At 38.2% G+C, this 103,292-nt stretch overlaps 4 protein-coding genes across 14 annotated transcripts in view; 1 reads left to right on the top strand and 3 right to left on the bottom strand.

Moving 5' to 3' along the window:
• Nucleotides 1-2,037: 2,037 nt before the first annotated feature.
• Nucleotides 2,038-10,131, bottom strand: LOC127421176 (zinc finger and BTB domain-containing protein 12-like). 3 transcript variants are annotated; one of them, XM_051663997.1, is made up of 5 exons: nt 9,911-10,131; nt 8,992-9,234; nt 6,245-6,436; nt 5,922-6,113; nt 2,038-4,187 (listed from the first exon to the last, which is right to left on the bottom strand). In XM_051663997.1, the coding sequence occupies exons 2-5, from the start codon at nt 9,205-9,207 to the stop codon at nt 3,159-3,161; spliced, it is 1,629 nt and encodes a 542-aa protein (XP_051519957.1). In that variant the 5' UTR covers nt 9,208-9,234; nt 9,911-10,131; the 3' UTR covers nt 2,038-3,158. The 3 variants fall into 3 exon arrangements, with proteins under 3 accessions (XP_051519957.1, XP_051519958.1, XP_051519959.1); XM_051663998.1 differs by having other exon boundaries at nt 8,992-9,117; XM_051663999.1 differs by lacking the exon at nt 5,922-6,113.
• Nucleotides 10,132-12,073: 1,942 nt separating this feature from the next.
• On the bottom strand, nt 12,074-67,666 carry LOC127421168 (phosphatidylinositol-3-phosphatase SAC1-A). Of its 5 annotated transcripts, XM_051663980.1 has the most exons (21): nt 67,600-67,617; nt 58,814-58,924; nt 49,569-49,666; nt 44,941-45,015; nt 44,725-44,852; nt 42,619-42,768; nt 30,035-30,094; nt 29,897-29,930; nt 28,993-29,094; nt 28,822-28,907; nt 28,659-28,745; nt 28,468-28,536; nt 28,287-28,366; nt 27,946-28,044; nt 27,656-27,794; nt 27,377-27,446; nt 17,263-17,335; nt 17,094-17,187; nt 16,917-17,009; nt 16,585-16,642; nt 12,074-14,695 (listed from the first exon to the last, which is right to left on the bottom strand). In XM_051663980.1, exons 4-21 carry the CDS (start codon nt 44,963-44,965, stop codon nt 14,559-14,561), a joined length of 1,584 nt encoding a protein of 527 aa, XP_051519940.1. In that variant the 5' UTR covers nt 44,966-45,015; nt 49,569-49,666; nt 58,814-58,924; nt 67,600-67,617; the 3' UTR covers nt 12,074-14,558. The 5 variants fall into 5 exon arrangements, with proteins under 5 accessions (XP_051519940.1, XP_051519937.1, XP_051519938.1 ...); XM_051663977.1 differs by lacking the exon at nt 58,814-58,924 and having other exon boundaries at nt 67,600-67,666; XM_051663978.1 differs by lacking the exons at nt 58,814-58,924; nt 67,600-67,617 and adding an exon at nt 66,158-66,208.
• Nucleotides 67,667-74,363: 6,697 nt separating this feature from the next.
• On the top strand, nt 74,364-78,228 carry LOC127421191 (tumor necrosis factor-like). The gene is made up of 4 exons (XM_051664026.1): nt 74,364-74,854; nt 75,174-75,201; nt 75,314-75,385; nt 77,049-78,228. Exons 1-4 carry the CDS (start codon nt 74,675-74,677, stop codon nt 77,486-77,488), a joined length of 720 nt encoding a protein of 239 aa, XP_051519986.1. The 5' UTR covers nt 74,364-74,674; the 3' UTR covers nt 77,489-78,228.
• A 6,028-nt stretch (nt 78,229-84,256) lies between these two features.
• The window catches only part of LOC127421521 (gamma-aminobutyric acid type B receptor subunit 1-like), a 205,767-nt gene continuing 186,731 nt past the window's right edge, over nt 84,257-103,292 (bottom strand). Inside the window, exons 19-25 of one of the 5 annotated variants that reach the window (XR_007894007.1) lie at nt 101,714-101,824; nt 101,465-101,561; nt 100,355-100,482; nt 96,044-96,172; nt 95,499-95,642; nt 88,346-91,892; nt 84,257-85,240 (exon numbers count right to left, since the gene is read on the bottom strand). Coding sequence is in view for 4 of the 5 variants with exons in the window: in XM_051664611.1 (XP_051520571.1) it covers nt 91,608-91,892; nt 95,499-95,642; nt 96,044-96,172; nt 100,355-100,482; nt 101,465-101,561; nt 101,714-101,824 (894 nt within the window). In the remaining variant the exon portion in view is untranslated. Of the gene's footprint in view, nt 85,241-85,530; nt 91,893-95,498; nt 95,643-96,043; nt 96,173-100,354; nt 100,483-101,464; nt 101,562-101,713; nt 101,825-103,292 lie in introns of those variants that run through there. The other 4 variants (XM_051664611.1, XM_051664612.1, XM_051664613.1 and 1 more) reach the window with 4 other exon arrangements.

The raw sequence follows: 103,292 nt of genomic DNA, 5'->3' as shown, positions 1-103,292 counted from the left end.
AATGTAAAAATTAGGGCTGTCAATTTAATGCGTTAATTTAGTATTATTAATAATATGAAGAGTAATGCGTTACAAAAATGTACGCAATTAATTATGTCCCCAATCCATACGTTAATTCCGTAATAAGGAATATTCCAACCTTCAGATCAATTCAAGCTTGATGTACAACCTTCATGTTTTGGAGGATATGTGGCAGTAGGGGGCAGTCAGCACGACTCCAGCAGTTCAGGCAACGTGCCTCGTCAAACCAACCAGAGCAGACAGCACAGCCTTCCACAGACGCGTTCTTGCGCTCAAACACAGCTAGACTGAGCTCAACATAACGCATTATTCAAAGTTTCAAACTACATTTTACTTGACACAGCATCCTAAAAACAGTGCTTATGGCTAGAGACGCTGAAAAGTAATGAACCAAAGTGAGACATCTGGCGCATGAGACCAGCAATTAAAAACCGTGCTGAGGGAAGTAGGCCAATAAATGGGTTATGTTCAGTGATATGGAAATAAAACAACCGATATTTTCACTTTAAAAGCCACTTATTGTAATGTCTAAATGCATGTGTTGCCAATATAATATATGAATATGATGTAATGTTTTTGAATGATCTGTATTATAATATTTATTATAGTATAATATTTATTTGGGGGCCTTTCTCAGTAAATATTGATATGCACTTAATTGTGATTGATTTGATTACTAAATAAACACATGTAATCAATTCGATTAAAATTTTCAATCGATTGACAGTCCTAGTTAAAATGCTTTCTCATATCCCAGTTTTATGTGCAGAAACAACTATACATAGCCATTCATGGGTGATTTCCCTGAAAATTGTCAACTCAGTGGCTCTATGCACTTTCGACATTGTTCTATTAGTTTAGGCGACATGGCAACATTGACTAATATTGGGTGAGTTTGTGTGCAGAACTATTGTGCTACCAATGGCAGGCATTTGGGAAACCTCTTTGAAAACAGGTGTCACACTTTACTTTTATAGGGACTTTGGCTTGACTCATTGATATTGAAATCACAGCAATAAAATTACAGATGAGACAAACTTATTTTAATAGTGTTTTCATGTAATTAATAACTTCAACTAAAATGACAGACTTTTTCTTACTTTCCTCATTTGTCACAGTACATACTGTAGTTTCTTAATCTTAAAGGGATAGTTCATCAAAAAATGAAGATTTTCTCATTTACTCACCCTCATGCCATCCCAGGTGTGTAAGACTTTCTTCTGCAGAACACAAATGAAGATTTTTAGAAGACTATTTCAGCTCTGTAGGTCCATATAATGCAAGTGAATGGTGGCCAAAACTTGAAGGTCCAAAAAGGATATGAGGTCAGCATAAGAGTAATACATATGACTCCAGTGGTTTAATCCATGTCTTCTGAGGCGATATTATAGGTGTAGATCAATATTTAAGCCCTTCTTTACTTTAAATGTCCACTTTCACTTCCACTTCTTCATGCATATCACCACCTAATGGTCAGGGAGCATGATGTGGAATTCATGCTGTTTCTAGAGAGTCTGTGATCTCTTCTCACATAATAATTCAACGCAAATCAATATTTTATGTCCAATAATTTATTTACTGGTCAGGGAGGAGAATTTATAGTAAAAAAGGACTTGAATATTGTAAATGTATTAGAAATGTTTGAAAGGAACAAAGATGTCACTTCCTTAAACCGAAGAGAAGTCCTTAAAATTATCTATAATATCGCTTCAGAAGACATGGATTAAACCACTGTAGTCATATGTATTACTCTTATGTTGACTTCAAATCCTTTTTGGAGCTTCAAAGTTCTGGCCACCATTTAATTGCACTAAATGGACCAACACAGCTGAGATATTTTTCTAAAAAATCCTCGTTTGTGTTCTGCAGAAGAAAGAAAGTCATACACATCTGGGATGGCATGAGGGTGAGTAAATGATGAGAGAATTCTCATTTTGGGGTAAACTATTCCTTTAACTTCCATTCACCTGTCTAAAAGTCTACAACCTTCTCTTGAAGCTCTGCACTTGAAGTAACTACCTGAAATGAAACAGTAGCTGTAGCATTTGTGCTCCAATGTGGTAGTCAGTATATAAGCAACACCACTCAGTCTTTCTGGGCAAAACAGTTCAAATGCTTTGACAGTATTAGGGTCTGCACAATGACAATTACTTCTGAATAACATTTCTGTAGCACTTTGTAGCAACTGGAATATTTAAACTTTAAAGCCAAAATGTAGCCATTATTGTTACACAGCTGTTAAAGTCAACATGAAATGGCATTTGTAAAACTTTTTACTTCTGTACTGTTACTGTTGTATTTCCAAGTGGCAAAGGATATTCAATGGAAACAAAAAAAAATAGAGTGGCATTGTAAATGAAAAGGGGGCATTCCATACCAGAATTGAGCCAGCCATGATGGTGAGTCTGCAGTCGATTGTGGAGAACTACTTCCACCCTGAAACTCCACCAGCACCGACATTTCAGGAGGCTGACTGTACACTATCCCACTTATTATATGGCTACCAACTAAATAAATAATTGGACATAAAATATTGATTTGCGTTGAATTTGTCATTATGTGAGAAGTAAAAGATCACGGAGTCTCTTGAAACAGATGAATTTCACTTCCGGTTTGTGTCAGAGTTCTGTAAGTTGTTTATTGTGAAAATGATGTGTGACTGCCCATTATCCCGCTTATTATACAACTACTTGCCAAAAATAAATAAATAAATGGATATAATATTTGAGTTTTAATTGTTTTATTAGCTTACTTATAAAGATCACAGAGAAATACGAGAAGTAGGAAAGATGACTCACAATACCCAGATGACCGGTCTGATATCTCTTTCATATCAGGCCGCTGGATGGCGCAACTGACCAATCAGAATTGAGCATTCTAAAAAGCTGTGTAATAACATTGGTTAACATTAACTTATAGCACACCCACACGAGGTGACATCACCCGAAAGCAAAGACGTTTGAGAGGCAGAGCAAGTTATTATATTTTGATGAAAGGTAATAAGGTCCAGAATTTTTTATTTGGAATAACATGTACTTCTAAATTACACAATAAGACCCAGAACATGTTTTAAGAAAGTAAATAGGTTCATTTTTTATTTCATGTTGACTTTAACTGTAACCACCCATATCGCCGATTTAAATTCCTCCTCCAACACCTCCAGCCACACCCTCATTATTCCGCTGCATCTCCAAGTAGTTTTGGGCGGTGGTCCTTCCGTGTTGCTCCTTCAGGTGGCGCCGCAGAGCAGGCTTGTGGGCAAAGCTGACATGGCAGTACGCGCACACGTGGGGGCGCTCCCCGCTGTGGAGGTTCATGTGATCGCACAGTGTTGACTTCTGAGTGAAGGTCTTTTGGCACAGGGGGCAGCAGTGGAGCTTGGCGATTCCGCGGTGCACGACCATGTGGCGGTTGAGGTTACTGGAGTGGCTGAAGTTCTTCCCGCAGCACGAACACACGTATAGCCTGTGTGTCGCCAGGGAATGCACAGCTAAGTCTTGTGTTGAAGAAAACGCCAGTCCACAGTGCTCACATACGACTGCTCCCGTTACGCAAGAAGTGGAACCCACCACTGCCACTGACTCGTCGGCAGTGCTGCGCTCGTTTGAAGGTGTCCTTACTCCCATTCCCTCCTCCCCGCTGGAACCTTCCACCCCAAAGCGTGCAGGACCCCCATCAGAGCCGCCCTCTTCCCCTTGTCCCTCTCCCACCCTGTACTCGACGTGGAGGGAACCGTCTGTGAGATGCTGATTGGACAGGAAATCGGCCCCGAAGTCCGCTCCGAAATTCCCTATGATCTCATCTGGGGTTGGAAGGCGCCAAACCTCCTGATAGTTACCCAGAAGTTTGCGATCTTTGAAAGTGTACCGCTTCCTGTGTTTGAAACCTCTTCCTCTGCCTCCCCTGTGTTCGCCATGTCTTCGCCTCCACATGCGGGCTGCTCCTCTCAGGCTGTTTCCTTTCAAGCGACCCTCCATACTGGGTTCCTCCACACCCGAGTCCAAGTCCTGACAGTGGTCATCTAACACGACAACAGCTTCTCTGTCCTCTTCAGCACCAGAGGTCTTCTCAAGGTGTTGATGTTCGTCATTAATGTGTACTTGAAAGACGTCATTCTCGGTACTGTCCTCTCCTTCGAAATGGCCAGACTGTTCTGATGCTCTAACCTGCAACACAGTGAAAACATAAACTAGTTAACCTGTTGTGAAAACTGATGACCAAACCACACACAAAATAAGAATTAGTGTTCTTTTGAGATAGTAATGCTGTGTTCACGTTGCATTATGGTAATTATGAGATGACAACTTGGAGATTCTGCTAGAGCTGTTGTCGTCCCCTGACTCAATTGTGACACCAAAATGTTATAATGCCAAGTCTGACTTAGTTGTTGATGTTAGGAAAATAGTTAATCACTACACTAATTCTATGTTATATTCTCTTCCAGTATACTGAAGAACCAAAAGAATTGCACCAGGTCACATCAGCTACAATAAAATGAAAGCATGTGTAATTAATTAATTAATTTTAATTAGTGTAGTGGTATCTCCCTGGTTTAATATGATGTCAGTTTATTAACATTTAGAGCAATGTCATCATTAATGAGAACTAAATTAAAATGCTTTTGGTAAGTGAAATGAAACTAGAAACTAACAATTCACTAACTAATAATTATTTAAATAATAATTAGAAAAAAAGAAAAAAAAAAAAGAAAAGAAACTAAACTAAAAATAAATTTTCAAGACTCCCATTTACAAAACAAACTAAAATTAAATTAAAATTACTTTTAAAATTAATTTTAGTGTTTGTTACATGGTACATTCGAAACCTTTAAACCAGCCTACCGTTAAACATGAAAATGCCATGATAACAGCAATAACATCAGAACGCCATGTGAAGTTTAACAGCATTTTACATAATATGATATCAGATGATGCATGAATTTTGGGAGTCCTAAAATAAAAGCTAAACTTAAACTAAAACTAAAAGAAACTGAGTGAAAATGAACAAAAACCAAACAAAATTAAAAAAGCACAAATTAAAAATAAAATAAGAACTAAATCAAAATTTCAATACTAGAATAACCCTGATTCTGAGTTTCTGACTTTGTATTGTATGAGTTTGACAAAACATTAATGGTTTTTATTACTTGGAAACTCTTAAAGGGATAGTTCACCGAAAAATGAAAATTCTCTCATCATTTATTCACCCTCATGTCATCCCAGATGTGTGGACTTTCTTTCTTCTACAGAACACAAATTATGATTTTTAGAAGAATATTTCAGCTCTGTAGGTCCACTAAATTCAAGTGAATGGTGACCAGAACTTTGAAGGCCCAAAAAGCAGTAAAACAAAGTAAAACATAAGACTCCAGTGGTTAAATACATGTCTTCTGAAGCGATACAATAGGTGTGGGTGAGAAACAGATTAATATTTAAGTCCTTTTTAACAATAAATCTACACTTTCACTTTCACATTCAGCCACCTACTGGTTGGGGCTGGCCAAAGGTGGAGATTGATAGCAAAAAAGATCTTATTGCTTCAGAAAACATGGATTTAACCACTGGAGTCATATGGATTATTTTTTAACCTTCTGAGTTCCGGTCACCATTCACTTGCATTGTATCGACCTACAGAGTTGAAATATTCTTCTAAAAATCTTTGTTTGTGTTCTGCAGAAGAAAGAAAGTCATACTCATCTGGGATGGCATGAGAGTGAATAAATAATGAGAGAATTTTCATTTTTGGGTGAACTATCCCTCTAAGTACGATAATTCAAATGTTAAGTGAACGCACCATCAGACACAGAATCAGAATCAAAGTGCATTTTACAATAAGCATTCTGTCATTTTGTTCAAACCAACAAAGCTTCTTGTAGATCAAATAGATCCATAGATTTTTACATGATGCATGGAGAAATCTCTGGCATCTCTGCGCTGAATGTTGGAGTATTCGGCATCGGAAGCCGGGAGCTCCTTTCCAGAGCTGTGAGGGTGCAGTGATGCAGTATCAGAAGGGGGCGACATGGATCCCAATGAATGGGAACTTCCACTGACAATCACTGGCATAGACTGAGGGTCTTCTGTTTTTACAGTCTGAACAGATACATAGTGGGAAAGACAGACACAGAATAACAAACATAGCAATGTGGAAATAGAATGGTGAGAGGGAAAAAGGATTGTAATGTTTAACTCAATTCCGAAGTGCTTGAGTCTGAGGTACTGACCATCGGGCTGCGACTCCGGGGTTGCATGTACTGGCTCAGGGCTCCTCGACATTTCTCAACTACATGCTCCATCTGCAGGTAGCTGGCTGCAGTCAGGTAATTCACAATCTCTTTGGCACTGAACTGCAGCATCCCTGTGTAACAGGACTGGAGGAGTCCACACACCACAGTTGAGCTGTGCAACATCGACACCTGTTGGTCAGAGAGGGTAGATGTTGACCAAAAAATAACAACTCCATGTCTCTATGATATTCTGTTCCCTAGATATGGCCTGAGTCCCTCCTTCAGTGTACATTGAAAAACTGCAATTGCTAAGAAAAGTGAAAGCATTCTCCTCAACAAACCGCACGATTTGAGGTGTCATTCATGTCCATAGCACAAACAGTGTGTGTAGATTTGTGATCAGAATTTAAAACTATTTCATGCATATAACTCTAAAGAAAACAGAATATACAGTAATGTTGCATTCATGAATATTGTTTATCTGCCACTAAATGTCCAAAAAAACTAAAAAAGATTCAAAATTGCCAGCTAGGAACTAGTACTTCCTCTCAAGTGCACATTATAACCCCAGACTATGGTTCAGCTATATGGAGGACTGAATGTGACAGTATTAAAAAATAAATAAATATACTTGCAAAATAAAAACGCGTACTTAGAAATAAATAAGTGTTTGAATAAATAAATGTATAAATAAATGTGGAAATAAATCATTACAAAAATGCAAAAATAAGGAAATAAATGTATGAATGCTCATTTATGTCAGATTTTTAACATTTATTTATTTATTTCTCTGTACACTTTTCCATTTTTTACATTTCATTGCAAATATTTTATATTAGTGCTGACAGTCGATTAAAATATTTAATCATGATTTTTTGTTTTGGGGGGGGGTGGGAGGGATTTTCTCCACATGCACTATGTCTCCGTGGCAACGCGCTCAACAAGCCACGTGATAAGATGCATGGGTTGACAATCTCAGACGCGGAGGCAACTGGGATTCGTCCTCCGCCATCCGGACTGAGGCGAATCACTACGCGACCACGAGGACTTAAAAAAGCACATTGGGAATTGGGCATTCCAAATTGGGAGAAAAAAAAAGAAAAAGAAAAAAGAGATGTTGTTTGTAATGTATTTTATAAATAATTACCATGAAAGGGAAACAATCTTTTAAATATTTGAGTTGTTAAAAAAAGGTTTCAAATACACTCCTTTATATTTGTATTTATTTTTTTAATGACATTTTTCTTTCATAATAACACTAAGTTTGAATATCTTCAACGAAAACGTACAATAGTGTCATTTATACAGCGATGTTGTTGGTTAATAACAGCTGCGCTTGAATGCGCGAGCTCCTTAACATGTTGCAGGTGACTGAGTCATAAGTGTCCCAATGTTCAGTGGATGAACACCCTTGCCAGTGCCTGAATTTATGTTCACGATATACTGATTCACAACACAGGGAGCTAGGGAGCTGACTGAGTTGCACCCAGAATCACTGTTGTGTGTTTATGGTTTGTGTGTCAGTGTAATGACCCTTGGCGGACACAACAAGAGATTCCGCCCTATTAGAAGTCACACGGAATACACACTACCGTTCAAAAGTTTGGGGTCACTTGACCGAAATGTTTCTCATGATCTTAAACATCTTTTGATCTGAAGGCATATGCTTAAATGTTTGAAATTAGTTTTGTAGACAAAAATATAATTGTGCCACCATATTAATTTATTTAATTACAAAACTAAAATTTAATAAAAAATAAAAAGTTTTTGAAATTGATGACTTGGACCGAATAATTAAGAAAAGCAGCCAATAAGTGCCCAACATAGATGGGAACTCCTTCAATACTGTTTAAAAAGCATCCCAGGGTGATACCTCAAGAAGTTGGTTGAGAAAATGTCAAGAGTACATGTCTGCAAATTCTAGGCAAAGGGTGACTACTTTGAAGATGTTAAAATAAAACACAGTTTTGATTTATTTTGGATTTTGTTTAGTCACAACATAATTCCCATAGTTCCATTTATGTTATTCCATAGTTTTGACGACTTTACTATTATTCTAAAATGTGAAAAAAAAAAAAAAAATTATAATAAAGAAGAAGTGTTTCAAAACTTTTAACCAGTAGTGTATATGCTGAATGAAACGTCAAACCGGAGAATGCGTTAATCGCAGTTAAGAAAAATTAACACGTTAAAGGTTTTAAATTAATTGCATACATTAACGTGTTCATTTCGACAACTCAAATTTATATATTTATTTATTTAATTTTTAACATTGTCACATTCGGTCCTCCATACAGGTAGGCTCTGTTGGTTTCTAGCAGGGCTTGGGATAGTTGGTGAGGTTAAACTCTCATAGATGAAGCTGAAATAGATTCACCAGCAGCACTTTACTACATGCAGCATGTAGATATTAGAGAATGCAGTACTTTAATAGTCAATGAACATTTATGGACATAGGAGGAAATAGCATACCTTATTTACACCACACCACATGGCTAAATCCTTATTAGACTGTTACCGTATGGAGGATCTTTTTGTTATCACTGGGTGGCTCCCCATTTTATTCGATTTCTTCTAATACATAAAATGCAAGCTGGACAAAAGTGCTAGTGGAAAGAAGACTGCATCGAAGGTAGTTGTGTAGCATAACTTCACTTTTTCGTTTCGATATGGATGTGAATAGACCTTGAGAGTGCATACTGAGAAAAGAGTTTGTTTCACAGTTCCCGTTTTAAGACTCTCACCTGTAATTCTGATGAGGGGTTCAGGAGAAACTGGTCCCTAAGAAACGCAGAGCAAGCAGCCAGTACGACCTTGTGACCCCTGAACATGTGTCTGCCCCCCGCCACAATGGTGACATCACAGAAGTGCTGATGTGACCGAAGAGAGTTCATGTTATTCAGGGCGGTATCTCCATGACCGGGCAAATGGAAACTCACCACATCCACATCCACATCCATCTCTTTAGTACGGAAAACTAAATTAGGCTAGAAAAACACAATTATCTGATTTGTAATATTAGTGTTAAACTTCACATACCAATAGAAACAAAACAAAAATGTACCCTTACAAAAATACCATAGTACTACAGTTATTGTTACTACTTTAAAATCATAATAAATTAATATGGATCTCCTTTATTATTGTTATTACTACTAAGTTCCAGCTGTTCTTTTTTAAATGAAGTAACTATGGTATTTTGGCGGAAATTATGGTTACCATGGTAAATCTCTGCAGAATGAGTGTCTACAGATGAGCTTATATATATATATATATATATATATATATAAGTGTAAATATAAGTGTAAACGCATATGTTTTATAAATACATTATACTATCTGCAATACATGATACAGGCCTATGTACATCTATAAAAACGCCATAAAATTATTTTCTATATAACTGTTAGCTAGTGTACCATTATAAGAGCTATGCGTGAATGGTCAGGTTACATATCAAAACAATCACATGTAAGGACTTTCATTTATGTTTCTAGGTGTTTCTATGTAATGTGTTGTATTTTATCCGTCATTACATGTTTATAACAGTGTTATGAACATTGTGTTAAAGTGGCTGACGCTGTAGCCCCTTTTGTTTCAGACAGACTGAGTCCTCACAGCACTGTAAACGCTTTTACTGCTCTAATGAAATAAAAAACTTACTTGTGTGATTTATAGTTGAGAAGAGATCAATAATCGCGTGTAACAGATAAACACACACAGTTATGCTGCAGCAAGAGACCTGTCTGATCTCGTTTACACAAGTCTGCTCTCTTTTGATTGCTCGATTTCGGTCATGTCTATTGCATATTCTATATGTTTTATATAATTGTAAAATAATTTTCGTTGGAATTGGCAGAACGATGTGAAGTCAGACACCTCAATGAAACGTGTTTTTAATCAAAGATGATTTTCAGAATAAAAGCCCCGTGTAGACACACGCGAACTTGAAGTCGTGTGAGGGGCCAAAAAACCCAAAACAAACAAAAAACTCCGCCCACCACTGCTCAGACCAAACTCAAGACAGGGCAGATTTATTTGAGTTCACTGCTGATCAAATGAAGACGGGCGCATTTCAATGTTTCTAGGTGTTTGGGGCAGAGACATTAAACTGGTTAAGGGGTTAGACATTTAGTGGATTAAGAGATTGGATAATTAAGTGACTATTTGCGCTCCAATAGTCTGATGGTGGAAACACAGGATTTTACCAGAAACTGCGCCCCCATGTGTATCTCTGGGTGTAATGACAATATGTGTGTGTTGTTGTACTGGAGATCCGGGTTCGAATCTCACCCTTTGATATACTGTTCCCCATGTCTCTACTCCTGTAATACTCATTATAGTATTAAATAAAAGAGATTCCTCACAGCGATTTGGTCACAGTGAAGGTCGGGAGGTTGAGAGAAGGATTTGATCCGGATCAAATTAGTCATGGTTTTACTGTAGTAATATTGTAGTAACCATGTGTTTTGGTGGAATCTATATAGTTCTGATGCACTAACCATGGCATTACTACAATAACATGTTGTTAATAGTAACCATGTTTAATTCTGTGGTTACTATGATTTTACTAGAAAAATACCATGGTGATACTATGGTTACTGTAGTAAAACCATGGTTAATTTTTGTAAGTTAGGGGTAGGGGTTGGTGAAGGCAAGGCTGTAGCTAGTGGGGTGAAAGGTGGTAACGATTCTAGGGGCCCAAAGTTCAAGGGGGCCCCACAACAAATTCTAAACTGTATTTTTTAATAGGAAAGGGGATCAGAGCAATGTACAGTAAGGGGGCCCAGATTACCTTGCTACGGCCCTGGGTGTATGGTGTCTGTGGGACTCTAACAGCATCTAACGCTATTTGCACTTAGTGAAAAAGAAGATGCTTTTTGTTGCTTTTTACACTTAGTGAAAATAGCATCTGCCATATTTTAAATAGGCAAATAAGAGTATTTGTCTCTATGAAAATGAGTTTAAAAATGTAAATAATAAATAGAAATGGGAAAGAATTAAATAAATATAGAAAAATAGAAATATACAAAAAATTATAAGTATAATTTAAAAATGCAAATAAGGGTATAAAGACTCAGCTTTAGGATGTGTGTGTGTGTGTGTGTTTGTAAAGGATATACTTCGTCTGCATGAAAATGAGTTTAAAATGCACAAACATTTAATGAGAATTTAAATAAAAAAGTAAATAAAATAAATAGTAATTTAATAATTATACTTTTATGTATAAGAGAATGGGACTTTGGTACTGTATGTGTGTAAAGGATCTACTTTATTTGTAGGAAAACTAGTTTTTAAAAGCAGTTCCTTTGACATTATTAAATAACAATAGATAGTCACAATAATACAACAAAATAATTTATTTATTATTCTTTACAATTTTACTCCATTATAATGATTTACTCCACCATCTGGACTCCAGTGATGATGTTCACTTGCAGATGACCAGTAGAAGGCACTGTAAGCTTAAGATGGACTTTGAATCCCAAAAACAAAACAATAAAATGTGTGCTTTCTTACCTGATTGAATATTATTTTATCCATAAATTAATGCTCAGCTTTTGTAAATTGTATTGAATTGCACTTCATTTAGGCCACAAATCGTATAAATTTTTATGGTTAAACTATTGGGAGTGACTGGAATCTTACTCGATTTCAAAAACATACCAAATTACAGTTACTGATAGTTGTTACATATATGGAGTAACATTTCTTGGTTAAAACTAGACACTTAGATACACTTATTCTTAATAAGCTGGTATCTAATTTTGGCTGTTTGCATGTCCTTACAGTAAACTGTTGTTGGTTCTAAAAAATCAAACAAGATGCATTTTAATGGTGCAATTTATTCATAAAGAAATCATCAGTTACAGTGGTTGAAAACTATTTTAAATGGTGTCCAGTGACACTTGAATGATTCAAAACCAAACAATACCTGGATTATTAGCAATAATCTTTGAACACACTGAAGTTTTTCATAAATGATAGAGGATTGATTACTAAAGACAGCTGATGTAATGTCTCACAAACTATTGTCATGGTGAGTACTGAATTCTTACAGGGAATTTACAATGACCACAGGACAGGTTGCACACTATAAATCACCAGAAATCCCACTGCACAGTTGAGGAACACTCTCTTTAATAATCAGGAAGAGAAGCGAGTAAACATGATTCAAAACACGGTCAGAATCAAATCTAAAATAGATTAATATTGATCAAATGCCACATCACACTTCAAACAGAGAGCACTCTGAAAACACAACGATGCGGTTCAGAAATCTAGGATAATCAATGTCACATTTATCAAACTCTGCGATGGAAGAATGTGATTATTGTGACATTACTTTGATCAAACAACTCAAATAAAAAGTGCAAAATGTACAGTACATGAGACACTTTTATTTATATAAATTCTTAATTTTTAATGTACAGTTTGCACAACAGATTTATACCAGCAGCCATCAAACAAATAGGATTTAATTTTCCATGTTAAACTGTATATTTTATGTATATCTTTGCACACAAACAAGTATAAATGTGGGCCCCCATGGAATTTGCAGACATTGTTTCTCATACATTTGCAATATTGAGTTATAAGGTGTCCAATATGTCACGGTGTTACAACAGCTTGCATTATCATTTGTAGATGATAAAAACACACATATAAAGGCATATCAATCCCGTTTTAAAGGTAGTGATAAACTCAAAAGGAAGACCACAAAGGAATGAATATTTCCACTCCCAAAGCCAAACAATCCCAAAAACACCTTTAAAAAAAAAAAAATATATATACATATATATATATATATATATATATATATATATATATATATATATATATATATATATATATATATATATATATATATATATATATATATATATATATATAATGTGTGACAAGTTCATGTCAAAGAAAAAGTTAATTACTGGGTTAAGGTCAAGCAATTAATATACCACCATGAAATCAACATATAGATCAGTTGAAAGGGTGACAAGGTGTGAAAAGTGTTTGAACATTTTGTTCTGATATATAATGATCATAATTTAACTTACAATTCAATCACATGCTAAAATGGTTAAATTAATTAAATTAAAAGTCCACGCTGAATTGACAGGTTTGTGATGTTGTTATTTCTGTCTAATGAACTGTCACTGGAAACTTTGAAAAGAACTGCAATTACAGAACCATTAAAGAGTAAGTTTATGCTAATTTTTTTTTTTTTTTAGTGTTCATTGGTCCAAGAAGTGAAATAAACAGGAAAGTGTTGCTCACACAATTGTCTGTAAACTTATAAAGCAACAGTACTTAAAACCTCTTCTTCCCCTTAGTGGGTCATCTCAGTTGTCTAATTTGATCGTTTATGAGAGAATCAAACCCCTAAATATGCTGGTAGGAGGACAGTACAATACAAACCAAAATACCATTGCAAAGAATTGGTCAAAATATAACCAGAGTGCACGGCTGAGTTCAGAACAGATTGATAATAATCAAGGATGGCATCATGTAACATTCACTTGTGTAACAATCTCATGGATCTTAAATGAGCACACATCTAGGTTTCTAATATCATGATGTAGAAACTCTTGATTAGCTCCGATTTCACACCGGGTCAATTTAGACTGATCACCAAGAAATAACACTATAGCCTTTTAAATGAGATGCATCTTGCACAATGCACATGAGTGCATCTTACAACAACTTTAATGAAGTGTCATATTTCACCACAAAAGCTGAAGAAAATGAAACCTACATAATGAAACCTTTTTAGGAGCATTAAGATTTTTTTTGCATTGTGAAATTATTTTCTGTAATATGGAAACATCTCATTGTCCTTACTGTAATGTGAAAAGATTTGTTGTTCTGAATATAATTTATGCTGTATTTTAAAAAACAAATCCAGACTTTCATTACTGGAATTAGATATTTTTTCACATTACTGCAATTACAAAATATGAGTTGTCACAAAAACGAAAAATGAAATTACATTTTTTATTTTTGGGAAATATGACCTGGACAACAATGTGAAGTATGAGAAATTGTCATGAAGTTTGGGCACCACATACCATGTTTTCAAATAAAGGTTTATTATAAAGGGTAACTAAATCTAAATGTAATGCATATGATATTGCACGTTGTATTTAAGGCTCCATCTACACTGGAACAGGACCTATAGATCCTTGCTTTACATAATTTAAAGGACAGTGTGGAGAACATGTCAGCATAAACTCAAGCATGATGTATCTGGTAGGAAAATAAAGTGTAGGAAGAGGACAAAGAGAAAGCAAAAGAGAAAAGGTCTCCTTATTCAATCCATCTTCTCTTTCTGGACCAGTTTGGGTGCGTCCACAAACTCTCGTCCATTGACCACAATGATAGCGGCTGTGACAGCACTAGCCATGCCCCAGAATACCACATACGCTAGCGTCTCAGTCCAAGTGTCACCTGTAAGACAGAGGTGATAATTTGCTATGTTGTATAAACCTTAGCTATTAATAATTACAAACTAGAGTTTCACACTTTCTGAATAAATTTGAGCAGTGTCGGCCACTGCAAAACTTCTGATTTCCATATATCTCCTTTAATGTGAAGTCTTAACGATACCCCTCACCCATTGTAAAATCTGTTACAAATGGCATAATGGGTCAGAAATTAACAGGGGCTCAGGGCAAAAATGTCACCAAAAGTGCCCCTGAAAACGAAAATGTCGGGGCAAAAATGCCCACATAATGAATTTCTCTATTTTTCATTAGTAACATCTGATTTATTTCTTAATATTCAGTTCTAGGTCTTGTTATAAGGTTGGGGACCAAGGGCCGTTTTTTTTCAGAAATGGTTCAATTTTGTATAAAATCCTGAAATCAGATGATTTTCATGACTTTTGGTTCCATTAAAGGTTATTGATTGAGCAATCTTTCGGCAATGCGGATGGGACACCATACTACAATACACTGACAGTGTTTCCTGCACTACCATTTAGCAGCAATGCAACACTGCTATTGAATCAGCAGCGTGAAACAGTGTCACCAGTGTAGTTCGAATCTTACATAAATGACTCTTATAAGTTGTTTCTTTTGAATCTACAGTGTGAAGTTACAACGCAACTAGTGTGGTCGAATTACCAAACAAATGACTCTTATGATCCGATTCATTTAAATCTACAGTGCGAAAGATACAGTGTGTCCCAGTATGATCCGATTACTGAACAAATGACTCTTATGAGCCGATTCATTTGAATCTACAGCGCGAAACATACAGTGTGTCCCAGTGTGGTCCGATTACTGAACAAATGACTCTTATGAGCTGATTCATTTGAATCTACAGTGCAAAACAAACAGTGTGTCCCAGTATGATCCGATTACTGAACAAATGACTCTTATGAGCCGATTCATTTGAATCTACAGCGCGAAACATACAGTGTGTCCCAGTGTGGTCCGATTACTGAACAAATTACTCTTATGAGCCGATTCATTTGAATCTACAGCGTAAAACATACAGCGCGACCAGTGTACTCTGTTTCCTGAATGAATCAGTCTAATAAGGCAGATCTTTTGAATTTACAGTGCGAAACATACAGTGCGAACAGTCTAGTCCAGTTACTGAACAAATGACTCTTATGAGTCGGTTCACTTGAATCTACAGTGTGAAACATTCAGCGCGAACAGTCTAGTCCGATTCCCACACTATTGACTCTTATGAGCCGGTTCTTTTGAATCTACAGCGTTAAACATACAGCACAAACAGTATAGTGTGATTCCCGAATGATTCTTAAGAGTCCATTCTTTTGAATCTACTGCACGAAAAACCCAGCGGACCGCAAGTCATTTATTTTATCATGCCTGACTCAAAATGAACAAAGAGTTTTGTGTACTTATATCAGCGTAATTACTGAATGGTTGTTGATATGTGTAGTTAAAGATACACCTTTGAGTTTTGTTAGTTATTTAATCAGTGGTATTTTACATTTCTTATTATATAGAATTTATTCCTCAAAAGTATTAAAATAATTGTTAAAAGTAATCTTTAAGGTAATGTAATCTTTCTTCAGATTAGCTAAATTCCTTACAATTCCCATCCCTACTTTTTATACACATTATCGCATTTTCATTTCAGGTAACAGCCTAATTAGTCATATTGAGAATTTTAATGAATTGATTAAAGCATATTACATAAAAGTATGATGGTATATTTTAATATGGGAAAAAACATGACCTCATTAAGATCAACTTATGGGGACAAATATTACCCCTTAATGGAAAAGTACATTTCTGACATTGACACACAGCCTCTCATGGCTTATTACTTTATCATTGCATACTGATGTCAGAGCTTACCAGCCATTAGGAGACAGATGATGCACATGGAAAAAGCCACCACCATAACAACGGGAAGCTGCAGGAGGAGAAATACAGGAGTATAATACATGTAATGATTGACCAGTAGTTGTTGGTGATACTGTCTAAGGCTGCATGGCTTTATTCATCATGTTAACACCCCCTCTTTATTCTCTCTCACTAGAATTAAACACTGTTTAAAGCAATCGCTCACCCAAAAATGACAATTCTGTTATTGTTTCATACAGGTTTGGAAGATCATGAGGCTGAGTAAATGACAGAATTGGCATTTACAGGTGAACTATCCCTCTAAGTGTGGGAAAAGTACTGACCAATAGGAACTTCCAGTCCTTCTGCACGTGAAGAGGTGTGAGCCCATCAGTTTCATCTACTGTGTAGTTTCCAAGGAAGAGATCAATTGAGTCCTGGGGACAAAGTCAACTTCTTAAGATTCACTACAGCAAACAGAGTCTGATTGAGAGAAATAAAGACAGTGGATTTATACGCACTTGTCTGAACCCGTCTGAGAAATTGTTCTTGTAGTAACGGATCATTGAGTTCCAGCCATCCATTATCAAGCCCCAGTGTGTTCTCTGCCCGGTTCTGAGGTCAAAGGTAAGGTTATAAAGGTATACTTACACAACTGCACATATTCTGAAGAGATTTTGAGGTCGGTACCTGGTGAAGTCAGTTTTCAGGGCTCCTGTTCCAGCGTACTGTTTAGCACAGGCATTGGCGTTGTCTGCCCATGCTGAGCGAAAAAAAAAACAAAAAAAAACGTTGTTTTTAACTGTGTGCTAACTCAATGTTACATTTAAGTCCAAAACATACTCCACGCAAGAATGCGAATGCAGATATCCCTAGTTATGCAAGTACGATTTCACACGTTGTTGCTTTATAAATATGTCAGAGCACAATCTATATATCTCCAAAATAAAGAAAATTTACATAAATATAAATTTTATAAATATTTATAAATATAATATGGAAGGCCTATAATAAATATTTAATACGGATTGAAATTCAGTTTAAAATAAATTGCATTATTGTGGCAGATGAATAAAGCATTGATTAGACAATAATAAAAAAAAGTGGCTTGAGAACTCAATATATTTGTTTTATTCTCATTTCATTGAGCAAGCCTACAGCTGACAGCAATCTGTTTTGCACCGAATTCGTCAATGTGTCTGGTTCTCACAGTATGCGCTCTTGCGTTCCGTCTGCACTATTTTTAAACACTGTATTTTTAGGACGATGCGTCAAGTTAAAAGTAGTGGAAACTTTGAAAATCGTGTCTCAAGATTCCTGTATTCTGTTGTGCTATCTCAGTGAGCGGTTCTCATTCTGGACCTATTGACACAGCTTTTAAAAAAAGATGTAATAAAGATTTAATTGCTCGTATGGTAGCAAAATTCGTACTTTTATTATGGAATTTATATACGCATCAGAGGGCTTTAAATTTTTTTTACACTTTATTTTTTATATCATTAATTGCACTAAATTACACATTAAATAACATTTAACTTGTTAAATTTCCCAGCCCTAATACTGTATACAGTGGCATGCAAAAGTTTGGGCACCCCTGATCAAAATCTGGGAAGAGCTAAGCGAGCAAAAGATGGCCTGATTTCCAAAAGGCTTAAAGATGACACATTTCTTTAATATTTTAAGCAATTGTACTTTTTTATATCCATCTTTTACAGTTTCAAAATAACAAAAAAGGAAAATGGCCCAAAGCAAAAGTTTGGGCACACTGCATGGTCAGTACTTAGTAACACCCCCTGGCAAGTATCACAGCTTGTAAAAGCTTTCTGTAGCCAGCTAAGTGTCTTTCAATTTTTGTTTGGGGGATTTTCGCCCATTCTTCCTTGCAAAAGGCTTATAGTTCTGTGAGATTCTTGGGCCATCTTGCATGCACTTCTGTTACAGATTTTCGATGATGTTTAGGTCGGCTGACTGTGAGGGCCATGGCAAAACCTTCAGCTTGCGCCTCTTGAGGTAGTCCATTGTGGATTTTGAGGTGTGTTTAGGATCATTATCCTGTTGTAGAAGCAATCCTCTTTTCATCTTCAGCTTTTTTACAGATGGTGTGATGTTTGCTTCCAGAATTTGCTGGTATTTCATTTAATCCATTCTTTCCGGAGGTCATGTGACGCCATGCGAGAAGCAGACGTGTGAATCACGAGCTCTGCGCACTTTGCTTGTTTTTTTTAATTATTTTCACGTTATAACTGGTGAGATTCGAAACACCCAGTTACATATTTGATCTTTGAGGCAATCATGGCAAAGAAGTCAAAATCCTCAGACTCTGGAGACATTAAAAGACACTTACATGTTCAAGCCGAGGTCTCTGACGGGCCTGCGAGCCAGGGACTTGAGTTGGAAAGCGTGTCGGGAGAAGAAATCCAGCGTCAACTGTCCAATGTCTCGGTGATGCTGATGAAGGTTGTCGCTGACTTGGAGGATCTCGCTGTAATACGTCGATCGATTACGGCGATGGAAGCAAAGTTCTCTGAGTTGGTCACTAGAGTGACATATGTTGAGAAAAGAATCGATTATTTGGAGTCATCGGAAAGGAAATTATCCGCTAATCCACCCGTGTCCAAGTGTAGACTTGGAATGCATTTTGGAAAAACTGGAATATCTTGAAAATATGAGCCGAAGGAACAATGTACGAATTGTTGGAATTCCTGAACATGAAGAGGGCAGAGATATGGTGAAATTCCTGGACGAGCTCTTCCCGAGTCTGCTTGACATAACAGGCCATAAACTGGAAATCGAGCGAGCTCAGAGTCCTGGCTCGCAGATCTGCTGAGGGAGACAGGCCCCGATCAATTCTGGCCAAATTTCTGAGATCATCCGATAAAGATTTCGTGTTGTGCCAGGCAAGGAACAAAGGAAAACTTTCTTGGAAGAATCACAATATTTTCTTGTTCCCGGATTTTGCGAATTCGACAAGAGAGAAACGCGATCGGTTCAAGGAATGTAAAAAAAAAACCTTACATCAACGGAAGATCGCTTTTGCACTGATGATTCCGGCAAAACTGAGAATAGACACCAAGGACGGCAGCAAAGTATTTTTATGCCCCAAAAAGGCACTGGCCTTCATACAATCTATGGGTGAGTAAACCATCGGGCGTTTCTTATGTGAGTGGACTGACTCGCTGTTCAGTGACTCGACTGTCTAAGGAAGCTGGGCGCCATTTTTTGTTTCTTTTTGCATTGGCTCCGCCTAGCGGCTGGAGTTTGTTTTTGTTGCATGACATTCCAAGAAACTTTTGCATTGACGGAAGATCGTTTTTACACTGAAGTTCCTGGCCAGATTGAGAATGGACACTATGGATGACCGCAAAATATCTACATGCTCACATAAAGGATGTCTTTTATAAAGTTGACGGACTGAGTAAGTCATGGTGTATGCTTTTTACGCGGCCTCCGAGTGAATTTGACTCGCTCAATACACACTTGATCATCCGAGCAACCGGGATGCCTGTTTTGTTTCTTTTCGTACTGGTTCCGCCTAGCAGCTGGAGTTTGTTTTTTGGAATAACACTGCTTCTGGACAGTGTTGTGGATGAATCTGTTCGTTCTTTGTGCTTATGCCTCCTGTTGGCTGGAGTTTGTTTTTGTGGAGTATTTTTAAGGGACTCATAACAGCTGGCTCACTGAACAATTGTTTGTCTGTCCGAGGAAACTGAACGGCTTTATATCGGCTGGAATTTGTTTTGTGGAGGAACACACCTTCAAGACAGTTCTGTGAATGAATCTACACGTTCTTTGTGATTATTCTGCCTGTTGGCTGGGGTCTGTTTTACAAAGTATTTTCTGTTATGTAATTTTGCCTCACAAAACTTTTATAGAAACACCGGTCTTGAGCAATCCGATGGCAAAGTTGTCACGGGGACTCTCGTATGCGTACATGGACCTTCTGAGTTTAGATGGATCGATGCCGGTTGGCGCTGTCGTGTGCTGGGTTAATGCGCACGTTTTTCTGTTTGTTTTGTTCGGGGTTTGATTGTTGCATTAATGGGGAAAGTGATCTGTATAATCTTGCTTTTGACACACAATTTATTTTTTTTATTATATCAATATGTCAAATGTTAATGTGAATGGATTATCTCTCTCCACATGGAATGTGAATGGGTTGGGGCACCCCATAAAAAGAAGGAAGGTTATTACTTTTCTTAAATGTAAGAAATATGATATAGTGTTTCTTCAAGAAACATCTCTCCCCGCAGGAAGCTGAAAAATTTGGGAAGATATGGGGTGGACATGTTTTTTTTTAGTGCTGGCTCAAGTAATAGCAGGGGAGTCATTACATTGATAAGTAAACATCTACAATTCAAATTTCTCAAACAGATTAATGATAAATTAGGAAGAGTCATTATTGTTTTAGTAGACATTCAGGGGCAAAGGTTGATTTTGGCTAATATTTACGCACCTAACGCTGATGATCAGGGCTTTTTTATAGATCTTGAAGGGATGTTGCAAGCCGCTGGCACCCCTCATGATATAATATTGGGAGGAGACTTTAATTTATTGATGGACTCAGTCCTTGATCATAGTGAAGCAAAAGTGTGTAAGCCCCCTAGAGCAACACTGACGCTTCACAAGATGTGTAAAAATCTTGGTCTTGTAGATATTTGACGACTTTTGAACCCATCTGGTAGGGACTATACATTTGTTTCATCAGTCCATAAGATTTATTCTAGAATAGATTTTTTTTATATATCTAAGTCCCTTAATTTCATCTGTTGTTGATTGCTCAATTGGAAACATTTTAGTCTCAGATCACGCCCTGTTGAGTTTAGATATGTTGCCACACACAGAGAAAAATAAATCATATATTTGGCGCTTTAATGTATCCCTTTTGCAAAATCCTGATTTCCAACAAATGTTAAAGACTGAAATCAATGTTTATATGGAGATCAACTGGTCCTCAGTATCCTCTGTGGGCGTGGCTTGGGAGGCACTTAAGGCTGTTCTTAGGGGTCGGATCATACAGTATGCCTCATTCATCAAAAAATCTAAAACAGGAGAACTTGTGGAGTTGGAAGGGAATATTAAAAGTGCCGAAGCAGAGCTGAAGTGCCGAATGTCGTCTGATGGCCTCAGAGAATTGACCCGACTGAAATATAGATATAATACTATTTTGTCGCAGAAGGTGGAGTTTTGGTTATTCAGGGCAAGACAGTCATACTTTGAGTCAGGGGACAAAGCAGGGAAGCTTTTGGCTATATATATAAAGCAGAAAGAGTCTTTTTCTACCATTCCCTCAGTGAAATCTGCTGGTGGTGACATTTTTACCTCGGCCATTGATATTAATAATGCCTTTAAAATGTTCTACCTTGATCTTTATAGTTCCACGTCTTCGTCTATTTATGAAGATATTAGAAACTTTGTGGAACCATTAGAACTCCCTAAATTGACAGCTGAGCAAAAAAATTATCTTGATTCTGAGATAACCTTGGAGGAGCTTGACGAGGTAATTAAGGCCTTGCCTACAGGCAAGGCTCCCGGGCCAGACGGCTTTGCTGCTGAATTTTTTAGATCTTATGCTACAGAACTGGCTCCACTTTTGTTAGAAGTTTATACAGAATCATTAAAGAAAGGAAAGCTTCTCCCAACCATGACACAAGCCCAGATCAGCCTGATTATTAAAAAGGACAAAGATCCAAGCGAAAGTTATGACATCACTTATACATATAGATCAGGTGGGGTTTATTCGGGGCCGCAGCTCTTCTGATAACATCAGGCATCAATATCATGTGGTCAGTGGCGAATGATCAGACTCCGATCGCTGCCATCTCACTTGACACTGAAAAGGCATTTGATATGGTAGAATGGGATTATCTTTTAAGATTTTGGAAATATACGGGTTCGGGAATACTTTTATTGGATGGATTAAGTTACTTTATAGACATCCGGTAGCGGTGGTACAAACAAATGGATTAATTTCAGATTATTTTACTCCGAATAGGGGCACTCGGCAGGGTTGCCCTCTTTCCCCATTATTGTTCTGTCTTGCCCTGGAACCATTAGCAGCCGCGATAAGAAAAGAGCATAATTTTCCAGGGGTGATGGCAGAAGGAGTGGCGCATAAGCTTTTGCTTTACGCAGATGATATTTTATTATTTGTCTCTGACCCCACTAGATCTATGCCTTGCCTCCACAGAATTATCAATTCCTTTTCTAAATATTTTGGGATACAGAGCTAAATCTGAAGCTTTAGCTCTGACTGCTTACTGCCCAGTAACGGCTTTTCAGCCGGGCGCCTTCCAGTGGCCCAAACAGGGCATTAAGTATTTGGGCATTTTATTCCCAGCAAATTTATGTGATTTAGTTAGAGTTAATTTTGAGCCTTTAATAAAAAGGTTTTTGAGTGATGTGGGCAGGTGGGCTTCATTATATTTATCGATGAATGGGAAGGTTAATGTTATTAAAATGAACTGCATTCCAAAATTTAAGTACCTGCTGCAGTCTCTCCCTGTAGATTTTCCCCTCTCTTATTTCAAACAATTTGATAGTATAGCGAAGTCCTTCATTTGGAATGGTAAGCGTCCCAGGTTACATTTCAATAAGTTACATAGGCCGATTGACAAAGGCGGGCTAGGCCTACCCAAGATTTTGTTTTATTATTATACGTTCGGTCTCAGACATTTGGCCCATTGGTCGCTCCCACCTGAGAGAGCCCCTCCCTGGTTCTATATTGAACAGGAAGTTCTTGCCCCTATTTCGCCATTGCAAAGCCTTTCGATCAAACTAATCGAAGAAGTTAAGTCACACCCCGTTATCTCGCATCTGCACCTGGTTTGGACGAAAGTGTCCAGAGTGTTTAATTTGGACATTTATTTAAGTGTTGCCTCAAGCATATGGCTGAACCCAAAATTACACATTAATAATTGCTCTGTACTATTTTTGGGAGTAGTGTACACCCCCCTAAAGCAGCAGATACTCTGGAAATGGTGATTACTGCTTTTGGGAAAGGTCATGAAGCATCAGTGTATTACTCCCTGTTGATTCAGAGTCTGGGGGATGGAGCTTCGTCTTCTCTCAAGAGATTATGGGAGAAGGATTGAAATCTGTTATTGGAGGAGGGAGTGTGGGCCAGGATCCTAAAAAGCATCAAGTCTGCATCTAGAGATGCAAGGGTCCGTCTGATGCAATTTAAGATTTTGCATCGGTTCTACTGCACCACCTCTAGATTGTATAGGTTGGGTCTTAAAGATACACCCACCTGCTGGCAGTTTCAATCAGAAGACGGGGACACAATACATGTATTTTGGGGATCCAAGAATTTTGGTTGAGGGTTCAGAACTTTATGAGTGAGGTGTTGAACACTGAACTTTCATTTAGCTCCAGACTCTGTATCCTGGGTGATGGGATGACTCTGGACATTGGGGACAGTCATTTAAAAAGTTGGGTCCTAGCTGGAGTCATGATTGGTAAAAAAATCATACTCAGGGGATGGAAGTCGGCTGAGGCACCCTCATTTAGGGAATCGTGCGGGGAGATGGGCGAGGTGGTGGCGTTTGAGGAGATGTTTTTTAGAAGGCTGGGGAAATGGGATTTGTTCATCAGGAAGTGAGGGGGTTATCTGGCTTTTTTGGATGGTTCTTAGAGAATAGCTGTGGAGAGGGATTTGTAGTTTAGTTGGGTATGTGTTTTATTGATTTTGTTTGAATGTACATCTTGTTTTTTTTTATGTATTTTTTGTATTTATTTTATTTTGATGATCTAATTGTTGGTGACCACAGTACTGCATGTTTGGGGGAGGGGGTTGATAATGTGAATAATTGATTACATTTTTTTATGTTGTGTTTGTATGTTTTATTTTTGGAATCAATAAAATTGTTAATAACAAAAAATCCATTCTTTCCTCTACCAGTGAAATGTTCCCCTGTGCCACTGGCATCAACACAAGCCCAAAGCATGAATGATCCACCCTCGTGCTTAACAGTTGGAGAGGTGTTCTTTTCATGAAATTCTGCACCCTTTTTTCTCCAAACATACCTTTGCTCATTGCGGCCAAAAAGTTATATTTTAACTTCATCAGTCCACAGGACTTGTTTCAAAAATGCATCAGTCTTGTTTAGATGTTCATTTGCAAACTTCTGACGCTGAAATTTGTGGTGAGGATGCAGGAAAGGTTTTCTTCTCATGACTCTTCCATGAAGGTCATATTTGTGCAGGTGTCGCTGCAGAGTAGAACAGTGCACCATTGCTCCAGAGTCTGCTAAATCTTCCTGTTCAGATGACTTCGTTCACCGAATAAAGATGTAGCTTTTGCTGCTCTCCGGTGCAACCTCGTGGCACAAGGGAGTAATGTCCGACTTGAAACTGTAGCCATACAATCTCCATCTCGCTGGACGAGTTGAGATTACTCTGTGTTCAACCAAACACTCTAACGGATCCGAAGGAGACCGCCGAGCAATTCGCATCTTCATCCGTTTGCCTACAGAAGTGAAGAGATTAAAGATTTCTCTTCCATCTTCAATCAAGTCAACATTTCTGAGTTCTCCGCCAGCCTGCCGAGAATCAACAGCCGTACCGCCCGCCGACAATCAACAACCGTACCACCCACCGACAGAGCGAGGAAACGGCCTCCCGTCATCACCCGAGCCACAAGGAACCGGGTCAAAGTTAAAGGACGGAGGAAAACACATTCTACCTGTGTCCTCATGCGATTCAAGTAAGAGGTTTACGTCTGGGCAGAGATAGAATATTATAGTGTGTTATTCTTGTGTTTCAAGGTTTTTGCTTGTACAGTTTACGGACAGCCATGTCCGCTCATTATTAATACTCAGGGTATTAATTATCACAAATTTGTTTTGCTGTATTGTGGTCCAACCAAATTGGATTGTTGTGCATTTTTGAGTTCATCCATTAGAGTCAAATAACGCAGGACTTTTACGAGCCCCGCTCGTAAAACCGCATCTCTGAGTGATGAACACGGCTGCTTTCTCTCCAGCTCTCGCGAAATCAGCTTTCGGCTGTCACTTAATAATCTCTCTCTCTCTCTCTCACTAACCACACTGCACACACACACACACACACACACCTTATGTGCTATAGGATTATTTTTATTTCCATATCTAATCATATCACTGTTTAGTTTGTAGTTTTAAGTCGGAAGTTTATTTACTGCATTGTATTAATTATTAATTGATATTACTGCACAAATAAACTTTGTTTATATTACAAAGAGAAGTGTTTTGGTTTGTTTTGCATACACCTGTGTCATGCTGACGGGATGTCAGTGCTCGGATTCAAACCTTCATTCATTGTTTTTTTCCTGAAAATCGATATTCTTCGGATGTCGATTTTCCTAAGAAAACAATCTAATATTGAGACTGTTTTAATATTCGGTTATTAGTCTCTGATTCCAGGGTGGTGCCCCATCAATGTTAATCCTTATTAATATTCTATTGATTTTTGATAATTGATAATTATCTTTGATTGAATTTGAATGATCAATAAGCTAGTGTTAATTTTAATGTTTCATCGATGTTAACAATTAACGATTATCTTTGATGAGTGTTGATTTTAAAGGATTAAAAAAGCTAACATTGATTCTCATCGATGTTCTACTGATTTTAATAATTAACAATTATCTTTAATAATTATTAATTATTGCTAATAACCAAACCCGCTCCTAAACGTAGCACACTACATTTACTGGAGTCCCATATGAGGTTTTAATGAGTTAGATCCAATTAATTAATTTAAATATTAATTAATAACTAAAGAAATAATTATTAATTATTTCTGATAGTAACACTGATATAAATAACCAGTAAAGCCCGACATAAACATATATATATATATATATATATATATATATATATATATATATATATATATATATATATATATATATATATATATATATATATATATATATATATATATATATATATATATATATATATATATATATATATATATATATATATATATATATATATATACATATACATACACACACACACACACACATATATATATATGGGCTGGGAAATTTTACGTGTTAAAAGTTATTTAATGCAATTAATGCAGTATCTGTTATTTTTTTTCTTCCTGAAACTTCACACGATAGGAGAAAGGTGTCCCAAGTTGTTCCTGGCAGGCTACTCAGCCTTACATGCTTCGATTAGGGTGGGACATCTGCAGCTTGCTAGGAACAAACCCAGGCACTGGCACTTTTGTATAATGGCGAAACTTCACCAATGTTTTCTCCCACTTTCTGTGGCTAACACTGCCATAAATAAATTTTCAGGAGGTACATTCCTGACTCGACTGCACATCCTAACACAGAAACTGACTGTGTGAAGCAGTGCACGTTTATTCATTGTGCGCGACACATGTTCCGTTCATAATAACACAGGAGCGGATTTATTGTATGGAGAATGAAGACTTCAACCGCAAACGGACGAGAGATACGGGCAAGCTGATGTATGAAGTAAATATATTTATGACGATTTTTAATGTTTGTTGTAATGTATCCTGTACTAAATTAATCACAGAAAAAATTTGCAATTTATATATATATATATATATATATATATATATATATTATATATACACCCCCTTGAGTACAGAGGTTTGTAACCGCCACAGTAACGCAACAGTGCACATAAAGAGTGTAGAATGGGTCTGTGCGCTTGCAACATATTGGCCCAAACATTTGCATACATAAAGTATGTTTTTGGCATTATTATCAAGGACAGGAGAATTAAGTGTTTTGGGGGAAGTCTGAAATCACTAGCATTATGGACTGATTTTTACACACCATTCTTATAAATCTTCTCAAAGTCAGCCTGTTCCTCGATCTTCTGTCCCACATGGAGGACACCCATCCTCTGAAACCACATAGAGTTCAAGGTGAGAATATGAATCCATGTCAAAGTTTCAAGAGTCAAGTAATTTTGTTGTCCTCACTGAAAGAGAAATATCAAGAAAATCAACAGTCATGGCCAATCATCATATCTGAAACGGTGTGCCGTTCTTTACTTTTTTTTTTTACTTTCTGCTATCATGGAGTCACTAGACTCTTGTGAGGTGGTCTCACCTGTAGCTGGTTCTGTAGTGAGTGTCTGGCCAGCAGACTCTGAATGACGTTGGTGCGGTCCAGGCAGTCCATACAGTTACTACGGAATGTTCCAGACTGTTCAGATGACACCGTCCCGTCTGAGCTCAGCATGAAGTACCTGCAGAGTCAGCGTTCACAGATCAGATCAAAGCAGACCAGTGACAAGATCAGAGACCGGTCATGCCTACATGACTGGCATCATATCACTTTCCATCTGCAATAGCATCATATACTGTAGAGTGTTTCCTACAAAAGGTGAACATTCATACCCAAACTCGTCTTGCATGTCAGAAACTGTGTCGACCAGAATCTGTAGGCGATGCCATCTCATCTTACTGCATTCTTTGTGGAAGTCAAAGGCTATATACCTCAAAAGAGATGCAAGAGTTTGAGTAGCAAAAGCCAACACGTGCATAACCAACATACATATATATATATATATATGCATCTATTTTAAGCTAAGACAAGCTTCAAAGTTTGAGGAAGTTTAATACATAGGTGTTAGAAGGTTAGTCAAATCCCTACCCCTTAAGTATGAACAATAATAAGACAGATGACTGCCTTAGCAAGTGCCACTAATAATGTATGTATAAGAAAATTGTTCAAGTACTTGATTAGTCCGTTTTCCATGCCGTTGACCATTTTGGCAAAGGCCTGTTCAAGGGGCAATTCAGACCCTTTCTGATTGACCTACACAAAGCAATTATCTTGAGCAAACTGCTTCTTGACCAACAACAAGCAAACATTTAGAAGATATTTCCCCATAAGTGGACAAAAAAAAGTTTATTTACCAGGTTTAGAATCACTTGCTTTCCATAAATGAGAACCTGCGACTCAAAATGCCTCTTGAATCCATCCATCTGCAAGTGTAAGAGATAAAATATCAAGTACTGTAGGTTCTTCTTTGTACTCAGATTTGTAATGGAGAAACATGAGAATATTATGAAACCTTATTGCTACAGTACACTTTAAGTGGACTTACATGATTGGTTTCAGAGCTTATCTGTGGTTTGGGCTTGTACCTCAGGTTGGGTCTTTGAGACCAGTAAAAGGGCATGGAGCCTCGTGTCTGTTAAAGAGGAGAGTAAACGAGCCCAAATTAAACCGCTGAATTTTGAGAGACCAAATAACCAGTGTTCACCAACCTGCACAAAGGAGGCTCTGGCATTATTGTACAGGACTATCTGTTCTGTCTCAACGAAGTTAGCAGCATGCCCCTCCGAGTCAATGCCTGGGACGCAGGGGGAAATTATGATGAATACTGCATCAAAGACAAATGTGTGGATTCATGCGTGTTTGTACTGTATATATCTCACCTCTGACATAATAGCGCACCCCGGCTCTGAAGCAGCTCCGTCTAGAGATGAGGATCCATTCAAACACCTTCCCATTAATGCAGCATGGCTTCATCACAATAACTGATACAATAAGTTAAGACTAAACACTACTTATACACTATTTTACCAAACACTTATAATTTCACATTTAGCTCATGGTTTTATCTAAAGCAGCTAACAGTATATTTATTAGAGAGATAGTCCCCTTGGGGCAGCCTGAGGAGACGATTTTCTGTGAATAAAGACTTAAATTTTTATATATTCCTGACATAAGCAATCATATGGCTAGAGAAGACTTGAAATATAGTTCACAATTGATATGGATTACTTGTATGTTTTTTTTGTTTTTTGAGATTGACAGAACCCCCGTCACTATTCTTTTTCGTTGTATGGAAAAGAGCAGCATGGACATTCTGCTAAACATCATCTTTTGTGTTCCACAGAAGAAAGACAATTATGCAGGTTTAGAACGCAAGGAACAATAAGGGTGAGTGAATGATGAAATAACTACACACAATTCACTTAACCCTACATTTTCAGATTATTTTGGGCACTATTTACTATTAAACTGCAAAACATAGTAACTACACATTTTGTCCAAATTGAGTTATGAAATCTAGTCTCTTGGCTCAACAGTGAGTGAGACTATTTTATAATCCACATTTGACTAAATCAAAAAGCTTGGTGGAGTTACTGGGTTTTCCTTCTGTAGGAGAGTAAACAAGACAACATTCATGTACCCAACCATCACATAAGAATCCAAAGAAACAAGCTTTATGGTTTTCTGCCAAGGCAAAACAAAAGGGCAAAGCATGCATATCTCTATTTAATACGCATGAATAACACTGGTCAAATCTACCATTGACATTAGCTGAGAGGATACATCCATGGATGACAGGAAAAGCAAACTTGTGGAGCTGAAAAGGAGATCATGTGAATTACTATGCATCATTTGCTCACATCAACTACACCATCTGCAGTGATGTTGAATGTTTTACGCTGTTGTGCTATGTTTATATACCTCTGGCTGTGCGATGATTTCCCTTAAAAGGTTTCCATTCCACATGAACCTCTGGTCTGCCTGAAAGGAGAGACATAAAGAGTCTTTCAGTCTAAAAGGCATGACCCATGGAGTCAAGTGCAGCCCATGGGATGATGAGGGGAAAAAAGTACTGTAAAACTATTTGTTTCTAAAATTGATATGATATTTTCATAATAATGTACTTTTAGCTACAGCAGGACGGATAAAATGTGTTGCAATGATTGTGTTGCAATGAGTGGAAACCATGGCAGGGCCTAATGGGGTGCTAGGTGGGGCATTGCCCCCCTAGATTTTCCTTGTGCCCCCACAGAAACTTCTGACACCTCCCTCCCCATCTGATGAAGAGACAACTACTTGCCCACCCTAAAGTTCAAAATGCACCCCAAGATCACATCTTTGAATGTGATCACAGAACTGTCCTAGAACAAACCAATGAAAAACATTAATGAAAAAAATGAAAATATTAAAAGGAATGTTCTGGGTTCAATACAAGTTAAGCTCAATTGACAGCATTTGTGGTATAATGTTGATTACAACAACAATTAATTTTGACTCGTTCCTTCCTTTCTTAAAAAAATAAAATAAAAATAAATCAGGTCAGTGAGGCACTTACAATGGAATTGAATGGGGGCCAATATTTGAATGTTAAAATACTCACTGTTTCAAAAGTATAGCCTCAAGACAAACAATATGCATGTAAACATGATTTTAGAGTGATAAAATCACAAACTAACCTTTTCTGTGTAAAGTTATAGCCAATTTTACAACTTCATTACCAAGACGATGTAATGTCAACAAACCCTAAAACCTTACAATAACTGTAAAAATTTCAATTTAAACAACTTTACAGCTCAAACAATACACAAGTTTTAACAAAAGAATTAATGAAAGTGCTTTTATAAAATTATAAACTTCACATTTCTGCCTTTAAACCCTCCAAAAATTGGCCACATTCACTTCCATTGTAAATGCCTCACTGTAACCTCCATTTTTGCTTTTTTTTTTTTTTTTTTTTTTTTAAAAAGGAGGAACAAGTCGAAATTATTTTTTGTTGTACTCAATGTGAGGAGGAGGAGGGCCATGATGACGCACGCTTGGCACTGAGTTGTCTAATCAGTGGGAGACAGATAAGGAGGGACCGGGGTGCCAGTTCGGGAGAGAGAGAGAGAGATGCATGTGTTGTGTGTGTGCGTCTTTGTTTTGTTTGCTGCAAAGCCCTTTTATGTTATGTTTGAGTTATGTTCTGTCATTAAAGTTTATGTTGCTGTTCAGCCAGTTCCCGCCTCCTTGTCCATACTGTGAAACTAGTTACACTCAACATTTTGCCACAAATGCTGTCGACTGTGCTTAACTTGCATTGAACCTGAACATTCCTTTAAGTTTTAAACTGTTTACTGTTTTTGAGCCACAGATACTACAAAATGATAATAGCTTTGCATCTACACAAAAATACATGTTAGACCAACAATATTTTCCAACAAATGTTGTCCCAACTAGCCTAACAGAGTTGTCAGAATGAACAATTTCATTTTGAGCAATGTTGCTGATTTGCAAGATCCCAGCATGCATTGCAACATGAATAAATTATGCAGTTAGGCTTATAGGCTTATTTTTTGCTGACTTTATGGTGTTATAGTTGCTTTTTGTTGCCACTGTTTGTAAACTGTTGTGTGATGTTAAGATCTCATCTTTTGGGGGCCTGGGTAGCTCAGCGAGTATTGATGCTGACTAGCACCCCTGGAGTCACGAGTTCCAATCCAGGGCGTGCTGAGTGACTCCAGCCAGGTCTTCTAAGCAACCAAATTGGCCCAGTTGCTAGGGAGGGTAGAGTCACATGGGGTAACCTCCTAGTGGTCACTATAATGTGATTCGCTCTCAATGGGGCGTGTGGTAGTTGTGCATGGATCGTGGAGAGTAGCATGAGCCTCCACGGTGTCATGCACAGCGAGCCACGGATTGACGGTCTCAGAAGCTGAGGCAACTGAGACTTGTCCTCCACCACCCGGATTGAGATGAGTAACTGCGCCACCACGAGGACCTACTAAGCAGTGGGAACTGGGCATTCCAAATTGAGAGAAAAGCAGATAAATAAAATAAATTAAATAATAATTTTAAAAAGCTCATCTTTTAACTCAATAAGGTTTGTTGATTGTCACCGTTATTGAGGTTTGAGGTCTATTGTGTGACTGTCAAACAATTATACGTACTGCCTTGCCTTGCAATACATACCTCACTTCAGAGGCAAAGACTGAGGTTAACTTCATGTAAAAATTATTGTATGATAAATATTTGTAAAGCATTTGTTTATAGTTAATTGATCATTTATAAATTATTGTTCCTACATTATTAATACATTAATAACCTACATATAAATAGTATGTTATTTGTTTCTATTCACTTTAGCAAATGATTTATTATTGTTTAATAAATTCGTTGTCATGAATCCCGCCTTTGTTGTTCCTCCCGCTCACCACCAAAGGGCTCCATCACCTGGGGATTGACTTTAACTCTCTGGACTCCATTTCCCATAATCCTCGTACCTGTCACTGATTACCTGCTACACTGTTTCTCATTTACTCAGCTGTTTAAGTCTCACTCTCACTCTCTATCTTTGCAAAGTCTTGTTTTGCCCTGGCTGACATTTCTAAGCGTTCTCTGAGTTTTTGCATTATCTGTGTATGATCCTGGACTGTTTACCCTGTTTTGACCCATTGCTGCCTGCCTACTACTACTGCCTTGTTTACCTGGAAATAACCTGTGATTGTCTGCCGCCTGCCCTGACCTCTTGCCTGTTTATTTTCTACCACTCTGGATTGCCTTGGTTATTACTGTTGCTGGTGATTGACCCTGCCTGTCTGTATTATGACGTTTATCATTATTAAAGCTGCACATGGATCTCAACTCTGATGACTCATCATTACAGAAGACTTCGCCACAAACCGATCCAGTGGCTTTTTTCAATGAACCACCGAGGTCTCAACACCTTCATCAAACCCAGCAGCACACCCGGCCTCATCTAGAACAATTCACTGCACCATGGATCTAACAGCATTCTTTGTTCAACTAAGCCAGGCGAACTTATCAATAAGGGAGTACTCCCATTTCTTTTCCACCGTTGCTGCCTATACTGGTTTTGATGATGCTGCTCTGAAATCCATATACCGGATCGGACTCGCAGCACGGCAGTGGAGGGAATTGCCAGACTCCGGAGACTAAACGTGGGAGGTATATGTGAGGCTAGTACTCAACACACTCTCCGCAGAGGATCCTCCTCTCACAATCCCGGTTCCAACTTCCGAGTCAGCCACGCCTCAGCCTGCTCCACGCCACGTCACAGCCACGCCTCAGCCTGCTCCACGCCACGTCACAGCCACGCCTCAGCCTGCTCCACGCCACGTCACAGCCACGCCTCAGCCTGCTCCACGCCACGTCACAGCCACGCCTCAGCCTGCTCCACGCCACGTCACAGCCACGCCTCAGCCTGCACCACGCCACGTCACAGCCACGCCTCAGCCTGCACCACGCCACGTCACAGCCACGCCTCAGCCTGCTCCATGCCATGTCACAGCCACGCCTCAGCCTGCTCCACGCCATGTTACAGCCATGCCTCAGCCTGCTCCATGCCATGTCACAGCCAAACCTCAGCTTGCTCAAAGTCATATCACAGCAACACCTCAACCTGCCCATACCGTGTCACAGTCAAACCTCAGCCTGCTCCACGCCATGTCACAGCCACGCCTCAGCCTGCTCCACGCCATGTCACAGCCACGCCTCAGCCTGCTCCATGCCATGTCACAGCCACGCCTCAGCCTGCTCCATGCCATGTCACAGCCACACCTCAGCCTGCTCCATGCCATGTCACAGCCACGCCTCAGCCTGCTCCACGCCATGTTACAGCCATGCCTCAGCCTGCTCCATGCCATGTCACAGCCAAACCTCAGCTTGCTCAAAGTCATATCACAGCAACACCTCAACCTGCCCATACCGTGTCACAGTCAAACCTCAGCCTGCTCCACGCCATGTCACAGCCACGCCTCAGCCTGCTCCACGCCATGTCACAGCCACGCCTCAGCCTGCTCCATGCCATGTCACAGCCACGCCTCAGCCTGCTCCATGCCATGTCACAGCCACACCTCAGCCTGCTCCATGCCATGTCACAGTCACCTCTGAGCCTGCTCCATGCCATGTTACAGCCATGCCTCAGCCAGCCTTGCTCGATGGCCCTCATGGCCCTTGTCTCCAAGTTGAATTATCTGCCACTGATATCGGTGCGTAGGGCCATGAAGACCCTTTCCCACAAATTGTCAGTGCCCTTGTCTGCCATGGCCACCACGCCTGCCTCGGCCAATGAGCCAACGCCCACGCCTGCCTCGGCCAATGAGCCAACGCCCATGCCCATGCCCGCCACGGCCAACGAGCTGGAAGCCTCGTCCGTCCCAGAGCCTGCGTTGCCAGCCTCATCCGTCCCAAAGCCTGCGTTGCCAGCCTCGTCTGTCCCAGAGCCTGCACTGCCAACTTCGGCCTCCCGGAGGAGGAGGAGAAAAGCTTTTGTTTCCAAGTCTCTACCAGTTTTCATGACCACAGAGATTGTCTCAGAGTGTCAGCCTATGTTCACGACCACAGAAGTTGTTTCCAAATTTCTGCCCCTGTTCATGACCACAGAGGTCGTACCCGAGTCTTGCCTACGCCCGCGACCACAGAGGTCGTACCCGAGTCTTGCCTATGCCCGCGACCAAAGAGGTCGTACCCGAGTCTCTGCCTACGGCCGCAACCACAGAGGTCGTACCCGAGTCTCTGCCTATGGCCGCGACCACAGAGGTCGTTCCCGAGTCTCTGCCTATGCCCGCGACCACAGAGGCCGCTCCCGAGGCTCTGTTCATGTTCACGACCACTGTGGTCATTTCCCAGTCATCCTGGACTCTTAGCCTCGAGACTGCCACGGCTCTGCCTTCTACAACTCTGCCCCTCAAGCTTGCCATTGCTCTGCCTTCTATGGCTCTGCTCCTCGAGCCTCCCATGGCTCTGCCTTCCACGGCTTCACCCTTCAAGTCTGCCATGGCTCCGCCTTCCATGGCTTCACCGCTCGAGCCTCCTACAGCTCTGCCTACCACGGCTCCGCCCTCAGAGTCCTCCATGGCTCCAGTCTCCAATCTGGGGTCACCACCCAGGCCTCCTGACCCTGTTTCAGCTCTATGGTCGTCAACCAGGTCTTCGGATCCAGTCCCTACCCTGAGATGGCCTCCTGGGTCTCCTGGCCAGCCTCCTGATCTGCTCTGGTCTTCTGGGTCACCTGGTCGTCCATCTGATCTGCTCTGGTCTTCTGGCCATCTGCCTGTTCTGCTCTAGTCCCCTTGGTCTCATGACCATCTGCCTGATCCGCTCTGGTCTTCTGGGTCTCCTGGTTGTCTGCCTGATCTGCTCTGGTCCCCTTGGTCTCATGGCCATCCAGTTGATCCGCTCTGGTCTTCTGTGTCACCTGGTCGTCCACCTGATCTGCTCTGGTCTTCTGGGTCTCCTGGCCATCTTCCTGATCTGCTCTGGTCCCCTTGGTCTCATGGCCATCCGCTTGATCTGTTCTGGTCTTCTGAATCTCCTGGCCGTCTGCCTGATCTGCTCTGGTCCCCTTGGTCTCATGGCCGTCCGCCAGATCCGCTCTGGTCTTCTGGGTTTCCTGGTCATCCACCTGATCTGTTCTGGTCCCCTTGGTCTCATGGCTGTCTGCCTGATCCGCTCTGGTCTTCTGGGTTCCTGGTCATCCACCTGATCTGCCCTGGTTTCTTTGGATCCCGGCGTCACCTGCCTCCTCGCTTTGGGAGCCACTCACGGGGGGCTCTGTCATGAATCCTGCCTTTGTTGTTCCTCCCGCTCACCACCAGAGGGCTCCATCACCTGGGGATTGACTTTAACTCTCTAGACTCCATTTCCCATAATCCCCGTACCTGTCACTGATTACCTCAATGCCTGTCTGTATTATGACGTTTATCATTATTAAAACTGCACATGGATCTCAACTCTGACGACTCATCATTACATTCATATATAGGCAGTTTAATAATGTTTTTTTATCCTTAGTAAACAACTTGTTAATCATACCTAACTGATGTTAGTTGAAGCAAAATCAGTGGTAAAGAAGTGTTTATGAGAACATTAAGAAAGCATAAATTCAAAGTTAATAAAGATATTAAATATGTAATGAATTGGACACACATTTCTGCTTAATGTGTATATTAATGTTTTAGGAACACTTACTATTAAATCAATTAATGCTTAATAAAGGTCATAATAAAGCAATTACTAATGGCTAGCTAAGCATTTTGCATGACCTAATCTAAATTTAGAACTATAAATGCCTAATTAAACATTTATTAACAAGTTTCAACAGTAAGTATGGCCAGCTAGCCCGGGGCCAGTGTGAGAGCTTCGCCCTTTCGGGCCAGTACTGCGTTGATCTTGTAAATGTGTTGTACATGTGTCCTAGTCTGATTATTAAACCACAGCAGCCTGCGATTTCAATTAAGAAATATCCAGTTCTCGTGTTGCACGCTTCAATGTGAAGGCGTTGGCCCGCTAAAAACATCACATTATGACTTCTGTAATCTGTGTATTAGAATACAGAAAGCGAAATGCTCATTTATTGCAAAGCATGCATTGCAGCCCCTTACGGTGTAACAATCAAACGACCACGTATAGAACTGCTTATCCAGAAGTGTGAAACTTTTGTCAAACAGACACAGAAACTGTTTGGTTTAAATGGACAGATGAAATTGAAGAAATTATTTAAAAAATATATATTACTACTGCATAGCAAAAATGTAATATTCATTTTAATAATAATAATAAATTATTATTATTATTACTATTATATCAGGAATAATTATATTTTAGCAAATTTCACAAGCAAGTGTGCTGTTGTACTGTAAGTTTTTAATTTATACAGTGATTGTCTGTTGTGCTCACGTTATTTGACTAAATAAAATAACTTTTAGATTCAGCTGTGAAGATGTTATTGAAGCACTTTATTTGATAAAATAATTTAATTTGAAGAACTCTATGAATTCATTTGATTAGTCATATTTTTGACTAAAAAAATTTATCTTTTAAACATGGAATTCAGAAAAAATAAATAGGAAAACAGAATTTGGGAAAACAAAGCAGAATTAGGAAAAAAAAATATTTCATCGGGTCCTATTTTTTTATGCCTTGCAAACTTAAAACATCTGCATTTTCTTTGAATTATTAAAAGTCATTGATGTATTGAATATCTAATTTTACTCATTGAAACTTTGGCTAAAAAATTGCTTTCTATGAGAGACAAATGTGTCTTCCTGAAGGGGGTTCCTCCCGGCCTGAATCCTGAAAGCTGAATTCTTTGTTGATCAGCATTCAAATCTTAGGACGTTTTTGTCATACTGCAGACATTTGAACATTAAATACTGTGTTTGTATTTTTTTACTACAAGGATTGGTACCTGAGATACAAATCCACCCCTGCAATCTCAGGAAAATTATTACATAAAATGCCCTATTCAGTAACCACAAACTACTGTTATTGTTCCATCCGGTCCAGCGCTGAGAAAAGTAATATGTACGGAGTGACAACATTGTTTGAACACTTCAGCAGAATAGTAAGGAAATTTCATTAATGAAGTTTAATAGCAGGGTTGCTGCAGAGTTTTTAAAATCAAATTTAAGACTTTAAGACCTTTTTCAAGATGTGTACAAATAACATTAATACCATATCCCCATACCAAAACAAACCCAAACAATCTCAAAATAAATCATGTACTACAGACTCTTACTTAGACAGGGGCACACATTCAACATGGTTTATCAGTAAAACAGCATAGGATCTACTTTATGCAAGACATGTTTTCCACATATATATATCACATTAAAATTGGTTTATGTACAGTACCATTATATAAATAAATACAAATTAGAGGTCGATCAATATAGGATTTTGCTGATACGATAATGAGTTTAAAGAAAGGCAATTAATCTGCCAATAGCTTTTAAAATTGGTAGCCAATATTAAATGTTCTTAGTCTTCCTGTGATGGGGAGGGCCAGACAGAGGCTACAAGAGCCCAAATTAAATTAAATTCCAGATGCAGTTTATGGTGCAACCAAAATACCAATGACCAGGGGGATAAAAAATGAAAAAAAGATTTGATTCATAGTACAGAACTTTTAAGTTTAAAAGCTGAAATACACCGGGGACTTTTATTTTGAAAGGTTTGCGCTTCACTGCATCCGGCTGCTGACTCAAACAGATAAGGGAAATAAAATGTGCACCCCTACAATAATCTGCAGCGTGTTACAATATAAACAATTAAAAATAAACATTGTCATGTTTCATCAACACTGTATCATCATCAACAGTTGATCATTAGTAATCACTTGTCATAAATTTCCGATATGGCTTAATGGTTGTGAACTGCTCTGCAACAGCTGGAAACACTCACAAGCCCCAGCATGTGCTTGGAGAAAATACAACAGTCACGTTTTCACTCTGAAAGATGCAGCACATGGATTTATTTAAATAAATTGTATTCTTTTGAAGTTTGATAATCACATTAGGTCATATCACGATCCCATCCTTCTGGCCCCAAATTTAAGACCTCTTTAAATGATAATTAAGACTTTTGTTGTATCATTTAAGATATTTAAGACTTTTTATGTCCTTAAATTTTGGAAAATTGAATTTAAGACATTTTAAGGATCCACGGGAACCCTAAATAGGCACTGAATTGGCAAAATATAATTTAAAGTCAATAATATAGCGTTACATGCTCTTACCTATTTCTATTGTTTTTTTTTTTTTTTGCACTGTCATGTGACCATGGTGACATGCTGGCTGTTCCCAGATGCAAGCACAAAGACTGTAGCAGGATTTTTGGATTTCCTTCTGGAATTGGATTAAATTTAATGAAATATTTATAGTAGGTCCACTGGTGAAACTGAATTAAACAGTAATTTTAATTGGCAATAATAAGAACAAGTCTGCTCATAAAGCTTAATAGGATGGGAAACGCTAAAGTGGCGTTTGAACAATTAGAGGATCACTTTTAATCAACTGTGGATTTACCTCTGTCACTATTATTCCTGTACTTTTGTGTTGTGTCTGTTTTGTTTTTTGTTTTGAGCCTTTGTGATTGAGACGCTGTGGAGATGGTTATTTTCAGAGTAATGGATCATTAATAAATGTTTAATTAGGCATATACAGTTCTTACTTTAGATTAGGTCACACAAAATGCTTAGTAATGCAATTAGTCAATGCTTTATTACAACCTATATATTAAGTAATAATTGCTCTAATAGTAAGTGTTACTAAAACAGTAACAAATACATTAAGTTTAAATGTAAATCCAATTACATATATAATTTCTTTATTTACTATGAATTAATGCCTTGTTCATGTTAAAAAAACATGATCAAACTGCCTATAAATGAACTTAGTAAACAATAATAAATCATTTGCTACAGTGAATATAAACAAATAACAAACGATTTGTATGTAGCTTATTAATGTAGGAACAATAGTTTATAAATGATCAATTGAGTATAAACTAATGCTTTACAAATACGCTATACAATGTAGTCATTATAAAGTGCTACCAAAAGTTCTCGCATTGTGAATTGATAGTTGGCTGAACAAGAAATTAGTATTTTTCTCAACAAGAATTGTTGCATTTAGTAAATAAACAAATTTAAATTGACTAAACAAAGCAATGTTACTGAGGACAGTTGTTGAAAGAACTTAAAAATCATGTTGCCTTGATTATTTTACTTTTTAACAACAGTTTTTTCTTTTTCCTGTCAATATTGCTGTTTGATTCATATTCCTTAATTACCCATTTCATATGTAAATGTAATCTAAAGGCCTCTTGTTAATGAAATTATTAAACTCCATGTACTCCATTTTGCTTTACCGCAATATTAGTTATCAAAGCAGCATAAGGTTAATTCTGGGCAAAATTGGATAAAAAAAATAAAAAAAATGTTTTTCCAATCCAACCCTGGACCTAAAATGAGTGATCTTAATGGCCTCAACAAAGCCAACATGCTCAGTGAGTTTGAACATACATGAACTTCAAAACAGACAAAGGGACACAGTTAGTGGTTATCTGATAAATACGGAGAGTAAGATGAAGACTTGTGTGCGTATATCATAAATCCACTACAGTATCATAAACTGTCAACAGTCTGACACAAAAGTAGAGCAAAAACTCAGGCTCTGACAATATCACAACATGTTGTGAGGGGAAAACTGCGTGTGCCTGTATCAGTATGTCAGCAAGTGCACTTGTAAAACAAGAGCCTTCCAAATCTAGCTTACATCTCCAGTGACATCCCTTTAATATAAATGAGGGATACTGTTTAAAAATGAGAGGATCAGCCTTCTGTATGTGACGGGTGATGAAAATCTGCACCCCGCTGTGTTCTCTATTTCTCTCTCATCTGCCACGGAAATATCAAACAGCTCTGGCACTCCTCCATTATCAGGGCTCAACAATAAGGATTCTTTTTTCTGCTGGTCTGGTTGGGCATTTTATTTTTAGCCATATATTTTATGCACCAAAAATGTTTTCTATTTTTTATTAAATGTTAAGCTATTGTTACATAAAAATGCTGGGCTTTTAACTGTCATTTGCAATTATAGCTGAAAATTAATATAACAATAGCTTTAAATTCATAAATTCACTTTTGCTGGAAAATTATTTTAATGTTGTCACCCTATTTTTTTTAACCCATATGAAAATTAACTATCATTTTACTAATAAAAGAATGGTTTTACTATAGTAATTCTGGAGTAACACCAAGGTTAATCTATGGATACTGTAGTAAAACCATGGTTAATGTTCATTGGTTGGTCTTCATCTGTCTGTCCAAATATACATGGCACAATGCATAATTGAACAGTTGAAGACAGGAAAACAAATACAGCAAGGTAAAAACACAGCACTTAACCTCTGTCTTTCAGAGCACATGCAAAACGGAGAGGGGCCAGTTAAATGTTACACTTATATAGCCCTTTTTTGACACAACACTCAAAGTGCTTTACATACTGAACAGGGGGTTCTCCTCAACCACCATCTCTCCACCAATAGCTGGTGTCTGGTGAGCGTACTGCCACACTATGGCCTCCGTCGCAACAGTGTGCAGCATCCACCCGGATTATGCGACGGAGGCCATAGTGTGGCAGTACGCTCATCAGACACCAGCTATTGGTGGAGAGGAGATAGTAGAGTGATGGAGCCAATTCATATACAGTATATAGGGGATTATTAGGAGGCCATGATGGATAGAAGCCAATGGACAAATTTGGCCAGGACAATGGGGTTACACCCATACTTTTTTACGAGAAGTGCCCTGGGATTTTTAATGACCACAGAGAGTCAGGACCTCGGTTAAACATCTCATCCGAAGACCGGTGGGTGCCTTTTTACAGTATAGTTTCCCCATCAATATATTGGAGCATTTGGACCCACACAGACCGCAGGGTGAGCACTCCTGCTGGCCTCACTAACACCTCTTCCACCAGCAACCATAGTTTTCCATAGGAGGTCTCCCATCCAGGTACTGACAAGTCTCAACCCTGCTTAGCTTCAGTGGGCAAGCAGTCTAGAGCTACAAGGTGATATGGCAGCTGGCAACTGGCAGTTATGGTCCAATTATTGTGTGTACATGCTGGTTGAAGCCGAGCTACAATTGAGTTATCTAGGTCTGTTAGTCTGATTTCGCCAAAATCGCTTAAGCGTTTACATGACATTTAAAAAAGATTAATTATAGTGTGTTTCAATGCAAATAATGAAGAGAATAGACTTGCGTTCTTATGAAGACCAGTCATACCAAGCTACCTTGAAAGAACGAACTAGGAAGAACAGCGGGACACAGAACGCATCTATTACAAGCTTTGAGATGTTCTGCGATCTTCCCCTTGTGCAATTAACCGTCAAAGCACATTTAAAGCCAGTGAAAGAACTAAAGGCATTATCACACACCAGTGACAGCCTTAATATCATCACACCAGTGAGGTTTTGCAGGACTAGTGACACGTTAAAAGAATAAAGTCTGTTAACACTCGTTTCCTCCATGTGTTTATTTCTTTATTAAAAGGATGCCCCAAAAAACAACAAACGTCGACGGAGTATAACGACTCTCATGTGCTGTCAGACTTTTGCAAGCTATCAGCTGGAAACTCTTGAGGGAGGGACAACAATAAATATCCTTCGTCTGCCACCGTAGTACCGAGTTCTTGCCCACAAGTCAACATATGATGCATCCTCGATATTAGGCCTGATCAAGAACACATCTGGCTAATTTTATGCATCCTCGGTACTTGCATTCATGAGGACTGGAATTGAACTTCGGCAGTGGATGATGACGTCGAACGAGTCCACGAGAATGTAAGAGCATAAAAGAATGCACACTGAGAACAGCCATTGTTTTAGTTTGACTGAAACCAAATTCTAAAAGTGCATGTAAACATTCTGACTGACCCCTCCTTACTGTTAATCCCTGATTCCTATCACTCATTCTCATTAGTCTGTCCTCTCCTTACCCGCTCCAGCAGGCTCATCTCCTGGAAGTCAGGGCTGGTGTTGGCCAGGCGCTGCTGGGTGTGCGTCAGGTCATAGTCTGTGCAGAAGTAGAAGCCGTCTGTGTTGAGCACACCATTGATCATGGCCAAAAACTTCTTGTTGTCTTGCATCTGTGAGAGGGAATCAGACACTGAATTGCATTACACAGAGTATACAAGATTTTAAGACTTCATGAAGAAAACAAATCAATAAGTAAGGAAGCTACAATAATAATAATAATTATAATGACAAAGGTGCTTGTTCATACAAAACCTGCTCAGCTTGGCACAATGCTAGGGTGTTCTTGGTGGTTGCCAGGGCATTTCTATGTTGCTTATGTGTTTTGAATGGTTGCTATATGGTTGCTAGTATCCTTGGTGGTCGGTAGGGCCCAAATCAAAAGAGCCCATCCCAAAATCTCTGATCTCTAGATTAGTTTGGGCTTAGTTTGGATCCACTTTAATACTTAGGCTTTTATACTTAACCCTAGGTAAGAGCAACAGTAATAGTGATTCTTGACTTAGCAAGAAAAGGAAGAAACTTGTTTAAGACACAATACAGGAGCGATTCGAACCTGGGTCTCCTTCATGAGCACCAGGGCTCAATGTGTCTGTAGCTAAGACCTAGGCCACAGCTCTTACCAAGTCTCTGACAATAAAACTGATTTTACATGTTTAAAAAATTATTGTTTAAAGCCTTTCAGTCAGTGCCAATGCTTATAATGCTATAAAAATGGTGCGTTCATTGGTTAATCCACAACAATGCATCACACAACAATTTTGGAGACTCCATTTGATCTAACTGAAAACAAGCAAGGTTTTGCTACACATGCAGGTGCAAAACTAAGCTCTCAGCAACTGCAGTTCCCTTCAGAATAGCAGGATCTAATCTAGCTGGCTCTGGGAATGGAGTGGAACAGGATCAACCTAAATGGATTCGGGCTCCCAGAAGAATCTCTGGACAGCAGAAACATGCTTATTTTTGACTTCAGTACACAACCTAGGCTACTGGAACACTAGCGTACTGCTTACAGCAAAAAAAAATATTTCCTACTTATTTTAAAAATGGTATGTGAACCAGTATGAATTATGTAACGAAAAACATTTCAAAATGTCTAAGGCCACGTCCACACTATTATGTTTCCGTTTGAAATTACATTCACTTCACAACATTTATGCCACTCATCCACACTAGAATGCCATTTTTCTCCACTGAAAATGGAGCGTTTACTGTGCACTTTGGAAAACGGTGACGTTAGGTAACTGAAAATGGAGTTTTCATACAAAAACAGATTAGTGTGCATGCAGCCTGAGACTGATATGACTAGAATCTTCACCTCATTTGAGTGTTCATCATTTTAAACATTTTAAAAAAGCATCATTTGTCATTTGTCACAAATGTAGGGTCAAATAAAGCTTCACTGGGAGATATAAATTCGAAAGATTTTTGAAAGACTTTTTGAAAGACTTTGTAAAGCATCAGATCGACAATTCATGCATAGGCTATGTAAGGAACGCGTTGACACTCATCACTTCCCAAAATTAGAGTGGACAACAGATTTGTAAACATGTGGATTCTTCATGTCAGTGCCTCATTAGTAAGGCAATCACACAGCAGTCCCTAGTGGCCACTTCACATGCCCTTACATTGAACACGGAGTAGTTTAGAGTACTTGATTGGTCCAGTTGGTCCAGCTGCAGTCAATTCTTCTGTGTACTTCCTGTGTTTTGCCTCCAGTGCATCCAAGGCCAGCATATAAGCTCAAGTCCTAGCCTTGGTAAATAATGCACCAGTGTAATGAGATATCAGAGTGTGCCGAGCATGGGCTCACATGAAACATTTACTGTACGAGTACGCCTCGTTTTCACTAGCTGAGAGTGCATCCTGAATGTTGTTCTTACAGCCCTTCTGAGTAAACTGTAAATGGAAAAAAGGCTAAAAGTTCAAGGCAGGAAACATTTAGGCAAGATTTAAAGATACACTGGGCAAATCATCAAACAACATATGACATTTGTAGCCGACTTTCTAGTAGAGGTGTCACAAACATCAGCATTTTATTGAATGTTGCAGTTAGGGACTTTGATTACCTGAACATCTGTGAGGTGCAAAATGGTCTTCTTATAAGAAATTACATCAAACTCCACCGCTTTCCACACAGTGTGGCCAAACAGGTCACCCACTTTCCTCTTCCTGGTGATGACTATGAGGTACATCCCTGATGAAAGAGAAAGGCAATGCGTCATGGTGATCAACTGAACAAGTCATATAAAAATTACTGCGAATTTCTGAAATGTGGAACCTACCAGCCACCAGACGAATTGTTCCCATGATTCCGCAAATGGGCCTGGTAACGCCAGATGGGGGGATGTCTTTAATACCTTCAACAAGAAAAGACAAAAATTACTGCACTTTATACTAGCAGGGTTATTACAGTTTTTAATGTTGTTTATAGTTCTATTTTATTTTTAATTAGTCCATTTCAATTTAGTTTAGTTTCCACTTAAGGACTGTTAAATTTAGTTTAGTTTTTAAGTTTTAGTTAAAGGAATATTTCGGGTTCAATACAAGTTAAGCTCAACAGACAGCATTTGTGGCATAATGTTTATTACCACAAAAAATAATTTTCACTCATCCTTTTTCTTTAAAAAAGCAGAAATTGTGGTTACAGTGAGGCATTTAAAATGGAAGTGAATGAGGCCAATTTTTGGAGGGTTTAAAAGTCAGAAATGTGAAGCTTATAATTTTATAAAAGCAATTACATTAATTCTCCTGTCAAAACTTGTGAATTATTTAAGCTGTAAAGTTGTTTAAATAGTCATTTTTACAGTCATTTTAGGGTTTGTTGACTTTACATCATCATGGCAACGAAGTTGTAAAATTGGCTATAACTTTACACAGAAAAGGTTAGTAAGTGATTTTATCACACTAAAATCATGTTTACACGCATATTGCTTATGTCTTGTGGCTATACTTTATGAGTACGTTTTTCAGAAGGCCCCCATTCACTTCCATTGTAAATGCATCACTGTAACCTCAATTTTTTCTTTTTTTAAAGAAAAAATATTGATTACCACAAAAAATTATATGACATAAATACTGTCGTATAAGCTTAACTTGTATTAAACCTGGAATATTCCTTTAAGTTATTTTAGTTTTTGCATTTTAGGGCTGACAAAATTAATGTGATACATGATATCATAATATAATTTTAATAATGTTAAAATCTAGAGGCATTCTTCATTCTCCTGAAGGTGGGTTGTAAAGGTTTCAAATTTTATAATATACAGAGCCTCGCACATGACTTGCATGGAAAAAAAATTATATTGTGGCCACTAATTAAGAAATCATTCCCACGTTTTAGTTAAATCATGGCCACATTTTATTACTTCGTTTCCTCGTTTTAGTTAAATCGTCGCCACATTTTATTACTTCATGCCCTTGTTTTAATTAAATGTGACCAGTTCATTCATTAATTTATTACCCTTGCTACCGTAGCACTAAAGTTTTACTTTATAAGGAGTGATCTATGTGCTGGTTTGGGAAATAGGCGTTCCTCCATCGTAAAATAATTAGCAACATTAGTTAAGATGATCGTAAAAGCTTAAGTTGCAACGTGATCGGGAAACCCAGCCTCTGTCCATAACAGCAGCCATAGATGTCTCTTCACTACACGAATTAATAAAACGTGCTCACATATAAAAAAAGTCATGGGAACGACTTCTTAATTCATGGCCATGATATACAATTTTTTTCCCCGCAAGTCATGTGCGGGGCTCCATAACAATATACTGTGAAAAAGGAGTTTGGAGTTAAGAAAATGTGTTTTAGTTTCTGTTTTTCCAATTGTGTTTTTAAGTATTTTACAGTTATGAAAACATTTTAATTTTGTAGCTTTCATTACCAGTTTTAACAATGCTATATATATGGAAGTAACACATCTAACAGATTAAGAAGATTAATCGTACTAAATGTACTTCTCTTCTACGCTTCAACCAAAAGGAAGTAGTGAGTTAGAGTTAAAAGAACACAACTCTTACACAAGACAATAGTGACAACCTCAAAAAGAAAAAGTCACAATGACAATAGTAATGAAATATAACTTTGTAAAGACATCAAAATTAAATGGTTAGTGCACCCCAAAACAGCATTTAAAACCTTTTAATAGAATTTGACAGTTTTTAAACATTTCTTGAAAGACATGGCAAAATCATGTGACTATTACAATGGCGCAAAATTGAACCCGTCATTGCAAAGACAAACATTAAATAAGTCAGACGAATAGAGATCAGTTCTTTGGGATTTGAGTCATGTGAAAGGGATTTTTTGAATCAGACATTCAAGGTGTACTGACATTGCAGAGAAATCATGGATTGTTTCTTAGTTCTCCATTTAAAAGGGACAGTTCAGTCATCATTTACTCACCCTCATGTTTTTCCAAACTCATGACTTTTTTCTTCCATGGAAAACAAAAGGAGAATTTTTAAAGAGTATCCTGCATGCTCTTTTATATATAATGAAAGTGAATGAGGACTGGGTATGTCAAGCTCCAAAATGCTAAAAAAGCACCATGCACCATTAAAACAGCCCAAATGTCTTGTGTGCTATAGCCTAATTTAAGTCTTGCAACAGCTTTAAGGAACTGAATGAAATTTAAATAGTAATTCACTGCTGAGCTTCCCCTCTGCCAAAACTCTGAAATTTATGGATTACAAAAATGCAGTGTGGATGCCATTTGGTGTCATCGATGCCAAAAATCATTGGCTCTCGCATGTCCTGTGACCAAATGCCATATTTGATTGGACAGCTGCAGCAGAGGGGAAGATTTTCGGTAAATAAAGACTTACATTTTGGTCCCTTTATCATATAAAGCTAGCATATGGCTTCAGAAAACTTGGAATATGACAAATATATAGGAATACAAGTCATATTGACTACTTTTTTAATTTTTTCAACCCCATTCACGTTCATTATGCGGTACAGAGCAGCCAGAATATTCTACAAAAATGTAACTTTTATGTTCTTCTTAAGAAAGAAAGTCATTAAGGTTTGGAACAACATGAGGGTGAGAAAAAATGACAGAATGATAAATGGGTGAATTATTCCATTTAAGCTGAGAACTATGAATCCAAATAGCTGCCATGATTTTTCAGCAACATCACTACATCTTGGACTCAAAAAATAATTTTAAGATTTATGCATTTTAATTTCATAAAAAAATACAATCAAATTGAATTGAGTAACCTTTTATAAAATAAAATAAAAACTAAATATTTGAAGTTTTATTCATTTTATTTTGTTTAACATTACACACATTTCAATTTGATGGAATTTTGTTCTAAAATTAAAATTTTATTGACCTAAATCTTAAAAATAGTCTAAACTGGGGGGGCCTGGGAAGCTCAGTGGTAAAGACGCTGGCTACCACCCCTGGAGTTCGCCAGTTTGAATCCCAGGGCGTGCTGAGTGACTCCAGCCAGGTCTCCTAAGCAAGCCTGGTTGCTAGGGAGGATAGAGTCACATGGGGTAACCTCCTCGTGGTCGCTATAATGTGGTTAGTTCTTGGTGGGGCATGTGGCGAGTTGTGCGTGGATGCAACGGTGGATGGCGTGAAGCCTCCACACGCGCTATTTCTCCGTGGCAACGCACTCAACAAGCCACGTGATAAGATGCGCGGGTTGATGGTCTCAGATGTGGAGGCAACTGGGATTCGTCCTCCGCCACCCGGATTGAGGTGAATCACTACGTGACCACGAGGACTTAAAAGCACATTGGAAACTGGGCATTCCAAATTCTCAAAAAAGAAATTAGTCTAAACTGAATGAGTGAATGTCTGATTCCAAAAGTCCCTTTCATATGAATCAATGCTTGGAACTCCATTTGTATGACTTATTCAATGCCTTTGCAATGACAGGTACAATTTTGCACCATAGTTTGTAATATTCACATTATTTGCCTGCAGTCTTTTAGAGTACAAATCAACAAGAAATGTCTAAAAAAATGTCACATTTTAATGCCTCAATGTCTTGGTTCATCAGTTATTGAACAAATTGAAATGCACAAAGATCATCCAGAGACAGTAAAGTTTTAGGAACCCATGCTAAATGAGTGCTTTTCTCTTTCTCTGATATATCAAAGCAACTGACAAGACTTTTTTAATGTTCTAAGCTCAAAAACATGTTTTCAGTGTTTACTATGTACATTTCACACTTTCTTGCAACCTAGCAACCTCTAAAAATCACACTTCCGTGATGATGTCTTCAATGCTTTTTATGTGGTGGTTAAAAGGTCATGACACTTGCATGACCGCAGGGTTGAAGGCCTGACCCGAGTCATGTCAAAGGTCATGGCTGTCACTGCTGTTCAAAAATGTATCATTTGATATCAGCAGCAAATAACGTCAGGTTGTTTTTACACTTGGTTCGATGCCAGTTTTACTGTTTTATCATGTTTTGTCCCTTTGGATTTACCTTCAAAACATTTCACGCACAGAACAGCAATTGCATTTGTCTGCTGCGGATGTGTTGCAAGAGATGTAAAGAATGCAAGCTGCTCTATAAAGGCAAGTTATCAGAAGATAAGCGGCCATAAGAAATGCATTACATTATAATGCATGTGACCAGGAAAATGCAAAGATGTCATTGATAGCGGTTCACTACCACTATTTAGGACGCATTGCGTTCATATCAGCAGTGAGATCACTGAACCGTAGTTCACATTAACCATACCACAGAGCATCTTTTCAAGCGGACTGGGGTGTGGTTCACCAATGTGCACCCAAAATCAGAAAACACCTTTCATACCAACCAAATGAACTGAATTCTGATGTCAAATGAACACCAAAAAAGCTAGTGTGAATGCACTAGTGTATATTATGCATGTTTAAGAAATGACATAGAAAAGAGGCTTATTTTCATTTGTAATCAGGTCCTACCTGCAAGGGTAATTTCGGTGGACACCCTATCAATAACCAGAACGTCATTAGCTCCGTCATCACATGCCTCAATGTAAAACTTCTCAGGTGTTGCATGCCTAAGAAGACAGTGAAGCCAAACAGGAAGGAAAATTAGTGGGCAATCAATAACCTTTAGGTATTACAATGGTAATGAGCAGAATATTGAGTAATTATGAAAAATATTAAGAACCATGTATATATAGGGGGCCTGGGTATCTCAGCGAATATTGATGCTGACTACCACCCCTGGAGTTGCGAGTTCGAATCCAGAGTGTGCCGAGTGACTCCAGCCAGGTCTCCTAAGCAACCAAATTGGCCCGGTTGCTAGGGAGGGTAGAGTCACATGGGGTAACCTCCTCGTGGTTGCGATTAGTGGTTCTCGCTCTCAATGGGGTGCATGGTAAGTTGTGCGTGGATCGCAGAGGGTAGCATGAGCCTCCACATGCTGCGAGTCTCTGCGGTGTCATGCACAACAAGCCATGTGATAAGATGCGCGGATTGACTGTCTCGGAAGTGGAGGCAACTGAGACTTGTCCTCCGCCACCCAGATTGAGGTGAGTAACTACGCCACCACGAGGACCTAGTAAGTAGTGGGAATTAGGCATTCCAAAATTGGGGAGAAAAGGGGATAAAAGAAAAAAGAAAAGAAAAAGAAGTACCATGTAAATAAAATTAAAGGTTGACCGATAGTGGATTTTGCCGATAACCGGTTAACAGGCTGATAAAATCGATTTATAGAAAAAACTTCAGATTCTTTCCTTACTATGACAGGCAGAGATATAATAGGCTACAAGAGTCCAAAATGACTTACTATGTACATTTCACACTTTCTTGGAACATATTACTCCCATCTTGTCTGATCAGAATGAAAGCCTCCTTGCTCGCACACGCTTTTTCAGTTCTGCCCACAAATTTTCTATCGGACTGAGGTCAGGGCTTTGTGATGGCCACTCCAATACTTTGACTTTGTTGTCCTTAAGCCATTTTGCCACAACTTTGGAGGTATGCTTGGGGTCATTGTCCATTTGGAAGACCTATTTGCAACAGAGCTTTAACTTCCTGGCTGATGTCTTGAGATGTTGCTTCAATATATCCACATAATTTTCCTTCCTCATGATGCCATCTATTTTGTGAAGTGCACCAGTCCCTCCTGCAGCAAAGCACCCCTACAACATGATGCTGCTGGTTGGGATGGTGTTCTTCAGCTTGCAAGCCTCACCCTTTTTCCTCCAAACATAAAGATGGTCATTATGGCCAAACAGTTCAATTTTTTTATTTGCTGAGAGGAACAAACCAATTCGGTGAGAAGCGCGACATGACCCATTTCAATTCACCAAAACCATACAAATTTTCTTATTTGAAATAAAAACAATTGTCTAACTATGTTTTCTAAAAGGAATATGAATATTATCATATGAGCCAGGGGCGTAGATTCCAGGGGGGATGGAATCTACAACAAGCAAGTACAAACACCCCCCCCCCGTCCCCCATAGTAAATATTTATTTATTTTGCGTGCGACAAAATGCAGTTTATTTATATTGCAATCTATTAGTATATTCTGGCAGATTTGATTGGGTGGACCAGCTGTCAGTCTGAGTAGACCAGTGATGCTCGTCATAGTAACATCGTTATATTTGTGCATAACTTTATAAACATTTGTAATTTACCTCCCTGGAAATGTTTAAAGATATATTCAGCCTAATTAACTACATAAATTACAGCTTGTTTTGCAATAGTTTTGTGCAGAACGAGTGTGTATTTATTTTAAACAATCAATGCTTCATTCCTCCGGTGTGCATTTGTGCATTTGTAATGTTTAGTTTTCACAAATTGCTCTGTGGGTTGAGATGAAAGCTTCTAGGATCAGTGAACACAGTGGAGGCCGTATAGTCCTGCCAATTACATTAACTGATTATAACCTTGTTATAGCGGCCAAACAAGGATACATGTGGAACCAGTGCTTTGGGGACATTCACCAATCGAGAGGTCTGCTCTTTACCTCTAGAGGTGATAACGGTGACAGAAATGTGGTGCTGCATAGTGCATGGTGCAGGCGTGAGTGCCTTTGGGTGTCAGAAAGGAAGTCACTGACATTTTTCTGCTCTCTCTGATTTTATTTTATCTATTCATCTGTTTATATACCTATTTTATGCATTATTATTATTATTATTAACCTTGGCTGGGTTTCCCGAAGCAATAAGTAGGACGTTAGTAGCACTTATGTAGAACTTAACCTCCAAGGCGCGTTTAGTTTGTAAAAACGTTCGTAACTTAACGCTCTTAAGTCCATTAAGTGCAACTTAAACATATTTTTCTGGCATCTTTCACAGATTATCAAAGACAATGGGACATTTAATAAACTGTATTAATATATTTTGATAATTGGAAAGCCATTGTAACTATTACAGAGGATAAAAAAAAGTGTTGAAAAAAACCCGCTATGAAATCAATAGGCAGTCTCCGCAGTCTGCACATGCAACCTGATAGGTCTAAATTTACAAGATATGTAATACAGTATAACATTACATTAGCCTTCTTTGATAAGCATAATTGTAATGCTAAAAGAAAGTAGGGATGCACCAATTCGATAACTGGATCGGTATCGGTACTGAAGCTTTTAGATGGATCGGTATCGGTCCGACGAGCCCGATCCAAATCCAATACTGTGTGTTAGTCCTGCTCGTTACTGTCAAGCTCCATAATGTCAAGATGTGCGGTAGCTCAGTGAATCATAAAAGGCTGTGTTAAGTAGTGAATGGTGCTGCTGTGTTGACACAAACTCACGCACAGGCTGGTGATGCACTCACGGCTATTTTTAATATGTGCACAATATTTGAGCACTACTCAAGAACAGCATCACAGATGTAGACGCTCAATAGTTCAGTTCACTTATAATATTCATTTAGAACGACATTGGAGGTGCATTTTTCCAGAATTTGAATAAGAAGCGGATTAAACTACCGTGAACTTGCCTACAAACAGACACATACAGGACTTATTAGAGAGTTCAGAATGTCATAATAAAAGCGTGAGTGTTTAAAAAGTGCACGATTTAAATATATTACTGTTGTATTTAAAATTAAGTCAATAATAATAATATTAATAACAATTTATTATTATTATTGTCATTATTAGTATTTGTTTACAATTTATAACAATATTTAAGTTGAATGGGTTCCAAAAATAACTGTGTGAAAAGTGGACTGATGTCTTACAACTAAATTGAACAAAAATGAAATCTGAATCCTTTAAAGTCCAGATGCAAGCTGAAATATAAAAAATAAAAAAAAAATAAAAAAAAAAGGCTTGAAGACTGGAATTACTGTTAATTTTGCTGCTACATTATCTAGTATACTAGTTATATAATAAAGCGTTTCTTAATAAGCTATACATTTATACTGAAATAATGTGTAGTTAGAGGTTTGTGTTTCTTTACATATTAAAGAGCAATCCCAATTAGTTCTTGTCATGATTCACTGTTGTTTGCCTTGTGTTTCTCCCGTCATCTGTTCTTCCCGGACTACATTTCCCATAATTCCCTGCCCTCATCACTGCCAGCTGTCCTTGATTGTTTTCACCTGTCTTCCATTAAGTCATTATCCATTGTGTATATAATGCCCTGTTGTTTGCTTGTTCTTTGTGAGTTACGTGTTTTGACCTCCTGTGTATTACCAGTGTCCATCATAGATGTTTCCTTGTTCCTGTGTTTTGCCCATCGTAGAGGTTTCCTTTGTTCCTGTGTTTTGCCATCGTGGATGTTTTCTTTGTTCCAACGTTTACATTGTTACCTTGTACTTTGTTTATTTAATAAAACTATATTTTAGCCACACCTATATCCAGCTCTTGGGACTTCCTTTCTAACATTCCAGCAAATGCTACAGAGCAACTGACCGCAAAAATGGATCTAGCGGCATACTTCACGCAACTAAGCCAGGCAGACTTATCTATAAGGGAGTACTCTCATTTCTTCACCACCGTTCCCACCCACACAGGATTTGATGATGCATCCCTGAAGTCCATATACAAGATTGGACTCACAACACGCCAGTGGAGGGAATTGCCGGAGTCCGGTGATTACACGTGGGAGGAATATGTGAGGCTAATACTGGACACACTCGCTACAGAGGATCCTCCTCTCTCAATCCCAGTTCCAGCTTCCGAGTCAACCACTTCTGAGCCTGCTCCATGCCATGTCACAGCCACGCCGCAGCCTGCTCCATGCCATGTCACAGCCACGCCGCAGCCTGCTCCATGCCATGTCACAGCCACGCCGCAGCCTGCTCCATGCCAAGTCACAGCCACGTCCTCAGCCTGTTCCATGCCATGTCACAGCCACGCCTCAGCCTGCTCCATGCCATGTAACAGCCACGCCTCAGCCTGCTCCATGCCATGTCACAGCCATGTCTGAATCTGCTCCACGCCACATCACAGTCAAATCTGAGTCCGCTCCACGCCATGTCACAGTCCAGCCTTCTGCGACTCATTACGCCAAGCATTCCGCGGCCCCTGTCTTGAAGCCCTTCATGGCTCTTATCTCCAAGTTGAATCATTCGCCACTGATATCGGTAGGGCCACGAAGACCCTTCCCCACAAATTGTCAGTGCCCTTGCCTGCCACGGCCAACGAGCCGACGCCCACGCCTGCCACGGCCAACGAGCCGACGCCCACACCTGCCACAGCCAATGAGCTAGAAGCTTCGTCCGTCCCAGAACCAGCGTTGCCAGCCTCGTCTGTCCCAGAGACAGTGTTGCCAGCCTCGTCCGTCCCAGAGCCAGCGTTGCCAGCCTCGTCCGTCCCAGAGCCAGCGTTGCCAGCCTCGTCCATCCCAGAGCCAGCGTTGCCAGCCTCGTCCATCCCAGAGCCAGCGTTGCCAGCCTCGTCCGTCCCAGAGCCAGCGTTGCCAGCCTCGTCCGTCCCAGAGCCAGCGTTGCCAGACACGTCCATCCCAGAGCCAATGTTGCCAGCCTCGTTTGTCCCAGAGCCCACGTTACCTACGTCGGCCACCCGGAGGAGGAGGAGAAAGGCTTCCATTTCCAAGTCTCTGCACATGTACACGACCACGGAGGTTGTTTCCAAGTCTCTGCCCATGTACACAACCACAGAGGTCGTTTCCAAGTCTCTGCCTTTTCTTTGTTCCTGAGTTTACACCGTTACCTTATACTTTGTTTATTTAATAAAACTATATTTTAGCTGCACCTAGATCCAGCTCTTGGGACTTCCTTTCTAACATTCCAGCAAACGTTACAGTTCCACACAATAATGTAAAGATAATCTAAACTGATTATGCAAAAAAACAACACTGGTATCAGCTTGGGATCGGTATCGGCCGATACTGAGATTTCCGATATCGGAATCTGGAGAGAAAAAGTGGTATAAGTGCATCCCTAATAGAAAGATGACATGTTCTTATTAAACTGATTATTTAAGAAGACATATGTGAGTATTGTGACCATGCACTTTAAAATAAATATGCCTAAATAATGAGAGATTCTCTCTCTTCCTCCTCCTCTTCTTCCTTGCTCCAATTGCTGGTTCAAATTGGCTCGCCTATTATCTTTTTACAAGGCAGTAACAAATTGCATGATGCATAATGATGCCTAATTTCTTTAATTAAATTCTGTAATAGTTAGGTAATAAATGGCAGTGGTAGCTCAGCGGTTAAGGCTCTGGGTTACTGATCAGAAGGTCGGGGGTTCAAGCCTCAGCACTGCCAAGATGCCACTGTTGGGCCCTTGAGCAAGGCCCTTGACCCTATCTGCTCCAGGGGCGCTGTATCATGGCTGACCCTGCACTCTGACTCCAGCCTAGCTGGGATATGTGGAAAAAGAAGAGTTTCACTGTATATGTGCAAATATATAATGTGTGATAAATAAAGAAAATTATAAAATTATAATTAATTATTATTATTATAAAATTATAAAATTATTATTATTATTAATTATAAATGTTTGTGCCTCAACAAGGTTACAAACAACTGCATGTTTGTCAGTATTTCCACCTTATTTTCATTTTGAGAAGACAAACACCTGGACATACTGGTCAAAGTAATCAGCTGATCAGCGGGAGAATGAGATAAGGGGCAGCCGGAGATGCCAGTTTGAGGGAGAGAGAGAGACGCATGCGGCTGCGCTGCATGTTTGTTTAAGTTGGTTTTAAGTTGAGTTTGACAGTAAAACTTTATGTTGACTGTTCAGCCGGTTCTCCTCATTGCCCACCTTTAACTGTTACAGTGGTGCCAAAACCCGGGAGAGAGGAGGGATGCGCTGTCGCGGGTCCTCGCCACTGCCATCCACCAGGGAAGCAGCCGCGGCCGTCAGTCTGGGGACGGAAGGGTCGCTGCCGGCCACAGAGAGCCGCAAGAACCGCGGCCGTCTGCCAAGACGGGGAGGAGCAGTTCCATCTGCCAGGGGCCAGAGGACTCGCTGCCATCCACCGGGAAGGAGCGAGCCGGCGTCCGCCAGAGGGTGGAGGAACGGTTGAGGACCAGGCGACAGCGCGTCCGGGAGCCGGCGAGCAAGTTCTTCTCTCTCTCTCCTCTCTCTCTCTCTCTCTCTGTGTCTCTGCTCGCACTTTACCTTTCCTCACGCCTCCCCTCATCTCTCCCCCCCAGGTTCACAGGAGGCGGGGTGGACCACCGGCTGACAGAACGGCCGGAAGGGCAGCGTCTCGGGTGGAAGTTAGTCAGACTGGTGGTGCCCCGGCCTGAATCGGTGGGAGGAGGAGTGTGACGAGGAGGCGGGCGTGGCCGGGTTGTGATGGAGCGCGGCCGGAGCTGAATCAGCCGATCAGCGGGAGAGCGTGATAAGGGGCAGCCGGAGATGCCGGTTTGAGAGAGAGAGAGAGAGAGCGAGAGAGAGAGAGAGAGAGAGAGACGCACGTGGCCGTGCTGCATGTTTGTTTAAGTTGGTTTTAAGTTGAGTTTGACATTAAAGCTTTATGTTGACTGTTCAGCCGGTTCCCGCCTCCTCCTTGCCCACCTTTAACTGTTAAGAGTGATATGGTATGGATATGGCATTGATTATTTTGCGATCTCTATATTTTAGTTTCTGTACTTTGTAAAACACTAAACAATTAAGTCAAGAATGTTTGAAGGTGAATTCAATTTGGTCAAAGATAAGGGTTAGTCTCAGTCTCAGATAGCAGAAAATGGCCACAGACCATTCACAACAAACATGATGTAAATTGTCCGAAAAACCATTCTGATTGGCTGGCAGCTGTTATGAGGTTTTTATCGCTTTATCAGATAACAAAATGTTGTTTAGTAGTTACCAGGCTACAACAATGAGCACCTCTGTGGAAGAACTAGTTGAAAACTACTTGACTTTTGATTAGATTTGTCAAGCTTAAAAAAATTTAAAAAAAGCAGTTAAGAGTACTGCTTTAAACATTGTTAAAGTGATAATTTGAATGAGCTACCACTTTGTTGTATGTCATGCCACATTAAATAATAAAAATAAACATTTGGGGTGCCTCCAGAAGAAATTGCCTAGGGCCTCTCAATGTCTAGAACTGGCCCTGAATCACTGATTGCTGTGTGTTTCCAATTCGGGACTGGTCACCCTACTACATTATACGTAATGCCTACCAACACAGCAATCAGCTCTTCAAACATCTGAGTTATGTAATAACCTGGACAATGTATCAGCAATCTTTTTACAAACATTTTTAAAAGCCAATGCATGTGCAAATTAAATATCTATTTTCTACCCATGAACAATTTTGAAAAACAAACTATCAAAACATACACAGCTGTTCTCTCTACCTGTAGCTTTGATCTTCAGCAGTCAACACCCGATCGCATTGCACCACCGACTGGTGAGAACGAATAGCACCAGGTTGAGATTGTGCATTGGTACTCTGCTGCTTTTCCTGCAGTTCCCGGATGTGGAAGGTTAAATTTCCAACTGAATTTGAACCACTGAATTTGAGGAAGCGAATTTTGTTAAGCGAAATAGAACAGGCTGAATTTTACCTGTCGAAAAATTTAGATGGTATTTTCAAATTAACTGAATATTTTGGAAATGAACTTTGGAAGGTAAATAAATATATATATATATATATATATTTTTTTTTCCCTTTTTCACCCAATTTGGAATGCCCAATTCCCAATGCACCCTTTAAGTCCTCGTGGTCGTGTAGTGATTCGCCTCAATCTGGGTGGCGGAGGACGAATCCCAGCTGCCTCTGCGTCTGAGAGCGCCAACCCACGCATCTTATCATGTGGCTTGTTGAGCGTGTTGCCACGGAGACATACGTGTGGAGGCTTCACGCCATCCACCGCGGCATCCACGCTCAACTCACCACGCGCCCCACCGAGAACTAACCACATTAAAGCGACCACGAGGAGGTTACCCCATGTGACTCTACCCTCCCTAGCAACCGGGCCAATTTGGTTGCTTAGGAGACCTGGCTGGAGTCACTCAGCACACCCTGGGATTTGAACTAGCGAACTCCAGGGGTGGTAGCCAGCATCTTTTACCACTGAGCTACCCAGGCCCCCAAAATACAACCATGTTAAATTTCAGCCTCCCAAAATGCAAGTACTGTAAATACAACACATTTAAATGCAAGCACTGATAATACAATGCATTTATTTTTTTCGATTAGAGCAATTCAACATGCTTTTAGGCTTCAAAGACTTTAGTCATGAATTTACTTCCATATCAGTGATTGTTTTTATTTTACTTCGAAAGGCAGCTGTTTTACCTTAAAATCCTCCAGCGCCAGCCACAGAGGAACACAGAGGAATAAAAAAATACTATTGGCAACTATCGGCATAGATTTTAGCAGATAACCGATAGCTACAAACAGCAACTACTGTATCGCAACGATTAATCAGTACAACCTATATCGGTCTACCTCTATATGAAAAATAATAAGCCAATGATTTTGTGGTTTTAATATTAATGACAATGCAATTTCAGAAACAAAACAGCTTTAAATTTATATTTTATAAACTTAGATTCTCTCTTGTCTCAAACCATCTGGACTGATTAGATTTTTAAGCAGTGTTATAATAAATCACAAAACTTGCAGAACTTTCTTTTCACTTTCTGTTATGCATCTTGAAGGACATTACAGATTTAAAGCACTGAATTATCAAAAGTCTCTCCATCATGCAATTTTCAAAAGGATGAAGATTTTGAGAACCTGTTTCAGTAACGCATCCTACAGTACGTGTGGGTCCCACTTTAATAATGGCTACAGAGTCTTCCTTCCTCACCAAACTGCTGAGCAACCACATTTTCTGTGCACCACTTGATGTGCAAGCAGTCAGGGAGGCATGACTCGGTAATTCTCCAAGCCTGTGGGTGGACACGATCGAGTCACACAACTAAAGACAGAACAGATAAGTTGGTGTTAGTCGTTCAAATATTGCCTGCATATTTGTCAGAAAGTCACATCATTTATAGAATTGTGCAGGAAATGGATTAAAAACACATACTACTAAACTAGGCTTAAGTGTCTAGTGTCTGTGCATAATAAAAACACAGTATACGATGAGTTATGAGCATAGTAAAGCAGGATCAAATTGTCTAAGCAATATTTAAACAGGAATAAAGATGTATTTGGGTAGTTTGGCTCAGCAAACACACTGCTCATGGTGCAAGTTTACACTAAGCCAGAAACACTGTCATTACAATGTAAACAATGTTTTTATTAGTAGCTGTAATACCAGCACTGGCAATGCTCTGTTCATTGTGCAAGAAGCCATTCTTAAGACAGTCATACAAAGAAACAGTGTTTAAGGTTTTAAGTTATGAACATATAATAAGTGAAAAGAAAAAAACTATTTTTTTTTATATTTAGTACTAAGTGTAAGGGTGAATCTCACAAATCCTGTGAAGAACATTCCCCCAAATCATATTGGTTTAAAAATAGGCTTTGTTTTCTTAAAGCAAAATAGAATTTCTTTATTTTTCTTTTTTGATTTTGGGGTGAAATATAAATAAGATATTTTGTTCTTGACAGGTTTCGTGAGAGTCGCCCATAAATTATGAATATGAAATTTGGCTGACGATTAACTGACATAATTGCTATTATGGCAATTAATTGTCTGTTTTAGGGCTTTCACAATTAATTGTCATATAAATTGTAATATTAAGGTGTATGTGTGCAATACACCTAAAAATCATTTTTTACATATTTAACTTCAAATATATAAATAAAATAATAAAAGATACTTAAAATATGTCTCTCTTTTTGGTCAACTGTAGTTTTGGTCAAATTTATATTTTTGGAACTAATAAATCGTTGAAAACTTTTCCTGTCTTAGGTCAGTTAGGATCACTACTTTATTTTAAGAATGTGAAATGTCAGAATAATAGTAGAGAGAATGATTTATTTCAGCTTTTATTTCTTTCATCACATTCCCAGTGGGTCAGAAGTTTACATACACTTTGTTAGTATTTGGTAGCATTGCATTTAAATTGTTTAACTTGGGTCAAACATTTTTGGTAGCCTTCCACAAGCTTCTCTCAATAAGTTGCTGGAATTTTGAGTTACTCACACACGCTTTTTCAGTTCTGCCCACAAAGTTTCTAATCAGAATGAGGTCAGGGCTTTGTGATGGCCACTCCAATACCTTGACTTTGTTGTCCTTAAGCCATTTGCCACAACTTTGGAGGTATGCTTGGGGTCACTGTCCATTTGGAAGACCCATTTGCAACCGAGTTTTAACTTCCTGGCTGATGTCTTAAGATTTTGCTTCAATATATCCACATAATTTTCCTTCCTCATGATGCCATATATTTTGTGAAGTACACCAGTCCCTCCTGCAGCAAAGCACCCCCACAACATGATGCTGCCACCCCCATGCTTCACGGCTGAGATGGTGTTCTTCAGCTTGCAAGCCTCACCCTTTTATTTCCAAACATAAAGATGGTTATTATGGCCAAACAGTAAAATTTTTGTTTCATCAGATCAGAGGGCATTTCTCCAAAAAGAAAGATCTTTGTCCCCATGTGCACTTGCAAATTGTAGTCTGGCTTTATTATGGTGGTTTTGGAGCAGTGGCTTCTTCCTTGCTGAGCAGCCTTTCAGGTTATGTTGATATAGGACTCGTTTTACTGTGGATATAGATACTTGTCTACCTGTTTCCTCCAGCATCTTCACAAGGTCCTTTGCTGTTGTTTTTGGATTGATTTGCACTTTTCGCACCAAACTACGTTCATCTCTAGGACACAGAATGCGTCTCCTTCCTGAGTGGTATGATAGCTGTGTGGTCCCATGGTGTTTATACTTGTGTACTATTGTTTGTACAGATGAACGTGGTACCTTCAGGCCTTTGGAAATTGCTCCCAAAGAAGAACCAGACTTGTGGAGGTCCAAAAAAAATTTTCTGAAATCTTGACTGATTTCTTTTGGTTTTTTTTCCATGATGTCAAGCAAATAGGCACTGAGTTTGAAGGTAGGCCTTAAAATATATCCACAGGTATTCCAGCTGACTCTAATTAGCCTATCAGAAGCTAATTGGCTAATTGCCTAAAGGCTTGACATTATTTTCTGGAATTTTCCAAGCTGCTTATAGGCACAGTTAATTTAGTGTATGTAAACTTCTGTCCCACTGTGATATAGTCAATTAAAAGTGAAACAATCTGTCTGTAAACAACTGTAGATTGACAAAGTAGATTGCCAAAACTGTAGTTTGCTAATATTAAAAAATGACTTCAACCTAAGTGTATGTAAACTTCTGACTTCAACTGTGTGTGTGTGTGTGTGCGTATGTACATGTATATATATATATATATATATATATATATATATATACACACACACACACACACGTATACACAGTTCTGTGCAAATGTTTTAGGCACTGGTGAAAAGTGTTGCATAGTGAGGATGTCTTCAAAAATAATGCCATAAATAGTTTTCATTTATCAATTAATGTCATACAAAGTCCAGTAAACATAAAAAAAAAAAGCTAAATCACTATTTGGTGTGACCACCTTTGCCTTCAAAACAACATCAATTATTCTAGGTACACCTGGATACAGTTTTTCTTGGAGAATTTGCCACAGTTCTTCTATCTATTTAGGCTGTCTCAATTGCTTCCGTCTCTTCATGTAATCCCAGACTTCTATTCTATTCTATTTTATTTGCAAAATAAATGTTTGGGAGTCTAAAATGTGTCTATTAACACACTAAAGATGAAAAATATAAATAACCATCTTAAGACAAATGTTTTTGTGAAGCATCTTATGTGCCTAAGACTTTTGCACAGTACTGTATATATATATATATATATATATATATATATAAAATAAAATATTTACATTAGATTTATATTATATAATATATTATATTATGCAATAGTAAAATATTTCTGTCCTAATCTCTTCACTTTAACACAATAATTGAACACTCTTTGATTAAACCCAGGAGCCCTTATTTCTCATGAAGCAAAACCTTCAAGATTTAGTTTCATATTTTTTTCACTCCACAGAAATAGAGTAAGCGTGCATCTTCTCCTCTGCGTTACTCTGTGTCATTAACACTGCGTGTATGAAACCGCTATGACCAAGAACAATTGTCATTACACAATTGTTAATTAAAGTGAAACCGGAGCGCTTTGCATTCACTATCAAAGTTTGTATTTGTTCGTTTGTATTTTTGCGGGAGTTGCTGGTGGCGCGCACATCAGAGTGCTTGAGAAGCTCTTCAAGTGCTCTTCCGGACAGGAGCTGCTCTGTTTGACGTCCGCGGTGTGGCTCAGTGATGCTCGTAGTTCAGCTGAATGACACACAGACAAGGGCGTAGAATTTAGTGGGGACGCTAGGGACATGTCCCTACCAATATCAAGCGTCTACTGAATTGTCCCTAGCAATAATTTTGATCAAACAATTAAAATATATAACCACTGTTGTCCGTCAGTGTCTTGTGATTTTTTATTTTTTATTTAACCTTTATTTAACCAGGAAAAGTCTCATTGAGATTAAGAATCTCTTTTACAAGAGCATCCTGGCCAAGACAGGCATCAGTACAATTTGTGGCACACAAATGGTTAACAGATCTCGTTCTCTACTACGAGTGCCGCCTCCCTAACCCACGTCGATAATAGGAGTGGCTTTGCCGTTTCTTGCTAACATGTGAGAGGCTGTAGCAACATCCGGTTGTACGAAGCGTCAAAGCTCTAGAAACTAGATGCGCATCATCATGCAGGCTACATACTTATACCAACATTTCGGTGCATGAAAATAGGACAAATCACGACACATTGATTCAGGGACAGTGCATTTTTTCAATGCGTGACAATCCTGTATTAATGGGATGAGTGGCAAGACTAAACGTTCGTTTGTGTGTGTGTGTGTGTGTGTGTTTGGCAATTAGGATAATTTGGTGATTTGCTGTTTCAGGATGTCAGCCAAAAAAAGAAAGGTGGACATTAGGAGCTACTTTACAACAAGTCAAAGTCATTCACTATAGCCCCACGGTGAAGGGAATTCTCTGTTTTCACTGTGTGAAAACATACACAATAAAGAAAAGTACACTGTCCAAAAAGGCAGACCCTGCATTCTCTTCAAAGGGATACAGTAACTTGAAGAATGCTCTTGTTAGCTTTGAATGCCACCAGAATAGTAAATCCCACCATCATGCAGTCACAGTTAGTGCTCAAGAAGCAGCCCCAGTAGATTCACAACTCTCAAGTGCCTGGACAAAACAACAAGAAGGTGCTAGGCACTGCCTGCAAAATATTGTAGGTTCAATCCAGTACCTTGCTAGGCAGGGTGTGGCACTGCGAGGCCATGAGATGCAAGATTTGAAATTCAAAGCCAAGAATGATGCCCGTCTCTCTAGTTGGCTATCCGTTGTCATGACTATACCTCTCTTTCAGTGCAAAATGAGATTTTGCAATTGTTAGGAAATTGTATTGTCAAAAGTACTGCACTATCTATCCAGTCTCTACCAGTTTTGCAGTACTCAATCATTATAGATGGCACTCAAGAATTCTCAGGAGTAGAACAAGAATCTATATGTATTAGATATGTGGACCATGACCTGGTACCACAAGAGGTTATTGCTGGTTTGTATGAAGTCCCGGAGACTACTGGAGAGGAGACTGCTAGAGTGGCAGTGGATGTTCTCTTGAGGCTAAATATTCCCAAGTCTGGTTTAAGGGTTCAGACATATGATGGTGCTGCCAATATGTTAGGAAGACATTCAGGAGCACAAGCAGCACTAAAGAGACAGCAGCCACTGGCTTTGTATGTGCATTGTGGGACACACTGTCTTAACTTGATCACAGTCTGCTTGCCTAGCCAGTCCCGTGATACATGATGCCTTGCAGTGGGTCCATGAGCTAGGGACATTAAGCCAACAGTCTGGAAAATTCAAGGCCATATTTTCAGCAGTTGCAGCAGGTTCAGAAGGACTCTGTGGACTTTTTACTCTACTTGTACACTTACACATAGCAGGAGAAATCTGATTTTTTTGGACAGATCTGATTTTTTCTGTTCAGACTGAAGTCGCTTTTGCTAGCACATCCACATTAGTTGGCATAGTAACTATGCAGACTTGCATATGTTCATCAAGCCTGAGAGTATAGCAATGGATGTTTAGCCATTGTTTATGTTTTTTTATGAGGGCAGTATCCTAATATGGACACATTCTTCACAGACAGCCAGTGTTGGGTAAAGTTACTTTTAAAAGTAGCTCGTTAGAATATTGTTTTACTCCTAAAAAAGTAACTTTATTCATTAAAAAGTGAATTCTTATAGAAAGTAAAGCGTTACGTTACTTATGCTATATTTTTGCGTTACTTTTTTCTCACAGCCTTCTGCTATGCTATGCATTCCATACAAATAAGCCATGCATTGCATACAAGAGACATTACAGGTCATGCTAGCTGCTGTACAACACTCATGTCAAAACAACATAGTAAACAAACAGATATTTAGAAAGCAGTTCGTCACATCATATTTATAATAAAAGATCAATAACATGAATATGCATGATTTGTTTTTTCATCAACATGGCGGCCAATATGAACAATGAAGAATAACCACTGCCTTACATAAAGCAGCAAAGTCCAACACTTGAACCTGCATCATATATGTCATCATGTGCTGTGCCCATCAACAATGTCAGAGTCAACTTAAGATGTTTTTCAGAAGTCAGGATAAAATTCAGTGGGGAATGCCAACCTAACATGTTCAAGGAATAAGCCTGATGAATAAATGAATATTTTTCACTTAAGTCATCTCAGTGCACACTTGTTTTGAGTTGATCCACGGTGCATACATACGCCACTGGTTGATCACATACAACTGCAAACGTGCATGCTGATACAACTTAAATGGAATCGTTTTTAACGCAACCAAAATGTCTTCAAAACTTTATGTTTCACGAATCAAATGATTTGTTTATTATAGAACAAAAATGTCGAATATTTTAAGCAATTAAGACATTTTGTCTGTGTACACAAACCATGTAGTACGATGCTCGTCCAGAGTCAGATTTTCTCATCCCATTCTCCCAGTTAAGGGGGGGCTGTATCATGGAGCAGTTTGGCTGCACAAGTCAGTGAATTGAGCGAGTATTTCACCCTGTATATCATGTCGTGGCCAGTGGAAGACTAGTCTTATAATCCCTCTGCCTAAACGCATTTACTGATTCTTTAATGCAGTGTGTATTTACACATGAATCAATCGCGTTTCACTCAACCGAATGTTGACCTCATATTACGCTAAAACACGCACCTATCCCAGCTTGTATAGCTAATGCGCATGCGCGTTAGCGAGATGATTGACAAGCGATGTCTGTATCTAAAATGTGATTGGCTCTTTTACCTGCAAGGTGAGACTTCCTTTCTACACCCATTGACTGTTGGGTGCAAGAGCTTCTTGGTTGGGCTTTCCAATTTCTCCCATTCATTTAAATAGAAGTGACTCATCTCTGTTAAATAGTTTCTGGCCTCACACTCTATAGAACAACAATGCCCATCATGCACTACATCTCCTCCCCAAAGTTTACACACTTTTACTCCTGATTTCTCACAATACAGGGACAGTAGAGGTGTACAAAAGCAACGCATTACTTTATTTAAAAAGTAACTCCGATATTATGGTCTAAAATAAAAAAATATTGCGTTACTTTACTCGTTAATCGAAAAAGTAATCTGATTACGTAACACGCTTTACTTGTACCCTAAACACTGCAGACAACAGCTTAAAAAACGACAGAGGTGGCATATGCAATGTTTGTTGCTGCTAGAGTTTACAACTGTCCTGTTTAAGCGGGACATCCCAATTTTTGGCTGAAATTACAACATCCCATATGGGACACCTATTGTCCTGTATTTAGCGAGCATCGAAATGTCCCATATTGAAGGCTTTGTGTCCTGTATTGAAGCATAAAATGGTCCAGCAGCAAAGAGGACCCCCGTCCCGCATTGAAGCACTCAAAATGCTCCAACGTCCCGCATTCGCGTGTATTGATTCAATACTTTATCGCATTGTGGTGGCTCACAGCTGGTGTGGGTTACCACACTGTAGTGCATCTCTTTAAGTGGGTAAAGCCAATGTCTGTATTTTTGTAAAAGATACTGTAACAACATATAGCCTACATGACATATGGGTGCGTTCCATTCACAAGTGGTCAGCCCTGTTCCCTTCGAAGATTTTACCTTCCACTGTCGGAGGGCTGAAAGGAGTAATAAAATGGTCATTCCAAACTCACATATATAAAAAAAAAAAATAATAATTTCTATTGAAAATGTTCTTGTAACGATCAAACAGCTTGGTCATCATTATTGTTTTCCATTTGAAGTGCCCTGTGAAGGCATAATTTATGCCATTTAAAATGTAGTATTTGTCTTCTCATCGTAACACCTGACGAAAATATCCTGACGCGCAACGAATGACAAGAAAAAACCCCACATGAAATCAGATCTGACCGTTCAAACAAAGAAGCATTACCAAAAATCTGATTTTATTCCGATTCCAAAACCTAAAAACGTGGTTTGGATCAGGTCCGTAAAAATCTAATTTTATGTGTTTTTGTCCTGTACAAACTACAAAAACTAAATGGATTATAATTTGAGTCAGACAGGTGTGTACTGGTGACATTCCACTCAGGTTCAGGTGTGCCTCAAGTTTGGTTCCTTTCAAAAGATAGGTATAATTTAGAAATTGTTGTGGGCCCCTTAGAATTATTCCAGCACTTTTCACACCACCGCATACTGCATTAAGATTTTTAACCATTTTATAGACCCTCTGTTTTAAGCTGAGCACAACTAGATATCATTTTCCATGCCTTTTTAAGACTTGATTAATTTTGATGACTTCTTTGAAGATACTATGACACCTCTATGCATGGCCCGGTCTAAATTCCCTCACATTTCCATATATAACCCTGCATCGTATGAAATGAATGTATGATAAAATATATGCTGGATTGTACACTCCCTGAATTGGACAGGCCACTCATTTTAAAATGAAATCATAATATTTGATGACATAGTTTAACACCTCTTCTACACTGTTGCTAATACACATGCATGACATTAGCATCATAATGCACATCAAAATATGAATAATTATAGTCAACACTATCAAAGTTAAGTGTTTTAGTCAGTAACCCAAAACTCAACAGATCGATCAATGAGCCCATTTGTAAGAGCTCAGGCTGATAGAACTGTTAAACACTTTCTGTGTCTCAAAACCTCGTGAGCTGCCTACCTAGACAGCATATCTGAGCATCACAGGGTGTTCAAATCCCTAAAGGCGGTTTAAAGGTTCGATTCGAATGTTTAAACCCGCCCAAAATGCTGTCTAGGTAGGCAGCTGACTATGTTTTGTGACACAGCCAACCTGAACACAGTCTCTCTGAACGGCTTAATCTTGTGTGCGTCCACCACAACCTAAAAACTGTCCTGCAGAGGCGACAACAACCCCTGACAGTGCCCGGAGACGCTGCCATTAAACGAGTCGAGCTTTACTGAAATGAAACTGAGCGCTGTCTGTGTTTATATCACTCGCTGCGCTCGAATAAAAGTTTTTTACTTACAGGTTGAACCTCTCGTAGGCGGTCGCCATCTTCTCTTCCGGGTTTGGACAATCCGCCATGACGTATAAGTGGGTGTGGCGAAAGAGGGGGCAGCTTTCGGCTATTACGTCACGGCGCAGGTTGCCTCATTTTCGCCTAATAATCCTAGAAGACCCGAACGACGCATTTAAAAACACTTTGATGCGTGATTTATTACATCATTAATTTTAATTCTAAACAAGAATATAATCATTGACAGTCTTTTTATCCACTGCAACAGAAGAGAAATACTCCAATATCAGTTATTATTCCAGAGGTATACTTGTTGCATCACCACTTTCATCAGCCGTGTTGAAATGTTGAATTTATGTTGTTAAAAATAAATATAAAGTCAAAACAGCTATCGCAAAGACTCTAATTTAAATATGGTGGCAAAACCTTGCACTCTAAAGCAATTGCAATGAAACTATCACAAATTGTGCCTTCCTCGTGGAAATATACACCATTTTTTCTTGTCGTGGTATTACGCAATGTATATGGAAGAACTTAATGAAGTGAGTTGTGAGGTGACTGTAAAGTAATGATGAAATGGCCTAAAGCAGTTAGCTGTGTATGATATGACAGGATGAATGAGATGAGAAATAATGGTCTGTCCTGGATTTCAACACTGCCATCATAGCACATTCTTACACCAATTATGCTTAAAGGAATAGTTCACCCAAAAATGAAAATTCTCTCATGATTTACTCACCCTCATGCCATCCCAGATGTGTATGACTTCCTTTCTTCTGCAGAACACAATTAAAGATTTTTAGAAGAATATCTAATCTCTGTTGGTCCTCACAATGCAAGTGAATGGTGACCAAAATAGGTGTGGGTGAGAAACAAGAGAATATTTAAGTCCTTTTTTACTATAAACTGTGGCAATGTGCACAAAGAATGTGAATCGCCAAAAACAAAAGAAGAATGTGAAAGTGTAGATTTTTTGTTAAAAAGGACTTAAATATTGATCTGTTTCTCACCCACACCTATCATATCACTTCTGAAGACATGGATTTAACCACTGGAGTCTTATGGATTACATTTATGTTTCCTTTATGAGCTTTTGGAGCTTCAAAGTTCTGACCACGATTCATTTGTATTGTATGGACCAACAGAGCTGAAATATATATATACAAATCTTAATTTGTGTTCTGCAGATGAAAGAAAGTCAGACACATGTGGGATGCCAGGAGGGTGAATAAATGATGAGAGAATTTTCAATTTTGGGTGAACTGCCCCTTTAATTGTATGGATAAAAATTATATATATATATATATATATATATAATTTTTTTTTTTTTATTACAATCATTTAATTTTTATTTTGTAAAATTTGACTTTTAGGTCTGCACAATAACATTTTAAGTAACTAACAGCAAGTTTAAAGGAATAGTTCACCCAAAAATGAAAATTGTCTCATCATTTACTCACCCTCATGCTATCCCAGATCTGTATGACTTTCTTTCTTCTGCTGAACACAAATGAAGATTTTTAGAAGAATATCTCAGCTCTGTAGGTCCATACAATGCAAGTGAATGGTGATCAGCAATTGTAGCTCCAAAAACCACATAAATCAGCATAAAAATAATCCATAAGACTCCAGTGATTAAATCCATGTCTTCAGAAGCAATATAAGAGGTGTGGTGAGAAACAGATCAATATTTAATTATTTTTTTACCCTAAATCTCCACTTTCATTTTAACTTTTACATCTTAAAGTAACATGTGGTGCCTGTTTAGTGTCACTTTCACATCTAAAAGTCAAAGTTAAAGCAGATATTTAGAGTAAAAAAGGACTTAAATATTGTTCTGTTTCTCACCCACATCTATTATATCACTTCTGAAGACATGAATTAAACCACTGGAGTCTTATGGATTACTTTTATGATGATTTATGTGGTTTTTGGAGCTACAATTGCTGATCACCATTCACTTGCATTGTATGGACCTACAGGGCTGAAATATTCTTCTAAAAATATTCGTTTGTGTTCAGCAGAAGACAGAAAGTCATACACATCTGGGAGGGTGAGAAAATGATGAGAGAATAAAATGTTTTGGGTGAACTAACCTTTTAATAAGCCAAAAACTTGTTTGGTCATGTAAACTCATTTAATTGCTTTCCTTTATCGATGTAAGGTCATAAACGGTATAAGAATAAACCAATCAAAACAGGTAGATTTTTGCCCATTACACTGATTTCACATTGCATTTAAACACCTTTACAGCATTCTTACTGGCTTATCCAATGTACACAAGTGTTGTGCACATGCCTCTTCACGTCAAATGCAGATAATAACACGATTATTTCAAATCTCGAAATGGTTTTCTTGCTTTGACATATTTTTAAAAATAAACTGATTTTTGAGAGTTATCAGCATATTTATGTGCATGTAAATGGGTTCAATGACACATTTTTGCTTAGAAAAACTATGCAGGTGTGTGTGTGTGTGTTGGAGGGTTGTTTGGAGGTGACCTGTGTGTGTGCGTTTTCCACAGCTATTCAAGAGAATATAATCATTACGAAAATTTCTCAAAGACTTAAAGTATTTAGGGAGTGTGATTCTGTTATAGTCCCCCACCCACTATCCCAACCCAACAATGAGTCAGTGGTAAGGGTAAGCCCGCTATCATAAAGGTAAGAAAACATAGTTTCACCTGTGAAAGACACAAACAGGATTTGACCCCTGAGCTGCGAATATAATCAAAACCAATGACTAGTAGTGCATTTATAGGATGTCTTGACCCAATGACAAAATCATACACAAATACTTTAATTTCAAAATGGGTTCTAACAACACAAACCCTAAAAAGTAAATAAAATCCACACTTACAGTAAAACAAATGTCATTGAACTAAATAGCAAAATATTAAGTAGCATCTGTGCACAAATTAGGGTAGACCTTTTTTCAGAATTAACCACTTTTTTTGAGCCATTTTTGCAATATATATATGTATTTTTAAAGTGGTCAAAAGGTGGTTTTTACTGAATGTATAAAGTCAGTTCCCCTCAAGTGCAAACAGGTTTCCTAGCAGAATAACTACAAGTGTAGTTCATCACATTAACATGTTCCACTAACGTCTGACAATCAGAAATATATTCAAATCCATTTTGTTTTCATTTTGAAAAGTATATTTATTGCTCTAATTTAAAAACCAACTTTAGTTAATTTTCATTAATGCATATTGTAAATTTACATAAAGTAAATTCCTTGAACTTCTTTAGCTTATATATGCATAAAATTAAGATTTTAAGTACTGCTAACTCAAACAATCAAGTACAGAACTGAGGTTGTGGGGAATACCCATAAGCCATTGCGATTGACTAAATCAAGTATGTTTGTTTGGTCAAAAGGAACTTGAATGGGCATTTAATTAGTCGTCAATTAAGTATTCATAGATATTTGAGCTATTTTCTAGTATTATTGATGTTGTTTTACTTCAAACAGCTGTTTCGTGTAAAGTAACCATTAGGCTGATCAGTGCTCTATAAGTGGTCAACTTGGATCCTGTTCAATGTCATTTTTCCTTAGCACATTTGAATATGCATAGAAGTGTAGCTTTATGTGCACTTCTTAGGGGAAACAAGTTTATTGCTTGACCTCAGTTACTGTTTTCTTTAGGCCAAGTAAAATAGAAACGGTGATGTAAATGTTAATTTGAAACAACTTGCTATATTAGTTGCTAAATCTTATTCGTGTGACATATATTTTAAGTAAATAAAGTATAAAAAATTATACATTTGTGTATATCTAACAAAGGTTTTCCAATTGTGCTGACATAAATTGATCATAAAATAAATGCACTTAAAAAGCGTGATGCAAAAATGCTATGTATATATATTTATATTTTAAGTAAACCCAACACGTCATCACATAATTTTTTTTCAGCATGTGCTTGTGCTAACCGTCTTTAAAATAAATACAACTTGGTGTAATATTTGATCTATGTGCAATTACATTTTTAAATCAGGCTTAAGTGCTCATATACTGTTTGGGGCCACTGTACATTATTTTAAAAAGTAACAAAAGATGAATGAACATTATACAATTTTATAAATACGGGTCAAACTGGCATGGGCATTTGTTATTTGTTATAAGATTATGAGTTTAGTCAGAGAAGTGTTAGATTAGTCATATGTCTGAATTCCCCTTATGCGGCGTTCCACATCTTTCAACACCCCAGCCCAATCACTGTCCCCCTGTCAGACTGTCAAGAAATATGTGGGAGTACAATGAAGAGGTGTCAGTTTATCCTATGATGTTGCATACTGTGGAAGTTAATTGTCATATGTCGTTATTTCATATGGCATTCATCCAAGGATGAGCATTTTCATTGTGTTACAGCAAAAACAGCATCTATGTGGACTAGGATCTAGTTTCACTTCTTGCACTGGCTGACAGTATTCTAAAGGAAAATTTAAGTAACTTCAGAGGAATCTTTAAAATAATCTATAGGGACTGAATCACATGCAACATATAAAGTTCTGCATACTTTCAGAGATTAGAAAACAATAAATGTATATTTCTATAATCAATAGTTTTCTTTGATTTATTTATTTGACAATTTAGAGATAAATTAAAAATGAAATAAGTGACCCAGTGTCAAATGCTCTACATTATTCAGGCCCCCTACACATTCTGAGAACTTACTCTGAAATGTGACTACAGAGATTCAGCTCACTATTTTTAAATGCTCTACTTTTTCATCCTGTTTTATAAGCCTACATATCTTTCACATCTCTACATCCTTTCATGTGGTATGCCAAAAATGTGCATCTTAGCAAGTGTATGCATTGAAAAAAAAAAAAGTTTTTAGACACTCATATCAAGTATTATGAGCAGTATACCACAGTCTTCCCTTGTTATAAAATTTGCTCTCAAGCCTATGTGATTTTTCATGTTACAAGAGTGAACACTTAAATTGCAGAGATCTTATTCACAATAATAAAAAAAATTATGCAATGGTGATACTGTATAATGGCTGATCATTCTGACTACACCCTACTGCCTTAAATAACCCCATGTTCAAATATCTGGTTTTCTTGTGTTTTCCATGTACATATACATCTGCATGCTCATTTTTGTGACTGTATATTTTTAAAAAGACAGCAAGAGATGCTATGAGAGTAAAATCTCTTTCTCGTGTCCTGTAACTGTCTTTCTTTGTCTCTTACAATAATATAACTTTTGTTTTGTAATTTTGTTGAAATCCTCCACTTGATTAATTTGTACATGGATTTTATCTTTATGCAATATTTTTACATTTAAAGTAATCATATAGAAATATTATATTATATGAAAATACATTAAACATTATAGATTAAAATGTATAATGCAGTATAATCATTTCCTGTTTCTCTTTCTCTCACATAATAATATAACTTGAGTCAAAATGATTAGAGCGAATCATTTAAAAGGAAGTCTGATTGGAAATCAGATATCTAAAATTATGTATGGTTTGAGCAATTGCACCAATGACAATAGTTTGACCAAACTTGTAATGGTTTTGTAAGACTAATTTGCTTTGTTTTGTTTTGTTAAAATCCTCCATATTATTTGAACACTTTTTATGTTGATACAATATTTAATATATATAATATATAATATTTATGCATTATATGATATTATATTATATTATACCATAATAGAGAGGGCATCAATATAACATTCATAAAATGTTTGACATTATTAAATTATAGTCATGCCAACAGTCAATAAAATACAGCTTATAGACCAAATGACTGTTTTGTTTTGATTAAATCCTCCACTTGATTGATTTCATCTGGATACAATATTTGTACATTTACAACAATCATACTGAAATAGTTATGTATTTTATTATTTATATATATTTAACATAAATAATAGATGTTTGACATTATAAATTTAGTCATGATAAAACAGTCAAAATAATACTGTACTTCTTTTAGGCAAAAATAAACTATATGAGATTTTAAAACTACTGGAGAACATTGTTCTTGTTGACAATTTCATTGCAACAATTTTCTTTTGAATTATCAGTCATTGCCCTTTTCTAAATGAATGTAAAAATACTTTTATGTGACTTCACCATAGTTTCTGTCGGTATTATGTATTTGGTTTCTTACGAGCACCTACATGTGAGTGGAGCTATGAAACATACTCACATTAATAGAATTAGGTCATTGAAAGCCAAAACAGAAGAAAATCTACAAGAACTGCATGCAAATATCTTGCATGAGATAAAAGGTAGGCATGCTATCCAAGCTAAACACTTTGAAAGTTGTAAAAAAAAAAAAAAGAATAATTCTGAATCATGTCATGATATACATACAACGAAAAGAGGAAATCACTAAGTTCGCCTTTCCTTTGCACAGCAGGAGGTATTTTTAGGATTGAATCTGGTAAAACAGAACAACGAGCAGAATTTAAAAAAAGAGAAAAAAAAAGAAATAAAAAAAGAAAACAGAAAATCCACTGTGAACTTTCAGATTTATTTTTAGTTAAATGAAGAAGAGTGAGATGATGTGCAAACCTCCAGGACAATTCCTTTATGAAAACATCTGCTTTTTTTCCCCTGACTAAGCTATCTATATATCTGTCTATCTGTCTGTCTGTCTATCTGTCTCTGTCTGTCTGTCTGTCTATCTATCTATCTATCTATCTGTTTGTCTGTCTAGTCCGTCCGTCTGTATAAATATATATATATATATAAAGATAAAGATTTTATATTTATATTTATAAATGTACATGATATCATACACAAAACCTTTAATATTTAGGGAGGGCCTGTTTCCTAAGTGATTAATATTTTGTGTATGTGTGGGTGTGTGTATGTGTATCTAGTTTTCATTGTTTCCCCCCTCCATCTCCCTCTAACATTCACTGTTTACTCCACTCTCATCTGACATCATTGGAGTTTCCCCTTGTCTTGCTCTAGCTCTGCTTAAAAGAGCAAATCTCAATGAAGAGTCACTTACACAACAGTGACAACCAAAGCATAGGGATAGTTTCCGCTGAGGACACTTTATAGTTTAACTTGAACTTTTGGAGGACTACGACACACAGCACAGTAATTATGGGCCATGAGAATCAGATATTGTTAGATCTTGAAGATGGAGTGCTGCCCGTACCACAGGTGATGGTGTCAAGGTGGAAGGCTGGCTCTTTAAAGTCAAGAATATTGCGGGTGTGTGGGGCCCTCCTGGCTGTGGCCCTTTGTGCTGCTGCTGCTGCGGTCTGCTTCACATTCAACAAGGTAAGAATCCTGGTACCTTATACAAATAATTTTAGTTCACCCAAAAATTTTAATGAAATGTTCAGTCACCATTCAATTTCATTGTGTGGAAACAAAAGATGCAATGACGGTGAATGGTGACTGAAACAAACATTCTGCCTAACATCTCCTTTTGTGTTCCATGGAAGAACAAAAGTCATAAAGGTTTCCCTAAATCTCTTTAGGGATGTTATTCAAATTCAAATCTGCACAATGCCACTGCATTTCAGACACAAATTTGTGAATTATGAGTATATGATTAGCTGTGTAATTGTTATTTGTTTGCCTGCTCTGTTTCTAGTCACAGAACAATCAGGATGGCGGAAACTGTGAGTTCAGACCCTTAGTTTCAGATCCTTTTTGTTTCTCTAAAAAGAATGAATTGAGTTGTGTTTGAAAATAATTCATCTAACTAAAGTCTTCTTTATCTTTCTCCAACAGACCTCAGACATGCATTGAGATCATATCACAATCAAGCAAATATCACTGCAAAGACTGCCATCCACTTAATCGGTAAGCTTGATTCCAAGAATATGTTAAACATGAGAGATCTGTGGAAAAACCAAGCAGAAGAACAGCACTAAACACTATACGGATCTTGCAGACCAGATGTGGTCACTTTAGGCAACAGGCTATTACAGAATTTGAGTTAAAAATACAGTGGACCCATATTCATACACACTTAAAAATGCTAGAATGTCATTGCATTAGATACAATACATCAAAGCAAGTCGCACTTGCAAACAAATTATGCTAGACCTTTACTTAGAAATAACTTCAGAAACACTTTACATTAACATTCCCTTTGTGAAGGGTTTATAAAGGGGTTCATCATTGACTAGTAAGTCATTAACAAATGCATTGCAAGTCACTGATATGCAGTTACAACAACATGAATAAAAGGGTTGAATTCCACGCAAAACCGAAAAAGTTAGCATTTTAACTTACATGTTATACTGCATTATAAATATGCTTAATCATACATGTATTAATAAAAAACATAAAATGCTCTAATTAATTATTTATTCTAGACCTTTTCTTAGAAGTAACTTCGGTATCACTTTACATTAATGTTCCCTTTATTAAATGTTTATAAGGGGGCTCATTATAGACTAATAAGTCATTTACAAACGCATAATAAATCACTGATATGCGGTTATAACAACATGAATAAAAACAGAGTTTCAGGTGATGTTTGCTAAATCTTGAGTACTGTAACTTACATGTTATAAATGCTTAATAAATACTATTATTCATACTTGTATTAATAAAAAACATAAAATTCAAAATTCATGATTTGTGCTAGAACTTTTCTTAGAAGTAATTTTGGTAATATTTTGGTAATATTTTGTTAAGGGTTTATAAAGGGGTTAATTAAAGACTTAAACGTTATTTACAAATGCATCGTAAGTCATTCATGAGCGGTTTTAACAAAATGAATAAAAAGGCAGACTTTTATGCGAAGCCAAAGGTAAGCATTTTAACTTACATGTTATAAATGCTTAATAAATAATCTTATTCTTACTTCTATTAATCAAAAATATAATATGCTATAATTCATGAATTCTGTCACAATGCAGCAAAAAATAGACTATTATGATGAGATTAAAAGAAGAGATTGTCATTTTGCAACAGACCACTTATTATCCATTATTAAACTGTCTCAACTCACTTGTGTTGCCACTTTCCTTGTCACATTCATGTCAAAAGAATAGTTTTCCTCTGCAAAAACCCTTTTCAGGTCCTCATGCTCAAAGCATACATCATATAAAAAAACCTGCTGACCATTAAACCATACTGAACTTTATCTCCATAGGTTACTAATATTGAAAAAGTGTTATTAAGCATTTATAACTGTAACTTCACTTTCTTAGACATTTTTGTAATTACTACTTTTATAGCTGGTCCCAAGGTGCTTTTAAGTGAATTTGAAAAGTCTGTTCCTCTTAAAATTCACACAGGTGTCCACTTGGTTTGATATTCATACATTTTAAAGTGTGACTTATGTGTCCAAATACTTATGTCTTAATTTAAAAAACAATGTATATTGAATGATTTGGTTGTGTGTTCAAAACTGCACGATACCTGGTCAAATAGGCCTACATCTCTGATTTTTGTTTCACTCCTATGAAGGTCAGACATTCACCTTGAACATATTATTTGGATTCTTTTCTAGGTACATACAATGGTGTGGTGCCTAAACTGGAGTGGAAAGTCAACCAGGACCAGGCTTTCTCTGCAGGTGGCCTGAAATTAGTAGATAACGAGATCATAATTCCTCATGACGGCATATACTTTGTCTACAGCCAGGCGTTTTTCAATGTCCGGTGCACGCCTGATCCCGATTACCCTGAGGAGCATGAAATTGTGCATTTGAGCCACACAGTGTCACGCTATTCTGACTCGTATGGAAACTACAAACCCCTTTTCAACGCGGTCCGGTCAGTCTGTGTCCAGATGCCTGACAGTGACGAGCTGTGGTATAACACAATATATCTTGGTGCGGCGTTCCGTCTGGAGCGTCACAACCGTTTGTGCTCTAACATGAGTGAAAATCTCTTACGCCACATTGAAACCGATCATGGCAAGACCTACTTTGGTGCTTTTGCTCTATGAACTCAGCTGAATTTGAAAAAAAAAAACATCAGGAAAGGTTGAAGCAAGCCAAAAAAATGGCAACCTACAGGGAGGATAGCAATATGATGAGTCTCTACTGTCTACAAGAACACATGAAATGAAGGCATGTTCCTGCTGGAAAAAAAAAACAAAAAAACATGAACACCAGCCTAAGCTGGTTGGCGGGCTTTAGTTGGTCTCCCAGCCTGGTCAAATGTCTGGTTTAAGAGGGGTTTTGAGCACTTTACGACTAAATCCAGCCACAACCATCTTTAACCAGCCAACCAGCTTAGGGTGATTTTAGCTGTTTATTTTTCAACAGCGATATTTGATCATTTGACCTTGAGTCAAAACTCAAGTCTAAAACTTTAACCTTAAGTAGCTTGAAGATGTGTCCACAAGTTTCTGAGGGATTGAGAAAAGAATATGCCAAATTTATCTGGGAAAAGAAACATGGGCTTTTTGCAGTTTAGTAAGTTAGTGATAACTTTGGTAACTTACTGATTGTTTTTAGAATTATTAGTAAGGCAGCCCGTTGTCTGTTATGGATTGATGCAAATATATATTTTATAATTAATTTATTTTATTTATTTAATGAACTTGAAATACTGTAAATTTTAAGTGTGTATGGCGCATTTATTTAAGTTATTTATTTAACTATTTTATTAAAGAAATTTCATATCAAACCACTGTGCACAGCTACTGTAATGAAACTCAATAATAATAAATCTTTAAGAAGATGTACTCTGCATTCCATATTTTCTTATAAAATCAACTTAATTAAATCTTGATATGCAATAAGTTTTCACAGCAAATTCCACCTTTTCTTTAAACTGTAATTAATCTGCTAATTGTGACATAAGCTTTTTTTATATATTAATACCTAGGAACTTTTATAAAAAAAAAAAAAAACTTTTATAATTTCTATTTATTTATTTATTTATTTTGGTCATATATTGAATTTAATGATTAGTAATGAAACCGACACTCAAGTGAACAATAGTCCCTCTTAAATAAATATCAAAATGAAAAGAAAATTACGTTTTTTTTTACTTGAAAGTGGTCAGTGTTGGGGAGCAGCTAACTACAAGCAGCGACACTACTAACTTAACTACATTTTTCAGTAGCTTGACAGTAGCTCAGTTGCTTTTAAAATAGTGTCACTTTTCCAGTAGCTAACTACTTTTTCAAAAGGGTAGCTTCACTGTAGCTTAACTACTTTAAATTATGAGTAGCTTGTAGCTTGTCAAACTACAGTTTTAAAGTAGCTTCCCCAACACTTAAAGGGTGCACTTTTTTGTTTTTGGAAACAGCATGCTTTGTATTATAATATCACGCTTGCTATTTTACACACGCAGTAAAAAAGTTTTATACAGTAGATGAAAATAAATAGCAGGCTTGTTATTTGAAAAAGGGGGTCCCTTGGAGGAGGATCATCATATCACGGTATCCTCAGGATCAAAAAGTTGAAAACCCCTGCCCTAGATAAAATAAGACATGGCCAAAGATTAGCTCTTAGATGTTCTTAACTGAAACAGAAGTCATGTTTTTGTAGGTTATGACATATAAATGGACCTGTATTCATATCCCAACCTGACAGATGATTCTTTTTCTATAATAAAGCAAGTAAAATTGCAACTGAACTTGACAGCCAGTGATCAACGTGTATTTTCATTGACGTTTTGATAAAAACTCACTTTAATAAATAAGTAAATTGTAAAGAAATAATAATGACATTTTAAGACGTTTATTTTGCTTAATCGTAGTGGAAGGGGAAAATGTGCAGCCGTTTGCCTAAAATGAAGCCCTTTAGACTCAGCTGAAGCCTTTACCATGGACCCCTTTTTCAATATTTTTCACAAAACATTTGACCGACTCACTCATTGCACCTATCCCCAGCCTCTTAAATGTTTGTATCCCCCAGTATACAAAAACCTTTTTAGGGTTAAGGAAAAAAATAAAATATGCTTTGATTCTTTGGTTCTGGCTGACTGGATCAATGTTTGAAATGTATGACAGCAGTCATTACATTATATTATAATTCGTCTGTTTAATTTGAACATTTTCACTCATACATGGTTGCTAGTTTTTAGTTTTAATCATTAAAGTTCTATCATAAAAAATGCTGATGTTTCTTAAAAGTTCAGTTGATATGCTTTCTTTCAAATGAGATCACATATTCTTCAAAACATATCACATATTCTAAAAAAAAAAAAAAATCACATATTCTCAAAAATTCTTTAAAACTGTCATATTGTGAAGAGATGTGCCCTCTCCTATGCCCCTGGTCATCAAGGTTTGTAGATGACGTAAGAACTTTCAGCAAATGATCTACAAAACATGAGGCTCGATTGGACAGACCAAATTTAGACAGGTGAATGTGTGATTTCTGCCACAGCGTTTACCAGCAATACTAGTGCAACTTAAAGCTGATTTGAATATTTATTTTGATGATAAGATTACTTCTCCTATCCCAGCTTAATAAGCTTAAAGGAATAGTTTGCCCAAAAATAAAAATTCTCTCATTGTTTACTCACCCTCATGCCATCTCAGATGTGTATGACTTTCTTTCTGCAGCAGAACACAAATTAAGTTTTTTAGAGGAATATTTCAGTTCTGTAGGTTAATACAATACAAGTAAATGGGTGCCACAAATTTTACACACCAAAAATCGCATAAATCAGCATAAAAGTAATCCATAAGACTCCAGTGTTTTAATCCATGTCTTCAGAAGTGATATAATAGGTGTGGGTTTGAAACAGATCACTTTCACAATCTTTTTTTATTCTACTCTACTGGGCAGGGAGAAGAATATCTAGCAAAAAAGGACTTAAATATTGATCTGTTTCTCACCCACACCTACAGTATAATATCACTTCAGAAGACATTGATTAAACCACTGGAGTCATATGGATTACTTTCATGCTGCCTTTATGTGCTTTTTGGAGCGTCAAAATTTTGGCACCCATTCACTTGCATTGTATGGACCTACAGAGCTGAAATATTCTTCTAAAAATCATAATTTGTGTTCTGCAGCAGAAAGAAAGTCATACATATTTGGCATGACATGAGGGTGAGTAAATGATGAGAGAATTTTCATTTTTGGGTGAAATATTCCTTTAGTAGCAAACATAAGTCATTTGTTGGTTGATTTCACCTAAAACACTGTGGCTCTTTCAAAATGTTCCTCTGTTTGATTGTGTACTGGTCTCATAGTGAAAACGTTACTCTACATACATTTTTGCAAAACATGTTAAAACTTGTGTCTCCAGGTACAATTCCCTGCAGTTTCCAAGAGAAATGAACACTAGAGGCGCTACAACAACTGTGTGTTTTATTCACTTTCACTGATTATGACTTTATAAATATTTTATTTTTCTCTATATTACTCAGAACCTGCTATTTTATGATATCAACAGACTTTTATCAAACACATCTTTTGAAAAACAATACATGGTCACACTTTATATTAGGTGGCCTTAACTACTATGTACTAACATTAAATACATACAAGACTATGTATTTACTGAACAACTATATGTTGTTCTGCAAAATGGCCACAATTGCTGCTACTAAGGTTGAGGTATGGGTAGGTTTAGGAGTAAGGGTAGGGTTAGGGTTAAGTTTTGGGGTAAGGGTTGGGTTAGGGGTAAAGTTAACAGTATAACTACAAATGTAATTAAATGCAAGGACTTTAAATGTAATTACAATGCAACAACATATATGTACATAATAAGTACATTGTATCAAATGGTTAAGTACATAGTAGTTAAAGACACCTAATATATAGTGGTCCCAATACATTTTAATGCTTTTGTGACAGACTCACCTACATACACTTATTCCAACACAGTTATCTCGCAAAAACTTTGTCATGTTCATGTAAATTTCATGAGACCAGGCAGCTTTATTTTTGTTATTTTTTTTAAATAAATAAATTGCATTAAAAATCCGCTTGGTTTAAAAAATCGAAAGGGGCACAAGAAGTTTGATTGGACATGATGCTTCTGAAAAGCAGGGTCTTAGGGAAATTGTATTTACTCTTGCATTTGCAACCCTCCTGTTTCAGCTTTCAACATGTTTCCGCTGACACTTTGTTTCCTCTAAAAGAGAAAGTGTGGTTTCTGTGTAGGGGAAACTCCCGTGCACGAACCACCACATCTTTTATATAACCTGGGCATTTTTTGTGGTTACTCTGTTATAAATTAACCATGGTGGAGAGCAGTAAAATCAGTGGGTAACCGATACCATGGAAAGATGCATGGAGAGATAATGTGTACATTATGAATGAGACAACTGTCTGATTTACAGTACCTACAGTTACAATTTGCCATGAAATATAATTTTGGAGTGCATTAATGCTTTGGATGAGAAAGTAGTTGACTTTTATGACTTTCTTTCTTTTGTGGGACACAAAATGAGTTTTTTTCCATACAATGAAAGTGAATGGTGACTGAGGCTACACCCTTCTGCCTAACATCTCATTTTGTGTTCTAGTAAACCTTACTTTGTACCCGAGAGACAGTACTATTGAGTAGAAATGGATAGATACAAAAGTAACCCCAATTGTAAGGTAACATGTAAAGTGATATGTGTCAATGTCTCATTTTAAGTTGAAGTATGTAACTGTTCCAGATTAACACTTTTTACTGATTCAGACAAATGAAACAGAAAAGCAAACATATATACACTGAATCAACTTTTAACCCCCATTATTCCCTTCCCCCTCCCAATCCCCAACCCCACCCTGACCCTCAACAAATACCCATGAGAATACACACACACACACACAAGTATATATATAAAATAAATAAATAATAATAATCACACACATTTAAAACTACACTTCTCTCTCCACTGCCCCACGCAGAGAGCCTTCCAAAAATGCCAAATAGCTGCCCCATTTTATATTAAATAAATCCAAGTTTCCCAGCCTTCTATATGACATTTCTTCGAATGCCGCCACCCTGCCCATCTCTGTGCACCACTCCAGAAATGAGGGTGCTCCAGCTGACTTCCATCCCATAAGGATGACCTGTCTGCTGATCATAACACTGGCTAGGACCCAATTGTTTATGTATTTATCCCCTATATTAATGACCGCCCCATCACCTAAAATACAGTTTGGGGCAAAATGAAATTTGAGTGTCCAATACATCACACATAAAACTCTGAACTCTCAACCAAAAATCCTGGATCTTAACACACCACCAAAAAACATGGGTTGTGTCTCCATCTTCTGATTGGCATTGCCAGCAGGTGGGTGTCTTTAAGACCAAGCCTATACAATCTAGAGGGGGTCCAATAGAATTGATGTAAATCTTAAATCACATAAGGTGCACCCATGCATCTCTAGATGCAGACTTGATGTTTTTTAGAATCCTAGCCCACACTCCCTCCTCCAATACCAAGTTTAAATCTTTCTCCCATAATCTCTTGAGAGAAGTTGAAGCTCCTTCCCCAAGACTCTGAATTGGCAGGGAGTCATAACTCATGACCTTTTCCAAAAGCAGTAATTACCACTCCCAGAGAATACGCCGCTCTAGGTTAGTGTGTATGCTACTCCCAAAAATAGTACAGAGCAGGTGGTGCAGCTGTAAATACCTGAAGAATTGAGACCTGGGAATCCCAAAATGTTGAACCATATTTTCAAAGGATCTCAACATTCCGCTCTCATATAGGTCACCGAGCGTATTAACCTCCAGGGATTTATTAATACATCATTTTGGGTTCAGCCATATGCGCAAAGCAACATTTAAATAAATGTCTGAATTAAACACTATGGACACTTTTGTCCATACCAGATCTTTATAGGATGATCTCAGAAATGTGGCCAGAATTGATCGGGGCCTGCCTCCCTCCGCAGATCACTGAGTAGGAACCCTGCTCGATTTCTAGTTTATGGCCTGCTATGTCGAGCAGATTCGGAAGGAGCCCATCCAGGAATTTCACCATATCCTGTCCCTCTTCGCCTTCTGCAATTCTGACAATACGGACATTATTCCGCTGGTTACTGGTCTCCACGTCCTCCAACTTTTCCCAAAAATGCTCCAAATCCACCTTGGTCACTAGCAGATTAGCAGATAATTCCCTCTCCGATGACTCCAGGTAATCGATCTGTTTCTCGACATCCCCCACTCTTGTAACCACATCAGTTAACTTCACCTCCATGGCAGTGAACAATCGAAGTATCACAGCAAGATCCTCCAAGTCAGCAACGACCTTTGTCAGCATTGCCAACATGTTCAGCATCTCTCGCCGCATTTCTCGCACTTCCCCGACTAAATCGACTCCCAGGCTTGAAGCCTGCTCAGGGGCGCCAGCTTGAGCACGTAAGTGTCTTTTAATGTCTCCAAAGCCTGAGGATTTTGAATTCTTTGACATATTGTCCTCCTAGTACAGTTATGGAACAAAGTGTATCAAATCTCACCGGTTTATATCATTAAAAGTTTTAAAACTAGCAAAGTGCGTAGAGCTCGCATTCACATGTCCAATCCTCACATGGCGTCACGTGACCTTCCTGAAGCATGTAACTGTTAACTGTTTCTGTGTTAAAATACTTTCTCCTATCCCAGCTTAATATGCAGAGACAACTATTAGTAAGCCATTCATAGACTGATTTTCTCGAAAATTCTAAGCTCTTTGTTTCTCTGGCACTGTGAAAATTGCTCTGTTTGTTTTGAGTGACATGCTTAGACCCACCCCAAAAATGCAACTCAACCAGTGTCATGAGTGGGGGCAGGACTATCTCTTTGTTTGACAAACGGCAGACAGGGGGCGTATTCGGAAATCTGTTTTGAAACAAAGAGCATTTTTGCAATTCCATTTGGTGGCACAGAAATGACATACTTCAGCTTTAACCCACACACAAAAAACACTAACAAGATGAAGAGTTTAAAAAATTGTAGCAAAACCAATAGTTGTCTTTATTTCACCATTGACACCAGCCCAATTGCGATTTACAGATAGAACAAATACAAATATATGTTCAATATCACATACGAATACCTTTGACTGTATATACTTCATACTTTATGTGCAAGAGAATACATTTACCATGTACATTTATCATTTACACAATCAACATTTGTGCATATCAATGCATGAACATCACTATGGTTATTGTCATACCACCATTTGATGAGAAATGATGAGTAAAATGTATTACAGCAGACTGACAAACACCATGGTGGTGTTTGTATTTGTGTTTACGACACCCCCATGAAGCCATCTTATATCAGCTTTTATGTAAATCACCAGAGCACCATTTAGCCAATCACAAGTGCTTATAGCACGTAAACTCTGACATCATAATGCAGTTCAATCTCTATGTTCAGAGTGTAATAATAGCATACTACTTACTGAATACTGCACAGTATACAAAGTTTGTTTAAAAATGTCTGATCATATGAGTCAAGAAAGAGCTGTGGCAAAATATTACTTCAAGTCAAGCATATTGCATTCTGCAATACAGTACTCGGCCCATTACTATACATATTATGTATACATACTACAAACATAGTATGTAATAATAAGAGTAATATGGTAGTATGCTATTCTGAACATAGCCTCTATTTATTTAGTAGAACCAGTGGCAGCTTTCCAAGTATTATGAGGTAAAAATCACTTCTCTAAAATAATGAGCTAATGTCACAAGCACTTATGAACAGACCAATTATACTTTCAAGGTCCCTTTGTAAGGATTTTTTTTCTGTACATCATGCCCTTCCACATGAGAGGCAGTCTTTGACACTGCAAATAAGGAAATGAGGCAGGTAAGACAAACAGTCCAGCTGAAATATCAAAACATTGCTGTACAGGCCAAATCCAAGTCACACCCATAGAGATAAAGCACAAGAGTTTAGGGATAATACACTACAAATAAATATAATATAATAATTATATATATATATATATATATATATATATATATATATATATATATATATATATATATATATATATATATATATACACACACACACACACACACACACACACACACACTGGCATCCAAACGTTTGGAATAATGTACAGATTTTGCTGTTTCAGAAGGAAATTGGTACTTTAATTCACCAAAGTTCCTTTCAACTGATCACAAAGTATAACATTACTGGTATAAAAAAGAGCACTATCACTATTTTGAAAAAGTCATTTTTGATGAAATCTAGACAGACCCCATTTCCAGCAGCCATCACTCCAATCCCTTATCCTTGAGTAATCATGTTAAATTGCTTATTTGGTACCAGAAAATCACTTGCCATTATATCAAACACTGCTAAAAGCTATTTGGTTCGTTAAATTAAGCTTAACATTGTCTTTGTGTTTGTTTTTGAGTTGTCACAGTATACAATAGACTGGCATGTCTTAAGGTCAATATTAAGTCATAAATAGCAAAAAAGAAACAGCTTTCTCTAGAAACTCCACAGTCAATCATTGTTTTGAGGAATGAAGGCTGTACAATGCTTGAAATTGGCAAAAAATTTAAGATTTCATACAAAGGTGTACACTACAGTCTTCAAAGACAAAGGACAACTGGCTCTAACAAGGACAGAAGGAGATGTGGAAGGCCAGATGTACAACTTAACAAGAGGATAAGTACATCAGAGTCTCTAGTTTGAGAAATAGACGCCTCACATGTACTCAGCTGACAGCTTCATTGAATTCTACCCGCTCAACACCAGTTTCATGTACAACAGTAAAGAGAAGACTCAGGGGTGCAGGCCTTATGGGAAGAATTGCAAAGAAAAAGCCACTTTTGAATCAGAAAAACAAAAAGAAAAGGTTAAAGTTGGCAAAGAAACACAGGCATTGGACAACAGATGATTGGAAAAGAGTGTTATGGATCTTAACCCCATTGAGCTTTTGTGGGATCAGCTAGACTGTAAGGTGTGTGAGAAGTGCCCGACAAGACAGCCACATCTATGGCAAGTGCTACAGGAAGCGTGGGGTGAAATGTCACCTGAGTATCTGGACAAACTGACAGCTAGAATGCCAAGGATCTGCAAAGCTGTCATTGCTGCACATGGAGGATTTCTTGATGAGAACTCTTTGAAGTGGTTTAAGAAGTTCTGAATAAAAAAAAATTAAAAAAAATTGTAATAGTAATTTTTCATGTTATTAATGTCCTGACTATACATTGTGATCAGTTGAATGCTGCTTTGGTGAATAAAAGTACCAATTTCTTTTCCATAAGAGCAAAATCTGTACATTATTCCAAACGTTTGGCCGCCGGTAATATATATATATATATATATATATATATATATATATATATATATATATATACTGTAAATATATTATATTCCACAGATTGAAGAATGAAAGTCATTAGGATTTGGAACAACATGAGGGTGAGTGATAGATGACAGAATTTTCATTTTGGGGGGAACTATCCCTTTTTTGGGGGGGGGTTTTACCCCTTTTTTCTCCCAATTTGGAATGCCCAATTCCCAATGCGCTCTAAGTCCTCGTGGTCACATAGTGATTCACCTCAGTCCGGGTGGCGGAGGACGAGTCCCAGTTGCCTCCGCATCTGAGACAGTTAACCCACGCATCTTATCATGTGGCTTGTTGAGCACGTTGCCACAGAGACATAGCACGTGTGGAGGCTTCATGCCATCCACTGCGGCAACCACGCTCAATTCACCATGCGCCCCACCGAGAACAAACCACATTATAGCGACCACGAGGAGGTTACCCCATGTGACTCTACCCTCCCTAGCAACCGGGCCAATTTGGTTGCTTAAGAAACCTGGCTGGAGTCACTCAGCACACCCTGGGATTCGAACTAGCGAACTAGCGAACTCCATGGGTGGTAGCCAGGGTATTTTACCACTGAGCTACCCAGGACCCTGGGAACTATCCCTTTAAGCAGATCTAATGACACTGAAGTAAAGGAAGTTGGTCTTACACATGATATGAATGTTTAATTTGAAAGAATAAGGAAGTTCCTAAGGAGTTCCTATCTACTCAGTTTAGAAATCATGTACTGTACCATACAATTTTGTGTTTTGTTTGGAATGAAAGGCGGTTTGCAACAAAATGTTGAGTGATGACTAAATAAAACAGCTGATGTGAGTGTGAATGTATGGTTGTGGGTGGTGACGGAAGAGGGGGTGAGTAATCTATTGTATTGCATGGAACCTCAACTGAGTCCCATTTTTAACGGATTAATTCCCCTTTTCAGGAAACTTGATCATTGCACACAACCGCACTGGATAAACATAGCTGCCCGATACACTTTTATGATATTTACATTGCAAAGTATCAGGTATCCTTGAAGTGATACTTCTAATATGGTAGGTTCCACTCAGAAGCAAACTGTATTACGATGCTGTGAGATTAAATCTAAAGTCCCCCCCAACCCACCCCTCAAAATATGTGATGAAATGAAGAGCTTTGTGACTGCTAATATGTTATTACAGCATGCTCTGGGAGAAAAATGCTGCATATAGCCACACCAATATACAAAATTTAAAAATATATTGTGAAGAAAATGTAGAGTAGTGTTTGCCCAAGTTGCCTCCACAGTGCTGTTGTGGATGGTTGCCAGGGCATTGCTATTTTTAGCATGATGCAAGATGGTTGCTACGGTGTTTTGGCTGGTTGCTATGTGCTTGCTAAGTCAAAAGAGTCCATCAAAAGTGTCTTTGATATTCTGACCCCTATACTGCACATACTGTATGTCTTGAGTCTATAGTACTTTTTTTTTTTTTTTTTGCCTGCTTTGTCCACCAGTTAAGTCTGATCCCATAGAAAAGTAAAAGCCTCAACAAGCCACAAGATTTGAGGTATCATTCATATCCACATCACAAATGGTGCGGCCCGAATGATGTGCCGAAGTTTAATACTTACAGTAGCCAAGTGGTTAGGTTCGAACCCACAAGTGCGATCCATGAACTATCACCATTATGCCCTTGAGCAAGCCACTTGTCATACCAGTGGGACTGTCCCTGTAACTTAATATGGTGACAACTAGTGCGAGTCACAGAAAAACAAATCCCTGTGGAAATAAACAAAAGATAATGTCAGCAGTACATCAGGGAGCAGTCTGTTTATGAGATCATGGTGAAGTTGCAAAATATGTATATTACCCAAAGGATAATGAGGATATACATGAAAGAAAGAAAACAGTAGTTCTTGTAACAAGTTCAACTGGAAGAGCATGATGCCAGCAACGGCAGGGTTATTGGTTTTGATATCCAGGGAACATACAAACTGATCAAATACAAACTTTGAATGTACTTTAAGTTGCACTGGATAAAAGCATCTACCAATGAAAACATGTAAATGGAACCACACTGACTCAAATGCAACCATGCTACAGAGTGCAACAGTGCCTGCCTCTTCTTGGTTCCGGAAGTATTTCTCCCATTAATTTTTTCCCTAGGGAATTCATAAAAGTCTTCATAACAGTTCTAAGGCATGAACCAAACCAACAAGCTCCAATGTGAATCACAACATTACAAACTTTAATTTGAAGCAAAAAAGTATTTTAAAATCAGACAAAAAGACAATGGTGCCTTTGTACTTTACATTAATGCTACAGTCCCATGAAGCATTGTGAATGGCGTAATCGAATTGTAATTAGATGGAAATATACTGTATATTACTTTTGATTTTAAGTTGCTGATAATAAGTATAGAAACAATAGATTTTAAGTTTATTGTAAAATATTCAGATATCAGTAGTTTGAAAGCATAGGGAGCACATTTAATGCGATGGGTTTGCCGCAATTCTTGGATAGGTTAATCTTTTTCTTCAGAACCATGGGTCATTATGAGAAAAAACAACATAAAACAAAATGTATTTTAAAATGAAGCTCACGGTAGGTCTGCCTTTAAAGGTTTATATGTTATCATAAAAAAATACAATTGTCTTATGAAAAAAATTTATGGGATTTTTACATCCAGAACCCGACTGTTGTGCTCAATTGCATATCCAGCACTAAACACAGGTATTGACAATTTACATATTTTATGACACAAAACATTGCGGTTGCACATGATATCACTGGATCATCGCATCGCAGTTGATACTGTGCCAAATGTGCAAGAGTGTGCATCTGCGGTCAATCCCTCTTGCATGCTGCGCATAATTTTTGTCCAGTACAGTGCTTCGTAGAAGCGCCTCCGATCACAAGGAGAAACGCCAGTTTCAGAGTTTGCGCTTATTTAGACAAACTGCTTCTTCATTTATTGAACTGTAAGACATACGAATGCACAAATAAATAATAAAAAAAATATTAATACAAGGAACTTAAATATCGATGAAATATGAGAAAAAGGATCTCAATATCTGATTGTATCAGTACAGCTCTAAATATTACCCTAAATACATTTTGTGATCATTTAGGAGCTTTTCACACAGGGCACGCTTTTGCGTTTAAAACCAGCTAGATGAAGCCCCACAGAATAAAACAAAATGCAGTTGTCTTGAGGTGTTTTTCAAAGTAGAGCTGTTTTTATTTGACATGGTGTCTTTGACTGATCACACTTTCGGTTCAACCTTAGATTGAGAGTTCTGCTGTTGAAATCGATCTGTGCTTACTGAAATTTAAACCACTGCCCCCAGTGGCCGAAGCTAGAAGTATGTAACTGTTTCTGTGTTAAAATACTTTCTCCTATCCCAGCTTAATATGCAGAGACAACTATTAGTAAGCCATTCATAGGTTGATTTTCTTGAAAACTCTAAGCTCTTTGTTTCTCTGGCACTATGAATATTGCTCTGTTTGTTTTGAGCACCAGCTGTCCACAGAGTGGCGCCAAAAACAAGTTGTATTTTTAGTTGTAAATTATGTAATACTGTCAACAGGAATGCATATTTATTTGACTCTAACCCCTAACTTAAACCCCAACCCTAAACCTAAACATCAGTGGAGTAAAACTTTTATTGTAGAGCGAACCTCCAAATCGCGCTCACCATTGTTTAAGTGAACATGATTACTTTCTGGTTTCCATGGACCTGAACCCATATCTGGACGATTGCTAGCATAATGCGCTATTAGTAGCAGCACAGGGAAAGGTAAAGACTTTTAACTGATGCAGAAATATCTGATGGGGAATGGCGCTTGTCAGTAATTCGGCAGTATGGGATCGATTTCAGGGTACATGAACATTCGGAAGCATCATGTCGACTTCCATTGCGATCATGTTTTTTGTTTAATTCATTTTTATCCCCTTTTCTCCCAGTTTGGAATGCCCAATTCCCACTACTTAGTAGGTCTTCATGGTGGCGCAGTTACTCACCTCAGTCCGGGTGGCGGAGGACAAGTCTCAGTTGCCTCCACTTCTGAGACAGTCAATCCGTGCATTTTATCACGTGGCTCACTGTGCATGACACCGCGGAGACTCCCAGCATGTGGAGGCTCATGCTACTCTCCACGATCCACGCACAACTTACCATGTGCCCCATTGAGAACGAGAACCACTAATCGCGACCACGAGGAGGTTACCCCATGTGACTCTACCCTCCCTAGCAACCAGGCCAATTTGGTTGCTTAGGAGACCTGGCTGGAGTCACTCAGCACACCCTGGATTTGAACTTGCGACTCCAGGTTTGGTAGTCAGCGTCAATACTCGTCATGCGATCATATTTTATTAAAAACGTGGCACACATGGTGGGAGATGCTTTGCAACAGTCAAAGGCATCCATCTAGCACAGGTTTACATAGAAAAACAATTAAAATACAGCACAGATGGGCACAACGGCATATCCTGTGTGAACGGCCCCTTGGTGTAATCCACTATAAACCAAGATGTTTCTGTAAGGATGTTTTTTAGCAAGTCATTTTTCTCACACAATTTTCAAAGGCAAAAAAGAGCTGAGGATTAATCATTTGAACAATGTAGTGGTTATCACGGCATGTGTAGCTTTCAAACATGGTGACACATCGATGATGCAGTCAACACCAGATTCTCTAGAATCCTTGACACTATAACCACCCGTGAGAAACAGCAAGCGTGTCAGAAACAAAAGAAACAAACAAAGAAACAGAAGTAGTCTGCTGGGTGGGAAAAAAAGGGAACTTGGATGGCACATGAAGGTAGCTTCTCCACTTTTTACTTTGCCATGGTCCCACTTGAATTTCCTCTTTGTGTCCCATCTGTGTCTGGGCTCACTTGTAGAGGAGCTGCAGTCGGCTGGGGTGACAGTTGTTGCGGTTGATCTTGCCGTCAGGCTGGTACAGGGTGGAGGAGTTGGAGAAGGTGAGAGGGAGGGAGTGGTTGTCTGAAGCAGGGAGGGTGTATCCTGGTGGGGGGAGGTGAGATCTGGGATCGTTCTGAGAAGTGGGGAGAGGAGGAGAGCTGTGGTTCTGATTGGAGGAGGACGGGCGTCTCCGGGAGCGCAAGGCCTGTCTCTCTGACAGCTGGTTTCTGAGCTCTGACACACGTTCCTCTTTCTGGTGGAGAGAGAAAACGAGACCATATGAAAAATTCGATTTTTACACTTTCTAAAAAAGAATGGTGCTTGCTTGTGCAAACGTCGCTGCAGGGCAATTCCAGCATTATAGGCAGGATTTTACAGCAAAAATGTGAACCATAATATGTCAGAGAAAGTACTAAGTACCAGTATTTCAAACTATTGTATGTATAATCCTAGAACCCTGCTGACAGAATCCAGACTACTAAAGATTTTCCTCCATTTTTCTTGGCCTCTTAAACATTATGAATGTGACACAGCACTGATTTTTCACTTCCTGAAAAATGCTTACTGTTCGATAAACTGAAAATTGAGAACTATCGATAACTGGATTTTCTCATATTTCTTCCAATATTCAAGCATTTTTCATTAATCGGATATTGTTTTTGTAATTTCGGATCCACCTTTAACTGGCGCCATTTAGTGGGAGTTTCTGAAATTGCGCGCAAGACGGCATTGCAGCAGTGTGTGAGAGGAAACAATGCTGGGGGTTGTCCACAGGTAAAGTAACTTGCTTTTGCAATGTATTGCTTAAATTAATAAATTGTATTAAACGTAACAGCCATTCATGCTCTAGTGAGATGTGTTACATAAATGCTTGATGTGTAGTTTAAGCACTTAGAATCGGAGACGAACCACTCACGTAAAGACAAATCCTGTAAAGTCCCAAAGAAGCAACTTTACTTCACATTAATCAACTTGAAGAGCCATATTGGAAATATGACGGTTTAATTTAATTCTCAGTTGGCTGTGTTTATTACTCTTGTAAAGTTGCCATTCAGGTGGATGCTCATGTTCCAATGCAATGACTGGCCGTTTGTCAGAATGGCCACCATATGCCAGCACAGTTTTTAATAAGATCCCTAAATTATATTAACATTTACTATTAAATTTTATTTAGCTATGAATCATCATCTACATGATTACAGCTCTCTGGAAATACATTATCTCATGACACCGTTCGAGTAAAAGTTTCGCGTAAACGCGTAGACATTCATGGGGCAAAATACTCGTGTCACAACAAACGTGTCTTAAATAACTTTGTGTCGGGTGACAATGAGAGCATTGATAAGATTTGCGTGTCATTTGCTTCAAGATAAGCTGCAGATGAGCTGCTCATCTTAAAACAAAAAATGTCATCTCTGTCTGCAGGTGTTTCATGAGGCAGTTGCTATAATCTAGAGACCAGTGAAACATTACTAATAATTCTAATGCCATTCGGGATGGACTCTGTAATCGCAGCGATGTATTTATTGTTTTTCACTTTCCTGAGAATGAGAATGTATACTTATTCCAGCGAACTATTTGCCTTTAGCCTATTAAACAACACCTAAACCTTTAAACTGTAGGTCTAGTTTAAAATAGATTACATTCATGCAATGACTCCCTTGTTGTTTATTTATGTTCTCCATTTGAAATCAGAGGTTGGTCAATTATTTTGCCTATTATTGTTGTTGTTGTAATTATTATATAAAAAACCTGGTATGTGATTATTATTGTAATATAACATTTTAGCAAATTGTTTCTCCGTTTTTTTGGGGGGATTTTCTCCCCTTTTCTCCCCTATTTGGCATGCCCAATTCCCATTGCGCTCTAAATCGTTGTGGTGGCGTAGTGACTCGCCTCAATTTGGGTGGCGGAGGACGAATCTCATTTGCCTCTGCATCTGAGACCATCAATCCACGCATCTTATCAAGTGGCTTATTGAGTGCTTTACCACGGAGACCTAGCGCATGTGGAGGCTCACGCTATTCTCTGTGGCATCCTCGCACAACTCACCACGCACCCCACCGAGAGTGAGAACCACATTATAGCGACCACAAGCCAATTGGTTGCTTAGGAGACCTGGCTGGAGTCACTCAGCATGCCGTGGATTCGAACTTGCAACACCAGGTGTGGTAGTCAGCGTCTTTACTTGCTGAGCTACCCAGGCCCCCCATTTTTTTTTGTGTTTAATATTTTCTCTGTAAAATAAAGATGAAATAAAAAATGTATTAATAAAAAAATCGGTTCTGCATGTCGGTTATCGGGTATGTAAACATACAAATAATCATTACTGTATCGGTTTTAAAAAATCAATATCGGTTGATCTCTTAAAATAAAGTGTCCTTTGACCCTTCTTTTGAAACCCAGAACATCGTTGTGTAGGAATAGACAACATGTAATCTGGGTTACGTAATCAGATTACAAATATTGAAAACTTGCAATTAGACAACATTACATGTTTAAATGTTCAGAATCTGATAACAGTTACTTTTTTAGATTACATGAATACTTAATGGCCACATTACCTTACATTTCCTTCAATGACCATGAAATATTGCTGGTTGAAAATGTTTAAGAAATGGTGCACACCTCATGATTTATTTTGGATAAACAATGCAATTTCTTTTAAAGTCCATTAGCTGTTAAATACAGAAACAAAAATGCTTAAATTAACAATTTAAAATTGGTTTTAGCCTTTGCTAAAAGTTTGGTGTTGTTAACCTTTCCATGGAATTGCCCTGCCACAATGCTTGGGTGTTTGCTAGAGTGTTGCAATGCAGTTGCTAAGGTGTTCTAAGTGGTTGTTTGCGTATTGCTATGTTGTTTAGGGTGTTCTGGGTGGTTACCATGGCTCTGCCAGGTGGCTGCATACTGGCCCATGTCAAAAGAGCTCACCTAAAAGTCTCTATTACCCCGTTTCCACCTGGTATTAAGATGCATTTCGGGTGATTGAGGTGTAAATGCTAATCCGTCCTCACGCATCTCGGACAGAAGTGAAGCTCCACCCCTCCCCTGTCAATCAACCGCTTGAATAAACGGATACATACACAAGCACGAGAACGTCCACAGATCTTCTTCAGTGTGTCTGATATCAATACAGAGGAGAAGCATGAACATCTGAAGCTCCTTTAATACAAGTAATACACTAAAATAACAGATAGTTCAGCTCGAAATGTTGCGAATGTGCTGTGATTTCAGCTGTATCCAGGAGAGACAGCGCACCGTTTTTTTCATGCTTTCTTTGTATTTTGTGTCTATGTTGCGCTTTAATATTATGCTGTAACACACTGACATAGTGATTGATGTTTGTCATCATGAAATCACAGACCCTCCCCTTCAAATCCGACCACAAGTGGTCACAGGAGATGCATTTAAGCGACCAGGTGTAAAGAGCGAAGTGTCTCACCTGACCACATGTGATCGGATCACCCGAGACACATCTTAATACCAGATGTAAACAGGGTCTTAGATATTGTGGTCCGTAGATTTGGCTTGGGTTCCTCCACTTTAGTGTGATGGCTTAGAAATGTACTAGCATCTTTCCTCAACAAGCTGCACTCATTAATGTTCGTAGCAGAAAGACTGCAGAACGGCGAGGGAATTTTTCTTAACGAGGTGTATGAGCTATAACAACACTGATACTTGCTTAAGCAAGCATGCCTAACTAGTTTCCACTGGGACTAAAATATTCTAGCAGGTTTGAAAACCACTGGGAAAAAGAAAATGTAAGTAAACGTGACCATCAGCCACCAGTCTTATGAGATCTACTGTAACAGACATCCCCAACATATTGTTTGAGAAAGTGAAAGTGTGGCGGCACCTCCTGGATGATCTTCTGCAGCTCTTTGTTCTCTCTCTCCAGCTGGCGAGACTTCTCTTCATCGTTGTTGTTTGTGGATGAGCCGGTCTTCATGGTTTCCTGCTGGTCTGACTGCCACTCGCCACGAGTGATAAGCCTCCGCATCTAGAGTAAAACATACAAAATGCTTACAGTGTCTCTGATGTGCACAGCATGTACATATAGAAACAGTATGATTGCTTTCTGTGTAAATACAATCACTCTTTTTGAGTGTTGTATAAAGGCATTCAACATTAGAAAGGCTTTTTTTTCCCAAAAGAGCATCCCTTTTATATTCCCTCAGACATCTAACAGCTTTCCCCTTGAATGACACTGACTACAGCACATCTCCAGCATTACCTTTCAGCACAGTATAAAATTTAATAGACAGGCCGTTATGAGAGATGCATGTCACAAATTAACTCTCCTCCCTCTGATCACTCCTTCTACACTTAATATTCATCACTGTTATACTATATTTAAATTAGCATGCATTCTTGTATTGATAAAATGATTTTCTGTGTTACCTTGGGGACGAAGAGCACAACTAGAGTTATGTAGACAGAGAAGATGATGGCCAGCGAGGCAAAGGCGAACGAGGCGTCCTGTTTAGATGACAGAATCATTGTGACGGGAGCGGTAATCATACACAACACCTGAAAGAGAGAGAAAGAGACACATGGGATGAGAATCATAATGAATCTGATTCCTTAATGATTCCATTGCAGTAACAATTCTTTCATTACTTTTGAAGAAGCACCTGTCCTTTATACTAGAACTACCTACTGTATTTACTAAAAAATACCAAACAAAAACTGTGTATGGGAGTTTGGGGATATTTGATTGCAAAATTTTATTCCCTTTACGGGAAAACCGGAAGTCCAATCAGTTAGACAAAATACAGCACACTAAGTCAGAACAGCCTGAAGGTCTGTGCCAAGTTTGGTGGATGTAGCCTGAAAGCTGCAGGAGAACTTACATTTAGGGATTTGGGATAAAACCCTAAACAGCTTAAAGTATAGAACAGTATTTTCAAGTCAACATAATGATTGTTTTCAAAGAGGTTTCCCCAACAGTTTCCCCATCTGCCATTGATCAGTCAAACAGTTAGCCCTGCCCCCGAACTCATGCCATTGAGCCAAATGTTGCTGTGTTGGGCTGGTCACATTGACATTGAAGAATAACAGAACAGTGAAAAGAAATCCTTCTGTAAAGTATTTTAAAAATAAAATTAAACCAAGTAAGAACTGATTCTCGATTCCTTTTTTCTTCTCCCCTTTTCTCCCCACTTTGGAATGCCCAATTCACTCTAAGTCCTTGTGGTGGTGTAGTGACTCAATCCGGGTGGCGGAGGATGAATCTCAGTTGCCTCCGTGTCTGAAACTGTCAATCCACGCATCTTATCATGTGGCTTGTTGAGTGTGTTACCGCGGACACCTAGCGCATGTGGAGGCTTCACGCTATTCTCCGCGGCATCCATGCACAACTCACCACGCGCCCCACCAAGAGCAAGAACCACATTATAGCAACCACGAGGAGGTTAACCCAACATGACTCTACCCACCCTAGCAACCGGGCCAATTGGTTGCTTAGGAAGCCTGACTGGAGTCATTCAGCACACCCTGGATTCGAAATTGCGATTCCAGTTGTGGTAGTCAGCATCTTTACTTGCTGAGCTACCCAGGCCCCCCTGATTCTTGATTCCTAACCCAACACATATAAATGATAAAAACAAAAGAAAGTAAGAGTAAAACAGGCAGCAAGTGTAAGAGCAGAAACCCAGAGAGGCAGAGGAGTAAATCAATAAATACTGATCAACAGTCAATCATCTCTCTCAGTCAAGACCAGAAAAATTTCAGCCACACTAGCAAAAAGAAAGTGTAGCCTGACATCTGCAGAGGTAGCATTTTATTTGCAAGGTTATTCGTTATTTGGACAGGACAAAAAGTGCAAAACAATCTCTCTAAATCAAAGCAGTTTACTGCTGGGCTATCAAAGTGTGGCCTGCGGCCAGCACCGAGCCATAATGACAAAACTAAATCTGAACAGTTTTAGTCCTAAATGCTCGGCTGTGCCAACATGCACTGTTTGGCAAATATATGCAGGCAAAAAGTGCTAACAAACACCGTAGTTTACTGCTGCAGCTGACGCACTTAGCTCCAAAAATGACAAAAAAAGCACCATTAAAGAAAAATAAGATGTGTGTTCTTCAAATCTTCTATAGCTTTGAGGAACAGAAATTCAAATTGCTATTGACTGAAAACCGTCTCCTGTGCTGAAACTCTCAAATCCCATCCGCATACATTCAAATATGGCGCATCAAGAATCACGCAATTTTTGACGTTAATGTGAGAACTAATGATGTTTGATGTCATTAACTTCAAATCTGGCAGTTCATTGATTCAATTTACGTATTTTATATAAATGGATGGCATGCTGTATCATTTTAAAATATAAGAAAAAAAAAAAAACATAAACATTAGGTAAAATTAAGTCAAAATGCCTGTGAAAATCAATTCCAGAAGGCAATATGGCCCCTTATTAAAACAGTTAATTTCTGAAACTGAATGAACTTAATTAAAAAAATAACTACATGCATCCTATTTAAAAAAAAAAAAAATAAATATCTTTGCATGCTGCTTTGTGTGCAACATAAGCCCTCAAAATGACAATTCAATAAATGTTATCAATTTCCTGTGAACAGGTGGGCGCTTATCGTCTTTCTTATTGTCTACGAGTAGCTGAAATTCTAAAAAGTGATGGGGTCAGTAATGACATGGCTGATGGCATTGTAAATAATTTCTTTAAAAGAATGGGCATTTGCTGAGGACAAGGATTTGGCCTTTGACTTTGAAAAGAAGACGGAAAGAAAAAGATTCAAATGCAAAATTTGCCCCCTTGCTGATCTAAAAGTCTCTCCCTCAATTTAAGCTTAAATTAGGTTCAGTGTTTAATGGATAATCCACAGAGGCCAAGAAGAAGAGAAAACACATTGCTCTGAATTAAAAGCCCACAATAAAATGGCTGATTGACAAAAGCTTTGTGCTTCATTTCCAATCATGCCTCGCCATAGAAAACAGACCAGGAATCTTTATGCTAAATGAAAAAGATTCTTGTGAGTTTACCCTCCATAATTAGGGGGTAGCTCACTATTTTCTATAAAAAAGAATTGCACCCGCTGATATTGTGACTTATTTAGCATGCACTGTCTCTATTGTTTTAGCATCCGATTCCCAAAAGGAATTATGCAAATTAGGTTACGGTACAAAGACCCAAATATTTTGTGCTGAACACTATTTGCACTGCGCAATTCCTGATCTTCCCAATTTCCATCATTTGATTGTTATTTGATGAAGAACTGCTGACAGGATCAGTTTAATTTAATAATTTTATTCATTAAATTATTTAAATATTATATTTATTTTATAATTTATTTTAATTAATACATTTTTATATTTTATTTATTTAAATATTAAATTATATTTATATAATTTTATTTACATTTATTTAAATATAAAATGTATTTTATGTTTTATATTAATGTATTTATTTTCATTTTTTAATTATTTAAATATTTATATATATTTACATAATTTTATTTAATTAATTTATTTTTAATTTCATTTTAATTTAACTTAATAGCACATTGTTAATTTTGCAAGGCAAATAACACTGGGTTTTGCAAGTAAGGCGCAATCTACAATAATCTTTATTTACAGAGAACAAGGGTGCTATTGTGCCGAAAAGAGTGACAAAAATAAAATAGATTTTGATGCCTTAATTTAGATACAGAACTAATACATTTTACAGCACTAAGTTTAATTGCTAATGGCACAACACTTTTTAGCACCTAGTAAAACTGAATTGCGGATGGTTAGTGATTAATACACAGGTTTTTGCTCTGAAATCCTTTGCACAAAAGTTGTGCAACTGTTAAGTGACTTCCCCCATGAGTGTATTTTCAGTGCAGTGCACACTGATTTCGTTTTTCAGGAGCCGTGGGGCGGCACTCAAATGCTAAAGTGGAACAGATGAGATGAAGTACAAAAACAAACAATTCTGAGCATTACTGAGGGAGCACTTGTGCTCCAGTTTTCTAATACTTTAGACCTCTAGTCTTGTTAAACTGACATGCAAGTTTATTCCTGATGATGAGGGGAAATGCTCTTTTTCCCTGATTCCTGTCTGCTGGAAAGTGCTGCATCCCTGGACAGCATTGAAGATGGCAGCCTGAAACACTTCACTTCAAATCCCATCAAATCTAACAGAGCTCACACTGTAGAGCTCCAGGCATGCTCAGGACTGTGTTGGGACACACAGCTCAAGACAAACACTGTGCAAGACAAAACTAAACTTGAGCAACAAAACAATACAAAAAAGTGCTACTTTAGTCACTTTCAATGTGATCTCATTGGTATTCGTAGGTATTCATACAAGTGTGATTCAAGCCACACAGTTACTCCATTATTTACAGATAAATGAGTGTCCCGCCACGGGTTTGTTTTTGAGTATTGAACCTGTTGTATATCTCTAAGGTTGTAGTATACTGTATGTATAAGTGTTTACATGCTTATAGATACTGTCAATACAATGATATCATACTTTTCATTGTCCATCCAAACATACAAATATTATTGTGTACGTACAATTCACGTATGAATACTTGCGAATACGAACAAGATCACCCAGTCACTTCAGCTAACTATTCTTACCTGCAGACTGTTTTTAACTGGACAATATTTGGAAGACAACTGGCATAATACTGTCATTTGAAACATCTCCCAAAGCACTTTTTAAAAAGTTTAGAAAGATATGTTTAAAAAGACAAACAGACTCACAGAGACATTATAGATGGCCATCCCGACAGCTCGATGATCATTTATTTTTTCAGTGGACACAGATTTGGTCTCATATGCCAAGAAAATACCCAGGAGCAACAGCAGACCCTTATAGCCATACACGATCCCTACAAGTCAAAACAGAGACACAACACTGTCTTCAAAAACAAAGAAAGCTCTAAAAATGCTAATCAAAATACGATGGTCAAAACTATTTATGACTACAGGCTTTTTTAATATGAAAACTAGTCTTAAAGGGATAGTTCACCCAAAAATTTAAATTCTCCCATAATTTATTCACCCTCATGCCATCCCAGATATGTATGACATTCTTTTTTTCTGTTGAACACAAATGAAGATTTCTAGAAGAATATTTCAGCTCTGTAAGTCCATACAATGCAAATGAATAGTAACCAAAACTTCAAAGCTCCAAAAAGTACAGGAGGGCTGGTGAAAAGGACTTAAATATTGATCTGTATCCCACCCACACTCATCATATCACTTCTGAAAATATGGATTTAACCACTGGAGTCTGGATTACTTTTATGCTGCCTTTAAGTGCTTTTTGGGGTGTTAAAAGTTCTGGCCACCATTCACTTGCATTTTATGGACCTACAGAGCTTAAATATTCTTCTAAAATCTTTATTTGTGTTCAACAGAAGAAAGAAAGTCATAACAATCTGGGATGGCACGAGGGTGAGAAAATGATGATAGTTCATTTTTGGGTGAACTATCACTTTAAACTAGTCTAACAAGCCTGTTACGGGCAGCAATGCCCATCTCTCAAGGACACACTGCTTTAAGAATGCACTCTAGGCTCATTTTAATGACCATAACTGGAGGAGCAAGGCTTGTTCAATTTGTCTCATGAAGGTAGCAATTTATTTGTTTAATTAGTTTAACACTTACATGAAGGAAACACCTGAGGAAATAGGCTGAAGGTCAAAACCATCAGGGTAACTTCATTAAGTCACACTCACACAGACTAATTGACTTGTTCAGACAAAAATCTGATTCTTTTGCATGTCCAACTCAGATCTGTTTAGATTTTAACTAACCCAATTTCTACAGTGTGAACAAAACCATAGTAAAACCCAGAGCAGTTCTTACCGAGCCATGTGTTCATCTTCTCTGAACTACAATGCTGCAGCAACGGTTCAATCAACTGGTCCACGTCCCCTTTAGGTGCTTCTTTAGTGAACTTCTTCTTGGATAAATGGTAAGAGAAAGAGAAAAGGGAGTAGACTACTTCAATGTTGTGTTCATATGCACCAAAAAACTATAAATCCAACAGTCATATTTGAAAAAAACTAAAACACAGTCCCGCACGTAAAAAGATGGGACTGAGCTCGGGCATACCTCCACTGTGATGTGCAATGGATCCACAATTTGCCAAATCATGAGGGACAGGATATCGATAATAAGCAGAACCCCAACGGTGGCATAGAGCTTCCATGGCTCCAGATGCTGCTGTGAAATGAGAAGACCAACAAATCAACTTTCAATCCAGGATAGAGCAAGAAACAGCTCGTGTTGTGATTTATGACATCATAAAAGTGCATAAGTGCAGAGAGCTTGAAGGGAAAACAATGGACCATTATCAGGATGCCGATTCAATCCTCCACATGGTGCCCACTGTTTATGGTTTATGTAAGAAAAGTGTCTAATGGATTTCAGTCGAGACCATTACGGTGCAGCAAAATCAATACTCTTGGTTTTTTGAAGTGCGGATGGTCTTTGTGAGTGAACAAACAACAATCACTGTCAACACGTGTTACCAATTTATGTTCTCAGTGACTCGTATTGTTTATCTTCTTTTTTGTGAGCTCATAAAAAATAAAAAAAACCTCCAGAACAGCAAGGATGAAAAAAATTATCTCACAGCCCAGGTAAATTGTTCCAAGGAACATTAAGAACAATCGACCACACTGTCACTGAGTTAATAAAACAAAACAAACAAAATTGTCTACAGTAATGGAAGTCTATGGGGCAAGGCATTCCAGATCAGACAGGAGACAGGAGGTCGAAAGTTCTGCTGCTAAAGTCTGTGCTTACTAAAATTTAAACCACTGCCCCCATTGGCTGAAGCTGGAAGTGTTGTTGACCAGTTTTCAAGTGAAATGTCCACAGGCACACTAATCCAAACCCCAAACCTAAACCTAACCATCAGTGGAGTAAAAATGTTATTTTAGAGAGAAAATGCAACCTCCGAATCTTGCTCACCATTGTTTATGTGAACGCAACTACTTCCTAGTTACCATGGGACCAGAACCCGAGTCCTGAGATTGCTTGTGCAATGCGCTATAAAAAAGGTGAACACAATCTAATTGATGCACAAATATCTGACGAGGGATGTTGCTTGTCAGTAATTTCGCAGAATGGGGTATATTTCAGGGTACATGAACATTCGGAAGCAGCATGTTGATTTCCTGTGTGATCATGTTGTCCAGATTGTTTAAAAGCAGAAATGTGCAGCTTGTATTTTCGTTCGTCTTTCAGTGCATTCAAGGTATTCGTTGTAAAGGTAAGTGTAATTCCTGGGAATCAAACCTCAATCTTAACCTTGCAAGCATCACATTCTCCAAGTTGAGCTACAAGAACACCCCCCCCCGCACCTTGCACAGACAAGGTTTGTAGGAACAAATAAAGACCATTTCAAGCATGTAAACAGTAACAAAGGAATTAGAACGAAACACTTCCGGTATCGGGGGAGATGATATTTGACCCTAGAGAAATAGGGGACCACATGCATGGTATTTATCCATGAGCACTCCATTGCATAGGTAGAATCATATAAATATCTAGGAGTACATATTGTTGATAAACTCAAATGGAAGGCTCACATGGACAGTCTATGGTCCAGGTTACAACAGAGATTATACTTTTTATGAAGACTTAGAGCTTTTGGTGTCAAAAATAATATCATGGTGCTGTTTTA

The sequence above is a fragment of the Myxocyprinus asiaticus genome, chromosome 30 (assembly GCF_019703515.2).
Source record: "Myxocyprinus asiaticus isolate MX2 ecotype Aquarium Trade chromosome 30, UBuf_Myxa_2, whole genome shotgun sequence".
Classification (NCBI taxonomy): Eukaryota; Metazoa; Chordata; class Actinopteri; order Cypriniformes; family Catostomidae; genus Myxocyprinus; species Myxocyprinus asiaticus.
Note: the sequence above shows the minus strand (reverse complement) of the source record. Positions and strands in the feature narration are given on the sequence as shown.

Bases quoted from the DNA above. Each gene is read 5' to 3' on its own strand.
- LOC127421176 (XM_051663997.1), bottom strand. From the start codon at position 9,207: ATGGATGTGGATGTGGATGTGGTGAGTTTCCATTTGCCCGGTCATGGA. The intron at 6,437-8,991 runs GTGAGAGTCTTA...TCTGACCAACAG, and splicing joins ACCCCTCATCAGAATTACAG to GTGTCGATGTTGCACAGCTC. The intron at 4,188-5,921 runs GTAAAAATCTAT...ACTGTGTTGCAG, and splicing joins GAGATTTCTCCATGCATCAT to GTTAGAGCATCAGAACAGTC.
- LOC127421168 (XM_051663977.1), bottom strand. From the start codon at position 67,658: ATGGCGGATTGTCCAAACCCGGAAGAGAAGATGGCGACCGCCTACGAG. The intron at 44,853-44,940 runs GTAGGTTCCACA...CTCTTTCATCAG, and splicing joins AACAATTCGTCTGGTGGCTG to GGATGTACCTCATAGTCATC. The intron at 30,095-42,618 runs GTAAGGAGAGGA...CTCTCCTTTCAG, and splicing joins AGATGAGCCTGCTGGAGCGG to GCAGACCAGAGGTTCATGTG.
- LOC127421191 (XM_051664026.1), top strand. From the start codon at position 74,675: ATGGGCCATGAGAATCAGATATTGTTAGATCTTGAAGATGGAGTGCTG. The intron at 74,855-75,173 runs GTAAGAATCCTG...CTCTGTTTCTAG, and splicing joins TCTGCTTCACATTCAACAAG to TCACAGAACAATCAGGATGG. The intron at 75,202-75,313 runs GTGAGTTCAGAC...TTTCTCCAACAG, and splicing joins CAATCAGGATGGCGGAAACT to ACCTCAGACATGCATTGAGA.